Source organism: Chionomys nivalis, chromosome 11, assembly GCF_950005125.1.
Source record: "Chionomys nivalis chromosome 11, mChiNiv1.1, whole genome shotgun sequence".
NCBI classification, from domain to species: Eukaryota; Metazoa; Chordata; class Mammalia; order Rodentia; family Cricetidae; genus Chionomys; species Chionomys nivalis.
Genome location: NC_080096.1, coordinates 29147182 through 29291360, shown reverse-complemented (window position 1 = coordinate 29291360; position 144179 = coordinate 29147182). Strand labels below are relative to the sequence as shown.

The 144179-nt window shown below is 46.0% G+C and overlaps 2 protein-coding genes across 5 annotated transcripts; one reads left to right on the top strand and one right to left on the bottom strand.

Annotated features, from left to right (window-relative positions):
• Nucleotides 1-45520: 45520 nt before the first annotated feature.
• Nucleotides 45521-66056, top strand: Ppt1 (palmitoyl-protein thioesterase 1). Its single transcript, XM_057784969.1, has 9 exons — nt 45521-45682; nt 51216-51325; nt 51668-51795; nt 52866-52936; nt 54610-54712; nt 60155-60245; nt 61080-61178; nt 62741-62812; nt 64682-66056. The coding sequence occupies exons 1-9, from the start codon at nt 45559-45561 to the stop codon at nt 64802-64804; spliced, it is 921 nt and encodes a 306-aa protein (XP_057640952.1). The 5' UTR covers nt 45521-45558; the 3' UTR covers nt 64805-66056.
• A 62-nt stretch (nt 66057-66118) lies between these two features.
• On the bottom strand, nt 66119-93607 carry Cap1 (cyclase associated actin cytoskeleton regulatory protein 1). Of its 4 annotated transcripts, none has more exons than XM_057784986.1 (13): nt 93420-93607; nt 79458-79582; nt 78482-78582; nt 76728-76805; nt 75009-75152; nt 74837-74922; nt 72579-72684; nt 71441-71618; nt 69159-69343; nt 68867-68990; nt 68654-68736; nt 68198-68341; nt 66119-67228 (listed from the first exon to the last, which is right to left on the bottom strand). In XM_057784986.1, exons 2-13 carry the CDS (start codon nt 79567-79569, stop codon nt 67145-67147), a joined length of 1425 nt encoding a protein of 474 aa, XP_057640969.1. In that variant the 5' UTR covers nt 79570-79582; nt 93420-93607; the 3' UTR covers nt 66119-67144. The 4 variants fall into 4 exon arrangements, with proteins under 4 accessions (XP_057640969.1, XP_057640970.1, XP_057640971.1 ...); XM_057784987.1 differs by having other exon boundaries at nt 79458-79579; XM_057784988.1 differs by having other exon boundaries at nt 93439-93607.
• Nucleotides 93608-144179: the final 50572 nt, after the last annotated feature.

Below are 144179 nucleotides of genomic sequence, written 5' to 3'. Positions count from 1 at the left end.
AGAGAGAGAGAGAGAGAGAGAGAGAGAGAGAGAGAGAGAGAGAGAGAGAGAGAGAGAAACGTAGAACATACACTAACATTGGTGGCACTAAAAGCTATGCTGAGGGGGGCAGGCCAGTTTGGTAGAGATCCTTTGGCACAGACTAGAGAAAGTACGCGTGTATTTAGAAAGGGCAGCTGCTTCAGCGACTGTCCCAACATTGCACAGGCACTGTTGATGGCTGTGAACTTCCTAGACCATTAGGTAAAATAGACAGTAGCAAGCTGTTGATTTTTTTTCAGTATTTAGTACTAGTTATTCAGTTAGCCATTTTTTTCCATACATAGCATGTTGCCTGCATGCAAGTGAACGGGTGGAGATTACAAAGCAGACAGTCTCCCTTCTGTTCTTTCGCACAGCAAGTAGAGTTGAAATTTGCTCCCTCAACAAAGTAAGGGGTGCTTTTGCAAGTCATGAAATAAATAAATATGGTAATTTGCAGCAACGAACACATGAATATATACAGAAAAAAAGGAAGAATGGGGGTGCGTGGCATTATGGTGCCTTTAATTCTAGCACTCAGGAGGAAGAGAAAATCTGTCTTGGGAGGAGAGAGAGAGAGAGAGAGAGAGAGAGAGAGAGAGAGAGAGAGAGAGAGAGAGAGAGAATATCTTTAAATAAAAGGTGCCAGGACAAACCAGGTGTGGTCGTGCATACTTGTAACCTCATGTCCTGGTTAGTGTTTGCTTGTTTTGCCTACTTGACGCCAGCTAAAGTCATCTGGGAAGAAGAACCTCAGTTGAGAAAATGCCTCCATCAGATTGGCCTGTAGGCAAGCCTGTGGGACACTTGCTTGATTAATGATTGATGTAGAAGAACCCAGTTCACTGTGGGTGGTACCAACCTCACTAGTGATCCTGGGTTGTGCAAGAAATCGCTGAAATTCGTGGTTGTAAGTGACCATGTGGGTGCTGGGAACTGAATTCAAGTCCCCTGGAAGAGCAGCAAGTAGTCTTAACTACAGACTCATTTCCACCCCATATTTGCCCCATATTTATATATTTTGATAATTGCTCTTAGAGTGAAACAATCTAATTGGATCTCTCCCCCCTCTGTCCCTTTTAATGCTTGGTAATTGCTTCTGAAGTAGAAATTAATATGCTCTATATTCACGGTCTTATTTCATATAGCAAGATCCCACTTTCTGATATAGATATCACTTTTAATTATTTAAATTTGGGGGGAATATTTCTTAAATATACACAATTTATTTTGGAATATCCATCCCCTACCCCCTTCCTCCAGTTTCCTCTGTTCTCTAATATATTTTCAATCTCCCTCCCAGTTTCCTGTGTTCTACTGCTGGGAAGAGGCACTGACATAAGGAAGGAAGCGTTTGACGGGGGCTGGCTTACAGTTTTGGAGGGCTAGTCCATTATTATCATGGTGCCAGACATGGTGCTGTAAAAGTAGCTGAGAGCTTTCTATCCTGATCTGCAAGCAGCAACCAGTGTGTGTGTGTGTGTGTGTGTGTATGTGTGATATTGAAGCCTCAAGCCCTCCCCCCTGGTGATACGCCTTCTCCAACAAGGCCACACCTTCTAATCCTTCTCAGACAGTTCCACTAACTGAACACGAAGAATTTACACATAAGACTCCATGGGGCCATTCTCATTCAAGCCATCATGCCGTCTTATGTGTTTTCTACCCGCTCTTAAGACCTCAAAGTTCCTTTAGACTAAGAGTGATGAGGTTTTGATGGGGAAGCTTGGTTAACCAATTATCTTAAAGAGGTGGGACCAAGTTAGGATGTGGCTTGCTGTGAAAAAAAAACGTGCAGGGCCCAGGTGCCTTGGACTTCTGGTTCCAGTTTCATGAATTTTTCCCTTTATAATAAATAAAAATATAATTGTTTATCTTTAAGCTAGCCTTATTATTTTACAAATTGGGTTAACTTCTACAAGGTTTGACGCAGATGCTCCATCTATGAATATTGTTACTATTCTGTTCTGATGACACTAACTACTACCCTCCACAATAAAAACCCACCTGTCCCAGTGGCAAGTCTGCTTTCTGTTGCATTTCCCCCTGAGACTAACAAGAAAATTTAGTGGCTCGTGTACATGTACCCTTTACTAATGATTTCTGTTTCAAACCCGTGCCTGAACTCTTCTTGTTGAATACATGATTCCTTAATGTCTAGTTCAGTTGCAGTGTTGGCCTGGTCCTAATGAGGCCAACTGTGTGCTCTGGAAAGCGGTCTTCATTGTCTGTCTCACCTGTCTCTTTGTTAGTTCAGACTCTTCCCAGAAACAGAGCTACAGCTCCTGGCATAGCCCTTTTATCCTAATGTACTTTAGTAGGCTATGGACAAATTTAGGATTTTAGAAAGGTCTGGTAAACCAATGGAGCTCAGTGTAGAGACAGGATGCCAAGGGCTTGCTTATCTGAACCTGGTAGCACACATCTGTAATCCTAGCTCTCCAGAAATGGAGGCATAAAGACCTGAAATTCAGGATTATCATTGACTACTGCACAGAGAATTCAAGGCCAGCCTGGGGTAAGAGACCATATATATATATCTATATATCTATATATCTATATCTATATATATGTGTGTGTGTGTGTGTGTGTGTGTGTGTGTGTGTGTGTAGAGGGCTGGGGAGATGGTTCAGTCACAGACATGAGGACCTGAGTTCAGTTGCCATCATTTGTGTAAAAGTCAGCTGGGCTCTGAGGTATACCTGTAATCCTGTCACTAAGGAAGTAGAGAAAGAGGACCCCAGGGGCCTGATAGCCAGCCATTCTAGCCAGATTTGTGGGCTACCTTGTCCGTGAGAGATCCTGTCTCAAAAAATAAAATGGATAGAGCTAGAAATATGTAATCAAGAGCAAGCACTGGCTGCTCTTGCAGGGGGCCCAGGTTCAATCTAAGCATCCATGTAGCTGATCACAACTCTCTGAAACTCCAATTTCAGGGGTCCCCTTGCCCTCTTCTGGTCTCTGGTGGCACTGGGTATCAGTGACATACACACACACACACACACACACACACACACACATTCAGGGAAGACTCTCATACACATAAACCAAAAATGGATAAATATTTAAGTACAGAAGCACACAAAGTAAAAACTTAAAAATACATTTTAAAATTATTTTTCATTAATGTGTAATGTTTGGGTGTCTGTATTTGTGATGCCACATGTGTGCATGTCCCTGCAAAAGCCAAAAGAGGGTGTCAGAGTTATAGGTAGTTAAGTGCTACCTGACTTGAGGGCTTGGTTCTCAGAACTCAGGTTTTAGAAAAGCAGCATGTGCTCTTAAATTTAAGATATATTTAAAGAGGACCAGCAAGAATAAAGATGCTTGCCACCAAGCCTGATATCTGAGTTCAATCCCTGGAGTCCTTGGGGTAGAAAGAGGGTCCCAGCTTCCACATGCTCTACATGTGACCTCTACATGCACTCTGTGGTCTATGTGCCACACAATATATTTTAAAAATAGAAATGACATGCGTATAGGACAGAGATGCTAATTAGCCTTCCCGCTTTGTTCCTACAGATGAAAGTGAACAATCAAGAGCTTTCAGCAAAAGTTTCAGTCTAAGAAGTTTCCTAGGCAACTGTTATCATCGTAACCCACATTATAAAGGCACTATCTACAAAGCAAATGGGAGACTCGGAATGTATCACCCAGCTGGTAGCCTCCAAAATGAGTAATTTCTAAGTTAAAAAAGAGTAGGTGAAGCTATAGGAATTATTTGGTTTTCCCTTAGTAACAATCCTGTAAGAAAAGAATATGATGAAGATAAAAGCTTCCACACAGAAGAGTTAATTGTTGGATTCTATAAGATCCAATAATAGTCAGGCGGTGGTAGCACACTCATTTAACACCAGCTCTTGGGAGGCAGAGGCAAGAGGATCTCTATGAGTTCGAGGCCAGCCTGGTCTATAGAGTGAGTTCCAGGACAGCCGAGGCTCCACAGAGAAATCCTGTCTCAAAAAACAAAACAACAACAATAAGATCCAATAAGGGTCTGACCTTGTTGCTAAAATGCCTTCCCAGGAGGAGACAATGTCTACCCCTCTTCCTATGGTCCCAAGGACAAACTGAGGTAAATGAATCAAAGAAGAAATACAAAGGAGAGGACATGACTGCTCCTAGGTATGGGGAAGATGCTCCTGGGTATAGGGGAGATGCTCCTGGGTATGGAGGAGATGCTCTGTTAGGGATAAAGGGAGAACTCAGTCAGAGGCAGGGGTGTCTGGGAGAGCCCAGGACATGACCCTGAGCCAGGTAAGGATGGAGGGAAAGGAAGCAAGGAGAGAGGCAGCAGCCAGGAGGCCCAAAATAAATGGGAGGGGGGCTGGTAATCAAAACGGTTAGATTATATAGGGAAGGGCAGCCCAGCCCCCTGGACTGAAGAGCTCAGGGGTAGGGGCAGGGTGTGCAAACCAGGAGGACCCTTAGCAAGCAGGGATTGTGGGGATGCAGGAAGAACATAGAGGTCAGCATGCTTTAGTGTGTTAAGTAGGCACCTCAATAATTTGTCCCCAGTTGGAAACCTAATAGCAAGGCTCCACCAAAGGTCTGCCCGGGGAACCAACAAGCTTGTTCAAAAAGGCTTACTTAGAGCAACAGCTGGAGAGCAGGACCTCTACGGAACACAGCCTGGACTTTCTAGCCCTGGCCGCAAGAGGGTTCCAGCAACATCTCTGCCCCAGTCAGGAGCCTGCCCAGCACCTCTCTCCTTGTGATGAGGAAACATGGTCCTGCCTAGCGCTGTGCAGTACTGAGCTGGATAAGGAGACCTGCATGCAGGCCTGGGGTGGTCCAACCCAGGCTCCAAGAGGAAAACACGGGCCCATGCGATGCCAGGCAGATGGGCACTACTGTGGTGAGCAAATGTTTGGCAGAGAGAGAGACAGACAGACAGAGACAGAGACAGAGAGAATATGAATGAATGAATGGTTTATGGACAGGCTTATCTGAAGAGGAGAAAGAATGAGGAGTGGGTGGAGATGGGAGGCTTCATTGCCACCCAGGGCCAGGGTGATGTCTGGGCCTGGGCTCTGCTGGGACCCATGTCTGGGTTCATGGCTTTGATATGTCTGGGTTCATGGCTTTGATGCAACCATGGTCTCTGCTGATGTTTGTGACTCCTGATACCATTAAAGGCCAAGAGGATAGGGCTGTGCAGAATTGGCCCCAACCCTCACTGGCTGTAACCCTAGGGAGAACTGGTCCTGCCCCTCACAGGCTTAGGCACTCAGGAAGAGGGTCCTACACCTCACCTGGGCAGCACAATAGAGCTGACCCTGTCTGCGGGGTCATGGGCAAGCTGGCCCTGAGGGCAGATCACACCTCTCTTGTATGCCATGCAGTGGCATGGATGAGGGGAAGATGCCCTCCTCCCCTTACCCCTCGCCATCTGCAGCAGGTGGGGACCTGACCCAAGCCCTCATTGGCTGTAGTGCTTGGGCGAACAGGCCCTGCACCTCACCTGGGCAGCACAGTAGAGTCGACCCTGTAGAAAAGGGTGCTGGTGAACCAGCCCTGGGAGCATGAGAGGGGCGTAGCTGGTTGCCTCCCTCCCCTACAGAGTGGTGGTAGGAGTGAAGGAAAGATGCCCCCCCCCCTCCCCTAACACTTTCAGCTGACAAGGGAGTTGACCCTTTACCAGCTGCAACACCAGGGAAAGTGGGCCCTGCACCTCGTCTGGGCAGCACAGTGGAGCTGACCCGACTGACAGAGGTCTGGGTGGACTACCTTAGAATGTGAGCATGGGATATTGGCCTCACCCCTCATTTGTCATGTGGTGGTGTGGGTGGGGAAGAGATGCTCCCCCAGCCACCCCTGACTGCTTTTGACAGGGAGAGATAGCTGCTAGGTCACAGGAGCTGGAGAGCTGTCCCTGCCCCTCACAGGGAGAGTGGCCCTTGCACCTCTCCTGGGCAACACAGGAGAGCTGGCCCTGATGGTTCAGGCCTGGGAGAGCTGACCCTGCCTCTTGCTCGTTACTGCAAAGATGAACTAGCCAGGGCAATGCTGGAGAGCCCACCCTGGTGGACTGACCAACGCTGCAGCTACCACGCCCAGAACCAGCATCCACCTCATCTATGATCTGTGGGAGCCTGTGAAGCGGCTGGTCCTGCAGAAGCAACGCTACCTGATCTCCACAACACAGAGCAACAGCAGGATGGCCCAGCATCTATAGTGTAGCAGAAACCAGAAGCCTTGAACCAGACCAATGACTCTCTGCAGTGAACACTTGCAAGTAAAGATACACGGACAAAAGGGTTTACTGTGTGACTCACTGTGTCACACTATGACTTCCACGATGAGACTTCCCCCCCCTATTTTTCTTTTTTCTTCTTTTAAATTTTATTCTATTGGGGGGGATTTCAAGGGCAGAGGCTGGATATGAAGGAATAGGGAAATAAATGGGATTGAGATGCCTGATGTGAAAGACACAAAGAATAAACAAAAATAAGGTTAAAATTAAAAAGTAAAATAAAGGGCTTACTTATAGTGCCTAGGTGACATTAAAGCTGTCACACTGGAATGTCTGCATCTAGAATGGATGATAACTCCTTCAGGGCTGTGTAGATTGTGTAGATGGAGCCCCTCCCCCCATCCTTCCCTACCTAAATACTGTAGCCCCTCCCTGACACCACAAGACCATATAAATAATTCAGACAGATTTGCATACAACTGATGAGGTGGAGGAGGTGACTAGATAATCAGGTGAGGGTCCCACAACCTTCCCCAACCCTTCCTTCTATGAGGAAGGTCAATAGTCAAGAAGCCTAGCAGTGATGATCTTTCGGAAGCAGGTGCTTCCAAGCTCCTGAAGATGGCAGCAGAGCGACGCAGAGGACCTTCACATACAATAGACTTGCCTGTTCACTAATCCAGTATAGGATAGGTTTAACAAATTATGCTGTGCCTGCTAGCTAGCCATAATAAGGACCATAGTAGAACCTCTAAACAAGGAAAGCATTGGTGAGCTGCCACAGGAGAGTTTAGTGGCTGTTGGGTGAACGGATAAAGCAGCAGGACCTTTGCATTCAGCAGTCAGTCCTGCCACAATGATTATCGATCCTTAGAGCCAGGGCTGAGCCCGGTCTCTCCGTGTCTGACTCTGCAGATGGCTATGGGTAGTGATACTTCTTCACCGGAGAAAACACAGACAAATGACTCTTAAGAGCCAGGCTGACTGGGCTGAGACCTGAACCTTGGGGATGTTCCTGAAGGGAAACTTTTGATTGTGTCTGTATTTACAAAATAGCAGAAAGACCTCTGTGTGTGGATAAAATCTGGAAGGCAGTGTATGAAAGGAAGTTGCTTTGTTTACCAGAAGGAAACTTAATGACTTTTTCTGTGATGTTAGGGCAGTCTGTACTGGGGAATAACCTCAGGCTTGCCTATGCTAAGCAAGCACTCTGGCAATGCTACACCTATAGCCCTCCACTACATTGAGGCAAGGTCTTTCTTCCCTTCTTCCCTCCCTTCCTTCCTCCCTCCCTCCCTCTTCCGTCCCTTCCTTTCTTTTCTCAATACAGGGTTTCTCTGTGTAGTCCTGGTTGTCTGGAACTCGCTTTGTAGACCAGGCTGGCCTTGAACTCAGAGAATCGCCTGCCCCGAGTGCAAATGTAGGGGTTAAAGGCTTACAACACCATGCTGGAGACATGGTCTTTCTTGTAGCTCTGGCTAGACTGGAACTAACTGTGACCAGGCTGACTTTAAACTCACAGAAGTCCATCTGCATCCACCTTCTATGTGACAGGATTAAAGGCAAGGGTCATGACACCTAGCCTCCTAGCTCCCTTTGGAATGTTTTAAATTTTGAGACAAGGTCTCAGTAAGCTACTCAGGCTGACCTTAACTTGTGATCCTTCTGCCTTGCAAGTTGGGGAGATTACAGGCGTGTGCTACCATGCCCTAGCTTCAGACTTTTGAACAAAATGTTTTCAAGAAAAGAGGCCTCAAGTTGAGGCTCACGGCGGTAAACCCAGCATTCAGGAGACAGAAACTGGAAGATTACCGTGAGTTCAAGGTCAGCAAGGGCTGCATAGTTAGACCCTCTCTGAGAAACAAAAGTAACAACAAAATGGATTTCTCCTTCACCTTCAACTCAGCGTCGCTAAGATAAGGATGAAAGTCAAGTTAGCAGAGGGCTTAATGCTGGTCTCATCCAATGCACTCTTAGATCTTGCCTATAATTCATCCTGCACAGTGTCTTGGATCTTTAATCACTCTGAATAATCGCTCTGAATTCTAGGAACGTAGTCCAGAGTAATAACAGCACAGCACCTGCTTTCTCAGAACAGTGCTGTGCCATACAACAATGTCAGCCCTACACAGCCATATTTTAAAACGCTTTATAATCAACAAGTTCATAATTTGTTTACTGAATTCTATCTTTTCCATCACCCCTTCGTTCTCTCTCTTCCTTTTTCCGCTCTTACTGGAACCTTCCCACCCAGTCACCCTCTTACCGTCATGCCTTCTTTTGGGCTGCCGCCCCCTGAGTCTCTTGTCTTTGCAGGGTGGGGGGTTTCTCACTGGAGCAGGCCAGCTTCTCTTTGTCAGCACCACTGACAAAGATGACAGTCCCTTCTCAAACAGCCATTAGTTGCCAACTAAGAGGGTCCAATATAGCTATTTAAATGTAAATTATTATTATTGGGGGGGGGGTTGAGACAGGGTTTCTCTGTAGCTTTGGTGCCTGTCCCAGAACTAGCTCTTGTAGACCAGGCTAGCCTCAAACTCACAGAGATCCGCCTGCCTCTGCCTCCCGAGTGCTGGGATTAAAGGCATGTGCCACCACCGCCCGGCTTAAATGTAAATTATTTAAAGTGAAACAAAATTAAGTTGGGCATGGTAGTGTGTTGTAATAAGAGCGGCGGACTAAGTTCCTAGTACCCGGCCGCCCGCATGGCTAGCTTTATACCCGAAATAATTACACGGAAACTGTATTCTTTTAATCACTGCCTGGTCCATTAGTTCCAGCCTCTTATTGGCTAGCTCTTACATATTGATCTAACCCATTTCTAATATTCTGTGTAGTACCACGAGCTGGCTTACCAGGAAAGATCTTAACCTGCATCTCTCTGGAATGGGAGAATCATGGCGACTCCCTGACTCAGCTTCTTTCTCCCAGCACTCTGTTCTGTTTACTCCGCCTATCTTAATTCTACCCTATCAGAGGCCAAGCAGTTTCTTTATTAATTAACCAATGAAAGCAACAGATTAATACAAGACCCACCTCCATCATTTCCCCTTTTTCTGTTTAAACAAAAAAGAAAGGCTTTTACTTTAACATAGTAAGATTACATATAGCAAAACAGTTATCAAGCAAGAATTACAGTTACAATATTTATATCTATTTTATCTTTTATCATAACTAAGGAAAACTATAACTATAACTAACCATTCTTTAACTCCATCAAAGACTCCAGAAGGATATAATATTACCTAAACAAACAAGAGATCCAAAACTCTAGAAATGACAGAGACATCTCATTGCCTGGACAGTCGTCCAAAGTTCCTCTGTACCGTTGGGGCATCCATCTTCAGCCTTCAGGCCCATAGTATCCAGCAGACATTTTCATGAAGCAGGGAATTCCAAAGACAGTTCAGTCATTTTCTGCTGTGTCCTGCAGAATGTCTCGCAGACTCTTTTATGAGTCAGGAACCCCGAAAGATCATCTTACCTTTAGGCAAGTTTAGCAGTCTTTTTTCTGCAGGTTCTTTGTGTCCAGTTTATGCAACAGTCCAGGCATGAGCAGTTTCATGCCCAAATGGCTATCAAACTCCTTAAGGAGCCTCTTCGGTGCCCATCATCCTCTTGAAGTAGATTGGTGCTGCCAGGAGCAGACGTGTCTCATTGTCATGAAAAACCCTAAATTATTAAAACATTAAATGCCATGTTTTGTAGTCTTTGAAAGATATAAAGAATGCCTAATTGAAATATATCTCTATATATCTAGAAAATCTAACTAACGTGACTACAAGCTTGACTATTATTTATGATTATCCATTAGCAACCTATATTTCCTAATTATACATTATATTTTTAAATGAACTACACAATCACAATACCTTAATCAAGATCAGAAATACATAACAAAATTGACCTTAAAATCTATACCAATGAAAATTATTCATATCTATATCAGTAGTGCATGCCTGTAATTGTAGCAGGTGGGAAATGGAGGCAGGAAGATCAAGAGTTTGAGGCTAGCCTGGGCTATAAGAGACCCTGTCTCAGACCAACTCAAACAAACAAAGCACTCAAAGACCAACAGACACACACACACACAGAGTCACATGCACACACTGTGAGTCTTGCTATGTATCCTTGCTATAAAAAATATAAATCATACAGTAAAAAATGAGCAGAGTATGGGGGCTCAGGCCTAAAATCCCAGCACTTTCAACTGAGAAGCAGGGGGAGCAAGGAACAAGAGTTCAAGGTCATCCACAGTGAGTCCAGGACAACCTGGGCTACATGAGAGGGACCTACCAGGTTTCCCCCTCAATCTCTCTCATCTTATTTTTGAGACAGTTTCCTGTCATCCTTGGAAGAGGGTGATGTGGTCAGACTGTCTGGCCAGCATGCCCCAGGAACGCCCTTGACCTTACTCCTCAGCACAGGGATCACAGGAGCACGTCCCTATCAGGAAGCTGAAGGCAGAAATGGATGCAAGGAATTCATCTTCGCCTTTGAGCACCAACCCATCCTAGCAAGAAAGGTGCGTCAGCAGGCAATAACCAGGCTGTTACTGTTTTTGTTCTGTGACCTCAATGAACACCTCACTCAGCTATTAAAAGTGTGTCTTTGGGGGGCTGGAGAGATGGCTCAGTGGTTAAGAGCATTGCCTGCTCTTCCAAAGGTCCTGAGTTAAATTCCCGGCAACCACATGGTGGCTCACAACCATCTGTAATGAGGTCTGGTGGCCTCTTCTGGCCTGCAGACATACACACAGACAGAATATTGTATGCATAATAAATAAATAAATATTTTTTAAAAAGTGTGTCTTTTGAGCAGTATATGGGCCACAGGCAGTGGTACCAGGATCTAACTCTAACACGTGACCTGACTTTGTGGAGCCCGTTCTTAATGGAGAGATACCTGGCTCAGCCTAGGCACCAGGGGTGGGAGGGGGAGACAGAATTAGTTGACTTCCCAGGGGAGGACTTAACCTCTCTGAGGAGCAGATGGGGACTGGGGTGAGGGGAAGAAGGGGGAGTGAAAGGAAAGGAGGGAAGGGAAACCGAGATCGGTACGTAAAAATAGTGGGTTTTTTTTTGGTTTTTCGAGACAGGGTTTCTCTGTGGCTTTGGAGCCTGTCCTGGAACTACTCTGTAGACCAGGCTGGTCTCGCTAACTTGTTATTTTCAAAGCTTCGTTTCAGCTGTGATGCACTCTGAGACCTGTGAACACATCTTCCGACATTAAGATTAAAAGAATTTAAACTAACTGGGCTACTGGGACTCAATTGTTCATCATTAACTTGATCTACAATCCACAGTTCCTTAGGGGAGGCTCACAGTCCCTGACTGTGAAATGTATCTTTGTATTTATTTTATTCATCAAAACTCTGCATAAGCTATCATTATTATTATTATTAGACTGTACAGCTTAGGGAAGGGTCATCTTCTTGACAACCCATAGGTAAAAATGCCCAGTAGAACAAGACGTTTCCAAGAGATAAACACACTATATCACAGGCAGTGGAGATCCCCCCCACGCCCACTCACACCATGCTGGATAACAGAGAAAGGGAGCCACAGCAAACATGTAAAGGCGCAGCAGAAGCAAAAGACGTTCCAGGGTCTGCAGTCCTGTGGCCTTGCCTGAATGAGCTTGGCCCAGCAGAGGATTCCCTTCTGCTGGGCTGACGCCTGGAACTTCAATTGCAACTCGCTGCTCCTCTGGCACGGCCCTATGGTATGCAAATTTCATTCCTTATTCTTTCTGCAGCCTGAATCTGCAGGCCATTGTCCTCTTATAGCCCATTCACTCCGTGCTGTCATTCCATTCCTGGGCCCCTCACAGCTGTTAAGTACACAGAACTTCTCAACAGAGTCTGGAATCAGCTCCACTTCCCCTCTGGGGACCCCTCTCTGCCCAGACTGTCCTCTCCTCTGATTTCCTGCTTTGCATCTCATCCCCATTCTAAAAACCTTCCTTCAGTTCCTTTGGCAACGTCAAAGCCTCAGCCAGGCTTGGTGGTGCACACCTTTAATCACAGAAATGGAAGACAAGGGGGCTGGAAAGATGGCTCAGTGGTTAAAAGCGTTGCCTGCTCTTCCAAAGGTCTTGAGTTCAATTCCCAGCAACCACATGGTGGCTCACAACCATCTGTAAAGAGGTCTGGCGCCCTCTTCTGGCCTTCAGGCATACACACGGACAGAATATTGTATACATAATAAATAAATATTTAAAAAAAAAAAGAAATAGGAGACAAGGCAGAAGCAGGTGGATTTCTGAGTTCAAGGCTAACCTGACCTACATAGTGAGATCCAGGATAATCAGGGCTACAAATACAGAAAAATTAGGGGTGAGGACTAGGTCAGTAGTAGTGAGCTTGCCTGGCATGTGTGAGGCCCTGTGTTCAATCCCCAGGACTGAAAAGAAATGAGTATCTGAGAAAAAATAGAACACCTTGCAATTTGCCCAAAATAGCAGTACACTTAATCTCGGGAGATTAAGCTAGAGAGATGGCTCAACAGTTAAGAACACTAGGGGCCTGGGCCAGGGAGATTAGCTCCAGGCCAGCCAAACTACATAGCCAAGTCCTGCACTCCCCAACACACAGAAAATTAAACAAAACCAGTGGGGATATGGATCATAAGTTGAAGCATTCACTGTCTATAAAACCACTCAGTAAACTCTCTGGGAACGAGCTGCCATCTTCCTCTGTGTTCCTCCAATGCTATAAACACAGGATGGACATCCCAGGTATTTCCTTTTGAACCACCATTTCAATGACATCTTTATTTAAGGGGTCTCCTAGTTAACAAAAACAATAGTGGAAATCATTAATCAAAACATTACTTTTAAAATATTTATAATTTTTTATTTTGTGTGTATGGGTGTTTTTCCTGCATGTATTTCTGTGTACCCCTTGTGTGTATGGGTGTTTTTCCTGCATGTATTTCTGTGTACCCCTTGTGTGTATGGGTGTTTTTCCTGCATGTATTTCTGTGTACCCCTTGTGTGTGTTAATCACGGAGGCCAGAAGAAGATCTTGATTTGCTCAGATCACATGGACTCCCAGAGTCCACCACCGAGACCGAATCCCATATGTAAAAACACAGACCCTTTATTCAACCTCAGGCTTGGACTCTCCATCTGTCCCACTCAGTGGTTGAGAGCAGAGAGTGCCCAGCCCAGTCGGGGTAGGATTTTTATCATAGTAGAGGCTGGGGTGAGGGGATTTCCAGGGTTCAGAACCCTGATTGACTGACACTTATCTAGGGGAATCTTGGCAAAAGGGGAATAGGTGAGTTCTGGACTCGGGGACATCTGGTGATCTTATCTAATCTTATCTCTAGTGATTAGAATGTTAGGTACTTCCCTTTAGATGTTGGCCCTAGGTGGATGGTGTTAGCTTATGGCTTTTCCTGGAACCTGGTGTTGCCTGCCAATTAATTGAGAAACTCAGGCCTACTTTTTAGCTGGTTCCTATCAAGACTGCCATGGCAGCTATGCAACCTGGGACCCATATGTGTGGCCAGGCTGTCCTGGCCCCACAATCCCCACTTTCACAACTATCAAAGACAGGACTCAATCATGGGTCCTTCCTGCCTAGGCACTCAAGGGGGTGGCATTGGGGCCTCAGTACCATTAGCTTACAGATTTTTTAAAGACAGTGGCATTTACATCTATCGCCATTCTTAAGGTTCTGTTGCTCTGATCTTTGAGTACAGTCAGATTATAATCCTGAAAGATTTATACAGAATTAATCATTTTTAACCTCTTAGGTTCTGCATAAAGAAGATCAAATGTCATATTGCAGAATTATTTTAGTTAATAAACCCATCAATTGAAAACTCTGGGCCTATTTTCCTGGTAATGGGAACTATAGGTAGCCATGTTGTCTCCCATGCCAGGGAATTCCCCCTTGTCTCAGCATTTCAACCTATTTTGGGCAGGGAGTACAGGACAATGTGTTCTTTTCTGTAACTACTTCAAGCTGACCTTGGGACATTATTATCAGGGCCCAAGAAGGCTGAAAGACTAATCTGAGGTGAGGAGGGAATTCAGGCAATGGGGCACCCATCAGTGAAAGGCTAGTCTAAGGTGAGGAGGGAATTCAGGCAATGGGGCATCCATCAGGGGCATCTGGTTCGCTGACTGCACTGAGGAGAGAGGGAGGAGCATTTACGTAGCCTGGACTGGTTCACATCAGCCTTCAGCAAGTCCAGCGCTTGTAGTCATTTGGAGCAGGTTGTCATCAGCAGCTGTTACTTGAATGTGTCAACACTTGAAACATTTTTTATATATTAAATTATTTTTGACACTCTTAAAATGTATAAGTTTTTATATTCTCAGACCTTAATATATCTTAAAATATTCTTATTTCTTCAAAACTTGCATAGACTTTTATATCCTCAGACCTTTTACTTTCAGATCCATATTTAAACCTTGATGGTTTACTTAAACTTTTATATCTTAAAACATTTTCTTTTCAAGAGACATAGTTGCTTTAGAAAAAGCAAGGCTTGATTTTTATATATAAAATGAGCTGACAAGCTGGCTATAGCCTGGTGGGAAGGATGTAGTTGTCTGATGTTGCCAAGCTGGCAAAGGTATAGCTAGCCTAGCTGTCAATACTATCAGAGATCCAAGAAGGATAAATTATACCTGAGTGCAGACCAAGCAGCTTCTAAATGTATTAAAAATGACAAGAACCAGTCCATACCCAATTAGCCATACCCTGGTCTTCATAGTGTTGGAGGCAGGAGTATCAAAAGAACAATATCAGTCTCCACCAGGCCCAAGAGGTTTGACCAGAAGTTAAGGCTGCCAGGCCCCCAGAGCAGGCTGAGGGAACCCCATCCACCAGCATGGGAGGGGCAGTGTGCAGCATGGGAGCAAAAGGTTTTTTAACTTTTCCAGCCATAGCAAATAGCCCCAGATTCTTTGTTCAGCATCTGAAGTCCTAAAGGGGCACACCTACCCCGGCTCTTGCAAACTGTGGCTGACAGCCCTGTTACACTGTCACAAGGCTGCATAGTGCAGCCACCCCATCCACATGAGCGTGCTGCCCCACAGCCCTGTCCGTGCTTGTATGGCATGCCAGGGCAAGCCCAGCCCTGCTTGCCCGTGTTGCCAGCACGCTATAGACCAAGAGAAACAGAGGTAGGCTGCCTCTTTCTTCTGAAGGGCTCAAGGTGGGTAGAGGTTGTTTGCCTCATCCCTTTCAGGAAAATAAACTCCTTTTTTTCCAGTCTCAAACTCTTCCCTTATGGTTCTATCTCTAAAGTCCTGAAAGTGATCCAAAATCAAAGTCAAGAGTTGTGCTTTGAGTCCACCCCATATCATCAGTGTCAATCTTGTAAATCAAAAGAAGATGAACAGCTGGGTGGTGGCGGCGCACGCCTTTAATCCCAGTACTCCAGAGGCAGAGGCAGGCGGATCTCTGGGAGTTCAAGGCCAGCCTCGTCTACAAGAGCTAGTTCCGGGACGGGCACCAAAGCTACAGAGAAACCCTGTCTCGAAAACCCAAAAAAAAAAAAAAAAAAAAAAAGACAAACAAATAGCAAAACAAAACAAAAACCACAGAACAATATAGAGTCCTCCTGGAGCCTGAAGACAAAACTGAACCAAAGATAAAGATGAAACGCATTGTTTATATGAATTAACCAAAGGGATTCAATCACAATCAAAAGGGTGCTCAGTTGTCTCCCAGGTACCCCACCTGTGGTCCTTCTGGGCATCTGTGTGGACTGTTACAGGCTTTTATGAACCATGGTCCATTTACAAAAGGATATTCAAAGTGCCCACTTAAAAAGGATATCTAAAGCAGAAAGATACGATATGGAAGTAAACACAGAAATATCAACCAACTGAAGGCTCTGCAAGCGGTGGTCCTGGTGGGAGATTCCAGACGATCCCCCAAATGGAGATGGAGGTCAAGCAGTTGTAAGTTGTGAGTGCTAGGGACCCTACCTGGGTCCTCTGCAAGAGCATCAAATTTTGTAATTACTCAGCCAAGTCTGCAGCCCTAGCTTTGAAAAAAAATGTAAAAACCAATCTTTCATTACATTCCTTTCTTCCAATGTTCAGGAGGCAGAGGCAGAGAGGTCCCTTTGACTTTCAGGCCAGCCTCAATATGTAGGGTTAGATAGTGAGACCCTATCTCTAAATAAATGGATAGAGCCAGAGAAGTGGCTCAGCAGTCAAGAGCACAGACTGTTCCTCCCAGGACTCACATAGTGACTCACAGCTGTCTGGAACAATTCCAGAGGATCCAACAAGTTCTTCTGCCCTCTGTGGGCACTGTACGCATATGGTACACAGACAAACATACAAGCAAAAATCTCATGCATATAAAATAAATAACTCTCAAAAACATCAAAAAAGAAAATGATGAAAAGACATCCCAAGAAGATGGGAGATGGCTACCACACCATTGGTCTCTAATGAAATGCAAGTTAAAACAACAAAGTACTTGTTCCTACCAGACACACTTTGAAAACATGGACAAATAGGAACACTTGTGCCCTATTGGTGGAATTGTAATAATGCAACCCCCATGGAAAAGTGTGGCATTGCCTAAAAATGACTAAGCATGTAGTTATCAAATGACTCAGCAAATCCACTCCTACCTTTATACTCAAGAAAAGTGAAAACGTACGTACAGATAAACCCTTACACAAATGTTTACAGTAGCATTGTGATCATAGCAAAGGTAGAAACTGGGCAAATGTCCGTTACTGGATGAACCACCTGTGGTGCGGTCACACAATGGGATATTGTTCACCCATGAACAGGCATGAAGCACTGAAGCATGCTACAAGCTGGATGACCCTAGACCATGTTCCGTGCACTAACCCTACACAGTAGACAGATTGTCTGCTCCTTCACCTGTTCTGTCAGAATAAGGAACCGCAGCAGAGAGAACAGGCTGGAGGTTATCAGGAGAGAGAGGAGGGGAGGAAACAAGAACTTAACCATGCGGAGGTTTGTCTGGGCTGACAGTCCTGAAACTGCAGGGAAGCTGTGGTTGCCTCAGCTGTGACCAGGATCAACTCCACCGAATTGTGCACTGAAAACGATGAAGCTGATGTCACAGGAATGTCCCCTCAGCGGGAACAGATAAAAGAACACTTCCTACATGGCTCTGTCTGTCAGGTGCTAACAAGCTGCAGGGGCCATGGAGAAGTCAACCCATTGATAGAATGCTTGCTCAGCATGCACCAGGCCCTGAACAGCAAGGCAAAGGGAGCACATGTGTGATTCCAGCACTTGGAAGGCAGAGGGAGAGGATTATGAGTTCAAGGTTATTCTCAGCTACTTAACACAGTAAAAACAAAGGGGGAAGTCAGGTGTGGTGACACAAATGTATAATCTCATCACTCGGAAGACTGAAGCAGGAGGATTGCCAGGACCAGGATGAGGGACATGAAGTGCCCGAGGCACACACAAGCAAAGGCTAAAATGAAAACCAACTCCTTGCTTCTCAGATCCTGACAGTGACCTGTCGTGCTTTACAAACAACCAGAGCTCAAAGAGCCTGCACCCCAAATGGACAAATGGGGTCATAGGAGTCTCTGCTTAACAATTAGAAGAGACTCCCCCGTAGCTGGGCACCATGTTCCTTGCCCATCTACCTTTGACAAGCAACCCACTGCCCAGCCAGCACCTCCTCCTAGACTCCACCAGCTGGCCTACCCACACCCAGCCGTGTACTGCCTGTCTCTCCTTGTCTCTCTCAGGCGTCCTTCACAGAGCTCTGACAGCAGCATGTTCCTCCTTAGTCTTACCACAAGCTGTTTAGTCAGATTACCCTACTGGCCCTTCTTTCATCTTGTGCTTTCTTGGTTTATAATGCAAGAGTCACCTGACATGGAATATTTCTCAATTCCTGGAACCCTGAAAGAACGAGACATTTCTCTGTGTTTCTAAACCAAAGGTTCTTTCCCTTCAAACTCCCCCATGGCTGTCTGTGACCACCATGCTCCAGCTCTCCTACTAAAGCCTTGCTGAAGGTTCATGTGTCCATGCTCTGTACTGAACCCACAGCGTCTCAGAAGCAGGAGTGGTGGGCTGGCCATGCAGGTGCCGGGGAAAAGAAGTCTTGGGAGAAAAACTGAGGGAATCTTGTGGGATTCTTTATGATGACTCATGAAACAGCAGGATCCTTCTGTCCTTCCTTCCTTCCTTCCTTCCTTCCTTCCTTCCTTCCTTCCTTCCTTTCTCTCTTCCTTCCTGATACAACATGTTGCTATGTAAGGGCCTTAAACTCTTAAATTTCTTGCTTCAGTCTTCTGAGGGCTTTTATTACAGTTGTGACCACAATGCCGGGTCAAAATTAAATTTTTCTTTTAAAGAAATTGCTTAATTTAATTTTTGTTTTTATTTTATGTGTTTGGGCTATATATACTTGCAAGTATGTCTGTATATCACACGCATACCTAGTGCCCATGGAGGCCAAAAGAGGGTTTTGGATCTGCTAAAACTTTAGTTCTGGGCAATCAAGAGCCCCATGTGGGAGCTGAGAATTGAACCTGGGTCATCAGCAGGGGAGCCAGTGTTCTTAACTGATGAGCCATCTCTCTTGGCCAGCAATGAAAAGTTTTAAATGATTTATTTAAAAATGTTGGGGGGATATGTGCATATAAGAACATGTTCCTGTGCAGGGCAGAAGAGGGCGTCAGATTCCCAGGAGCTGGAGTTGCAGGCAGTTGTGAGCCAACTGAGGAGAGAGCTGGGGTCCAAACTCAAGCCCTGGAGAAGAGCAGTCTGTGCCCTTGGTGCTATACCATGTCTGGAGACATAACATTGATTTGTATTATGTTCATATATTTAGTGTGCATGCATGTGTGTGTGTGTGCATGCATGCATGTGTGTGCATGTGTGTGTGCGTGTGTGCATGTGGTGTGTGCCTGTGTGTGCGTGTGCATGCGTGCGTGTGTGTGTTTGTGTGTGTAGCCTGTGTGTGTGTGCATGTGTGCGTGTGCCTGTGTGTGCGCGTGCATGTGTGTGTGTGTGTGTGTTTACACCCATGCCGTGCTGCCCTTCTCTGTGTGTTTGTTCTGGAAGGTGATGCTTCTGTGTTATGAAGGCACAGGATATAGACTCCATTTGAGGTGTGGAGTGATTTCAATGACTAACCACAGGGAGGGAAATGCCACCTACCCCCATGCCTGTAACAGAACTAGTCTCTTCTTGGCCAGGCCAGTTTCGTTTAGAGCAGGGACTCACTATGTAGCCGTGGCTGCCTGAACTCACAGAGATTTTCCTTCTTCTGCCTGCAAGTGCTGGGATTAAAGTTGTGTGTTACCAGGACTGACTGGTGAAGCATTTTACACACAGTTTTTTGTGTGTATATTTCATTTTATTCTGCTTTGTAAAGTTATCTCTCCATAGCAGGAATGGCGGCACATGCCTGTAATTCTAGTGTTGCAAGGCAGAGACAGGAAGATTGTCAAAAGTACTAGGCCAGTTTGGTTTGCATAGCCATTTCCAGTCCACCCAGGCCTATATAATGAGTTGTGTCTCACCTCAACAGAATTCTAAGTTATTAAAACATTTAATGTCATATTCTGTAGGTCTTTGAAGTGTTTGAAGATCACCTAGCTATATGGAATACATGCATCTAGAGAACCTAACTAACTATAGGTATGACAAACATGGGTGATTATAAGCCTGTAATTCTTAACAAACTATATATATAGTTTAAAGACTAAAGCTTCATATTATAAAAATAAACAATCTTTAAACAGATGCACAGCATGAGGACAATGACCTCTAAATTATGACAATATAGAAAAATATCTTAATCAGAGGTAGAAAATGTATAGTGCAATATGACAAAAATATCCTTAAATTGTATCACTATACAATATATATTAAACAGAAGTAGAAAAATACATACTGTATGACAAAAATAATTTTGCATTTGTATCAATATACATAAATATTACAAACAAATAGAAACATGTACAATATGACCAATATAATTTTGAATTTGTATTAATATACAAATTATCTTAGACAGGAATACAAAAATAATTTTATGTGGGGCTGGAGAGATGGCTCAGTGGTTAAGAAATTTAATTTTTTTCTGGTGCCAATTAGGGGGAGAAAGAGGGCATGAATACAGGTTTGGGGGAAAGAGGGAAAGAAAAGAGGAGGGGCTGGCATGTTAACTAAGGGGCAATTGGAAGAACAAGCCCCAGCATTTTGAGAGTTGCCCTTGCTATGATCCAGGAAATCCTCAATCCTGAATCCAGAGGGCTGGCAGAGAAACTGTGAGTGGCAGAATGTAGGGGAGGTTCCGAAACAGAGCAAAACTAACTCAGGGACACCTCAGGATGCAAGGGTTAGGCCTGGATGAGCTGCGACTGCATCTGCTTCCTGAGTTACAAGAGGGTTTTTTGCTCAAGCGCCTGTTCTGGGATTGAGGGCCACATTAGGAAACAATGTGGAAGAAGAGGTCAGGAGACTGGACTCCAATGCAGGCGGGTTTATTTCAGAGAACCTGAGAGGAGCTCACACTGAACGAGCATGCCTCTCTGACAGACTAGGAACCTTTACCAAGTTAGGAGGGGTCAAGAAGAAGGAGACTGCTTGTTCAAGAGAGTGACTAATTCTTCTTTGCAGCCAGGATTGGCCTTTTGTGGTTAGCTTGTGTCTAAAGAGTGAACATGGGGTGCAGAGCACAGTGTCACGATGCTTTGCACACATCGTGGACTTGTTTTGGGACCAATCACGGTAGGTTAAAGAAGCTGGAGAGTCGTCTCATCATTCTGCAAGAGCAGTTAAGAGTTATTAGACACCGAGTCATCTCGCTAGCCCATCTTCCTGACCCTCAGCACCCTCTTTTTTCTCAAGGAAGGGTTTCATCATATAGTTCTAGCTGTCTTGGAACTTACTACATAGATCAGGTTGTTCTCTAACACAGAGATCAGCCTTGTCCCTGCCTCCCAAATTCTGGAATCAAAGCCTTTGTCACTACACCTAGCTTCTCCAGCTACTTTTGAACCCATTTTGACCAAATTCTTGCATCAATGTTCCAGGAAATAATATATTTCTAAACCTGAGTTGGGTTCTTTGTTTTGTTGGGTTTTTTTATTTCTTTCATCTTTCTTTCTTTCTTTCTTTCTTTCTTTCTTTCTTTCTTTCTTTCTTTCTTTCTTTCTTTCTTTCTTTCTTTGCCACTATTTTATGTATACAAAGCTAGTCTCAAATTCACTGTGTAGCCAAGGCTGATCTTGAAGATCAGGTCCTGCTGCCTCCATCTCCTGAGGGCTGGGATTAAAGACACGTGCCACCACCCCCAGTTTAAATGCTTCTTCTCTCTGATTGAAAAGCATTCATCGGTCAGAGTGTGGGACTTTGCTTTAAACGACTCTGACTCCAGGAGGGCATGTGGAGATGAGGGATAAGATTGAGTGTGAATGTGGGTGCCACAGCCATGTGTGGAGGGCAGAGACAACTTTCTGGAGCTGGTGTCTCCTTCCACCAGGGATCTGACTGTCTAAGTCAGCTGGTCAGGCTTGCCTGGCAACCACTCTTAATCCGCTGCACTTTTTTACCCGTCCAAAATTAACCAATGTTAAGGAGGGATGAAGGTAGGATCAGAGATATTCACTATATTACGCCCTGTTTTTATATATATTTACAATTTTCCCACAGTAAAAGTTAAGGTAAACAGGATTAATGTATATATTGTGTATATAATGTATGTTTACGTATAAGCATTTCTGAATGCATCCAGCCCTGTCACCATATTGAACTTCAGACATGTCTTTTCAGTGGCCTAAAATACAGTTCTCTTTGCTTGCTATCTCAAACTGTGCTTACAAATGATGTCTCCATCCTGTCTTTTCATAGCACAGTCAAACTGCCTGCCTAAAGACACACACAAATCCTCTGTTCCTCCCCAATGGTTCCCTGTGTCTGTGAATGACCGTACTATCTAGCCAGTTACTCAAACTGAGAACTTGGAGACATCCTTGACTCCTCCCTGTGGAGATGGTGCAGCGGGTAAAGGCAGCTGCTGCCAATCCTGACGACCTGAGTTCAGTCCCTGAGTACCATAAGGAAGACACAGCTGACTCCCTTAGCTTGCCCTCTAATTTTACAAGCACAACAGGGCACATGTCGATGACACAATACATAAATAAATGTAATGAAAACAATATAAGGGGCTGGAGAGATGGCTTAGTCATTGAGTGCGCACTGCTGTTCCAGAGGACCCAAGTTAGGATCCCAACACCCATGTTCGTTGCTTCACAGATGCCTATACTCCAGTTTCAGGAGATCTGACACCTTCTTTTGGCCTTGCTGGCACCTGCAGACACACACACACACACAGACACACAGACACTCTAACTGCTACCTGCCACATGGCTGGAACCATTGCACCTCCATGAAATATTGTCAATTATATTGGGGAGAAAGAGATGATCACCTTTCCCCAACATAATCCCAAGACCCCTCCTGCTTCCTCATTAGTCATGGCTGCTTTGTTATGTGATGCAGAAATCAGTTTGACAAGGATGACTGAGTCAGTGTACACTTCAAATATTATTTTTTCTTTGAATAAGTAGGTCTTGGGTGTGATGGCACATGTCCATATCCCCAGCACTCAGCAGCCTGAGGCAGGAGTTTGAGGCCAGCCTGAGATACAAAGCAAGACTCTATCTCAAAGGGAAACAGAAATTCAAACTATCAGATGGATACAGGTGAGAAAAGAGAGCAATGGGGTGAAGAAGTGGAAGAAGGGGCTGGAGAGCTGGCTCAGCAGTTGAGAGTTAAGGTTCTTAAGATGGATAAGTTTCAGAGGTCTTCAATTTGTTTCCCAACACTAACTTGGCAGCCCACGGCTGTCTGTAACTCCCATTCCAGAGAATCAGACATTCTCTTAAACACACATGCAGGGAAAACACATACACATAAAATAATAAAAACAAATGTTTTTAAAAGCAGAACTTACCTTTTAAATTTTCTACCAGAAACTAAGATCAAATCTTTCATGGTAGGTATTTGACATTTCTCAGCCAAGTCCTTCCTGGAGAAATCAAAGTTAGTTGTCAGCTCTGAAGGTCAGATTGGAATGTATCAACAGTCGCTTCACGGATCAAACTATTTAATACACCATGGGTCCCCAAACCACAGTTACAGGATCTTCCTCCCCTAAGGATGAAGACAAATCTTTCATAAAAAATAAATCAAGAGGGGGTTAGAGAGATGGTTCAGCAGTTTAAGAGTAGTAACTGCTCTTCCAGAGGTCCTGAATTCAATCTGAGCAACCACACGGTAGCTCACAATCATCGGCAATGGGTTCCAGTACACTCCTCAAGCATGAAGACATATATGCAGACAGAGCACTCGTACATAAAAATACATACATAAATAAAAATTAAAAAAGAAAGAAACTAAATCAAGAGAGGCTGGGTGATGGCACAGCCAGTGAAGTGCTTGTCATGCAAGCGTGAGGAACTGAGCCTGGACTGCACACTCCCCTGCTAAAAAAAATGCGAACTATTTAGGTACAGCAGTAATCTGATAATATCAGCCCTGCGGAGGGAGAAACAGGAGGGACGGGGGGCAGGGGGGGGCTTCCCAATCAGCCAGTCTAGCTGAATAACAAACTATCATGTTGAGATTTTTCTTCTCCCCCTCCTTCTTATCACCATCATTATCACCATGTTATCCAGCATGCACACACTAAAGAAATGAACATAATTCAAAATTCTACAGTAGAGTGGAAGGATGGAGAGGTGATTTGGCAGTTAAAAGCACTTCCTGCTACGGCAGATAATTCAAGTTTGGTTCCTAGGAACCACAATCATCTGTAACTCGAGCATGAGGTGATCTGATGCCCTCTTCTGGCCTCTGTGGCACTGTACACACATGTGCACATGCCTACCCCCACCCCCGCCACCACATGTGCATATGATTAATATATAATAAAATTTAAAAATTTTTCTAAAATGGTAAGGTAGAGGAAGACACCCAACATTGACCTCTGACTTCCAAACTCACGTTCACACACGTGGGCACACACACATGAATGCATGGACGCACAGACAATGAATTATGTCCACAAAGCTTCTCACAGGGACATGTTAAGGATAACATCTTTTCTTTGCAATGGGAGGATCTGAATCATTACGGTCAATTGACTGAAACAGACGAAACATCTATTCCATGTGAGTGCTGCCATGGAATAGAAGGATACTCACAGCAACTGGAGTCTTTTGGAGAATATAACAGCAACGTAGCCTTGATGCAGTTTAGGATCCTGAGCAAGAATCTGACACACTTCATAACTGGCATTCAAGGCCTTGTTCTTCAAATCCTAAAACAGGAGCAGCGGGAAAGCAAAGGCTGGGACTGTTGGTGACTATCCTCATCTCTAAGAGGGGAACGGCCTTAAATCTCCAGGGGCGGGGGGGGGGGGGGGGGCGGAGTTGATGTCTCCCATTGGCTCAGATATTTGAACCCAGTTGGTGTGCTGTTTGGGGATGATGTGGGGAGGTGCAGCCTTGCTGTAGGAAGTTAATCACTGGGGTGGGCTTTAAAAGCTCATAGCCTTGTCTCACTTCCAGGCTGCTCTCCCTGCTTCCTGTTTGCAGATGAAGCTGTGTTCTCTCACCTTCCTTCTGCTGCTGTGTCTGTCTGCCATGATGAACTCTTATCCCTTAGGAACCATAGCCCACGCAAACTCCACATAAGATGCTTTTCATCCTGGTATTTCTATCACAGCAGCAGAAAAGTGATGTATACAGGGGACCCTCCTGTCTCCATCAGAGCTCATGAGCCTGATGGCACATGCCTGCAATCCCAGCACTAGGGGGCTGTGCCAGGGAGATCAGGTTCCAGGCCAGCCTGAACTACATAACAAAGCCTGCACCCCTAAACCAAACCAAACCAATGGGGTTACAATTTGCAAAGCAAAGTGTTCAAATAGCATCGTCTATCAAAGTCTGCAGCAAAACATTAGCTGGCATCTTACCTGCACCACGCTCTTCCCAATCTCTACAGGCAGGACATAAATTCCAGGCATTGCCTTTTTAGCAAACTTTATAAAGGCTTCCACTTTAATGTCTCCTAGCCAACAAAAACAATGATGGAAATCATCAATCAAATATTACTTTTAAAAGATTTTTTTATTTTGTGTGTGTGTGTGTTTTCCTAAATGTATGTCTACGCACCACTTGTGTGCATCTATAGAGGCTAGAAGAGGATCTCAGGTCTTCTGAAACTGAGTTACCAACAGTTGTAAGCTGCCATGTGGGTGCTGAGAAGTGGACTCAGGTCCTCTAATGCTCCTACCACTGAGACATCTATCCAGCCTGCACAATTAGCAAATTCTTAAATCTAACATTAAAACAAAATATAATAGAAAGAGACATTAATTTGGTATTTACACTCCTGTGTGCCTGGAGCCTGAAGAGTCAAGAAGACGGAGTCCTCTGGAGATGGAGGCACAGGCAGTCGTAAGCTGCCTTGTGGGTGCTGGGGACCCTACCTGGGTCCTCTGCAGGAGCATCTAATGCTCTTACCTACACAGCCAGGACTCCGGTCCCAGCTTGAAAAGAAATTGAAAAGGTGGGTTCCTTTCTTCCAAAACTCTGGAGGCAGAGGCAGGGAGGTCTCCGGGAGTTCAGGCCAGCCTGGTCTACATAGTAAGTTTCATACCTCTAATGAGCCCCTCGTTCAAAATAACTAAATAGAGCTGGAGCAATGGCTCCGCAGTTAAGAGCACTGACGGCTCCTCCCAGTGCCCACAGGGTGGCTCACAGCTGTCTGTAACATGACCTCTGTGGGCACCTCATGCACACGGTCCACAGATGTACATACAAGCAAAACATTTGTGCACATAAAATAAAAAATAAAACTCAAAAGCATCAAAATAAATGAAATCCTAAACAAGGAAGTAGGAAAGGGTGAAAAGACATGTGTCCAAGAAGACGGGAAATGGCCCACAGCACCATCGCTCTTTAATGAAAAGCAAGTTAAAACAGCAAGGTTCGATTCCTACCCAGACAGACTTGAGGATGTGGAGAAACAGTGACACGAAGGCCCTTTGGTGGATGTAACCCCTGTGGAAAAGTGTGGCACTGCCTAAAAGTTAACTAAGCATGTGATTGTTAAGTGACCCAGCAACTCCACTCCAGCCTTTATACTCAAGAAAAATGTAAATGTACATCGAGAAAAAAATTCACACAAATGTTTACAGATGTATTGTTGGTCATAGCAAAGGTAGAAACTGGGCAAATGTCCGTTACTGGATGAACCACCTGTGGTGCGGTCACACAATGGGATACTGTCCACCCATGAACAGGCATGAAGCACTGAAGCATGCTACAAGCTGGATGACCCTAGACCATGTTCCGTGCACTAACTCTGCACAGTAGACAGATTGTCTGCTCCTTCACCTGTTCTGTCAGAATAAGGAACCGCAGCAGAGAGAACAGGCTGGAGGTTATCAGGAGAGAGAGGAGGGGAGGAAACAAGAACTTAACCATGCGGAGGTTTGTCTGGGCTGACAGTCCTGAAACTGCAGGGAAGCTGTGGTTGCCTCAGCTGTGACCAGGATCAACTCCACCGAATTGTGCACTGAAAACGATGAAGCTGATGTCACAGGAATGTCCCCTCAGCGGGAACAGATAAAAGAACACTTCCTACATGGCTCTGTCTGTCAGGTGCTAACAAGCTGCAGGGGCCATGGAGAAGTCAACCCATTGATAGAATGCTTGCTCAGCATGCACCAGGCCCTGAACAGCAAGACAAAGGGAGCACATGTGTGATTCCAGCACTTGGAAGGCAGAGGGAGAGGATTATGAGTTCAAGGTTATTCTCAGCTACTTAACACAGTATAAACAAAGGGGGAAGTCAGGTGTGGTGACACAAATGTATAATCTCATCACTCGGAAGACTGAAGCAGGAGGATTGCCAGGACCAGCATAAGGGACATGAAGTGCCCGAGGCACACACAATCAAAGGCTAAAATGAAAACCAACTCCCTGCTTCTCAGATCCTGACAGTGACTTGTGGTGCTTTACAAACAATCAGACCTCAAAGAGCCTGCACCCCAAATGGACAAATGGGGTCATAGGAGTCTCTGCTTAACAGTGAGCTGCCCACCTTGTCCGCTCAAACGACTACACAGAGGGCAGAATGAAGGGAGGCCAGGTGACCGTTCATAACTGTGGTGACAGAGTCCCACCCCTGCTGGGGTGCAGTTCTCTCTCAGAACCAGCCTGCCATGTTTCTGTCCACAGTGTCTGTTCTTCATTAATCTCTAACGTCAATTCTGCTCTGGTGAATTCTTTCACCCCTACACCACAGCATCCAGAACAGTGCAGCTTTGCTCAGTGACAGCCCCAGTGCTGGAGAGGGCAGCGTCTCTCTCACGTCCTCTGGGAGCCTGGCTCTAGCCCTGGGCTCTGAAGCAGCCTTGCAATAGCTGTTGGTATTCACTGACTCTAATTCCTCTCTGTGGTTTTCTTTAACCCACACCAAAAAGTTCAGCCTTAAACTGCTCTGTCAAGACGGATACAGGTCTTCACACGGCTAAATTTCCAGGTGCTCCTGATGGACCTGTCTCCTTGTGGTTCATTGACCTGCTGTCTTCCTTTGTGTTGATGGCGGCTGTGGGATTTTTTGTTGCTGGTTGTTTTTGAGGAGGGGTATCACTCCAGAGTGTGCAGAAACTCACTAAAATTCTCTCTGGATTCTCCAACTGGCCTTGAACTTGCAGCCATCTGCCTCCCTGGGCCTCCCCAGCGCTTGGGCTGCAGGTGTCCCCCATCACTCCTGGCTTGTCACTCTTCAGGGAACATTTCCTTCAGTGACTTCAGGACACTGAACTCTCCTGACTTCCCTAACCCTCAGGAGGTTCCCTCTTGTCTCTCTCCTAGGCTATTTCGTCCTTAGCAACTCCACCTCCAGAAGGTGGTGTCTCCACTCCTGGCACGTTCACTCCTGGGGTGGCCTTACCCAATGACAGGACTTTAAATTCAAGCCGAAGGCCAATGACTCTGAACTAAAGTCCCCACCCTTGAAAAAACCCTCTGTAACACCCCAGGTCTGTTAAAAGGACATCAGATTTACTATATACAAAACTCGTACGTCATCATATGCCTGTGATCCCATCACTTCAGGGTGGGACAGACGAATCCTGATCCAATGTCAGCCTGGACTACACACTGAACCTGGTTCCAAAATAAAGTGTCCCAATCCTCCCCCAAAAATGTGCTGGGTATAGCAGTACAATTTTTGTAACCCCATAACTTGGAAAGAAGGAGAATCAGGAGTTCAAGGTTACTTTTGGGACCCTGGCCTTTCAACGGTAGGATTCCCAACTGTAATTCTAACACTCAGAAGGTTGAGGCTAGGATATCACTGGGGTATTTGAGGCTAGCCTGGACTACATAGTGATCTCCAAGACAGCCTTGAAAACCAAGTAAGACCCTGTATTTAAATAAAATATAAAACATAGGAAACAAAGAGAAAGAAAAGCATAAAGGCCACCTTTGGCTACATATCAAGATCAAGGACATCCTGGGCTACATTAGACACCCTCGCCAAAAATCAAATTAGCCAGGCATAGTAGCACATGAATGCATCCCCGCACTTGAGATGTAGAAGAAAGAGGAACAGGATTTCAAGGCTATCCTTGGTTACATTGAAAATTCTGTGTTACCATGGTCTACGTGGGATTAAAGAAGCCAATAGGCAGGGCTGGCATAGGCCACGGTGCTACAGTGAGCACAGACACCTGCTGCCAAGCACAATGGCCTGAGCTTGATCCCTGAGACCCACACAGAAGAAGGAGAGAACTGATTCCCAAAAGTTGTCCTCAGACCTCCACGTGTGCAGACCTGGGCATTCATACATAAGAGGTCATGTGCAAACATGTGCGTTCGCACACTCACATGCGTGCACACACACACACACACGAAGTACTCCTCAGATGCTCTCATCTTATAAGCTACTCCATCTTGGTAAAACTTCACTTTCTAATGGTCCTAGTTCAATTCCAGGTCCTTACACTAGTCTTGAGAGCCCCAAGAGATGTGCCCACCCTCTCTTCCCCTGCTCCCTTTGCTCCTGTCCTCTGATCTGGATGCTTCCAGGCTCAGTTCTGGGCCTTTGCCTCTGCTGCTGCTCTGACCACACATCCATATGGCGTCTGCCCTCATCCACTTCAGATCTGCTCAGTGCTCTCTCCTAACACTATTCCCTGCAAGAGCATGCTCACTCCTCCAGCTCTGTCTTCTTGCAGGCTCCTGTCTGTCCATACGGCACCCAGCACCATTTGACACGTCTCCCTTATGTCCCCCACTGGAAAGGAAGTTCCAGAAGGACAGAGAATTCAGTCTGTCTCATGCTCAGGTGTATTTGTGCTGTGCGGTAGCTGTATAAAGGCCATGCAGGTGCCTGGTAGATCTCCACTCAGTGTGTGAAGGAATGCCTCCCAGCTCTGCAGGTACCGCTGGCCCGATATCAGTTACTGCTGGCTGAAGCCATCACTGCTAGGATTTTAACAAAGACACCATAAAAACCCCAGAGGTCCCATCTCTGTCTGAGCGCTCACCAAAGACATGTGGCTCCCTTCCCTCCAGTGCTCAAGGGTCCTCAAATCCCAAAACCTCAGACCAGGCAGGGGCTGCGGTATCACCGTCTCACCCGTCCCCGTCTGGCTCTGACTTCGCAGCTGGGAACCCAGGTTGGGGAAGAAAGAGGGCACCTGCCCTGAGCCCATCTTCACTCACCTGTCTCATACCAGAGCACCAGGGGAAATGGTGATTCTGTCTGTGGGTTCAGACGCCCCAACTCCCAGGTGTCATAACACCAGGACAGAAGACAGACGGCCAGGAGCCACCAGGAACCACGCAACACCATGTTAGCTCATTGACACCAACAGGTTCTTAAGTCCCTGGGTGGCAATCAGGGTGCCTGCAGGGACCTAGGTGGCCACGCCCCTGCCAGGTGCCACAGCCTGAGCAGTCCCTGCACAAGACCATTGCTGACGTGTATTTATTCAGAGCTTAGCCCAGCCCAGAAGCTGCTCTTCTGCCCTGCAACTGATCTTACACAGTGATCCCTTCTTAGATGTAAGGACATGGAGGTGACAGACAGTTTTAGTGCCCTCCAGAAAGCAAACGGTGCCTCCTCTCTCATCTGTGTCTTCGTAGAGAAGAGTTGACCATTCTTTGACAACTGTCTTACTTCCTTTGAAATGATTTTGCTCCTGTTTACTTTGTACCCCCTCCAAATAGCAGAACTAAAATTTTGTTCTCTGGTCCCTGACCCCTTTCATCCAAAGTCATCCTTGCCACCAGGGCTGCAACATTGGCATCATTTGGAACCTTCCTCCAGACAATCTGACAATCTGTCCCTCACTCCCTTGCACTCCGACACATCCTAGGTCTCACATGTTCCAGAAACTTCAGTTGACCAAGAGGTGACTAAATGTTCCACAATGTGAAGCCTAATCTCAACATTCCCCTACCCCACCTGCCCTTCCTCTCTCCTCTCTCTCTCTCTCTCTCTCTCTCTCTCTCTCTCTCTCTCTCTCTCTCTGTGTGTGTGTGTGTAGCCCTGACTGACCTGAAACTGGCCATGTAAACAGGCTAGAATCAAACTCACAGACATCTACCTGCCTCAGACTCCTGAATGCTTGGACCACACCACACCTGGCTTCTAAACTGACCCCTTAAAACTCCTTTTGTTTTGGCCGCTCCTCAGCACAAGACCTGGGCTTCTTATCTTTATCCTCACAATGACTTGTGTATCTTTCCCACAGTTGGGCACCATGTCCTTTGCCCATCTACCTCTGACAAGCAACCTACTGCCCAGCCAGCCCTTCCTCCTAGACTCCACCAGCTGGACTACCCACACCCAGCCGTGTATTGCCTGTCTCTCATTGTCTCTCCGGGGCTCAGATACACTCTTCTGGCTTCAGTGGACACTGCACTCATATACACAACCCACCCCACATATATACACATAATAAAAAAATCCTCTCTCTCTTTAATTTTTTTATATTTTGAGACAATGGCTCACTATATAGTTTTGGCTGTCCTGGAACTCACTCTGTAGTGTGAGCTGCCACACCAGCAACATAAAATCTTTTTAAAAAATTGAGAGCGTTGGTATAAACCTTTAATCCAAGTATTTGGGAGGCAAAGGAAGAAGGATCTTTGTGAGTTCAAGGCCAGTCTGGCCTACAGAGAGAGAGTTCTAGGCTAGCCAAGGCTGCACAGGGAGACCTTATCTCAAAAATAAACAAGCAAATAAATAAAATGAGTTCAAGAGAAAACTAAATGGAGAGGTAGTAGAAACACCAAGTACACACCATGGTTTAAGAATTTTTTTTCTCTAATGAAGTGCTGTTAAATAGAATCATAAGCAGAGGAAAGTTGACATTCCAGAATCCAATTTGTTTCCCCCACTGTGCCAAATATATATAATATAAAATTAATTATCTTGCTACATTAAAAAAAATTTTTCAGGCAGGGCAATGGCAGTACATGACTTTAATCCCAGCACTAGGGAAGCAGAGGCTGGTGGGTCTCTGTGAGTTCGAGGACAGCCTGGTCTACAAATTGAATTCCAGGACAACCAGGACTGTTACACAGAGAAACCAGTCTCAGAAAAACAAAAAAGAAAATCCTTTTTTTTTTTAATGTTTCAAGTATGTCTGTATATTGATGTGGGATTCCCCTCTGTATGCTGTGAATACCATTGGTTAATAAAGGACTGCTTTGAGCCTATAGCAGAGCAGGGCAGAATGAGCTAGGCAGGGGGTGGGGTGGACTAAAGTGAATGCTAGGAGAAAGAAGGGTGGAGTCAGAAAGAAAACATGGAGACAGATGCTGGGAACTTTACCTGGTAAGCCACTGCCATGTGACAATACACAGATTAATGGAAATGGGTTAAATTAGATGTGAGAGTTAGCCAATAAGAAGTTAGAGCTAATGGGCCAAGCAGTGATTTAAATCATATGGTTTCTGTGTGATTATTTTGAGGCTAAGCGGCCGGGAACCAACAAATGGCCTCCTTACCACAGCACACCTCGTGTGTCCCTGTGCCAGGAGGAGGCCAGATGAAGAAGATGGATCTCTGGAACTGAAGTTGCACTCACGTGGGTCTTGAGAACTTGAGAATTTAACCTGGGTTGTCTGGAAGAGTTGTCAGTGCTCTTAACTACCAAGGCATCTCTTTAGCCTCTGACTTTTTTTTTAAGACTGGCCTGGTATAAAGTGGCCTGACACTTAGAAAAATTATGTTGCTTCTGCCTCCTACTGAGTGCTGGGATTACAAACCAAAGATGTGTTGTGTGTGTGTGTGTGTGTGTGTGTGTGTGTGTGAGAGAGAGAGAGAGAGAGAGACTTTTGTGTGTGACTGTGTATAGTGTATGTGCACATGTGTGTGCATGCATGTGTGTGCATGCAGAGACCAGAGGACCATGTCAGATGTCCCATGCTATTACACTCCACCTGATTCCCCTGAATCTGGAGCAGGGCTGAGGGCCAGCAAGCCTCAGCAACCCTCCAAAATTGGTATTATAGGTGTGAGTAGACCCCATCCAGTTTTTTATGTGGGGTCTTCAGGTCCTTATGCTAGCGTAGCAATCACTTTGGTGAGCCATCTCCCAAGACCCTATCTTATTTTTCTTTTTTTCAAGACAGGGTTTCTCTGTGTAGCCCTGACTGTCCTGTAACTCACTTGTAGATCAGGCTGGCCTCGAAGATCTGCCTACCTCTGCCTCCCAAGTGCTGGAATTAAAGGTGTATGCCACCACCGCCACCTGGCCCCAGCCCCTATCTTAATATTTGTTAGTGTATTATTTAAAGGTATTGAGTCCATGTCATTGTTTTAAGATTTACTTTTATTATTTTTTTAGTAATGTGTAGTTCTGTGTGCCTTGTGGGGTGTGCAAACATGTGTCTAGATGCCCACAGAGCCAGAGTGTCTGATCCCCTAGAGCAGGGGTTACAGAAGGCTGTGAGCCACCTAACGAGGTCTGGGAACTGAGCTCAGGTCCTCTGGATGAGCAACAGGTGCTCTTAACTACCGAGACATCTCTTGAGTCCATATTGTACAGCCGTCACCACCATCCACCTCCAGAGGCTTTTTCATTTTAAAAACTCAAACCCAGTGCCCACTTGTGTCAGCTTGACACAGTCAGAGACATCTATCTGAGAGGCAACCTCAACTGAGAAAAAACCCATCTCTATCAGATCAGGCTGTAAGCAAGAGTGTAGGGCATTTTCTTAATTAGGGATTGATATTGGAGGCCCTGCCTATTATGGGTGGTGCCTACCCTGGGCTGGTGGTCCTGTGCTCTATGTGAAAGCAGATTGAGCTGGCCATGGAGAGCAAGTCAGTAAGCAGCTCCCCTCCATGGCCTCTCCATCAGGTCCTGCCTCCCAGTTCCTGCCCTGTTTGAATTCCTGCCTTCACTTTCTTTAGCGATGGACTCTGATGGGGAAGTGTAAGCAAATATACCCTTTCTTTCCCGAGTTGCTTTTGGTCATCACAGCAATTGTCACCCTAAGACGCCACTAAGCAATGACTCCTTATTCCCTGTGGTGGCTAATATTTATTATTAACTTGTCAGAATCTACAATTGGCTAGGAGGCAAACCTCTTGGCATGCCTATGAGACAGTTTTTAGATTGAGAATACTGAGGTTGGAAGATTTGCCTTAGATGTTGGTGGCACCATTTCGTAGGCTTGGATTGCACACACCTCTGAGCTATTGTGAATAAAGCTGCTACAAATATGTGTCTCTGGGTACTTCCTCAATTCCTGCTTCCCACGCCTTTGAACCCACACCCAAAAGTGGAAGTGCTGAGTCAGATGGTAATTCTATTTTTATTTTATGTGTATGGGTGCTTTGCCTGCATTGTCTATGTCTACCATGCAGGTGTCTGGTGCTCATAGAGGCCAGAATAGGAAGATGGATCCCCTGGACCTGAAGTTACAGATGGTTGTGAGCCAACAGGTGGGTGTTGAGACTCAAACCTACACCCCTGGAAGAGCAGTCAGTGCTCTTAACCATTGAGCCATCTCTCTAGCTCTATGAGCCTTTTTTTAATTTCTGAGGGTAGTACCAGATTGTCTCCCATATTATCTGTATCTTTCCACATCCTTACCAGTAATACCCGAGACTGTAGTTTCTCCACATCCTTACCACCAACACTTCTGTTTTGTTTAATAGCAGCCTTTGTGAAATACTGTGGAATATGTGTCTCAGCTCTGAAACAAAGCTCCCACAACCATAGGAGATAATAGCTGTCTCCGGATTTTTTTTTTATTATTCATGATACCTTTAAGACACAATGAACCACCTTGATGGCACAATTTTATTTTATTTTTGTTTTGATTGAGGTGGCCTATTACTGAGTTGTCCAGGCTGACCTAGAACTTGTGATGCCCATGTCTCAATTTTCTGAATCTAGGTTTACATTACCATATCCTGCTAATAAATTCTCTTTATTGGTTGAGCCAGCCTGAGATGGACTTTGTATTATTACAGCCAAAGGCATTGGAACTGTACAGAAAGTACAGGTCACAATAAAAAAAAGGTTTAGCATAATCCTGTTCCCGGTGACTTCTGCTAGGCAAACAATGTAGCAACCAAAGCTGAGGAGTCTTGAGTCTAGACATGGGTCTCAACCCTCTTAATATAGTTCCTTATGTTGTGATGACCTCCCTACCATAAAATTATTTTTGTTGCTACCTAACATTACTGTAATTTTATTTCGATTATGACTGATATTGTAAACATCTATGTTTACCCATGGCCTTAGGCAACCCCTGTGGAAGGGTTCTGACCCACAGGTTGAGAAACACTGGTCTAGCCTCATTCCTCGGTATTTCTGCTCTCGGCCCCCTTGGGCTTCTGCCCCTCCCAGGGTGTATCAGCCTGCTTTCTCTGCACCTCATCTCTTGCCTTCTGGATCTGGGAATTTATTTGGTCAATTTTGGTTTAAAACAGATTTATCTTCCTAACTTTCATTATCTTTGTCAGAGAAAAAGAAATGACAACCCCAGAAAGCTCAAACAGAAAACTATTTCTTTCATAGAAATCAAGGTTTTACAAAATCACAAGAGCCAGAGAATTGAAAGTCAGAAAAAGTCAGCCGTTGCTCAAATTTGACACCAGCTTAGCCGAAGAATTAAAAACTCTAGAAACTGCAGCGATTACCCCCCTTACAATAGCCATGGAGGCGACTGTAGAGAAAACGTGGAGGCCCCGAACCCTTTCGTCTTCTAGGCACAGTCTTCCTTTCTCTTTGGCTTTGCACATCTCATCTCCGATGCCTTCCATGGGTGGGAACTAACCCACACCTTCCCCAAACGGGATTTTAGAAAACACGGATCTTAAATATCCATTTCCTGCATGATATGGGAGAACAGAGAAGACTTCAACAGTGTGGATTGTGAATACACACTTAACACAGCCCATCACTAACAGAATAAACCATCCATGCGACCCCCCCCATGTTAGACCCCTGTTAGATTTAATACAGTGTCTTTCTCTATAGTGTAGGCTGCTGGGGGCTCAGCCATCCACACATCCCTGGGGTTACAGGGGCACAGTACTACACCTGATAGACATTTTATTTTTATTTTAGTTTTTGAGTTATAGTCTCACTAATATCCATGACTGGTCTGGAACTTATATAACCAGGCTGAACTTGAACTCACAGAAATCCTCCTGCCTCTGTCTTCCATGTGTTGGGATTAAAAGCCTGCACCACCATATCTGGCATACTTCTCTTTTCATGTTAATTATTTCTGTAATTTTGATATGATAATACTATATATATATATATATATATATATATATATATATATATATATATTCATAAGGAACTTACAGAAATGAAGCCAGGTCAGAGGAGCGGGAGGGAAGAGACTAAGCTGTAAGGGTTCATTCCAAGTCTACCCAGTGTGGTCTCATAGAACACAAGACACGCTTTATTCTTCTCATGATTGTAGATGGGTACTATAACAAGGCCCCAGACCTTAGTAGGCCCAGAGACCTTAACACAATTGTCTCCATGATGGAAGTGCCGTTCAGGCTGTAAAACTCAGCACGCAGACAGCACCACCTGCCAAAACTAAAACAACAGCCTAATTCATCAGAGTCTGTGGTTATAGGAAAGTCTCTAAATGTACTGACCTTGCTTTTTGACTTCTGTTGTTCTGCCTCTGCCTCTGGCTGACTGTTCTTGTTAACTGAAGTGTGTCAGCCCAGGACATGATTCTTTTTTTTTTTTTTTTTTCGAGACAGGGTTTCTCCATAGCTTTTTGGTTCCTGTCCTGGAACTAGCTCTTGTAGACCAGGCTGGCCTCGAACTCACAGAGATCCGCCTGCCTCTGCCTCCCGACTGCTGGGATTAAAGGCGTGCACCACCACCGCCCGGCCCAGGACATGATTCTTGTGCTTAAAAGCTCACCCAGAGAAAGGCTGGAGGCTACACTGAGCTCCTGAACACGCAGTGCAGTCGCCAATGGGCTAATAGAGATTTTCTATTGTTTTAAACCCATGTCTGAGCAGTCTTCTCTGGTGAATACCCCACAGCTGGTACCCACACGTCTGTGTGCCCATGGAGGTCAGGGGTCAACACTGTTGTCTTCCTCAACCGTTTTCCATCTTATTCTTTTAAACTCTTGTTTGTTTAACTATTTGTGTGTGTGGTATGCCACTACACATGCAGAAGTAAGTGGCCAGCTCTGTGGAACTGGTTCTTCCCTTCTCCTTGACATGGGTCCAGAGGATCAGACTCAGTTCTTTGTGCTTGTATGGCGATTGCTTCTACCACTGAGCCATCCCTCCAGCCTCACCTTATTTCCTGAGACCACCTCTCAATGAACTTGAAGCTCTCTGATTCAAGTAGACTGGCTGACCAGTGAGCCCTGGGGACCCTCCTGTCTCTATGTCCCTAGTGCTGATAACACAGACTTGCGCCACTGTATCCAGCTTCAATCAGGTCCTCGTGCAGTGTGGCAAGACACCTGCTACAGAGTCCTCTCCTGTCTCCACTTCTGTTCTTTAGATTTAAACAAACTGGACACAGTTGAAGTTTTCTAAACATAGCAGCAATGTGACATGATTTATTTGTTTTATTTGCTCGTGATTATGTTCAACTTTCTTCCCTTATCAGAGGTCGTGGTATGGCAGCCTGGATCCTTTCCCTTAGCAGCCGCTAGTAAGCAGACTTCATGCTTTCGTCAGAGTAGAATCTAGACTGAAAGATCTGGGTATGCACGATGCGTGCCTTTGCCCTCGTTGCTTATTAAGAGAGAACTACAGAACACCAATTCTGTGTTAGAGTCTCAGAGAACCAAGAGAGTAAGAGTTAGTGGGCTGGGCATGGTGGCACACGCCTTTAACATCAGCACTTGGGAGGCAGAGAAAGGTGGATTTCCATGAGTTCTAGGCCATACTGGTCTATATAGAGCGATAGTCCTCAGCCTCCCTAGTGCTGTGGCCCTTTAATAATACAGTTCCTCATGTGGTGACCCCAAACCATAGACTATATTCCTAAACTGGCCACCAAGCTCTCTTCCCTTGTTCGGCCACTTCCTCCTCCTGAGGCTCACCACCAAGATTCAGCTACCGAAGTATTGAAGTCTAGTAATCAGAAGCCCCTTTGGTTCACCTACTTAACATGCCCAATTAAAATTAAACACCACATCCTAACATGGGGTTCCCCCCCCTTTATTTTTTGGATTTTTCGAGACAGGATTTCTCCATAGCTTTTGGTTCCTGTCCTGGAACTAGCTCTTGTAGACCAGGCTGGCCTCAAACTCACAGAGATCCTCCTGCCTCTGCCTCCCGAGTGCTGGGATTAAAGGCGTGCACCGCTGCCGCCGCCGCCGCCGCCCCCGCCGCCGCCCCCCCCCCGCTGGGGTTTCCCCTTTTATCTTTATAAACCGCCATTTGCTTTGTCTTTCTCCTCTCTATTCAGAGGCAGTCCTTTGTCCTCCCAGGGGACAAATACCCCTGTCCCCTCTCCCTTGTCCCCTTCTCCTTCTCTCTTATCCTCTGTCCCCTGCTTTGTCTCTTCCTGTCCTCTGTTTCTCTGAGGCAAATACATCTATCTCCTTTGTGCTGAGAACTTGGTCTTGGGGTGTCTTATGCTGATACCAGGCCTTTCACGTACTATTTGGGGTAAGCAGATGTGTGTTGTGTCTCCCCAGGAAAGTTTTGTCACATAACACTAGCCCATAGGATCATTCAAAAGATACAGTGTCAGAGCTGGGTATAGTGGGCCACAGCTGTAATTCCAGCACTCCGGAGGCCGAGGCAGGAAGATCACATCCAGTTCAGGTCAGCCTGAGCTACACAGTGCATTCCAGGCCACTGTTGACTACAGAGTGAGAGTATCGCATCAACAACGGAAAAGGGGGCTTGGAGAAAGTTGTATCTCTACAGGGCTTGCAGCATGAGGACCTGAGTCGAATCCCCAGCACCTGTGAAGAAAGTCAGGTGTAGTGGTGCATACGCGTGACCCCAGTGCTGGGGGGAAGAGAGTGGAGGCTACCTGAGACCTGCTGATGAGGGAGCCCCGGTTCCAGGTAGATGGCTCCGAAGGAAATGCACACAGGGCTGACCACTGGTCTCCACACATACACACACACACACACTCACACACACAGGGCTGACCACTGGTCTCCACACGTGTATACACACACACAAGCTTACACACTTGTATATACTACACACCAAAGAGAGAGAGAGAGAGAGAGAGAGAGAGAGAGAGAGAGAGAGAGAGTTGCAGGGGAGTCCAAATGGGTAGCCTCTTTGGGAAGGGGGTGAGAAGGCGTGGAATCAATGGCGCAATCAACTGCGCAAACTCCGGGAGCAGGAACGAAGCAAAAGCCAACTCGTTTATTGAGGGTATGGGCAGGTCCTCTTGGAACCCAGCAGAGGTGCCAAGCTGGAATATTGTGGTATCTCTCTCTCATTGGCCAAAATCATCATAACACCGGCAGACTTCAGTTGACCCAAGAGGAAGTTGCGAATGCGCATGCTCAGCGCGCTTCTTGCTGGCTGTTAGCCTCTTCCTGCAAAAGAGGAAAAAAGAGATATATATCCAAACACAAAGAGAATTTGTGTTCAGTTAAAGACACAGTGTATACATGTAAGACTTTAAGACAATTCTGAAGCCATTTTGACAATTCTGAATCCTCTCAGCCTCTGTGCCATAGTGCTTCCCCTGGGAACCAAGGACCTAACAGCTACACTCGCACGTACTCAGTTCCTGAACAATTACCCATATACGTATGTTTTGATTCAGTCCCCTGGGAAACGGGGTCAAAATGACCCCTTACCTCATCTGATCTGGCAACAGCTCTCCAGTCAATTATTGGTAATAGCCCTTTCGAATAAGCCAATCAAAATAGTCAAAGAACAACTCCCCTTACTTCTGTGGCTCCTTTAAAAGTAGACTGTACCAGCTATTCGAGGTCCCTCGGCTTCCCGAATGTTGGGGGACCCTGTCATGACAGAATTAATAAAATCCTCATGCTTTTGCATCGGCTGTGGTGTATGAAGTGGTCTCTGGAGGCGACTCCTCCTCCGTGTTTGGACGCTGGAGTCCAACATACATTGTATTCAATACTGCTACAATAAAGGAGAGAGGTTCAGGAAAACTGAATTCAACTCTAAATATACTAAAAACATGAGGGTCATTGGATGATTTTTTTTAATGTAGGGTTTCACATATGCAAGACTGGCCTTGAATTTACTATGTAGCTAAAATGACCTTGAACTTCTAATCCTCCTGCCTCCATCTCCCTGATGCTGAGTGTACAAGTATGCTCCACCATGCCTGGTTTGGAAAATGACTAAGATCAGACCTCTGCGGTAAGGCACATTCTTGGTAAACTGACTTAGATTCTTCTTCTTTCTTTTTCTATGTTTTTCTTGTGAATTTCATGTATATGTGTGTGTTAATTATGTTCACCTCCAGCTCCTCATTTTCCTCCTCCTCCCCCTTGTCTTTCCAACCTGAGCTGTCTCTTCCTTGATCTGTCAGCATGTCACAAGTCCAACTGCACACTCCTGCTGCCACGGTCAGGAGCTGCTCTTGGCTCCATAAACATCACCACACCTTCCGTCATGACGGGCTGAAGGATTCCCTCTCCCTCCCTTCCCTCCTCCTTCTCCCCCTCACCTCCTATTCTTCTTTTCTTCCTTTTCTATACGCCATTGAGTCCAATTAGTGCTGCCTACATGAGCATGGGTAACTAGCAACAACCATACCCCAAAGAAGAGAAGGGACTCCTCAGCTCTGCAGCCCTCAGCTGTCAACAGCTCCTCAGCTAATGGGTTCCTATACTAGCAAGTGAGTTCATTAGAATGTTTAAACTCTAAAATGCTTTCATTCCTTTGGATGCTTCTCACTTCCCATAGTTTCTTGCACGACATAAATTATTTGGGGAACTGGCAGAGAGCTTAGCTGCTTTCAGTACTCTTTGAAGTTAACATGGAAATTCGGGCTTTGCAGCTTTGGGGGCTCCTTATTAAAATCACAACTTAAATTTAGAGAACTGCACTTATCTCTCACTAAATGTTTCCTCCTAAAACCAAATTCAAAGGAAGTAAGCACTCCATCACTTCTCCTCTAGACAATTTTAACTGTTTGTCTAAAATATTTGGACCTGGGACAATCAGTAGATGAGATGGCCAAAGAGAACAAGACCCACTGTGACCATTATGAGGAGATTTTTAGCATGTTTTCCCCAAAGTCAAAAATGAAGAATACAAATGATACATGGAAAATCTGAGAAACAGAAGCAACTGACCTCATGGGCATGTGTGAAAACCTCAGTCCACCATACACAAACACAAAAACTACCTTCTTCCACTCCCTCCCTCTCTCCAACCCAGGCTGCAGATCCAAGCACTCTACTATTGAGCCACACCACCATCCCAAAAATATACTTCTCAAACAGAGAACACAGATAAAACTAAGTACTTGGGCCAACAAGATGGCTCAGCAGGGAAAGGCACCTGCCACCATTTGGCAACCTGAGATCCATCTCTGGGACTCACATGGTGGAAGGAGAAAACTGACTCCCAAAAGTTGTCCTCTGACTTCCACGTGTGCACCATAGTGTATGTGTGTTCATACACATAGACAAATCCATAGATATACACACATAAAAATAGACATACATACAGACAGATACACACACATACAAATAAACCAAAGTTTTATTTAGAAAAGTAAGTATCTGATTTTAAACATGGTTCTCAAATTATTTCATTTTTTTAAACTAATAATTGTTATTCCTCCTGTTACATAGGATTCTGCCTTTGGATTATTGATGTGGGATTCCCCTCCATATGCTATGAATTATGTTTTATTAGCATTGGCTATTAAAGAAGCTGTTTCAGCCAATGACTTAGTAGAGTAAAGCCAGATGGGAAACATAAACAGAGATATAAATATAAACTGTCCAGGCAGTGAGATGTCTCAGTCAATTCTAGAGTTTTAAAAGTTGCTTACAACCGGGCGGTGGTGGCGCACGCCTTTAATCCCAGCACTTGGGAGGCAGAGGCAGGCAGATCTCTGTGAGTTCGAGACCAGCCTGGTCTACAGAGCTAGTTCCAGGACAGGCTACAAAACCACAGAGAAACCCTGTCTCGAAAAACCAAAAAAAAAAAAAAAAAAAAAAAGTTGCTTACAATGCACTTCCTGTTTACTTAGGTAATATTATATCCTTCTGGAGCCTTTGATGAAGTTGAAGAATAGATAGTTATAATTATAGTTTTCCTTAGTTATGATTAAAGATAAAGTAGATATAAACATTATAACTTAAATTCTTGCTTGATACCTGTTTTGTTATATGTAATTTTACTATATTAAAGTTAAAACCTTCCTTTTCATTTAGACAGAAAAGGGGAGATGATGTGGGATTCCCCTCTGTATGTTATGAATATGTTTTATTACCATTGGTTACTAAAGAAGCTGTTTGGTCAGTGGCTTAGTAGAGTAAAACCAGATGGTAAATATGAACAGAGATTATAGAGAGAAAGTAGGCAGAGTTGAAAAAATGCCGTGTAGCTGTGGAAGGAGACAGACACAAGAAAATCTTACCAGTAAACCATGAGCCTCATGGTGATACATAGATTAATAGAAATGGGTTAATTCAAGATGTAAGAGTTAGCTAGAAATATGCATGAGCTAATTAGCCAAGCAGTGTTGTAATTAATATAGTTTCTTTGTAACTATTTATTTGGGGTTTATTTATTTTGGGTCTGGGCGGCTGGGAAACAAATGAGCAGTCTCTATCTACAGGTTATGGAGTAGCTGTAACTACCGGGGAGGGAAATGCTACCTTCCCCTCACACTTACCAACAGAACCAGAGTCTATATCGGCTGCTGAAGCATTTTATATGCAACTTCTCAAGTGTGTATATGTATCTTTAAATTCTGATTTTAAAAGTTATGTTTCCGTAGCCAGTAGGGTGGCAATACCTGTAATTCTAGCAATAGGTGGTGAAGGCAGAAAGAGCACCTCAAATTGAAGGCCAAGCACAGTCTACATGGCGATTTCCTGTCCAGCCAGGACTACATTGTGAGACTCTGTGTCAGAAAAAGGACGGAGTGGCAGCTCAGTCAGGAGGATGCTTACATTGTAAGCATAAAGACCTGAATTTGATCCCCAGAATTCAGGTGAAAATTCCAGGCATGGTGGCAAGCTCTTGTAATCCTAGCACTGGGCAGGCAGAGGCAGGCAGATCCCTCCCTGGGCATCTCTAGCCAGGCAGCCAAGGCCACTTAGCAAGCCCCAGGCACTCTCTCAAAATTAAGTAGATAGCTCCTGAGGACATCCTGGGCCTCCACATGCACAGACACACACACAGTATGAGTCTTGCTATGTATCCTTGCTGTAAAAACACAAATCATACAAAAATGTATAAAGTAAAAAATAAATGAGCAGAGTATGGTGGCCCGGGCCTATAATACCAGGTCTTTCAAGGTAGAGGCAGGAGGACTAAGATTCCAAGTCACCCCCAGCTACTCAGCCTGGGCTACATGAGAGAGAGACCAATCAGGTTTCTTCCTCAGTCCCTCTCACCTTACTTTTGAGAGACAGTTTCCCACTAACCCTGGAACATGGTGACATAGTCAGACTGTCTGGCCAGCACACCCCAGAGATCCCCTTATCCTTACTCCCCAGTACAGGAATCTCAGGTGCACATGTCTACACCTGTGGATGTGGGATCCGACACGGGTTCTCGTGCTTCTGCAGCAAGCTCTTCACTGCCTGAGTGTCTCCCTGTTGGGGAAGATTATTTTCAGGTGTGTGACTTTTGTTTTTGCTGCACTTGTTTAACTCTGTGAAGCTGTGATTCTTTGCCTGTCTAAAACACCTGATGGTCTAATAAAGAGCTGAATGGCCAGGAAGTAGAAAAAGACAAGATCTCCTGAGTAAACTGGGAGCATGGGGACCTTGGGAGAGGGTTGAAGGGGAGGGGAGAGGCAGGGAGGGGAGCAAAGAAAAATGTAGAGCTCAGTAAATATCAATAAAAAAAGAATCACACACACACAAAAAGAGGGAGAACTGAATGGCCAAGAGTGAGGTAGGATCAAGAAAAGAAGAGAGGACACTTGGGTCCAGCTGCCCAGCCACCTGGCCACCAAGCCACACAGCCATTCAGCCACACAGCCCCCAACCACCCAGCCACCCAGTCACACAGCCACACAGCCACAAAGCTACCCAGCCACACAGTAAGAGTGAAAGTAAGCTATACAGAAGTAAGAAAAGGAAAAAGCCCAGAGGCAAAAGGTAATTTACATTAATAAAAGCTGGCTAGAAATAAGTCAAACTCAGGCTAGGCATTTATAAGTAAGAATAAGTCTCCGCATGAGTGTCTTTTATTTGAGAGCTGAGTGGCAGCCCCCCCAAAAAAACCTAAGAAGCAAAGAGTAATTCATGAGAGTAAGAGACAAACACATCTCCCTAGCCCAAGGCTATTTTCCTTTTCTCTGTATTATGTTTTGTTTGTTTACTGTGTGCGTTTATGTGGGGAGGGAGACGGTCACTGTGGGTACACAGAGGTCAGAGGTCAACTTGCACAACTTGCTTCCTTCCTCGAGCCATCATAGCCCCATGAGCGACGGATCAGGTCACCAAGCTTAGTGGCCAGTGTTTCATCCAGCTGAATCACCTTGCTGGACCGAAGCCTATCAAACTGCGCACTGTATAATGCTTCCTAATCCTGTATTTAATTGGCTTCTCAACTACCTAGTAACTACTAGTTTCAACGGTGTGGAACAGAAGGGTTTCACGTGGGTGTGCGACCGGTTTTTCTTCCAGATTTTTCATGTCACTCTCTGTAAGACGGCTTCATCTGCTACAAAGCCGGTGCCAAAGAGCCCACTGTACCCTGGACACTTCCTACTTGACAGGTTCATTTAAACGTTTTTATTGTTTTTTTCTAGGGGGGAAATGTTTGACCCCATAATTGAAATGCTGGGGCTGGACTGAGAGAAGCTAGAAAAGAGGTGGGGGCAGAGAGGGCAAGAGCCTCTGGCTGTAAACCAGGGTGTAGCTTGGCTAGGAAGTGGCCATGTTTCCCCTTCTTCCTGCTTCACCCCTCACCTGACAGTCCACGCCAATCTGGAAGCCCTGACTGGATTCCTGAGAGCTTCCTTTCTCCCCGCAGGAGCTAAAACTTCTTCCTCCCTAATTACATCTTTGCCCCGTTGAAATTCTGTATTTCCTTCAAGACCCAGAACAAAACCCACCATGATCTAACTAGCAGTGGATGAAAATCAAGTCTCCCTTCTCCAGTTCCAAGACACAGCTTTTCTCCCAAGGGCAGTGGGTGCAACACAGTGCTGAATAGTTTGCTGCCTCTGTGGGCCTCCTTTCTTACACGGATGCACACGTGCTAAAATAAAATAATCTCCTTTGGGAAAAGCTCCTGCAGCCAAGCCTGATGATCTGAGTTCTGAGTTCAAATCCCAGGACTGACAGTGAAAGGAGAGAACCCACTCCTGCAAGCTGCCCTCTGACCTCCACAGGCACGCTGTGGCACGCGTGCCACACACCTATAAACGCCCCCACACAAAATAAAAATAAATTAAAGCAAAAATGAGACCGTTGTTAGAGAATAGACATGTTTTCAAATCCGTGGGGAGAAATTGTCACCTGGGTATCCTTGGGTGTAAAATGAGAGCAGTCCATAGACCAATTAAAAGATGGAAAGCCGTTGGACAATAGCGTCTGGTTCGTGGTAGACACTGCCCGGCAGGGGCGTGGTCACCGGGGACCCTGAAAGCCTTGGTCCTGGGCGCGCGCTCGCGGTCATGTGACTGGGCTAAGATGGCGTCCCCCGGTTCACGGTGGCTCTTGGCTGTGGCTCTTCTGCCCTGGTGCTGCGCCGCCTGGTCGCTGGGGGATCTGAATCCGCCTTCGCCGCCACCGCTGGTGATCTGGCATGGGATGGGTGAGTGAGCGTGGAGAGGGGCATCTTTTCCCCGCCTGGGTTCACATCGCAGAGCTGGAAGGGCGAGGACCGTGATTCCACGGCACCCGCCTGATCTAGGTTTTGGGATTTGGGGGCTCTCTGCACTGGAAGGAAGGGAGCCAGGTGTCTTTAGTGAGCGCTCAGGGAGAGCTGTGCACGGCTAGGGTTTTAGGATGTCCTTATTAAAATCCTAGCAGCAATGGCATCAACTCTCAGCAACTGACATCGGACCATCGGTCCCTGCAGAGCTGGGCGGCACGCTCATGCTTTCATCCCTTCACTTTTGAATGGAGATCTACTAGGCACCTGCAAGACCTTTTTACAGTCACTATACAGCACGACTACATCTGAGCATGAAACAGACTGAATTCTTCATCCTTCTGGAGCTTACTTTCCAGCGGGGGAAAACAGACTATAAAGAAATAAAGGGAAAGTGTTAAGTGGTGGTGAGTGCAGTGTGGACAGACAGAAAGCCTAGAAGACAGAGCTGGAGGTGTGAGCATGCACTTGTAGAAAGCACTGTTATGAAAGGAGTCACCCAGAGAGTGGCAACTGAACCGGTCTAAAGTGGATAAAGGAAGATGCCTATATGGATATGTGGGCAGAGGCCCCGAGCTGAGCATGTGAGTGTCCAGATCAGGGTAGCAGGAGCAGAGGGAACAAGAGAAGAGGAATGTGAACCACCATTCTAGCACTGGGAACGTACCCTGCAAGAACAAACCACTGAGCCATCTCTCCAGCCCCCTGACTTACATTTTTAAAACATTGTTCAAACGCAACACAGTGGGAGCCTGTAATTCCAGCACTCAGGAGGCAGACAGGAGGATTTCTGCAAGTTCCAGGTCAGCCAGAGTTATATAGGGAGACCCATAAATAATAATATATATTTAGCTAAAGTTAAAAATGAAAACAAAGGGTTGTTCTTTTGGTGACCCTAGATGGTCATGCGGACCCTTCTATTGGTCACTGACACAAGCAATGTGGCTCAGAGTCCTGGGGAGAAGCTGTCATTAGAAAGAAAGGGACAGAGGAACAGAGTCAGCTGTGACCACAGGGAATCGAGGCTGCTTGTCCACAGAGGTGACAACAGGCGATTCCCAGGGTCTTTGGGGATGTGGATTTATTAGCTGTGAAGATGACTTTCTTGAAGACTCCTCTTAAGGGGAGTTCCATGTAAGATTCAGCTCAGCGGCCTGTTTGTCCTGGAGACCCCCGACTCTGTCCTGTAGCCAGTCAGCTGTTCTTTTTCTCCTGTGACAAGGTGAACAGGGATCAGGGCCAGGACAATTCCACAGACTGTAGAAAAGGGGAAGAGAGACTCCGTGGGTCAGACCTTATGGATTCAAGACATGACAGCCTGGCTGCCTTGTCCCACTGTGCCCTTATTTCTGGTTTAGTTTCTGTGCTGAGAAGAGATTGTGGGTGTCACAGAGCTCTGCAAGGGGACACTGCAGTCCCTTAAACCCTAGAGATGGCTGTGGCTCAGAGCTGTGTAGCGAAGTATAGCGTGGTAACAGGAAGTATAGGGAAGGCTGGAACTTTGACACACTTGAGGGTGGCATCATGGGATTTAGATAGGGTGTGAAAGACGAGGGGACAAAGATGACACCATCGTTTTGTTGGACTCTAGCGTCCAAACACCGAGGAGGAGTCGCCCCCAGAGACGCATCTCACACACCACAGCCGATGCAAAAGCATGAGGATTTTATTAATTCTGTCATGACAGGGTCCCCCAGCATTCGGGAAGCCGAGGGACCTCGAAGAGCTGGTACAGTCTACTTTTAAAGGGGCCACAGAAGCAAGGGGGGTTGTTCTTTGACTATTTTGATTGGCTTATTCGAAAGGGCTATTACCAATAATTGACTGGAGAGCTGTTGCCAGATCAGGTGAGGTAAGAGGTCATTTTGACCCCGTTTCCCAGGGGACTGAACCAAAACATACGTATATGGGTGATTGTTCAGGAACTGAGTACGTGCGAGTGTAGCTGTTAGGTCCTTGGTTCCCAGGGGAGGAGGGGAAGCACTATGGCACAGAGGCTGAGAGGATTCAGAATTGTCAAAATGGCTTCAGAATTGTCTTAAAGTCTTACAGTTTCTGGCTTGAACAATTTGAAAGTGAAGTTGTCTTACCAAGAAGGGGTAGCTTGGAGGGGAGCACACTTGGGGTGTATATACGTAGTCAGAATTCTTTTAAACCCAATAAAGTAACGCACACTGGTCCTTGTAGCCCCCAGGAAGCTGAAAGAGTAGGGTCTGAGCTCCAGACCAGCTGAGGTACATAGCCAGACCCTGTCTCGAAAGAAAACAAAAGCAAAAGATTTTGCTTCTTTAATGTAGGAATTTGAAGGGTGTGTTGTTATTGTTTTGGTGTGTTGCTTAGTTTCATATGGAGCCTTTTTGTTAAAGTATTTTTTATTGTTGTGAAGGGTACCACCTACACCATTGCACACACGTGGAGGTCAGAGAACAGCTTGCAGCAGTCAGCTCTCTCTCCCACTGAGTGGGTCCCAGAAATCAAACTCCAGTTGCTTGGCAGTGGGCATCTCTACCCAAAAGACATACATCCAGACCTAGTTTTTGACTGAGACATGGTTTCATGTAGCACAGGCTAGCTCAGAATTTGCATTTGTTGTCTAGACAAGAATGACTTTGAACTTCTGATCTTCCCCTACCCCTCCCACACGCTAGGACTACAGGCATTTGCAAACAGGCTGGGCTCGTTTGGTATTTTGAGACAGTATCTTTCGTCAGCCAAGCTGTCATTGAACTAGACATGTAGCCAAGGCCCCTTTTTGTCCCTACTCATTACAACGTGGTGGATGTTGTTAGGAGAGAAAGAAGTTTCTCTGGGGCAGGGTGTTTTCTCCTTATACTTCCCGTCCAGCTGGGAACATGGTCTGAGGGTCATCCAGCTTGTAGCATGCTTCAGTGCTTCATGCCTGTTCATGGGTGGACAGTATCCCATTGTGTGACCGCACCACAGGTGGTTCATCCAGTAATGGACATTTGCCCAGTTTCTACCTTTGCTATGACCACAATGCTACTGTAAGCATTTGTGTAAAGTTTATCTGGATGTTCGTTTTCACTTTTCTTGGGTATAAAGGTAGCAGGGGAATTGCTGGGTCATTTTATAGTTACATGCTTAATTTTTTCTTTTCTTTTTTCTTTTTTTTCTTTTTTTTTTGTCATTGCCATACTTTCCCACAGGGATTGCATCAGTATAGTTCCACCAACAGGGTACAAGCAAACCTATTTCCCCAGGTCCTTGCCAACACTTACTTTCTAATTTTAAAAATGTTACATGTGGTTGTGAGCCATCCAACATGAGTGCTGGGAACCAAACTTGGGTCCTCTGACAGAGCAATATCTTGGTCAGTGTTCTCTTGCTGTGAAGAGACACCATGACCAAGGCAACTCTTATAAAAGAAAGCATTTAACTGGGGCTGGCTTACAGTTTCAGAGGTTCAGTCCATTGACATCATGGCGGGGAACATGGTGCATGCCTGGTACTGAAGTAGTAGCTGAGAGCTGCTAGATCCGGATCCACAAGCAGAGACAGACAGACAGGTCAGAGACAGAGAGACAGACAGACAGACTGCACCTGTTATGGACTTTTGAAACCCTCAGAGTCCACCTCCAATGACACACTTCCTCCAACAAGGCCACACCTCCTAATCCTTCTAATCCTATCAAAGAGTTTCACAGCTTGACTAAGCATTCAAATATATGAGCCTGTGGGGCCTTTCTTATCCAACCCGCCACAAGCAGTGAACATTCTCCACGGTTGACCCCTCTCTCCAGCCCACCCCCATTTTATAATTATATTATTCGCCTTGTTGAATTGTAAGAATGATTTGTGTATCTGGACACTGAACTCAGATACATGTTCCACAAATATTTTCTCTCCTTTTGGAGTCTGATGTCTCAGCTTTTGGCTTCTAACTTCTTACATTGTGGGTCAGAGACCCATATGGGATTATGTCACTAAATGCGGGGATCTCGAAAAGTGTGGCAACAGTATTCTGAACCCTCAATGAGCAAAATTTCATTAAATATCCAAGGATGAAATGAATCAAGTTATTTCTGGCCACGTTTGCCTCTCCCACTCCACTGGAGCCTTGGTTCTGAACACAGAGCACGTGCACTTGGCATTGTACATGCCGTCCTGCCATGAACACCAACAAAATACCGCCTCAGACACTCTGCTCAGACTCCAGGCTGCTGGCGTCATGAACCCCAGTGCTCTACTGTGCACACTTCTTATGCTCTTATAGTGGTTCTATTGCTAGAAACAAAGACTTAATATTTCCTTCAGCATGTAAGTACCAAATCAGCTTATCTTACTGTCATATTGTGTTCCAATGATTGCTTTTAAAATTGCCGTTGGAGAGGTCTGGAGAGATGGCTTAGTGGTTAAGAGAACTGATCTTCAGCGGACTCCAGTTTGGTTCCCAGCACTCGCATAGTAGCTTACAGTTGCCTGCAACTCTGCTTTCAGGGCCTCTGACCCCCTCTTCTGGTCTCCACAAGCACCAGGCACACATGCGATGCACTTACATACATGCAAGCATACCTCATTAACATCAGTTAAAATAAATAAAAATTTAAAAATTGCTGTTTGAGTTGCTGACTTGAGTTTCATCTAAAAGCAAAAAAATCAGTAAGTGAATTTTGTTTGGTGATTAGGACACACTTGCAACAGTTTCTGAAACAAGCATGCTTCTGATATTTGTGCTATATATTTGTGTCAGCAGTTTCAGTATTAATGGTTATAAAATCAATATATTGGTTAACTATGAAAAACAGCGAGGATGCTCTGTGTCTTTCATTATCAACTATTCAGCCAGAGCTCAATTCCTGTTCGTTTAAGATAGAGTCTCTCTGAGTAGCTCTAGCTGTCCTGGAACTCACTCTTTAGACCATGCTGGTCTCCACTTCTGAGATCCACCTGCCTCTGTCTCTGAAGTGCTGGGATTAAAGGCATGTACCACTACAGATAGGGTCTTACTATGTAGCTCTGGCTAGACTGGAACTCAGCATGTAGACCAGCCTGGCCTCAAACTTACGGAGATCTGACTGTTTTTGCCTCCTGAGTGCTGGGTTTAGAGGGTGATCCACTATGCCCAGATTAAAATGTAATTCTCTATGGAAATATAACCAAGTACCTCTATTTTATCATTTTTTAAAATTAATTTCTTCCTTAATAAGTAGTCAAATTTGTGCCAAAGAATTGTCTTATAATAAACTTCTTTATGATTTATTATCAGTAAATATTTGATTTGTATACATACTTCATGCACCCATATAGCCAAGGTCTCGTAAGCATTTCTAAGCTGAGAAGGGCGCTGTGTGGGCACAGCTGGAGAAGCCCTGTGGTAGACCATCCTTTTCAGGTGTCTCCACTCTGAACGCGCCCTTTCACATTCTTGATTCGCCCTTTGAGACATGAAATGTTTTTGTTTCTTGAATAATGTTTTGATTTGCGAATTTCCGTCACCATTTTCCTTGGCCAGGAGACAGCTGTTGCAACCCCTTAAGCATGGGTGCCATTAAAAAGATGGTTGAAAAGGAACTACCTGGGATTTACGTCCTGTCTCTCGAGATTGGGAAGAACATGATGGAGGTAAGATGGCAGCTCGTTCCCTGGGAGGCTTGCTGCCAGGCTTGATAAAGTGTGCTATTTGAACACTTCACTTTGCATTTTTAGCAGCAAGCCATAGCCCCGCTGGTTCAGTTTCATTTTGTTTGGGGATGGAGGGTTTTGCCATGTAGCCTAGGCTGGCCTAGAACGTGATCTTCCTGCCTCATCCTCCCAGGTGCTTCCCTGCAGGGTTGTTCCCGGATGCTCAGCTAACACTTGAACTCCAGTGGCCAGATGAGGGCATGGATCTGGGTCAGCCCCTGCCTTAGAGAAGACGCTGCCTACGTACCATTCCTTCCTTTTACCTCCCTTCTCCTTTTTTAGGATGTGGAGAACAGTTTCTTCTTGAATGTCAATTCCCAAGTGAAGATTGTGTGCCAGATTCTGGAAAAGGATCCGAAGTTGCAGCAGGGGTACAATGCTATGGGCTTCTCCCAGGGAGGCCAGTTTCTGTAAGTACCCTCCTGTGCAGTGCCATTCCTCACAGGGAACTGATGTTTCTGCTCAGGTCAATTGGTTGCACTTATTTGGGGGTTCCCCTGTCTCACAGAAAGAAGTCAGTCTTAAATTGTCACTGTGTAAGCAGCTGTATGGAACTTAGTTTCTCTGTGTGTGCACATGTGTGAGTATGTGTGTGGAGGTCAAAGGTCAGTGTGCAGTGTGTTCCTCAATTACTCTCAACCTCATGTTTTTAGAAAAAAATGTTAAGGATTTTATTTTGGTAATAATTATGTGTGTGCAGGGTTTGTGAACATGTGACTGCAGTGCCCTTAGTGGCCAGAAGGGGCATCCGATCACCTCCCATCTAGAGTTAGACACTATTGTGAGCCACCCAGTGTAGGTGGTGGGAGCTAAGCCTGGTCCTTTGCAAGAGCAGCAAGCGCTCCATCACTGAGCCATCTCTCCAATCCTCTATTTTAACTCAAAAATGTCAAAACTACGTTTAATCTGTGTGGGTGTGCCTGTGTTTGTGTATGTGTATGCGCACACATGCCCACACATGTATGCATGCCTTGGTGCCGTGTGTGTAGGTCAATAGACAACTTTGAGGAATCTGTTCTCCCCTTCCAACACATGGGACCCGGGAACCAAGTCTGGTCATCAGGCGTGGTAGTGAGTGTTTAACCCATCTCACTGGACAGCATTGCTGCTGTTGCTGCAGTCTCTCTGTGAACCTGGAGCTCAGCATTGAGCTAGCCTGGCTGATTGACAAGCCTCAGGGACCCTTTGTCTCTACCTCCCCAGTGCTGATATCCCCGGAAGCAGGCTTTTTTTTTTTTTTTTTTTTTTGTAAGGGGGAGCATGCAGTCCACACTCAGGTCCTTATGGCTTCACTGAGCCATCTTTCCAGCCCCTCTTGTTGTGTTTTCTATGAAGTAAGATTTATATACAGCCAGGAGGAAAACCCGGGAACTCTATGGTTTGGGGACCCATGGTGTAGTGAATAACTATTAACTGTGAAGTGACTGTTGATAATTCCAATCTGACCATCAGAGCTGACAGCCACCTTTGACTTCTGCAGGAGGGCAGTGGCCCAGAGATGCCCGTCGCCTCCTATGATCAACCTGATCTCAGTTGGGGGACAACATCAAGGTAATGTTCTCCCTTATCCTCATGGTTCTCCTCCTCTTTTCAAACCTGTATTTGGCTGATGTTTTGTATTTCTTTTTTCTTGCTTTTTCTTTCAGTTTTTTCCTTGCTTTTGTCTGTCTGTCTCTTTTTCTTTTCCCTCCTCTTCCTCCTCCTTTTTAGATAAGGTCTTGTTTGGTAGCCTAGGCAAGCTTAAACTCTCAGCAGTTTTTCAGCCACCTGGGTGATGAGCTCATAGGCATGCACCACCACACCGTGTGTGTGTGTGTGTGTGTGTGTGTGTGTGTGTGTGTGTGTGAGCTGCTGAGTCCATTTAGTGGTGCTCATATGTATATGATCACTTGGACTGGGTGACCCACCAGGGACTCATCCTGAAGACTGCTTCTCCTTCCCTCTGCCATCATTAACTGCTTCTGGTTCTTCATCTAGGGGTGGGGCCCTGTGTGGTTTCTCCCACCTGCGCTGGCACGTCAACTAGTGTTGTCATTACGCAAGTCTTGTGTAGGTGACCATATTGCTAAGATTCCATGGGTGTAACATCCCTGTCATATACAGATGACACTCTAAACAGCAGCCGTGCTGGTCCTCTGGCCCTTACGCTCTCTCTGCCCCCTTCTTCTCTGTGCCCTGGATGTGTAGGGCTGGAGATGTGTCCATTGCAGTTGGGCACCTCACAATCAATTGTTCTCTGCATTTTGACCAATAGAAATGGAGATTGTTACAGAAAGAAGTCTTTGTGATGAAGGGCAAGAGCTGTCCTTACCAACAGAAGCAGGCGCTAAAGTCTCATCTCCAGAACAGGGCCTGGGCATGCAGAGATGGCCTAGATCTAGGCGCAAACGTGTGTGTGCCCGTGTGTGTGTGTGTGTGTGCATGTATGTGTGTGTGTGTGTATGTGTGTGTGTGCATGTGTGTATGTGTGTGTCTGTGCATGTGTGTGTGTGTGTCTCCACATGTAAGGCAAGAACTCTACCTCAGGGCTGTACCCCAGCATACATTTGGCCTTCTGAATCCATGCATGAGTTCCCTATCTGTTGATGCAAAGATCCACAGATGAGAACTCTTCTGGGAAAGGCCATGGTGGTTGTGTGTGCCTAGAATCCCAGCATTTAGGGAGTGAGGGCAGGAGAATCATCCTCAGAGAGCTTGCGTTCAACCTGGGCTCTATTAGACTCTGCCTGTCTTTCATAGAGAGGGACAGGAGTGGGGAGGGAGGATATGGGAACTATCGCATCTGCACTGAACACATAGAGACTTTGCTCACTCTACATCACAAAACGGTGTAATGACAATCCACGAAGTGCTTACACCATCTTAGGTGTCAAAAGTAATCTACACAGGGATCTAAAGGAAGGGGGGTACATGGAGGAAAGTATGACCTGGGAGGGGGATGGGGACAGGGAGTCAGATGATTCCCAAGAAAGAGGATGAGGCAGTCATGCGCTGTGTGTAGCAGCCACATGTGGGTGGGGCTGAGGCAGAGGTCCCTGGGGGAGTGCCAAGAGGAAGTTGGTGGTGGTGTTAGTTCTCAGTACTTGGGCTTTTTTTTTTTTTTTTTGTAAACGAATTCAGATTCAAGCTCTTTGTCATTTTGTTTTGTTTTCACGGTGCCTGGTACAGTGGGCATTCAGTACATGATTATTGGAGTAACGCATGGTTATCTTTTACCTACACAGGTGTCTTTGGCCTCCCTCGATGCCCAGGAGAGAGTTCGCACATCTGTGACTTCATCAGGAAAACGATTAATGCTGGTGCTTACTCCAAAGTTGTCCAAGAACGGTGAGGCTAGCTGTCTGGTCCAGACTGGGGGAGTACCTTGCTGACATTCATGCTCGGTGACCCTAGGAGTAATGCTAATGATGTCACAACTGTGTATAAGTCTAGTCTCAGGGGATCTCATGCCCTCTTATGGCCTCTGGGGGCACTGCCTGCGTGTGGTGCACAAACATGCGTGCTGGTAAAACATCCATATACATAAAAATATAAATCTAAAAAAAATTGTTCTTAAAACATGAGACCTGATGTAATGACACGCGCGCCTTTAACCCAGAACTCAGGAGGCAGAGGCAGGTGGATCCCTCTAAGTTTGAGACTGCCTGGTCTACAGAGCGAGTTCCAGAACAGTAAGAGTGACAGACACAGTGAGACTTTGTCTTTTTTTTTTTTTTTTTTTTGGTTTTTCAAGACAGGGTTTCTCTGTAGCTTTGGAGCCTGTCCTGGAACTCCCTTTGTAGACCAGGCTGGCCTTGAACTCACAGAAATCCGCCTGCCTCTGCCTCCTGAGTGCTGGGATTAAAGGCGTGCGCCACCACCGCCCGGCGAGACTTTGTCTTAAAAAAGTAAAAATAATAGAAAAATAAAATAAAAAATAATAAAGGACTTAAAAGGGATAAAATTCACAGGGCCAAGAGAACAAGAGAGGAAATAAGAACCAGTCCAGCTTTTGAGAGAGCGAACAGGAGGTGTAAGGGCCGTGGGAGTGCAGGAGGAGGACTGAAAGCTTTACCTCTGCAGAAGAGGCCCTGCCGTGGCCCGTGCTCGAGCCCCAGGAGGGCTTGGGAACTGGGCGTGTGTAGTACGTGTGTAGGGCCCAAACCAGGGCCTTTTCATTGAAAACCTAAGGCGGGAGCCGTCTGACTCCCCAACTCCCTGACGTGCCCATCCATGGAACTACTCTTCCTCCACCGTAGCAGGAGATACAAAATCTACTCCCTGCAGCGTAACCGGGAGACCCAGACTGGGAGCTAACCTTGTTACGTGCGAGCCAGGGTTTGTGGGGTCTCTCCCTGGAGGAAATGACTAACGAAGGCTCCTCCCAACTACTGGGTGCTGATGCCTCCAGTTCATGAGCTCCAGCTGAGCTCTGCCCACGGAGGAAGGGCTTCCAGTCAGCCTCCCTCTCCTTCCCATGGTAGGAACTGGTCATAGAGGAGCAGCTTGCCAGGCAAGCAGTCTACCACTGAGCCACATTCCTGGTCAGAAAGAAACCTAGAAAACAAAATGCCAAAATTGTCGTCAAAGAGAGGAAGATGATGTTACATCCCTCCAAGACAGATCACAAATAAAAGCAACCACCAGAGTGAACACTTTCAGAAACTGAAAATATAACAACCAAATTTTTTTTTAAATTTTTAGTTATGTGGGAATCTAAAGCTGAGAATCTTCTAGAAGTTAAAACAAAAATTCAAAGAGGTTGTGGTGGTTTGAATGAAAATGGCTCCCATAGACTTATACATTTGCATAAGTAGCCCCCATTGGTAAATTGAGAAGGATTAGGAGATTGGCCTTGTTTGAGTAGGTGTGGCCTTATAGGAAGTGTGTCATTGGGGGTGCGCTTTGAGGTTTCAAAAGCCCACACCAGGCCCAGTGTCTCTCTCTGCTGCTGCCTGTGAATCAGGACACCAAGCTCTCAGCTACTGCTCCCACACCATCCCCATCTGCTTCCCACCATGGTGATAACGGACTGACCCTCTGAAACTGTAAGCCAGCCCCCAGTTAAATGCTTCTTTCATTTACAAGAGTTTTCTTGGTCATGGTGTCTCTTCACAGCAATAGTACTGTAACTAAAACAAAGGTAAGAAAGAGAACAGAGAGAAGCAGTTAGAATGTCTGGTGTGACTAATGGAACTTTCCAAGCAGAGGAAGGGTGAACTGGAATTAAAGAAGTAATACAAGAAAATGTCCAAGCCGTTACATGCATGAGCTTCCATACTAAAGGGGCTTGCTAAACACCCGGTCAAGAACAGAAGGAAAACAAAGCCACCCTGCAGCGCTTTCCTGTGAAATTCACAGCACCAGGCATGGAGAGCAGATCCCAACCAGGGTGCAGCTGAAGAGTTCAAATCCTGGGGCAGAATACCCAGAAGGCAATGGTGCGGAGCTTGTCCGCTCGAGTCCTGTGTGCCTGTCCCAAGGAGCAGCCCAGTATGAGAGGAAGTGAAGTAAAATAAAGGGAAAGGAGCTGGCTTCTCATGTTCTCCTCTGGGGGGCGCTGGAGAGCCCTCATTCTCTCAACAGCTCGCAGTGTGGCCCTGGGCACTCTGAGCCTCTGTCGTGAGGTCAGTAGCATCATTTTCAGGGGTGAGCAAGCTAAGTATAAGCTATTCAGTGCAGCCTGCATTCCCACTGCAAAAAGGTTTGGGCCGTTGCCGTGGTTGGGCTATATTTAAAACATTCCGCTTTCTGTTTCCTTTGCTAGTGTCATTTTGTTTTCTCTTTTAGTTGCTGTGAAGTCTTTGATTCATGATGTCATCAAATACTGAGTTACTGCTTGCCAGACCTGGTCATAGGCTTCATAGACACCATGGGATAGAAGCCAGTTGGGTGCCTTAGTCTTGTGCTTTGTTGGGAAGAGGGAACAGGCACATCTAATCTGGGTGTGAAGGAGGAGATGAAAGGAGCCAAGCAAAGAATGGCCGGCACAAAGGCAGGGACAAGTCGGGCCTGTTCTGGGCCAGGATGACTAGAGATCTGTGGGAAGATTGAGTAAACAAGCCGGGGCTGTACCATGTAAGAACTCGGCCCGGTAGGGAACTGGGACTCCGGGATGGCGTGCGGAGCTCTCGGAGATTTGAAATTGAAGACTCTACTGCTGTGTGGAAAGAGGATTCTGAGAGGGCTAGAAAACCAAGAGATGAGCTCATTAGGGCCTGTTGCAATAGTCTAGCTGAGAGACAGTGGTGGCCAGCACACTTAGGTGGTGACGACTAGACAGAAGGAAACGTGGCTTGAGGAGTGTTTTGTGTCACTAGCTGAGCAACATAGGCCAGCTCTTACGGCAGTCTACCCAGGCTGTGCGCCTGAGCTCTCAAGAGCTCGGGTTGTTTGCTTTTTCTTTTTAAACTGTGTTTATATAAGCAAAGCCTCGTTCGCACAGATGGCCAGTGGGAGACATACAACATGCAAGCAGAACATACAACATGGTGGGGGCGGAGGGAAGAGCCCGAAAGGAACGTTTCTTCCTGCCTCCTCGTCAGGTTTCCCTCACGTGAGAGAGGATTCTGATGACCAGAAAGAAGCCAACTCAAGCCTGGGGGCTGAGAGACGGCTGAGCGGATAGCATGCTTGCTGTGCGAATGTGAGGGCCTGGGTGCACACTGCCAGCAGCTACACACAAAGCTGGGTATGATAGCATGCGTCTGCAACCCCCATACTGCGAGACAGGCAGACCCTGGGGACTTGCCTATCAGAGCTGTAAACTTGAGGTTTAGTGAGAGCCCTGGCTCAAAGAATATGGTGCAGAGAGAGGAGGACACCTGCTGTCAACCCCACAAGAACAGGGGTCATCCCCATACCTTCCCATACGAACATATATGTATACTCACACATACAAACTAGAAGAGATTAATGGAATTTTGGTTCTCAGCACCTCAGAGAGCATGGTGCCCCACACCTGGAATGCAGTTTGAGGCTGGTATTGGCTCCATAGTGAAGGACCAAGCCAGTCAGGGTTACATACATAGCAAGGCCTTCCATGATAAAAACAAACTGAAACAGTCCAATTGTGGTGGCGCATGTCTGTAATCCTAGCACTGGGGAGATGGAGGCAGGAAGATCTTTCAGTTGGGTCTATTCTGGGCTACATAGTGAAACCCTGTCTCGGAACACCAACCGAAGTGCGCAGACGTTTCTTTACTGCTGTGTACAGCTTAGCCTTTTCCAGTCTACCCCCAGTGGCACAAGTTGACAGTGAGGCAGTTCCTCTTCTGTCTGTTCATGAGCCTCCTTCAGGCCCTCCACTCCTGTTCATCCTCGGGCCTCCTCTGGGCTGTGCCACTGGCATCAAGCCCCTTACAATGGAATGTCCCTGGAATCTTCCTGCTGTCTCCTTTTGACAGCAGACGCGTCATGGCGATGATTGCCCTCACGCCACCCTTAGCCACTGGCTCCTGGAAGTCAGGCCACCAGGAAGCTTCCTCGTCATCTTCCCACTGTGCTGGTGAGCCCGAATCGGTCACCTCAGAAAGATGTCCCCCTACATTTGAATCTGTGCCCCACCCAGTGTTCTCACTACTGTGGCCTCCCTTCTCCTCACACCCCTAATCCAGGCATAGCTTGTCTCACGTCCTGTGTGAACCCATCATTTAGCAGACCCTTAGGATAGCGCGTCTACTGTCTGTCAAGGGCTTTCCAGCCCTGTAGGGAACAATAGCGAGCAGTGATACTCAAGCATGGCAGATCAGTACTGATGGCACTACTTAATAAATTGTCCGTTGAACTTTTCTTTATGTAATTATTTTTGCAGTGCTGGGGATCAAAGCCATTGCCGGTCAGACAAATACTATTATCTCTTAACAATACCTTTAGCCCTGAAGTTTTTATTTATTCATATATTATTTTTATTTTATGTGTCTGGGTGTTTTGCTTGTGTGTGTGTACATGTACCATGTATGTGGCTGGTGCCCAGAGAGGCCAAAAGAAGGCATTGGATCCCTGGGAACTGGAGTTACAGACAGCTGTGAGCCACCATGTGGGTGGGGGGAGACAAGCCCAGGTCCTCTGGAAAAGCAGCCAGTGCTCTTTACCACTGAGCCATTTCTTTAACTCATAACTCTAAATTTTGAAGTATCAGTGAAATTAAACTTTTTAGAACTTCCAGATACATTTTTTTGAGACAGGATCTCATGTTAGCCCAGGCTGTCCTCAAATTTACTACATAGCTGAAGATAACCTTGAACTTCTGACCCCTACCTCCCAGGTGTTGGTATTTCAGGTGGGTACCACACCTCTGGCTCCAAATACATTTATGAACAGATTAGAGAGTGTCCTCGATTCCTGATAGTCACACCGGGATGGCTAAATCTCCTTGCCTGGCTGAGGAAGGACAGGGGTAATAATGGGGAGGAAGGGACGTCTTACAGGATGACTAGGAAGCAAAGGAGAGTAGGGAGGTGGGGCTGTGCGGAGGGACAGCCTGGGCCACTGATTAGAAGGAAGCCAAGTATTGATGAATCTCTATCAAAAGCCAAGATCTTTGAAATTTGGTCCTTGATAGACAGAGAATCCCCAAATATTTGGACTTTATCTTCCAAATGGCCTGTCCCCCTCTCAGTAAGATAGATGTCTTGTTGACAGGTCTACAAAGTCATCCCTATGAGAAGGCAACGTTTGGGACATAGGGACCTTGATCCTTCATCTTTTGAAGTCTCTTGGTTGCCTAAGCACTGGAGCATGCCCTGGGCATGCTGACAGAGAAGCACCTTCGTTCCTTCTCTTCCTCAGCCTGGTGCAAGCACAGTACTGGCATGACCCCATCAAGGAGGATGTGTACCGCAACCACAGCATCTTCCTGGCAGACATAAATCAAGAAAGGGTAAGCACCCAAACTGCTCCTGTGGTTAGGCGTTTCTTTCTGTCCGTCAGAAAGAAATCGACCAGTGCCCATTTACGAAAAAAATACCCCAAGCAGAAGCCAAGAACCAAGGGTTTGAATGTGGGAGGCAGTACTCATGAGTTCCATCTGGCCCTCCCCCTCCCTGAAGTCCGCTTTCTTCATGTTGAAGCAGCAGGATGAGGTGACAGTAGGTGGCCTGCTGGGCAAAGTGGAAATTCACAGCTGCTGTCTGCACAAAGGACTTTTGTTTTGTTTTGGTTTTGGTTTTTCGAGACAGGGTTTCTCTTTGTAATAGCCCTGGCTGTCCTGGAACTCGCTGTATAGACCAGGCTGGCCTTGAACTCACAAAGATCCACCTGCCTCTGCCTCCAAGTGCTGGGGTTAAAGGTGTGCACCACCACCGCTTAGATGGGATTTAAGAGACTCTAGAAAAGGCAGAGACTGTACCCAAGCATGAGCATGGTTTGGGACATTCTGGCCAATTGAATGGTTCATTTTATATGATGGCTAAGTAGAGGGCATTTGTTGTTTGAAAGCAAAAAGTTGAAGAGGACAATAAACAAAAACAAAAGTCAGGAAACAATGCTGACTCAGGTAACAGAACAACCCGGAATTCTGTTTGCTTGCCTTGGTTTGAAGCCTGTGATCGAAGTGACTAATGTATACTAATGTGTAGAGTACGTGGGCAGAACTCACGGGAGAATCCAGCCTGGCTGATAACACGCCAGTCAGACAGCTTTTAAGGGAAGGCTGAACTCTGAATCGCTGCCTGAACTTGACAGTAGCAACCCTGCAGTTCTGCTCTTCTTCCAGAGTGTCAACGAGTCCTACAAGAAGAACCTGATGGCCCTCAAGAAGTTCGTGATGGTGAAATTCCTCAACGATTCCATTGTGGACCCGGTAGACTCTGAGGTGAGACGCGCGGCCACAGTGTGCTGAGAGACTGTAGGGAGTCAACAGCACCGATGGTGGCTGCTACAGTGTGCCACAGTGTGCCAAGAGACTGTAGGGAGTCAACGGCACTGGCGGCGGCTGCTTCCTGGGCAAACCTGTCCTCCCACCAACTTTGCACCCAGGAAATCAGCTGCAGTCCCCTAGTTGCACCCAGAATTTTAAGTAAATGTGGTACACTTTAGTTTTAATCAGGTTCTCAGAGATACGTCCCAAAAGGGATTTAGAATGACTAGCCCCATATTTATGAACCCCTAAGCTTGATGTCCAGGTCTGCCTTGATTTAGAGGTAATAATCTTTACAGCTTCGTCTCCCATATTTTTGTTTCGAAATGCCCCGAACCTGTTTGGAGGCTTCTTTCACGAGCCTTCGTCTTTTGAATGCTTTCCCCTGGCTTCTCCACCTGACAAACTGTTCTTTTGCTAAGGCTAAATACAACGTCACTTCCTTTAGGACACGGTCCCTACTCCCAGAATTCGGCTCTCATTTTAGTGGAGCCCTCACTCTGTAGCCCGGGTTGGCCTCGAACTCGCACTGATCCTTCTTCCTCTCCTTTTGAGTGCTGGGAAGATGGAGAGGAAGAACCACCATCTGCCTCAGCTGAAGCTCTGCTCACAGTCAGATCATAGCTGGGAGGGGACGGCAGCCTGAGCACCAAATCTCACCATATTTTTGAGTGGCCTATGAGCTCAGAATTTTTTTCTTTTTTTTTTTTAATATTTATTTATTATGTATACAATATTCTGTCTGTGTGTATCCCTGCAGGCCAGAAGAGGGCACCAGACCCCATTACAGATGGTTGTGAGCCACCATATGGTTGCTGAGAATTGAACTCAGGACCTTTGGAAGAACAGGCAATGCTCTTAACCTCTGAGCCATCTCTCCAGCCTCTGAGCTCAGAATTTTTACATATATAAATGACTGGAGAAAAAAATCAAGATATTTTATGCTATGAAAACTAGATGAATGCCAATTTCCAAATGCATCCCATTAAATCCTTGCTCGTGCTCATACTGTTGCTCCCTTTGCATCACAGTGCCAAGTAAGAAGCCACAACCACGTGATTCTCTATCCGATCCAGTGCTGCACAACGAACTGGTTCTGTGCCTGCTAGACTGGGAGTCTGGGGAAGGGGCTTATGTTTTTATCCTCGAATGACTGGGCCGCACGGGGGCTTTCATCTGCCGTCAGTGAAGGAAGTGGAAGTGGCAGGGAAATAGAAAACCGGAGAAAGAGTCCTCCCTCAGGATTGGCCGTTAAAATGAGATGACACGATATACCCGTATGTTACGTTTGCTGGCACATGCTCTAGTTCTAGCATTCAGAAGGCTCAGACGGATAGCTTGCCAGGTTAAGATCAACCTGGGCTACACAAGGGAGTTCCAGGTCACCAAAACCAAGGCCCCACTCCCATTCTTCCTTCTTGCTTGCTATGTTGCATATATTACAGTGTTCATTTTGCTGGTAGTTTCAGGTACTAGCTAGCGTCGAATCTGAACCTATTTTTCCTTCTCTCCTGCAGTGGTTTGGATTTTACATAAGTGGCCAAGCTAAGGAAACCATTCCTGTCCAGGAGAGCACTATATACAAAGAGGTAAGAGAGGGGGCTGGAGAGATGGCTCAGAGGTTAAGAGCACTGACTGCTCTTCCAGAGGTCCTGAGTTCAATTCCCAGCAACCACTTGGTGGCTGACAGCCATCTGTAATGAGATCTGGTGCCCTCTTCTGGCCTGTAAGTGTACATGCAGTCAGAAAACTGTACGCATAATAAATAATAAAGAAAACATTAAAAAAAAAAAGGAGGTAAGAGAGGGAGTGATCTGTCTTGGGAGGTTGACACTGTTTCTGTCATCAGTCCTGGCTCCTGGAGCTGCTAGGCCCTCTTTGAGGGCAGGCCCTTGCCTTGTTTGTCCTAGAACACTCGTGAGCCATCTGACTTGGGCCTTACTGAGCTGTTGCAGCTGTTGCTTATCACACTAACTTCCTAGGTGCTGGTTTACAGCTTTTTACTGCATCTCATTTTTTAAACACAAAAAGAGAAGCTGCATCTCTGTTTTACTTTTGAAGAAAAAGTTTGGAGCTGGCTTCCTTTGCATAGTTTACTACAAATTCCAGAAGCCTCTAAGTAAATGCAGACATGGGCGAGGTGTCAGGCTACTTTAAGATCTGGACCGGGGCTGTTTCCCAAGCAGATGTTACAGTGTTTCACCATATCCAGCGTGGCTTGCCACAAACTGAAGTTTATACTTTATACTGGAGATGGACTCACAAGCGCCCAAGAACCACACCTGACTCATATTTACTTCAGTGTGTCCCCGCAATTTCAGAGGCATGGTTTCCTCTGCTTTTCTCATACACGTGGTGTGCCTACGGGCGAGTGAGGTAGGAGAAAAGGAAGCTAGTTTCTGGCAGCCTTGGAAATTACAGCCAAGATCCTTCTTATCATGAAACTCAAACCCAGGGGTAGACAGACAAGCAGTGGCTTGTTCCACCACTAGTTTCTTCCAGCAAGAGACTGACAGCCTGGCTATTGGGGGATGGCACTCTTAACTGCAAGCCACTAACAGGTCCCGAGTTCATGATCCTAAGAATTGGATATGCTGTATCTTAGAACATTTGACCAGTTTTCTCCTGTCTTTGGCTCAGTCCCATTTCACAATAGCTGTTCTGTGCGGGTTTGCCTGGGGCTTGTCCAGCTGCTTTTCAGAAGCTGACTACAGGCACTGGGGTGCAGCTCAGGTCCAGGGGTTATTTCTAGCACCTTGCAGGGGTTAGAAGTGCAGCAGAATCAGAACAATCTCAGCTGCATATTTAAAAAAAAAAAAAAAAAGACAGCATCTCTATGTAGTCCTGGCTACCCTGGAACTCTTTATATATAAACCCAGCTGGTCTTGAACTCAGAGACCCACCTGTCTCTGGCTCCTGAATGGTAAAATTAAAGGAATGGGTCACTATGCTGGCTTATCTCCCCCTCTTTTTTCCCCCAATGCATACAGTGCTTTATCTGCTAGTACACCTGCATGGCAGAAGAGGGCATCAAATCGCATTATAGAAGCTGTGTGAGAGCCATTATGTGGTTGCTGGGAACTAAACTCCGGACCTCTGCAAAAGCTGCCCATGCTCTTAACCACTGAGCCATCTCTCCAGCTGCCATGTATTTTTAATGCTTAGAGGCAGCTGAAGGAGCCAGGCATAATAGCAAAACAGTAAAATCCCCCTTGCCACTCAGGAGGCTGAGGCAGGATTGCTGCAAGTTCGAGGCCAGCCTGGGCTATAAAGCAAGACCTTAGCTCAAAAAACCAAAACAAAATCCTGAAAGGAAGCATCCTTCCCCCTCCCCCCAACAACACAGCTCTATTTTAATACTGAAGGGAAAATGTACTGAGACAAATGCTGTACACATTGTTGTTAGTCTAAAACCTTCCATCAAGCCCTCGAGTTCATTATGGCCTCTCTCTCTACAGGACCGCCTGGGACTAAAGCAAATGGACAAAGCAGGAAAGCTAGTGTTTCTGGCTAAGGAGGGGGACCATCTTCAACTGTCTAAAGAATGGTTTCATGCCCACATCATACCTTTTCTTAAGTGAAGCCCTTGCGCTTTGCAGCAGAGCTCAGGAAAGCCCAGCGCTCCATGGCCGACCCTGATCTCTAACCTAGCTTGCTATCAGCCCTCCTCTCCTGTTATCTAACATGCCCTACTTGGAAAGATCTAAGATCTGAATCTTATCCTTTGCCGCCTCCTAGAACCATATGGTGTTGAATTCAAATTTAATTAGCTAATAACCATGGCGATTGTTTTACGACCTTGTGATATGGTCAGGCTTCCTCTTGAGAAGGGAGTCTGCTGTTGCAGATCAATCATTATGTCCAAAGGAGACAAGAAAGTGAAGCAGGGAGACAGGCTGAGGGCATAAACCCACACAAATTTGGAACAAATAAAAGCCTGGTGGTGCCGTCCTGAGGTGCGCTGCTGCTGCTGCTCGGACAGCATCGCCTGCACGTTTCTGCATCATTTCCTAAGGCTGTCTTCCTATCTAAGGGTTGCCTTCTAGTGGCTCCTAGCAGTCGCTCCACAGGCCTGCCTTCGTGTCCCCACAGAACTCACCTTGAACCCTCAGTGATAGAATTAGTCACAAAACGAGGGAATGGCTAGCAGGGTGGCTTAAGAGAAGAAAAGCACTTTTTTTGAGACAGAGCCTCACTCACTCTGTAGCCCTAGCTGGCTAGAACTCACTATGTAGAGTGGACTGACCCTGAACTCACAGAGCTCCTCTGCCGTGAGTGCTGGGACCAAAGGCCTGCACGCCACAATGTGTGTTTTATTTACCATGAGACAATGGGGAAGCAGAAGTGGACGCCAGGTGGTGACTGTTCTTGTCACTCTGTTCTTACAAAGGGCCCATAGCTCTAGTGGCATAAGTGTCGCTCCCACCATGGCAAACGGGAGGAAGTCTGAAAAGGTGGAATTTTACACTTCTACCCCAAACCCTACTTACCAACATACTCCAGGCTGCTGCTGACCGGGTTCGAGAAAGCGACTGTAGAGAACTGTAGACTTCCTTTTCCCACAGCAGTATCAGGCGATGACTGATGGTTAAAGAGAGACACTGCCCCCACTTCATGTGCCATCTGAGCTTGGACCCTTTAGCACTCAGGCTGAGGCCGTAGCACTTTCTGGATGATTCTTTTCATGAAGGCACCCTATTAGCACTGCAGAATCCACCCCTTGCCAGTTTTTCCTTCTCTCAAATCTACTCTTCAATAACAAGATTCGGGGTAGAGGCAGGCAGTGGGAGGTGTAACGCTCACTTCACAGGCTGTCTGAAATAAAGTGCAGTTTCTTACCCTCGTGTCGTTTCCAGTGTTTTCACATCTCAGTACAGATGAGGTGAATAACTGAACAAGTTTGGTATTAACTTTATTCTATTTTCTGTATAACTTTAAGTACATAAAGGTTTATTTCCACAGGCCTCAGGAAACGGGCAGAAGTCACAGGACAATCTCTCTTCCCACCAAAAACAAAACAAAACAAAAAACGTTGCATATTTTGGTCAGTGTGTCCTAGAGGGAGAGCTGGAATTTACAATAGCAATGCTGTGCAAGATTCGTACGGAAATCAAGACCCAGACAACCTGCAGTGGAGGTCTCGTCCTGCTCAGGGGCCCGCAGTGAGGCGCTAAGCTGCCAAGAATGACAGGCATGGGCAGGGAAGAGGACCGCCAGACTCCTTGGAATGGTGTGCTGCTTTGCTTTGCTTTTTAAGCTGGCCCCATGAGAACCAAAGTGGTCATCCCAGAGGGAGGAAAAGGGGTTGAGACTTTTTCCCCTCAAAAATGGTACTGCTACTGCAGCTGAGAGCAGAAAGCCTGCTACTTTGTGGTTGAGGCTGACCCAGAATGGAATGCAGAATGAAGGAATGCTTTTAGGAAACAAGTCTGCTTAGAATGCTGAGTGGCAAGCCTTAGCCTTTGGTCCAGTGCAACCCTGGCCTCACTTCTCAACGATGAACAATTAGATTGGTTAGAACCTTACAGAGTCACACTGGCTCCTGCTGCCGCCATGCTCGCTGTTAGATTAGAACACATTCTGATCTGTTTGTTTCCAGGATGTTTTCCCCCAAGGACTGTTTGTTGGTAGAATGACCCCCAAAGCTGAAAGCTCCAGCCTGGGCCCGCAGCTCTTAAGCACGGACTGTGGTGTAGCTGCACTGGTGCGGAGCCATGCACCTTCCCGCCAGAGATCCACTGACCTGCTGTCCCGCCCATTCTCAGCCTGAGGTATATTCAGTGAAGGCAGGTAGCTGGGCTTCTCAGAGCAGAGAAGCAGTTTAAGAGCAGAAAGGTAGAGGAAATCTAGAAAAGAACCGTCTCCATACAGATGTATCCCATGGTGTGAAAGGGGAGGGCGCAGGACCCGCGGGCATTCGCTTATCCAGCGATCTCTGTCACTGTGGTGACCAACTTCTGCCCATTCCACAAGGTCTTGAACTGCTCAGGGACTGGAAACTCGTTCTGTAAAAAAGAGGTTACAAGTCGATGGAGATAGAGATGGCTCAACGGTTAAGAGCCCTGGCTGCTCTTGGAGAAGACCTGAGTTTGATTCCCGGCACCCACAGGGTGACTCCCAACAATCTGTAGTTCTGGTTTCAGGTGATCCGACACCTTCTTCTGACCTCAGGCACCAGTCACACATATGGTGCAACTACATAATACAGACAAAACACTCAGACACAAAATAAATCCAAAAATCAACAGACTTAGGAGGTAACATGTTGGAATCCTGCCTATAGAAAGAGCTGGGTGGTTTCTGTTTCACACTTCTGCCAATGCCCGGCTTCCACTTGACCTTGAGAGCAGTGTAGGGTGGTGTGAGACAAACCTCACCAGCAGCCATGCTGCACTGTGCTGGCCACTCTCTGTTGATCTACGACCCTGACAGGCTTAGCCCTAGACACCAGCTTGATGGGGGAGGGGGGCTCTGACTCTCAGTGAGCTGAGAAAGGCAGGAATGACCCTCCCCTTAGAGTCCCCTTCACAGAACTACCTGGCCTCTGTGTGCACTGTTTTGGATTTACCTACAGAATGCAAAATGTCCATCAAATAGTTTTCTCTAATTCCATAGGTCTTTGGTTTCAAGAGACAGTCTTACTATGTAACCCAGGCTGGCCTTGAACTCAAATCCTCCTAGCTCAGCCTCCTGAATGTAGGGAATACATGTGTATACCAAGAGGCTCAGCTCGTTTCTTCCGGTTTTAATGTCATGTTCCTCAGGGATATAACTTAATTGGTAGAGTGCTTGCCTAGCATGCAACAAAGCCCTGGGTTCAATCTTCAGCAGCAAAGAAATGGCCCTGTGCTATATCCCAGCATGTGGGAGGCAGAAAGAAAAAAAGAAAGAAAGAAAGAAAGAAGGAAGGAAGGGAGGGAGGGAGGGAGGGAGGGAGGGAGGGAGGGAGGGAGGGAGGGAGGGAGGGGACTTACAAAATCTCCGCCTTCTGTAGGAATGAGGACGTTCATCTCAGAAGATTTGGCACTGACTATCTCACAGTCCAGGGAGTTCTTGCTCAGGTAAGCATGGCAGCCATCTGTTTTGTTAATGGAAATGGTTGGCACTTTTCCCATCACCTGTAGAGAAAACCAAGACAACTTGAGTTCCAGCAGAGAAGGGTAGACTAAGCTGCGGAGAGAATGTTCACTGTTTTAAGTGATTGCACTACTTCAGAAAAGCCCCCCAGTGCACAACAGCTATTAGAAACGGACGGGCCGGGCTAAGTCCTGGAAAGAGCTTCCTTAAAGAGCAGACTTCTGCCACATGCAAACCAGCTCAGCTTACAGACTTTGGAGAATCAGATTCCTGCCCAAGGAGCATCTGTGAGTCTGCTGTATCTATCAATTAATTCCTCAGGGACCAAAAGGAGGAGCCAAGATATCATTTACCTGAACTTTGACATCTCTACTATTGATTATCTCCACAATGCCCACCACGTCATCAAACACTAGGCCGAGCTTCTTACAGTTATCTAGGAGAGGAAGCAGATCAACAGTGTAACTGCAAAGGACACAGTGCAAGGATTTCCAAAGAGGTGGAAATGACTCTAGCCCTCTCGGGCTCTAGGTCAGAACCTGCCTAGGGCAGCAAGGAGGACTCACCTACTGTAATGGAGTTAATTTTGCCCTTGATTTGCAATGTCGTATTGACACACTTGTATATGTAAGCCACCTGTTTCAGCTCAGTGTCCTCAATCAACAGGTTGGAAACGTTCTCCTGGTTTTCCTATGAAGACACACCCCAAGATTCTTAGTACAAAGCACACATCCACAAAACCAACACCTCATCCCAAACCTTTGTTCCTATCAGCCATCCCCCTGCACACTTCAGCTGAATTCTGGGTAAAGCACCACTGCTCCGCCCCCTCCCCAGAGTTCAGCCCCTTTAACTCACCACTCGCCACTTCTTGCCTTCCAGTTCCAGCACAGCTGGCTCCTTCTTTGGGGCTGGTCTGGGGGAGGGGCTGGTTTGGGGTTTAGGTGCAGAGAAGGGTTTGGGGCCACTCCGAACTGGACCACTCTGAGCTTTCAGGGCAGGGTTCTTGTGAGTCTTCATGTCATCAGATACATGTTTCAGAGCTGTAAGAACACACAACAGCTACCTTGTTCCTAGTCTTCATACCAGAGCTGGGGCTGAGGCAATAAACAAGGTCTGCTATCACTAGTCCTTAGCAGAAACTTCAAGAACCCAAACTCAGGAGAGGCCATCTTGCAAGCAGTTTTGGAGAAGTGCTTTTATGGTTTCTCTTGTCCTCTCGGTTATATGGTTTTATTAAAAAGCAAAACAAAGACAGCTGTGTGTGTCAAAGTTGAGGAAGGAACAAGAATATGCAAATGCATAAAAACAATCTGGAAAGGTGTGTGTCAAGTACATACACATAGGATATGTATGTATGTCATAATAAAAAGAGAAAATTATGTCACAGTGAAGAAAATCTAGGAAAAAGAGCCTCCTATTTAGCAACCCCTCCTAACCAAGTGTGGACATTTTGGTGTTTTTTTGTGGTTTTTTTTTCTTTCTTTCTTTTTTTGGGTTTTTTAAGACAGGGTTTCTCTGTGGCTTTGGAGCCTGTCCTGGAACTAGCTCTTGCAGACCAGGCTGGCCTCAAACTCAGAGATCTGCCTGCCTCTGCCTCCCGAGTGCTGGGATTAAAGGTGCCACCACCGCCCATTAGGTATTTTGTTACTATGTATTAATTACACATAATAACAGGTTACACTGTGAGATTTTCATACATGTATAAATATGTTTTGATCATATTCACCCCATTACCTTCTGCTGTCCCCCTCCACTCCTGCGGCTCCCTTCCTTCCCCACAAGCCCCTTCTACTTTTACATCCCTATGTGTGACACATGAGCTTCATCAGGCTTGCTTATAGGAACATGGGTAAAAGTTTATTTACCTATCAGCTCTTTTCTGTGATCTAGTCTTTTTCTACTCATACTGTTGTATTTGGTTACAGCCATACAAATTGTTAATAGTCAATTAAAAAAAACTCATTTTTTAAACTTTTTTTCTTTTGGTAAGGAGGCTGGCAAAAGTATGCTGACTACATAAACCGAAAGTGAGTGCCAGTTTTAGCTCTGCCACTGCTTGTGGTTGTAATATATTCACTTTTGGAGGTAGAAGCTGTTTTGTGAGGACCTTACAGCTGGTGGGAGGACCGTACAATCTACCTTCCTCAGCGGGGCTGGACCTATGCATTCCCATAGCTGTTCCAAGAGGTAGTAGTTACATACTAGATAGTTTGCTCCTTAAACATTACATGGTTCCTTTGGTGGATAAAGTGTAACATGGCTGCACAGTATGCAATCAAGAGGCCACACCTCAGTTAACAGCATTTCTCCTAATGCTGTGTTTCCCTAACTACATCACTAGTGGCTTCTATAAATAACAGTCTATGACTGTTTCATATATTGTTACAAGCACATTCTTAGTCAAGGGTTGTAAAATTTAGAATTCCACCAGCTAGGTAGACAAGTGTTCACTTTCTCTGTAACAGTAGTCCTTTGTATGCGAATTTCCCATATGACAAGTATAGATCCTCTGAGATGTTAGCCTCCCGACACAATGACTTCAGAGACCATGCGGCACTTACTATGTGGCGCAGGCTCTGGGAAACCTGCTAGCGCTGAGCTGGCTAAGAAGGTGCCCTGGGCATGCTTCTCAGTGACTCACTGTCATTACCCATGTTGAATTTCTACTCTTTAAAATTAAGTATTCACTTTTGCATTTATTAGAGGGAGAGGGAGGGAGAGGACAACTCCCAGGAGTCAGATCTCTTCTTCCACCAAGTGGGTCTCAGGGGTCACATGCAAATCATCCGTTACCCACTGAGCCAGCTGGTCTTTCATTAAGAATGATTCTTGTGGGCAGGAGGGATTCATGCACTGTGTGCCTGTGAGGGTGAGCAGACAACCTGACACTTCTCTTTTCACTTTGTGGGCTCCAGGGATTGATCACCAAGCCTGTGCCTACTGAGCCACCTCATTGGCCCTTCAATCACAACTCAATTCAAGTCTGATGTCCCTCTGGGTTAACTTGAAGGCAAGTCGCACCCCAAATGAATGTTCCCACATGCAAGCCAGAGTTCTGGTTTAGAATAGCTGTTGTCTGGTTGGTGGAGTCTAATCCAAACAATTTGCTTTAACAACTGCTCCTGCCAAATACTCACCATGTGTGATGCTCTCCCCCTGATTAATCTGTGCAAACAGCGCTGAGCGGGAAGCAGAATCGTCGGAGCTGGAACTGGTAGGGACTGGAGGAGGGGGTGGGCCTGGTGGGGGTGGAGGGGGACCTGATCCAACGGAGGGTCCGGATGGCAAGCCACTCAGTTCTTTTGCCACAGGCCCCTGAATAGGAAGTGCAGGAAATACAGTCATCCTTCTTTATTTGTTGTGCTCTGGGTATTTATTACAGCATTCAGCTTAGTAATTTATAATAGGGGTCTGTCTTTGTACTTTTGAAATTTAATTTGTTTTTAACTTACTTTTTGGTTTTATTATTTTATGTACATGGGTATCTTGCCTCATGCATGTCTGGGTACCACATGTGTGCCTGGTACTCAGGGAGGACAGAGAGGGAGTTGGAATTACAGACAAAGTTGCCCTATGGGCCTAGAGAATCAAAACCAGGATCAGCCAGTGCTCTTTACTGCTGGGTCTTCTATCCAGCCCCATCTCTCCATTTTTTTTTTTTAAAATAGATTCTGACTGGCTGTGATATGGGCTGATACACTTATTTACACATTTTTTTTTCTTTTCTGAGACAAGGTCTCATATATCCCAGACTGTCCTGGAAGTTACTATGTAGCAGAGGCATAGCCTTAAAATCCTGATCCTCAGATCTCTATCCCCTGGGATAACACGTGTGACGTCATGACTTGGAAATTAAGCCCAGAGCTCCTTGCATGCTAGGCTAGCACTCTACCGACTCCCAGAGCCTTGTATTTGTAGTGTGTGTGTCTGTGTGTGTGCGCATGCACTCGCATGTGCACACAGGGAGCAGATGCACCTTTATTATCTATATTTTTTAATTCCTTGAAAACTAGGATAGCATGACTCATTCATCTCTATCTGTCCTCCAGCACCAGCCACTGTCCCTGATCAGTATTTAGCATCCAGGCCTGGGGATGGACTTCAGCTGGATGCTTGCCTGGTGTACATGAAACACTGGGTTCGACCCCCAGCACTCTTTAAAAGCTGTCGTGGTAGGATGTACCTGCCATCTTAGCACTTGGCAAGGGGAAACGTGAGGATCAGAAGTTCAAAGGTTATCCTGGAGAGAAAGAGAAAGGAAGAGAACTAACTAACCGTCTTGCTCCAGGCCAGGCTAGTGGTGTGGAACTCCTTGATATAAGCCTGCAGTTCTGTCCATATACTCAAGTAAGCTTTGACCCAGTCGACATGCTTCTTATCCCTGGGGAAATTGAAAAAGAATTTCAAGAGAATGATAATAACTCCAGACCCCTCCCGTCCATGAATTCACATCTTCCTGTGGAGACATTTCTTAGGCTCTGCTCAATGGCAGCTTCCCTTTCATCAATAATAGATTTGTTTTTAATTATTTTATGTGTATGAGTGTTTTGCCTATATCTTTGTATATATACCACGTGTGTGTCTGATGCCAGAAGAGGTCAGAATAGGGTGTTGGATTCCCTGACTGGAGATATGGATGGTTGTGAACCTCCAGGTGGGTGTTGGGAATCAAAGCAAGAGTCCTCCCCAAAAGCAGTCAGTGCTCATAACTGCTGAGCCATCTCTTTAGCCTCTTATCAATGATGTTTATCTTAAAACAAAACAAAACAAAAAAACTGGGCATAGTGAGCACACCTTAATCCCAGCACTTGAGAGGTAGAGGAAGTGGATTTTTTAATTCAATGCCAGCCTGATCTACAGATCAAGTTCCAGGAGAGTCAGGGTTACACAGAAAAATGCTGTCTTGAAACGAAACAAAAAACAAAACAAAAGAACCAAAATCAAACCTTACTCTCTCATTCTAATTAGAATAAACTCCAGGAGAACAGGGACAGTGGGTTTATTTCTATCTTTGGCAGCAGTGTTTAATCAATGTTTTTTTAGGACCAGAAATGTGTTTCTCAAAATATATCATAGGCAGAACCTAGTAGCAAAGTGGTAAAGGCAGACATTTGTGCAGGAAGTCACAGTAGAGCCAAGATTACTCAAGTATTGTCATGAAATTGAGGGACTGCATGTGCCCAGTGCCTTCTGTCAAAATGTGCTCCCAGCTGGGCGATGGTGGCACATGCCTTTAACCCCAGCACTCAGGAGGCAGAGGCAGACAGATCTCTGTGACTTCGAGGCTAGCCTGGTCTACAGAGTGAGTTCCAGGACAGCCAGGGCTACACAGAGAAACCCTGTCTCAAAAACAAAAACAAAAACGTTTATTATAGAAGACACTGTGTCCAGAATGATCCCTTCTCTTTCTAAATGTTAGCTGGAAGACTGTTAATGTTAGCCCAAGACCTACTTTCGTCAACTATAAAATGACAGGGTAAATTCCAGGCAGAGTACGGGTAATTCCAGGCTGCTAGAAATATTAAAGAAAGTTGTGGTGTTGTAGGATACACTTCACATAAATGAAGGCTTATTTCTTACACAGCTAGTCAACAAATGTCTCCTGACTGATCGTGGTCTGGATAGCTATAGAGCTAGTAATTGTAGTCACTCCAGCTCAAAATTAGCAATGGAGAAGTCACTTAGGACTAGCATAACTATGTGGTTAGAATGCAATAACTCCCTTCTACTTAACACCGACATTGGCTAGGCAGCCTTACCTGAATATGTGAATATACAAGATAATTTTCTAGTTAAGTCCTACACTGACAGCTTTGCCACAATACCACTACTGAGACACAGCAACAGAAGAATAAAATCTGATTCAAACAAGCAACTCCTAGGCCTGGAGAGATGGCTCGGTGGTTAAGAGCAATGGCTCCTGCTCCAGAGAACCCAGAGTCAGTTCCCAGCACCCACAAGGCAGCTCACAAGGTCTGCAACTCCAGCTCCAGGGGATCCGAAGCTTTCTTCTGGCCTCTGAAGGTACCAGGCACATGCAAAGTGCAGACTTACACACAGGTAAAAACCAAATCAGAATAATAATTAAAGGGGGGCGGGGCTGGAGAGATGGCTCAGTGGTTAAGAGCGTTGCCTGTTCTTCCAAAAGGTCCTGAGTTCAATTCCCAGCAACCACATGGAGGCTCACAACCATCTGTAATGAGATCTGGTGCCCTCTTCTGGCCTGCAAGCATACACACAGACAGAATATTGTATATATAATAAATAATAAATATTTAAAAAAAAAATTAAAGGGAAGCAACTCAAAAGGCGTTAATCCATGTTATCTCCAGCACAACCCCTAAACCGGGAAAACTAAAAACTAGAAGCTAAAGCGTGTCTGCATTCAGGGCAGAAAAGAAATGAAGGCCCCTGCCTGCAAATGTACTTTCTATGAGCTGGGGTCCACCTAGCTTCCCACAGAACAGCCCTGAAGTGGGAGAGCCAGCACGGAAGCCCTCCGCAGGAGCCACCCGGGCAGAGGCTAGACTCACACATCTTTGTACTCCTTGAGGACGCGGTTTGTGTAAAACATGGCAGCATCTGTCATCTCTTTCACAAAGGGGCCGGGCTTTGCAGCCTGCAGAGAAAGAAGAGTTGGTGACCAGTGACCGAGAGCCCTGGCAGCTGTAACTCCCTGCCCTTAGTCCCTCCGTTGCCTCTTACCAGAGCCACCCAGCCCAGGGCCTGGATGCTTTCACTGACAGCTGACAAGTGATTGAAAAACTTGCTGCCTCGGTTCTTCTCCCGGAAGGTTATGACTTCTTGGATCTGCTCTGAGATGGGTGCCAACAAATCAGAAAGCTTATTCTAGGAGAGATGAGGAAAGACTGTGGTTAGTATTTCTATAAAAGCTGTATGTGCTCATCAACTCTTGATTCTGAAGGCAAGCTTTCTCCCTCTTTATAGACTATTCTACGTAGCCTAGACTTCAGGATACTCATGCCTGGAATTATAACCATGTGCCAAAATACCAGATGATGCAAGAATTTGTTATGGTCTACAACGAGCACACAGCTAAGCTTTGTAGCCCTCCTGTCTTGAGTCATATTGCTAAGACATTGCTCACACCCTTCCTCTGCATAAGGTTTCAACTCCTCAGGAGGGACTTTGTGCTCAGGATCCATATCCTCTACCAGAAAAGCCCACCATTCTGGCCACTCGTCTCTTCTGACCCGCGAAAAGAAGATGCCACTTTATTTTTGTCTTTTTACTAATGTTCTCTTTTTCCACCTATGCAAATGCTTCACGTGCAGCCACTGCAAGCGTCGATATCATGTGTCCCCACAAGCAATCTTGGCACCTTACCATACAGAGCACTGCAAACTGTCACTGGACCCATGAATGTTCTTCCTTTCCTTTGTTTCTCTGTGGGACAGGGTCTTATGCAGCCCGGACTACTCTTTACATAACAAAGGATGTCCTTAAACTCCTCCTGATCTTCTGTCTCTACAAATGCTAGAATTAACAATATAATACCAAGCCTGGTGCAAATATGCTTTTCTTTTTCTGTGGCTTTGTCTGGGTTCTCCTTTGTCCTCAAGGCACCCCGCGCCACACAGCAGCTGCTGAATAGAGATCTGGTGTCAAATGCCGTCAGTGATGCTGCCTCTCCAAGCTGCTTAGCAAAATGGATGAACCTCGTGTTTCCATTTTTTGATCCTCCCTTCAAAACTAAGTTTCCTAACCACATCAGTTCTCAGCTCCTACACGCACACAGCCTAACAAAAGCCTGAGAACGTCTTCTCTACAGGACCAGTCAGTAAATATCTGTTCCCAGAAAACTTCATCCGGGCAGTAGTGGCCCAGGCCCTTTAATTTCAGCACTTGGAGGCAGAGGCAGGCAGATCTCTTGTGAGTTTGATTCAGCCTGGTCTGCAGAACGAGTTCCAGGACAACCGGGCCAGTTTCACAGAGAAACCCTGTCTCGAAAAACGAAAAACTAAAAAAAAAGGAAAGAAAAGAAAAGAAACTTCTTTCCATTCATGGGGAGCAGGTCAGATTGGCTTGCAACCTGTGGCTTTGCTAATCCTTGGTCTAAAACATTACAATTGTCTTGGCTGCTTTATTTATTTAAGAAAGTATGAGCTTGGAGAAAAGACTTAGATAAAACACTCATCATAAAGCCAGAACCACCTCTGTTTGCTGACAGAAGCAGCAACGTCCCAGGGGCAACTCAAGTTATGAACAAAATGGCAGAAAACAAAAGTCAGCAGGGACCGGTAACTACCCAAGGCACCTCCCCTCGAGGGCACTCGATGCGGAATGACTGGGTAATACTACAAGTATGATAGGTCTATTAGAGCATGTTGTGACAGCCGCTTGGAGGTTTCTCAGTTTGCCTTGAGCCCTAGAACAAACTAAACCACCTTGTAATGAACTTACACCGGCTGGCTGCTGGCACTGAGAAGCTGTAACCAGGAGAGCTCGCTCCAACTTCAGGCCTGTGTGGACCATCTCTGCCTGCAGGAGAAAACAATCAGCTATCCATGACACATGACAACTAGAGAGGTCCTGCTAAGTATAACCTGAAACTTCCGTGTCACAGGCTCTGGCAGTATCCAAGCCTAGCATGCTGTCTGCCTTGTGGATTCCAGAGTTCAGGGACCAGAGTCAGTCTACTGCCACTGTTCTTGTTGGAACTGTCAAGGTCAGATCGCCAGGGCTAGAAATGAGGGTAATCACGACAGCTTAGGTGAAGGGGGGGTCAGTGAGTTCATATGAGGTGCTTTGGGGTTTGTTTGGTGAGGAGCTTGGCATAGAAGCCAGGGCCTGTGAGTGCTAGGCAAATGCTCTACCACCGAGCTAATAATATCCCAGGTCCATGAAAATGTGTTTAAATTTATTTTTATTTTTATCCATGTGTCTCTGTGTGCATACACTTCCTTGTGTGCAGATCCCAATTTAGGCCACAAGAAGGCGTCAGACCCCCTGGACTGGAGCCTTAAGTGGCTGTGAACCACCTGATGTGGGTGCTAGGGAGAGAGCTCGAGCCATCTGCAAGAGCAGCAGCATCTCTCCAGCTCCTTACTTTAATTTTGATGTTTTGAGATGGGGTCTTACTTTCTAGCCTACCTAAGGAAACCTAAAGACTGTGGTATCCTCCTGCCTTAGTCTCCCAAGACTAGGATGACAGGCAGGAGCTCCTACATACATCTGGATCTGTACTTTCAAAGACAAAAATGACATATGTTTTGAAATTTTGTTCAAGGGACTGGAGAGGACTCAGCAGTTAAGAGCAGCAGCTGTTCTCCAAGAGACTGACCCACAGTTAATTCCTAGAACCCACCGGGGCTCACGCCATCCCTAACTCCCACTTCCAGGGGATCTGATGCCTTCTTCTAGACCACGGGCATCATACACACAAGAGGTATACAGACATGCATGCAGGCAAAACACCTGGATGCATTAAAAAAAAAATTAATTTCTTAAATTCTTTCCCAAATGTTACAGAACTGTCCGAAGTCCCCGACCATGAGACAGTCCCAGCACCACTCCAGAGCTGAGAGCTCTATACACTGCCAACAGCTAGTGTACAAGGGGCTCAGGGCCAGTTAGAAAGGTCCTCATATGGTTACTGTTCCCAGATGATCATTCAGTGCCCAGCAGAAAGGTGCTGGCCCCAGAGAAGCAGAATGTATATGTGAGTGTGGGATGTATATGTGCCGGTGGTGACAATGAAGGAGGCAGTGCATGAAGGGGCGTGGGAGGACAGGCATCTGCCACTGCCTACTCTGTTTCTCACAGGGGACTATAAGTGTGAAAGTAACCCATATTAGCATTAGCTAATAACTATCAAGCATGGCTTCATAAGTGCTAAATCAGGATAATGAGCCTTTTGAATAAGCCACCCCCCGCTTGGTTATATAACATGAAGATAAGACTACAAATGCGTTCTTCACCACAAAGATGGACACGCTGTATTTATGAACAAACAAGCTTTCTCATAAAAGAAACACACAGACTATGTAATAAAAACAGGAGCCTAGAAAAATGAAATCGTTTCTGTGCCCGGACCAAAGAAGGTAGAAGAAAAGGAGTCAGGAGGCTCCAGAGGGCTCGTAAGCTGAGGGTGAAGGAGGTGTGAGGAAAGCCGCCAGTCCTTACACAGGAAGGACAAGAAAGGCCCGCATCCTTACGTGTTTCTGCACATCTCCCCCAATCTCCTTGCTCATCTTCAAGTACTCTGCCACGGGATTGGCAAGCAGCGAGTCAAAGGCTTGCACATATGGAACGGCTCCTGGGGAGGCAGACACACAACAGGAACCATCAGTCACGCAACAGAAGGCTTAAAAACTTCTGTGGGTGGTGTGTGCTGGCACGTATGTGGACATCAGAGGACAACTTCAGGTCTCTGTCCTTGCCATCTGCTTTGACACAGCAACCCTTCTTGCTCAGGACTGCACACACCTGGCTGACAAGCCCATGAGCTCCCAAGGAGGCAAGTTCCTGTCTCTGCTGCCCATCTCAACACAGGAGTCCTGGGATCACAGACACATGCTCCTGTGGCCAGCACTAAGTGGGGTCTGAGGATCTGAACTCGGGTTCTCAAGCTTGTTTGGCAAGCATTTAACCTGCTGAGCTATCTCCCCAGACCGGAGATGGTTCTTGAAAGGGGAAAGTCAAGGAGACACAGTGCAGAAAAACTAGAGCAGCAGTCGGCAGCGAAGCTCTGTCTCTACCGCCATCACTAACAGCCTCTGTGACATCCTTCCTCTCTAGGCTAATGTTCTTCATCTATGAAGCGAAAAGAAACATAATGACCCCCCCAGGATTCCCTCAGCTCCAGTGCTCTGTGTCCGTTACTGTATCGGCAAATGATTAATCGGCCAAATCATTTAGAAATTAGAAACTTTAATATCATTTATTATCATTTGACAGAATGACTAAAGTCATTCTGCTAAAGGACAGGAACATCACACAAGCAGGAAGTTCTTGTGTTAAAACTACTTAACCACAGACCTCCCTGTGCCAAGTCACTTCCTTCCTGATCTGTTCACAGGAGATGAACTACCTACGTTAAGTCAGGGAGGTGGGTGGGCTCTATAGAAGAGAGTTCACCGGGACAGAAACTGAGGCAGGGACAACACAAGCACCCCGACCGGTCTGGCTTACCTTTTGAAGAGCTGTCTCCATAGCCACAGTGCACGTCAGAGGAGTGTGACACTGCCTCCAGGCGGCCCACTGCCCTCTCCAATCTTTCTACAAGATTTTGCATGTCGGCCATAATGTTCCACCTGCTGGAAGAGATCAGATGTTATGTGTTATTTTAGTATTATACCCACATGGGGTGAGAAGGATGCCAGTTCTGCAGAACAGGATAATTTAGTAATAAAATACAATGGGAAAGTCATCTAGAAAATTTGCAAAACTAAGCAGACTTCATTACGTAAGAAAACAACTCAGGAAAAAGTGTCCACTAATGCAAATCTTATTCAAATACTTATTGAGTACTTAGCATATACTAACAAATATTTGTGTGGGAATTTAGAATTTACAAAGTATGGACATACAAATTTTCTCAGGTTAAGCCTCCCCTACAACTATTTGGGATAATAACAATACTCCTTTGGGGCTGGGGGAGCCCAGGTCTTCAATGCTAGGCAAGCACTCTCCCACTTAGTCATACCCCCAACTCATTACTGAATTCTTATCTACTGAAATTTAGTTTTGAGCGACAGTCAATGACATGTCTCCAGTCACTGATCACCACAGAAGCCAACATTCAGATCTCCTGCTATATGTTTGTACCCCACGCCCAGCTTTCTGCTGTCTGCAGTAGGACATCATAGACCAAGATAAATAGCATCCTTGCTGACTTGAAGGTTGAGAGAGGGTATTTAATGTATACACTAACAACTACCCAACGAATGGGAAAAGCTGAAGATGACAAAAGCTGCAGCAGGGTGCATGGGGTTTCAGAGACGGGCGAATGCATCAGCTGGGAGATCAGATAAGGCTATCATGAAGCTGCCATCTGAGCCAGGCTCCAAAGAGAATGGGCAGGGTCTAGATATACAGCCAGGAAGAAGAGGACAGACAGACCTGACAATTTGTTATAGACTTGTCTCTTCCTGAACCAGCCTTGCTCACTGTCTAGGACCTTAAAGAAAGGACAAGTTGCTGATCTAACTGGACTCCTACGCTACTCTCCCATCCAGATCACTCACTCCCTGCAGGTTAGGCTGGAGGTGTGCAGTCCGTCTTTATGAACCACACACACTGTGCAACCACAGACGGACAAGGGCCCTGACTACACACCCACGTGTGAAGCATTTCCTATCTGCACCTATACAAGGCAACTGGGAGTGCAGAATTTCAGCTAAAGCCTTGACTTAAATTCCGATTAATCAAAACATTAAGTAGTTCAAATAAATGAAGCTGACCCGACTCAGTGACTCCCACAACAATTGTGATTCTTCCACAAAATCAGAGTTGGCACACCAGGTATCTCCCTCTTCCACACTGGCCTCCCTGTGCGGGCGATAAGCAGCTCACCAGACAATACAGCCCCTTCTGTTCTCTGTTTGCAGGTCCTGTGTCTCTGGACCCAGGCACTTGTTACCAAACGTTATTTAACAGTGTTAGTGAGAAAAAAATAAGCGTGAGAAATCAATGCAACCTTTCCGTTTCCTGACCTGAAGAAGCGGATAAACCTCTAGGTCTAACCCTGCTCACAAGCAGAGAGACCGGGGACAGCAGACACACGCTCTCCCTCACGTTAGCAAAAGCATCAAGCAATAGCCATCCTGCTTCCCTGCTCCATTCTGGGCAGGGCACTCACATATGATCCACACTATAAATCTAGGGGAAGAAACTAAATCCCGAAGCTCTCATCTATGCACAGCGCTCAACTGTACAATGTGCTCTGTCACACACAAAGGCAACCAGTGAGGCCAGCGCTAATACAGAAAATGCAATACAAACTGCGTAGGACTGTACGTGCTACCACAGCTCTGAAAACTAGTATTTTATTTTAAGATTGGTTTTTATTTTACATGAATGGGTGTTTTGCTTACAAGTACATTATGTATGTAGATGGCCTTCAGAGGCTACAACAGGGGGTCAGATCTCCTAGAACTGAAGTTACAGATAGCTGCTATGTGGGTGGATAATTGAACCCAGGTCTTCAGGAAGAGCAGCCAGTGCTCTTAACCACTGAGCCATCTCTCCAGCCCTGAACACTTATTTTAAAAGTTCAATAATAACTCTTCATTTAATCCCAGCACTCGGGAGGCAGAGGCAGGCAGATCTCTGTGAGTTCGAGGCCAGCCTGGACTACAAGAGCTAGTTCCAGGACAGGAACCAAAAGCTACGGAGAAACCCTGTCTAGGGGAAAAAAAAAAAAAAAAAAAAAAAAAACCTCTTCAGGGGCTAGAAAGATGCTCCATGGTTAAAAGTGTGTATTTCTCTTTCACAGGACCTGAGTTCTGTCACTAGCACCACTTCAGACAGTTCCTAACCCCCTGGAATTCCAACTCCAGGGGATCCAGTGACTTCTGGCCCCTGGGACACATACTCACACAAATACACATAATTAAAGAAAAAAAGAAATCATTTTTCCTCCAACTCCCAAGATGCTAAAGATGACTCTAAACTCCAGGTCCTCCTGCCTGCACCGCCCACATGCTAAGAATACAGGCACGAACCACCTACCTGGCTAAGGCTACTATTTATTGCTAATCTCTTCAAACTAAGCAAACACGGAACCCCAGGGCTTCGGGGTTGTTTCTGTTTGTTTTGTGGGAATAGGGTGAGATTTGATATGTTATGGGAAGGAATGTCCAGAAGTAAAGGGTCTGAAAGACAAACCAAATGACACAACTCTCTCCTCCCAAGAGCTCAGATTACAGGTGAGCCACCACTTCCAGCAAGACACACTTCTCACCCTATACACTCCCTTCAGGGTGGCCAAGTCCACTTGTCCCCCGCCTTCAACTGCTGTCACTGTAGAAGCATACCTAACCCACTCGCAAGCACCATCCGTTAAAACTTCAGAGCAGCATATCCAAGTCAGGCCACCCTTCTGGGACTCAGAGTTAACTCAGAGCCACCTTCCACTTAGACATCTATACCTGACTGTCCCTGTCCCTAAGGCACCTCAAGCTGAAATACAACTCCTCATCTTCCCCAGCAATCCCTGTCCACACTGTCTCAGTGATCCTGCACTGCCCGGCAGTCACATAACTGCCCAAGCTATAACCTGGAAACCGTCAGCTTCATGAAATATTGTCTGAAATAAACACATTACAGCCTCTATTTTGCATATCTCAAGAACAGATAAAAGTCCCTTGCCTTCATCCTGACTAGAAGAAAACACTGAGGCTTTGCCATGACTGCTGCCGTAACCTCCTAGCTAGTCTCCCTGGAATTCAGCACCATGCACTTCTTCAACCCATCTCACAGGCAAATATCATTAGGACCTATTTTTTATTTTGTGCAGATGTGTGTGGATATGGGGGAGAGGAGGGCACACAGAGGACAATTTTCGGGTATTGATTCTCTCCTTCTAGGTAGAAGGTTTTGAGGCAGGGTCTCAGTGTTTCTTGCAGTTGCATCATGTATGTGATCTTTGGTTGACTCTCTTGCCTCCGCCTCCCACCTTGCTGTAAGAATGCCTAGATTACAAATGTGAGCTCCAGCTTCCAGCATCTGGGTTTTTTTCCAATATGGGTTCCAGGAGTCAAACTCAAGCAACAGGTTTGAGCAGCGTGAGCATTTACTCACGAACTATTGCCCTGGCCCATAAAACTAACATGTTTTTATTTGATACCATTTAGCTTTGCCCTCAGCATCAGGCTGGAGTCCAAATGAGCCTTTCCCTAGCGACCCTTTCACTCTCACCTGTGCTCACCTGGTTTCATCTCACTCCACCCATCTCAACCACACTACAGCAACCAGGACTTTTTTGCATTTCCATAAAAAGCCATGTCTTCTTTCATTTATTGGCCTGGTTGCACTTTGCCTTATCTCAGGAACTCTTATTGTCCTTTAAGACTCAGGTAAGATATCACCTACCTAAAAGAGCATGTCCACGTATGTCCTTTAAGACTCAGGTAAGATATCACCTACCTAAAAGAGCGTGTCCACGTATGTACTTTCATGATACTGTGCACTTATCTCTGCCACTACACAGGGTTTAAAACCATTTCTTATTATTTATTTATTTATTTATTTGTGTGTGTGTGTGTGTGTGTGTGTGTGTATATTTGATTTTTCGAGACAGGGTTTCTCTGTAGCTTTTGGAGCCTGTCCTGGAACAGCTCTTATAGGCCAGGCTGGCCTCAAGCTCACAGAGATCCGCCTACTTCTGCCTCCCAAGTGCTGGGATTAAAGGCATGAGCCACCACCGCCTGGCTTTAAAAATATTTTTAAGTGTTTATTTACTTATTTATTACATATATACCGTTCTGCCTGTATGCCAGAAGCAAGCACAAGATCTCATTATGAATGGTTGTGAGTCACCATGTAGTTGCTGGGAACTGAACTCAGGACCTCTGGAAGAGCAGTCAGGCTCTTAACCTCTGAGCCATCTCTCCAGTCCCCTAAAATCATTTCTTTTTTTTGTTTTGTTTTGTTTTGTTTTTCGAGACAGGGTTTCTCTGTAGCTTTGGTGCCTGTCCCGGAACTAGCTCTTGTAGACTAGGCTGGCCTCAAACTCCCAGAGATCCGCCTGCCTCTGCCTCCCGAGTGCTGGGATTAAAGGCGTGCGCCACCACGCCCGGCCTAAAATCATTTCTTAATAACCAAAGGCAGATGAGATGGCTCACCAAATAAGGGCACTTGCCACCAACCCTAATGCACTGAGTTAGATCCCCAGAACTCACATAAAGGGGAAAAAGACTCCTGCAAGTTGTCCTTTAACCCCCATGCTTCTGCACAGATAGACAGGGACACACACAGACAGACATATGGACAAATGGATGAACACACACACACAACAGCTAGCTAGATGGATGGATGAATAAAAGAAACAAAGATATGGACTGACAGACGGATGGACAAACACAAGAAAGAAGAAAGGAAGGAAGGAAGGAAGGAAGGAAGGAAGGAAGGAAGGAAGGAAGGAAGAAAGAAAGAAAGAAAGAAAGAAAGAAAGAAAGAAAGAAAGAAAGAAAGAAAGAGAAAGGAACCAGCAGGCAGTTGTCACCCTGGGGCCGGGATCATAGCTTGTCTATGACAGGAGCTAAAAATACAGTAGGCTATCCAAAAGCAGACCTCTAGATAGATGAACAATTTGAGTGGCATCCTACCTACTAATATCTAAACACAGGCCTGGCCTCTCTCCTTCCTTCATCTCTGTGGGGAAGTGGTTTTCTCCTTCTTATAATTCTTTGCTTGTTTTTACAAAACCTCACAAAAAATAATGTTCATCTAAAAATAAGTCCTGCCTTCTCAGGCACAAATCACATTTATATAGAGATATCTTAAAAGTAAGTACCAGTTAAAAGTGAAATAATTTCTTATTAGAATATGTAATTTTAGGAACAGGAAAATGGCACAGAAGGTAAAAGTACCTGCCACCAAGCCTGACAACCTGAGCTCAATACCCAGGACCCACAAGTCAGAAAAAGAACCAAAACCCACACCATGAATAGTTTCCTTCAATTAAAAATTTGTATGGGGCTGGAGAGATGGCTCAGTGGTTAAGAGCATTGCCTTGCCTTCCAAAGGTCCTGAGTTCAATTCCCAGCAACCACATGGTGGCTCACAACCATCTGTAATGAGGTCTGGTGCCCTCTTCTGGCCTGCAGGCATACACACAGACAGAATATTGTATACATAATAATAAATAGTTAAAAATTTGTATGTACATGTGTGTGTTTTCCCTGCATGTATGTCTGTGTACATGTATACCTGGTGCCCAAAAAAGCCTAAAGAGGGCATCAGATCCCCTAGGACTTGAGTTATAGACAGTTATGCGCTGCTATGTGAGTTCTGGGAGCCAAACCCAGATCCTCTGGAAGAGCGGCTAGTGTCCTTAACCACTGAGCCATCTCTCTAGTCCCCTACATTTGGTTTTTTTTGGGGAGGGAGAAGGGGCATAGGAATAAATTGAGCCATCTCTCCAAGCCTACTTACAAGCCCATTTATTTTTTTAAGGGATCCATATGAGGCTAGCCTGGTCTATACAATGAGTTCCAGGCCAGCAAGGGCTACATAATGAGACTTTTTCTTAAAAATAATAAAATTAAAAATGAATCTTTTTAAAAAGTGATAGAAATAGGCTATTTTAAAAAAAAAGGCTAGAATGCATAGGGTATGGCATATGGAAATAAGGCTGCTACGCAAGCTAGGTCAGATATTCAGGGAAAGTCAGATAGTGTCTGGCTTGATATAATAATGAAATGAAAAAAGATAAAAGAAAGCAAAGTATTTCTAGGTACTATGTGGTAAACGGAACAGGATTTGAATGAAAGAGAAAAAAACAGGGTTCGTAAGATTATTCATCTTTTAGCTGTTCAGGGAAAAAAGGTTACTACAAAAAGATGATTTCTTTTTTTTCCTTCTTTCTTTTTTCAAGACAAGGTCTTATTATGTAGCATTGGTTGACCTGGAACTCACTATGTAGACCAAGCTGACCTCAAACTTACAGAGATCCACCTGCCTCTGCCTGGAGTGCTGGGATTAAAGACATACCAACATGCCCAACTCATCATAAATGATGTTTCAATGGGAAAAAAAAAACTCTACAGTAATTGGTGCCTGGGCATTCAAACTAAATGAAAACCACCAATTAGCCTCCAAACTTTAGGCAACTGGGTAACCAGCACCTAAATTAAGGGCTGGGATATTTTTCTTTAAGGTTAGAATAGTTTCCCTGCCCCAAAGGGGAGAGGCAAAGCTACCTTCTATAGAATCAGCGCCTCTTGATTAAAAGTCACTGTAGAAATCACCTTGGATGCGAGAACAGTCTTTTCAATGTTCTTAGCAATTAGCTGGGCAGCCTCTGACCAAACACCTTCAGTGATGGAGAGCCTACACTTCTGAGACAGCCATTCTATTTAACAGCTCAAAGTATTCCTTATATGGAGGCAAACTTGCCTCCCTGCAGTTTCCACCCACTGCTCTCAGCTCTGCCCTTGGAGGGCACACACGACAAGAGGAACCAGACAGAGAACAAGGGTGACCGTGGGCCTGACTGAAAGCACAACAGCATTCAGAGGAGGGAGAGAAAGGAAGTCTGGAGTTACAGGTATGGGGGGCTCAGAATGATGAGGCAAAGGCAGTAGCAGGTTCTATCCAGTTCTAGTGAGGGCCAGAAGATGATGTCCATTTTGGATGTACGGAGTCTGAAGAGAAGACGAAGCTTTTGAATAAAAATGTCGGGTAAGTATTTAGAAAGAGGGCCTGGGAAAGGATCAAGGCTGGAGATAATGTTTACAAGTCACTGGCAAGAAGAACTTCATGACATCACCATGCAGAGCAGAAGGAAACGATGAGCTTGATTCTCCAGCAATTTCTTTTGTGGCCTGAAACCAAGAAAAACTAGAAATGGCTAGAGATTCTTGCAGAAGTTGCATCTTTTTCCTCATTCTGCATTTTGTAGTACTGGGGACAGAAGCCACGCCTGGCCTCGTAGACACTACACAAATACTGCCGCTGAGCTTTGTGCGAAAACTCTCAACCTCTTCATCCCAACAACTTCTTGCTGCTCATTAACTCACACAGAAGGCAACAGGCTGGGCTACTCCAGCAGCCCTCGTCACAACTCCAGAGGCCACTGAGACAGGCCTAAGAAATGGTTTCTACTTTGTCCCGTGGGAGTTCTAAGTCATCAACTCAAATAAAATGGAAATGAAAGCAACCGTCCAAGTCAGCCTCTATTCCTCATAACCCGCTGTCCTTGGGCTTTCCTCTGTAAGCCTGTGGAGACTCCATCTGAAGAAAGGAACTATCGCGATGCAGTGCAAGTGGCAGCACCAAGAGGCTCGCTCAGGGTTGCCTACTTGTCTACCCATGGGCAGTGACTGCACCCGAGGCTCCTGGTCATGGGGAGCAGCTGAACACACTGAGGAGAAAATCAAATAAAGATTTACAGTGGCTATCACATTATGGTGAGGGACTTTTCAGCAAATTCTCCTCTTTTTCCAAAACTTAAAAAAAGTTTTAGACTTTTTTAGACTCTTTTTTAGACTGAAAAAAAGAGGGAAAACTTATTGCCAGGCAGTGGTGGCGCACGCCTTTAATCCCAGCACTCGGAAGGCAGAGGCAGGCGGATCTCTGGGAGTTCAAGCCCAGCCTGGTCTACAAGAGCTAGTTCCAGGACAGGCACCAGAGCTACAGAGAAACCCTGTCTCGAAAAACCAAAAAAAAAAAAAAAAAAGAGAGAGAGAGAGAGAGAGTGAAAAAACATGCCAGCACCAGGACGCAGAGGCAGGCTGGTATCCGAGTTTGAGGCCAGCTGGTCTACAGAGTGAGACGCTGTTTCAAAAAGGGGTTAAGGGATGAGGGAGAGCACTATCTCTCAGGACATCTCTTTCAAGCTAGCACAAAGTTATATTATTTTCTTTATCCCTAACAATACAGAAATCCTTAGGACTAGACTCTAGACATGCTAACAGGAGATACCTACATACAGGCTGGTGTGCTGGTTGATTTTATGTCAACCTGACACAAGCTAGAGTCATCTAAGGAGGATTTCAATTAAGAAAAATGCCTCCATAAGATCCATCATGATTGATGAAGGAGTGTTCAACCCATGGTGGGTGTACCATCCCTGGGCTGGTGGTCCTGGGTTCTCTAAGAGAGCAGGCTGAGCAAGCCATGGTAAGCAAGCCAGTAAACAGCTCCCCTCTATGGCCTCTGCATCAGCTCCTGCCTCCAGGATCCTGCCACTGGAATTCCTGTCCTGACTCCCTTCAATGATAGACTATGATCTGGAAGTATGAAACAGAATAAACCCTTTCCTCTCAAACTTGCTTTCCTCTCTGGTCATGGAGTTTTGTCGCAGCAATAGAAACCCTGACTAAGCCAGCTGACTTAACCCAGAAACCAAAGAATCAACTCTGCAGAGTAAAGATGTCATCTAAATCTAACCCAAATGAGGAGCCACTGTTCTTCCCTAAGATTTTGGTTTCACTGATGATACCAATGACATTTAGTGCCCAAGTCACTGCCACCTGAGGATTAGATTAAAAGAGAAAAGAAAGGCCTATCTTCTAGGGAGGGAAGGGATCCTACCCAGTATCGGGGCTTGTCTCCTATTCCCTCCTGCCATGGTCCTCTGAGACTCCACGAGTGTTAGGTGAAACGGGTAATATCGCCGAGAGCTGCAGTCAGACTGGGGAATCAGCTGTTTCAGTGGTTTGGGGCTAACAGACAACTCTGTGTGGCTATGGGGCCCCCTTGCCCTCACCCTGAAAAGAGTATTATGAACATTCAGCAGGCCCTTGTTACCTCCTTGTTTATACTGCACAGCGAACAAACACACTGCTGATTTCTGCCTGGATGGTTGCTTTAATAGAAGATTCCCTGCTCACAAATATAAAGATAGATTCAAGGATGAAATCCATCCTTAGCCATGATTCAGCTACAACTAGAGATATGAAAAGATCTGCGATTCTAAGTCTATAATTAACTTAAATATAGGAATTGTAATGGCCTCTGGAGGAAAAAGAACTGAAACACTCTCCCCCCAAAAAAAGAACCTCAAACAAAAATAGCAAGGCTGCTTATTCCTTCCATTAAACATTTCAACTATTTTCCAGCCAAATGGAAAAGTTTGGCACATGTCTGGTAATAGAAGGCAAACAAAGCTGCACTGTAGCAGAGGAATATTTTCAGAGCTTTGGCTGTTTTTTTTTTTTTTAATTAGGCTTATATAATGGTATATCAAGAAGAAATAACTTCATGGTGAGTGCTGAAGTTATACTAATTTAAAAACAGAGGAACTACAAGACTATCAACTCTATAATCCCCATCCTCTAGACCAAGCAGTATGATCACAAACAAAGCAGGAGTTTACATAGCCACGGCACTGGGAGAGGCAAAGCAGCTAACCTGCAGGTAAGTAATGCAATCTTTGCTGCTAGAACCTGCCAATCGTTGGTCTTTCTCTATGAAAAGATACAACTGGGGTGCTGGAGAGATGGCTCAGCAGTTATGAGCACTTGCTGCTCTCAGAAAGGACCCTGAGGTTGCCAGCCCCATATCAGGCAGCTCACAACTGTTCGTAACCAGCTCCAGGGGATCCAGTGCTGCCTTCTGGCCTCTACAAGCAACAAGAGTGTGATTTACATACATCACTTGAGCACACATCCACATAAAATAAATAAATGTTAAAAAAAATTAATAACTGAAACAGAGGGATGCCCTGGAGGGTAGCAAGTTCTTTGAAGACAACCAAGGACTTTCTTGAAAGCACAATAACTTTCCGGTGCCTCAATGAAAACAAATGATTCCTTCGTTCCAGAGTACGAAATGCTTATAATGTGCTCAATGCAGCTACAGAGCCTCCTCAGATCCCTAAGCGGGGGAAAGAAGCCCCTGAAGAAAGCACAGCTATGCTGTCTATTACACTTATGTATTGTGTGTGGATGCACACATGCTACAGTGCCTGTGTCGAGGTCAGAGGACAGCTTGCAGGAGTCGGTTCTCTCCCACCACGTGAGTCCCAGGAATACACCTCAGGTGGCCGTGCTTAGCAGCGAGGGCCTTTGCATCATGACCCATCTCACCAGCGCCTATGGAGTTGTCTTCAGCAGTCTCCACCAGGAGAAATTCTTTCCTCCATAGAACATTTAGCAATGTCTGAAGACATTTTTGGTTGTCACAATTGAGGAAGTGCTACCAGCATGCAATTGATAGAAGCCAAGGATGCTGCCAAACATCTTTATAGGACGGCCCCGAGTGTCAACTGTGCCAAGGCTGAAAAAAACTGTTCTAATATAAGAAGCATAAGGGGAGTACAAATGACTCACATAAAATGCTAATCTGCATTAGAAAGTCAAGTGTGCATATTAATTTAGGTAAGTGTCTGAGTGGGGCAGCTACAGCTCAGTGGTAGACAAGCAAGCTCAAGGCCCGAACTAATACCCAGCACTTCCAAAACACAACACAACATGGCACAGCACAAGACAACTCGTAAAAGTCTAGTCGTGGAGACACCATAAATTGGAAAAGGAATTTAGACTTGATTCTTTGGGATGTGAAGTTTTCAATAATAACGCGAATAATGGACAGAAGCTAAAAAAAACTATTCGTTTTAAAGAATTTTCAAAGACTCTGGTGCAGAAAGTGGAATGGCAGGAACAGAAGACAGGCTAGTGGTAGATAAACTGATGATGGTATCTAAAGGAATATCACAACCACTGGGTGAGATAAAGTATATGGCCCTCAGATTTCAAACCTCGGCATTAAATTTCAAACCAAAGGGTTTAACTTCCAGTAACACTCTGTATTTGCTTTTCTAAGCGCAATGAATCTTGTCTCACAGAAAACTGAAAGAAGTCATAACTTTAAAGGCTCAGTCTCTGTTTTTTTGTTTGTTTTTTGTTTTTCAAAACAGGGTTTCTCTGTAGCTTTGGAGCCTGTCCTGGAACTAGCTCTTGTAGACCAGGCTGGCCTCAAACTCAGAGATCCACCTGCCTCTGCCTCCCTCCTGAGTGCTGGGATTAAAGGTGTACGGCACCACAGCCTGGCTTTTTTTTTTTTTTTAAATCAACTAAAAGTTGCAAGCACTACCAAGAACATGAATGAAGAGGTCCCAGTCAGGATGGAAACAATTCAAACACTGCCTCCTCAGAGCTGGATGCCCTAAGGGAATCTACGGAGCTAGCTACCTCTTGGCCTGAAGGCTAGGCGATACTTTAAAGTATTTTATTGCTACCATTTTTATTAAAGTTCTCTGAGTCATCAGTTATACTCAGGTGATCTCTGAAGTATTTCCGGAAGACTAGGAAATACTTTACTACAGAAAGCTCTTCTAGCTGACCCACCCAACCAGCAAACTGACAGCCACAAACTAAAACCCAAGCCCATTCGGAATGGACACTGAAAGCCCCTAACAACCTGGCAGATCCCCAGCCCCAGTTTCTCTAAGCAGTACAGACCAGCCTCGCTGCTGCCCCTCACCTGTGGTCCTGCAGCGTGCTCTGCCTGGACCACCATACGAGACGTTTTGGCCTGGCTGGCTGAACTACAAATACCTGGGAGGCTCCGGATTTTGTTCTGCTTGGTCACTCCACAACTTCAGTCCTCCTTCCATCGAGCCTTTTACATTCCTTGTCTGAATGGTACCACCCGGTTCCTTAGGCCAGAATACCAACAATTTCTAGACTACAACTACTTCTTCGCGCCCAGAAATAACAAGCCTCCAGTTCTCTGGATTCCAGCCTTGATATCTGCCCCTGGCTGGCCTTCAACTCGTGATTCTCCTGCCTCAAACTGCATTACAGACGTGCACTACTGCATATGGCCGAGACTCCGGTTTGAAACTGCTCAAACACAACCAACCCCTCCTGGCCATTTCCACTTCCCCTCTCTAGTTCAAGTCCTGACATGGCAGCATCTTTTACATATTGGTCTAAGCAATGTCTGGTCCCTTCCCATTCTGTCAAGTGAGAAAACCCTTCAAACCCCTCATAGCCTCTGGGCTAAAATCCAGTTCTTTAGCATGCTTCCAAGAGCCTCCATATTGTGATCAGCACCTCTCATTCTCTCCACTTGTCTAAGTAACTCTGGAACTGAGCAAGGCTGACTGGTCACTGTCTTCCACAGGCTCAGGTCTCTATGTCCCATAGATTACCCATAGTACTCTTTGCCTAGAGATGTGTTTTCTAGGTTCTTTATATGCCTAAGGAAATCTTGAAAGACTTAAGTCCTCCACTCCTGCCTAGAAGTGTGGCTCGGATATTTCTCCTCTATACTCTCAGCAGCTCTGTGCTCACAGTGCACTCAGCCATCCTTGATTTGTTGGCCCCTTCCCACGCTGTAAACCCCACAAGTGTATTCCTAGCTACAAGGGCTAAGTGCCTCAACTAATGTGTTTCACACATAGTAAGGTCCAATAAATGCTTAGCGAATGATTAATGTGCCGTCTGGCCTCACTCTGGAGCTTCCCTTCAAGGGGAACAGTACAAAGAGCTACAGCAGGCAGTTCTGATACTAACCTCTGTCTAAAATATCCTCAGCCCCATCTCATCTTCCACAGTGTTTCTGACTCTCCTGCTACGTCCTTCCACAGCACCCTCAACACATCTATAACTACTTCTTAACCGGCTTTGCCCTGCTAACTCCACGGGGGCAAGGACTAGACTTTCCAAAGCTATATCTGACGAAACTTCCGCATTGCTGACACAGAATAAACACAATTTTGTTATCCGTTGAATTTAGTTCTGTGAGATCAAACACCTCCACGTGAAAGATGAGCGAAACAAGGCATTAAAAAAAGTTAAGTTAAATAAGGAATCCTACGGCTACAGGCACTGGACGACTGAGCCAGACCCAACCTGAACCATCTGACTTCGGATCCAGAAGTGGACAGCACCTCCCATAAAGTTAAGCTTGGCTTCCTATTAATAGCGGCAGTCTAAGAGCAAGGGGAGCTCTCTAAAAGTAAACGCAGGGCTTACTATTTTAAACAGGCATTCCAAAAATTTATTTATTTTTTAGTTCCACAAAGCAGGTAGCCTTTAACCTGCAGCTGCCTAGATCGAAAGACTACCCCAAGTTAGAGCAGTTCCAAAGAAATGAACGTAGGAAGGACCCGAAACTGGAAGTCTCTCTCTAAAACCAGATTCTTTTCTTCTCCGAGATCAATTTACCCATCCGTGCAATGGGAATGAGACCCGATCAGAATAAAATGCTAAGGTCTCGCAGAGTCCAGCCTCAGCGGAGGCTGTAGGCAGTGCTGCGAAATCGAGAGGAAAGTGGCTTCCTCGGGATCTCCCGGCTCATTCTGATACCCCGGCCCCACCTCAAGAGACCGCACCCAGGAACCCGAGATCGCCGAAGAACCACGGTCCCCTCAACAGGGCTCCCCATACACAAGTAGGCTAACAAGGCCATTACCAACACCAAGAACCGGTGGGCCCCCAAGACCACCCCAATCCTTAACCAAACACCAACCCTCACCTTAAGAGTTCCGCCTCACCTCCGGACTGCGATCAGCCGCTCTCCACTTCCGGCAAGAACCGCCCAGCGGTCTTCGCGCGACCCACTTCCGGGCCCTCACTGGGCGCGGCACCCACACCGGAAATGAAGCGCCGGCTGAAACGCTAGCCCGGGAGAGAGGAAGAAGTTTGGCCGCCAGGCTCGTGACTCCGCCCTCACTCCCCGCCACCGGAGAGAGATTCCGGCCCAGGAGCACTTGGGGAAGGGCTCCGCCTCCAAGGAGGGGGCGACTAGAAGGGGCGGGTTTGCAGATTGGGCACGCCCCGAAGCCCGGACCAATGAGAATCAGAAGTCCCTGTACAAGCCCCGCCTCCGCAAAGGAGGACAGATGAGTGGCTGAGTCTCCTGTCAGTTTGTGCTCGATGACTGAGGCTGGTCCTTTTTTTTTTTTTTTTTTTTTTTTTTTTTTTTTTTTGCCCTCACTCCGGAAGCGGCTCAGGGAACAACAGTAACGCTGAAGGCTCTCAGAGCCGGAACCTCTGATGGTAGGGATTGTAGCCAAACTCCACCCTTCGCTGGGCGTACGAACTTTGGTTTCCCTGTCTGTGGTGCGGAAAAGCACTGGACTCCCAGAGGCTGAGCGTAGCAGGCTCGGCTTTGAGCGTCTGGGCATGCCCACCCTTGCTCGGCTCTGTGGCTATGGCTGGGAAGATGGAGAAAACCTTCCACTCGCGCCCCCACTTCCTGTTTGCTCTGTGCGCTTTGTGACCATAGATGGTCAGGTCTGTGGCCGCTTGAAAGCTTCCGCCCCGAGGCTTTGGATTCCTTCCTCCCATCCAGCGGGGTGTGGTCCCTGAGAATGAAATGAGCAGAATTAGAGATCTGTCCCATTCCTCAAAAATCTTGCTTTGAGGCGTCCTCGCCCCAGGCTACCTAGTCTCAGGTGCCTGCTAATGAATTCTGTGCCACTGAGAACTGTAACCTGCTGGGCAGTCCTCGCCTCCCTGCTTCTTAGACAGGAGGTCACGTCTTTGTTTTCTCCGGACTTAACACTTCCCAACCGGTCATTATCCCCCCACAAAGATTTATTTCTAGAAAAAAAAATTGTTGAGCGCTGTGCTAGGGTTCTTACCCCTTAGACTGGATGACTGACGGCTCCATGTTTAAGTTGAATGCAGGTGTTATATGCCAGAGTCAATCACTCAATAAACACAGTTCTTGTAATAATAGCTACCATTTACTGCGTGCTGACTACATGCCAGGCTTGTGCTGAGTGCTCAAACCATTTTCATTTAATCCTAATAGCAATTCTCTGCGGTAGGTACTATTACATCCTCGGAATTTCAAAGGAGGAAGCTGAATAACTTGCCAAGGTCACAAAGTAGATGTTGGAACTTTGAACGGAAGACAGAACTGATTCTTAAAACCAATAAGTTTAATTAACCCCAGTGATAGATCGATCTGGAATCATTTGAGGCATTGGATGCCTCTGGCTCTAGATACACATGGGTTCCATTCCTGACTTGAGCCTGAATTCGGACACCTTACTATCCTCTCCCAATTCTATGATCCTAGTACATTTAAAAGAAAAATGACAACATGGCAAACTGACAAAAAGTGTATATTTAAAATATGTACATTTTGGAGGCAGGCATAGTGACTCTCACCTTTAGTTCTAGCACTCAGGAAGGAGAGGCAGATAGACCTTCGTGAGTTCAAGGCCAGCCTGATAAATACGTAGTGAGTTACAAACCAGCTAAGGATTCACAGTGAGACCCTATCTCAAACAAATACATTTGGACTGGAAAAATTATTCAGTGGGGTGAAGACACCTGCTACAAAGTCTGATGACTTAAATCATGTGCCCTCAGTTCCCACACACAAATAAAATTTTTGTTTTGTTTGAGACAACTTCTCATACCCTTGGCTGGCCTGGAGCTTACCATATAAACCAGACTGGCCTCAAACTCACAGAGATATGTCTGCTTCTGCCTCCTGAGTGCTAGAATTACTGGTCAATAAATATTTTTTTAATTTAAAAGTATATATGTAAAAAAAAAAAATAAATAAAAAATAAAAGTATATATGTATATTTAACCAAAAATACTCTTTTTTTTTCGAGGCAGAGTTTTCTGGCTGCCCTTGAACTCTCATAGATCTACCTGCTTTTGCCTTCCAAGTGCTGGGATTAAAAGCGTGCACCGCCACCACCTGATCAGAAATACTGTCTTGGCATCAGAAGATTAGGCAGGTGTGGTGCACACCTGTGATCTTAGCTCTTGGGAGGCTGAGGTAGGAGGATTCTGAGTTTGAGGCCGGCTTGGGCTACATAGCAACAACCTATCTGAAAACAAACAAAAAAATTCAAAAGGTTAAACTTAAGTGTGTATGAAGCTCAGACCCAACACCCCTCCCCCACAATCTATCTCACCCTCCTAAATCCCTTTCTTGAATAGGGGCAAGAAATGTGCAGATCATACATACATCTAAGAGCAATAGGAGAAAGAGGAAGAAAAGGGATGATCCGAGCCAGTGAGACGGCTCATGGGCTAAAAGTGCTTATACATGCCTGAAGATACCTGTTACCCACATAAGGTGGAAGGAGAGGGGGCTGGAGAGATGGCTCAGTGGTTAAGAGCATTGCCTGTTCTTCCAAAGGTTCTGAGTTCAATTCCCAGCAACCACATGGTGGCTCACAAGCATCTGTAATGAGGTCTTCTGGCCTGCAGACATACACACAGACAGAATAGTGTATACATAATAAATAAATAAATAAATAAAAATAAATAAATAAACATTAAAAAAAAAAAGAAAAAAAGGTGGAAGGAGAAAAAACACCTCCCAAAGTTGTTCCCTGACCTCCACACACTTGAAATGGCATGTACACCCACATACATGCATACATAATGCATACATAAGTGAAAGAGCATTTCCTTACCTAAGCTGAAATGATAATTCATGAGGTTGCAATGAGAAATAGAAACAAGGACCTTTTTGAAGTCATTTTCTAAGATTATTATAGAAAATGAACACACGACTTACAGCCCACACCCTAAGAAACTGCTTGTTTGGAATGCATACATAGATGCATGCACTTGTAAGTCCAGTCACAGAATAAAAACATTACCCATCGCATGTTTGTCTAGATATTGAAGGAAACGTATTTAGCTCTTCCTATGTACCAAGCACTATGGTTTTTCTTCAAGTTCCACAACTGTGATAGAACAGTGGCTTCCAGGTTTCTTTTTCTCACTGATGCTGTTCTGTGCCCAGGCCACCATGTCTTGTCCACAGCCTGCTCACATCTAGCACGTATTTAGTAAGTGCCTTGGATGATGCAGAATTGTCATTTCCTGAGCTAAGACGGAGGAGGGGTAAAACAGTGGAGATGGGAATTCGACCAAGATGAGGTGAGTAGTTCCTGAAGAAGACGACTTTGACACATGACTGGACGAAGAGGCTAAACCATAGTCGAACGTTCAGACCTTGCTGCAGTCCAGTGCAGTCCTGGGCTGTGCCCCCACTGGCAAGATGGACTTTAATGGGAGAGCTATTCGGTTGCATTTTAGCAATGTGCTGTAGAGCACGGACTTGAGTAAGCAAGACAGACAGGCATAAAAAGGGCCAGTACAGTGACTCAGCGAGTAAGAGTACTTGCTGCAGAGGCCTGGTGACCTGAGTCCTATCCCTGGAACCTCCAGAAGGGTGGGAGGAGAGAAACGCCACAAAACTGTTCTCCGACCTCTGCACGGCTCTGTGGCATGCTCACACATATGCATATGCATCACACTCACATAAAACGATAATAACCTGATAATTTCTATTCTTTTAAAGAGGACAGGCACTGGAGAGATGGTTCAGCAGTTAAGAGTGTGGATTGCGCTTGTGGAGGGACCTAAATTTGGTTCCTAGCACCCATATCTGGTGATTCACAACCGCCTGTAACTCTAACTCCAGGAGTAGCTGACATCCCTGGCCCCCGTGAACACATGCATTCATACACACATACCCACACAGAGATATACATACATGTACATAATTCTTAAAATATATAAATAATTTTTTTTTTTTTTTTTTTTTTGGTTTTTCGAGACAGGGTTTCTCTGTAGCTTTGGGGCCTGTCCCAGAACTAGCTCTTGTAGACCAGCCTGGCCTCAAATTCAAAGAGATCCACCTGCCTCTGCCTCCCGAGTGCTGGGATTAAAGGTGTGCACCGTCACCACCCGGCCCGATATACCATTCTTTTTTTAAAAGATTTATATATTTATTATGTATACAATATTCTGTCTGTGTGTATCCCTGCAGGCCAGAAGAGGGCACCAGACCCCATTACAGATAGTTGTGAGTCACCATGTGGTTGCTGGGAATTGAACTCAGGACCTCTGGAAGAACAGTCAGTGCTCTTAACCTCTGAGCCATCTCTCCAGCCCCTGATATACCATTCTTTTTTTTTTTTTTTGATTTTCGAGACAAGGTTTCTCCGTAGCTTTTTGGTTCCTGTCCTGGTACTAGCTACTAGCTCTTGTAGACCAGGCTAGCCCGATATACCATTCTTATGAAAGGAATATTGATCATGAGGATAGAAAGAGGACAGATGGATATGATCCTTTAGAGTACATTTGGTCCCCCAGGACTACCACTGGAATTCCTCTAAAACTCACATAGAAACAATCCTCATCAATAGCAAGTGATGGGCCTCTTAGGATATGATTAGGCTCTGAGGACTGTGCCCTTATGGATGGCACTGATGCCTTTGAAAGGCTTGAAACCTCTGCATACTTGCCCTCCTACCCTCTACCCTGTAAAGACTTGGCAACAAGACACCATCTCAGAAGCCCAGAGTAGGACCTTATCAGACAGCTTGAGGACTTCCAACCTCCAAAACTATTAGAAAATAATTTCTTAGTCTCAGGAATTTTTCTATAGTAGCTAGAAGGACTGACATTGCGTGTATATTTTTACTTAATACTGCACTTCCTCCTCAGTCAGCACTATAATCCTAATTGTTGGGGGGTGGGTTGCTTGCTTGCTTGTTTGTTTTGAGACCAAGTCTCACTATGTAGCACAGCCTAGCCTGAAAATCACTATATAAACCAGGCTGGCCTCAAACTCACAGAGATCCACCTGCCGCTGCTTCCCAAATGCTGGGCACAAGTAATTATCTTTGAATGTCTTTCTCCCCCCTGTTGGTTTCTTTCTCCTTGCAATTCTTTGTGTGTCTGGCACAGAATTGATAATAAATATTTATGGGAAAAATTTGACTAAATGAAAAGGGTAGGATGGTGGCCCTGATACTTGGGGTGCTGGTGATGGCAAGCGAGAGCAGAACAGGATTTGGGGGTTTGGAGGCTTTGAATTTGAGAACTTAAACTCTAGTCTGGGGTGGGAGAAGGGAGGAAAGACTTGTGGTGGATCAGTTTACAGAGGAATTGCCCTCACTCTTTGCACACATTATCACCTCTTTTCTTTTTCTTCTTCTTCTTCTTCTTTTTTTTTTTTTTTTTTTTTTTTTTTGCTGGGGTGGGAGCTGGGTTTCAGCACATTCTAGATCTGCAGAATCGCTTTGTCTGGGGAGGGCTGGGTACCCAAGTCTTCTCCTTATCTCTCAGGGTTTCAGACCCAAAATTCTGACAGTTCATCTGGAGCACTTCCCAGCCTGGCTCACGGACAGTGTGGATCCCTGCAGCCTGGCTCAGAGGACTGGGTGCATCTGTGATCTGTGTAGCCTGGCACAGTGCCTGCACGCATCCGGGCAGATCCTGTATCCTCTGCTAGGAGGGGGCTGACGGCAGACAACAGTCTTCCGGAGACTGCCGTCCTTCTCCCCTTCCTAAGGCGGGGGCCCCAGGCTGCAGCGTGAGAAAGGGTACCCTCGGCCACACTTAGGAGTTGCCAACAGAAATAGCAAGGATGAAATGTGATGGTTAAAATCTGACTTCGGGGTCACCCGGACCTGGAAATGAATCCCTAATCTGCTACTTACTGTGTGATCTTGAAATTATCCTCACTTAACCTCCACGAAGGAAATTCATACCCAGCTGAAATGGTTGATAAAAATTAAGAAAGAAAATTTATACCGTTTATAAAAACAGTTGGGTCTTAGGAAACAATAAATGCTAACAGCTAGTACTCAGAACAAAGAACCCATTGTCTGTGCCCCTGGTGAAGGCCACCAGAGAGCAAAATAGGATCTGAAGTGTCAACACACTGGCTGGTGCCTCCAGAGCTGCCACTGCTGTCTCACCAGAAAGATTTCTACTGTCCCTGTTTGCTTTCATGGCTATCTGATGGTCAGGGTCAGGGACTGTGCTCTTGGCTGCAAGTGAGACCAAAGCAAATCAGCTAGGAGTCTGAAATGCTTTGCCCACAAATAACAGAAAACCTGGCTGCAATGGCATTTAAAAAATGTTTTAGTGGCTCAGTTTCAAAGCCAGTATCTTCTGACCCCTCCCCTTGCCCCCCCCTTTTTTTTTTTTTTTTTTGCAGACGGGGTCTCATGCTTCAGCTTTAGTTGACCTGGAATTAGCTCATCCACCTGCCTCTGCTTCCTGAGTCCTGGAATTAAAAGCATGTGCGTCCCCACCCCCACTGACTCCCATCTTACCCTTTCAGCTGCAAGTAAGCAGCAGCAGTCGAAGCTGTCTTATCATATTTAAGGAAAGAGGAAAGGGAAGAAGAGGCAGTGTCTGAAATTGGAAAGCTGAAGTTTTCTCAAGAACCCACAACTCATACCCTGTTTCCGGTCTCATAGCCAGATATCTCGGTGAGCTGAGTTCAGCTTCCCTGTCTCTCAGAAGGACCTTTCTGAGTTTCATTTCACAGTGTTTCCTCCCCAAAGGCCCTGAGCCCACTTGCCCATAGCTATAACCTCTCATTCGTTGTCTTAGGGTTTCTATGGCTGCAATAAAACACCGTGACCGAAAAAACAAGGTGAAGAGGAAAGGGTCTATTTTCCTTACATTTCCACATTGCAGTTCATCTCTGAAGGAAGTCAGAACAGGAGCTCAAACAGGGCAGAAACCTGGAGGCAGGAGCTGCTGCAGGGGCCATAAGCGGGTGCTAATAACTGCCTTGCTTTCCATGGCTTACTCCCTCTGCTTTCTTATAGAACCCAGGCCCACCAGCCCAGGGAAGGCACCACCTACCATGGACTGGCCCTCCCCCATCAATCACTGATTAAGAAGATGCCCTACAGCCGGGCGGTGGTGGCGCACGCCTTTAATCCCAGCCCTTGGGAGGCAGAGGCAGGCGGATCTCTGTGAGTTCGAGACCAGCCTGGTCTACAAGAGCTAGTTCCAGGACAGGCTCCAAAACCACAGAGAAACCCTGTCTCGAAAAATCAAAAAAAAAAAAAAAAAAAAAAAAAAAAAAAAAAGAAGATGCCCTACAGCTGGATCTTATGGCGTCATTTTCTCAGTTAAGTTTCGCTCCTTTCAGATACCTCTGGTTTGTGTGTCAAGTTGACCAGCCAGGACACTCACAAATTCTGTGTTGTCTTTTCTCCCCTCGTTTGTCAGGCTGGAGGTGTAGCCCAGCTGGTAAAGTCTTTGCCTAACATGGTCGAAGTCCTGGATTTGATTCTCAGTACTGCATAAACCAGATATACTGGCAGGTGACTATAATCCTAGCCTTAGAGAGGTGGAGGCAGGAGGGTCAGGCGTTCAAGGTCATCCTGGGCTACAAAGTGAGTTCCAGGCTAGCGTGAGATGCAATTCTGTCTTTAAACAAACAGGTCAGATAACTCAAACTCACTTGAACTCATTTGTCTTTGGGAACTCAGAGAGATGGTTCAGTGGGTAAACATACTTGCTGGGTGATCTGAGTTTGGTACCTGGAACCTACAGAAGTGAGAAGGAGGGAACTGATTCCACAGAGTTGTCCCCTGACCTCCACATGTGTACTGTGACATGTAGCGGTGTCCCTCCAACCTCCAAATACACACGCCACTAAATAACAGTAATTACAGCTGACTGTGGAGAGAGAGCAAAAGGACGAGAGAAATGGCTCCGTGGTTAAAAGCATTTGCTCGCTTACAGAGGACCTGGTTTCGGTTCCCAGCACCCACACTGGATGGCGCACAGCCACCTATAATTAATTCCAGGGGCTCCAGCAGCCTCTTTTGTCCTCCATGGGCACCTGTACACACGTGTGTACCTACAGACAAGCAGGCACACATACATACAAATAAAGTCCATTTAAAAGAGAGTGGAATTGGTTGGGCCTAGCGCATTAGGAAATCCACGGTGAGCAGTGTCAGCTTTGGTAGTAGAAGGCGGCTGCTCTCAGACCCTCACATGTGGGATAGCGCCGGCTATGACTGAAGTCTGGAATGTGCCCCCACAGGTGCTCCCTTTGAGCATACCTGGTCCCCGTTTGCTGCCTTGTTTTGAAGGCTGTGGATGGAGCCTTTCAGAAGTGGGTCCTGGCGGCTGGAAATGGACTAGAAGGCTATCTTTGAAGGTCCAGCTCACCCACGGTTCTCATTTGCCTTCTCTGCCGCCTGGGTGGCTGCCATGTGAACAGCTCTGCCACGTGATCCCTCCTCTGTGATGGCCACTTTCTGTTGTGATGGACTAAGATCCCTCTGAAACTGCAATCCAAAGTGAACCTTTCTCCACTTCAGTTGTTTCTGACATGCAGTCTGAGACAGCAGCACAAGGCCATTGCCCAGTGTGAAGGGGATGCAGGTGATGGCCCCATGAGAGTGGCAGATAAACATGTGCTAACCCTTTCTGAGTGCCCCACATCAGCATACACCCTTCTCTCTATTCTTTTTTTTTTTTTTTTTTTTTGGTTTTTCGAGACAGGGTTTCTCTGTAGCTTTGGAGCCTGTCCTGGAACTAGCTCTGTAGACCAGGCTGGTCTCGAACTCACAGAGATCCGCCTGCCTCTGCCTCCCAAGTCCTTCTCTCTATTCTTACACTGCAAAAACTAAAACAACCCCAAGACCTCAAACAATTCCTTTATAATCCAATGTCCCACACTCACTTTCTACCCTAACAATGGAAGCAATGCAAAGCCCCTTCCAGTATATGAGCCAGCAAGGAGTCCAGGGTCTCCAGCTAATGTTTGTGCTTCTTCCAGTTCCATAAAGACCCCCACCTGTTTAACTACGTTCATAGCAGCATTGTTTGTCATAGCCAGAACCTTGAAACAACCTAAATGCCCCTCGACCACAGAATGGATAAAGAAAATGTGGTTCATTTACACAATGGAGTACTACACAGTGGAATAAAAATGACATCTTGAAATTTTCAGGCAAATGGATAGATCTAGAAAACATCATATTGAGTGAGGTAACCCAGAACCAGAAACACAAATATCACATGTACTCACTCATACGTGACTTTTCGACATAAAGCAAAGAAAACCAGCCTACAGTTCACAATCCCAGAGAACCAGAGGACCCTAAGAGAGACATACATGAATCTAATCTACATGGGAAGTAGAAAAAGACAAGATCTCCTGAGTAAATTGGGAGCATGTGGACCACGGGAGAGAGTAGAAGGGGAGGGCAGAGAAAAGGAAGGGAGCAGGAAAAAAAAGGTAGAGCTCAATTAAAAAAAGGAAAAAAGACCCCCACCTGCTCTGCCGACTATGGACTTTAAAGTGAGCCACTCCGATATGCCACGCCTGCTGTATGGGACCGGGGAAGGCGAAAGAAAGGAGGAGAGAGTTAGATCCAGTGCACAAATATTAAGTAGCATATCAAGAAACCTTCCTGGGACTGATCGTAAGGCCTCAGTCAGTAGCTTTTCACTGCACGCGCCCCCTGTCCATTCTATACTCTCTTCGTCTTCATTCAACAATGGAAGCAGAAAGAAGACATGGAATAGGAATACCACGTCCTAAAAGCCCCAGTCCTGCCGTAGCACATATCCCTGTGTTTCTGTCGAATCCAGTAGAGCGCATTCTACATAGCTTCAGGTTGGGACAATGGCTGAGTTTGTCATATGTGGACCGAATCAGTCTTTATCCTTCCTCCCACTCTGTCTCTCCCCCCTCCTTTGTGTGTGTGTGTGTGTGTGTGTGTGTTTCTCTTGCCTACTCTGGGTCCTAAATTCAATCCTCAGTGTTGCGTAGGGCCAGGGCATAGTTGATTGTTCGTTAGGGAAAGGAGCTAACACATTAATTACCCTTTTGGACTACCACTTTATTGGGAGAAAGGGCCTGGATCATGGTCTCATGATGGATGCTGAGATGAAACAGCATTAAAAAGAAAAGTACGATATATGGACAACAGAGTAACAGGACCATAAAGGGAAGGAGAGGATTCCCTTTAAAACCTGGAGCTTTAGTAAGCCAGACAGCTGAAAGGACGTAAAAAAGACAGCCTTCATGATTGAATGATGGGAAGTCCCAGAGAAGGGAGAAATCCCCAGGACGAAGGAAACATTTGACTTTTATATCCATTCTGGGGGTAGCAGGACATTTCAGACCAGGGAGAGCCTATGTGACAAGCAGAATGGCGAGTCCTCAGGGGGTAGGACCCTGGAGTAGAAGCTGTAAATCACGGGCTTGGGGCTGGGGAGATGGCCGAGCAGTTAAGAGCACTTGCTACTCTTCCAGAGGACCCCAGTTCAATTCCCAGCACCCAGGCAGAGGCAGGCGGATCTCTGTGAGTTCGAGGCCAACCTGGTCTACAAGAGCTAGTTCCAGGACAGGAACCAAAAGCTACGGAGAAACCCTGTCTCGAAAAATCCAAAAAAAAAAAAAAAAAAAAAAATCAGAGGGGGTGGCAAGGAGGCAGGAGGAGCAGATTTCCCTATAGACCTTCAGAAGGGGCACTGTGGTAGCTGTGGTTTGGATACAGCAGTAACAAAGATGATCACAGTGATCAAATTGCTAAAAAAAAAAAAAAAAAAAAAAAAGCCTTCCAAGTCTTTAAAAAGAAAGGACAAGACCAGTTTTAGCTGCTATCCCAAATACACAGTGCAGCCTGGAGTAACACACTGACTTGTTTTGCCTTCTTCCTTGGCCACTTAGTTTTATGAGCATCATGCCTGATTTTGTTTGCATACCACATGTGTGTCTGGGACCTGCAGAGGTCAAAAGAGGACGTGGACTCCTTTGGACCTGGAGTTACAGATATAGTTCTCTTCTGGAGTGCACTGCCCTATATCAGCATCGGCAACTTCTGTTTTCCCAGTCATCGTTAAAGCTGGAGAGGCTCCGTCGCAATTGAATCTCCTGGTCACGCGAACTCACTCCTGTCCTTTGCTGACTGTAATCCAGCTGTCTTGTGGTGCTGGGACCTGGGACTTCTGCAAGGGCAGGAAGTGCTCTTAACCTCTGAGCCACCTCTCCAGCCCAAATCAGCTGTTTCTTCCCTTTTTCAGAGTTCCCTACTAGATATAAGTGTTGTTGTTGTTGTTGGGACACGGTGTTTTGTTTGAGTTTGGGTTTTTTTGTTTGTTTTGTTTTAAGAGTAAGCAAAGTTTATTTCAACAGGTGAGAAAGCTGATGAGGAGTACACCCTCCCGAGCCTGAAGGCAGAGTAAACCAAGAAATTGGCTGCGTAGCCCCAGCAGCCTTGAGCTCACAGAGGTGGCTTTGATTCCAACATCTGGGATTAAAGGAAAGGTGTGCACCACCGCTCTGAGCAGATGAGATGATTCATTTTGTTGTTGTTTTGGGGTTTTTGTTTTTTTGGTTTTTTTGAGACGGGGTTTCTCTGTGTATCCCTGGCTGTCCTGGAACTCCCTCTGTAGACCAGGTTGGCCTTGAATTCACTAAGATCCTTCTGCCTCTACTCCCAAGTGCTGGGATTAAAGGCGTGGGCCACCATCGCCCTGCTAGAATTCATTCTTTTTCTTTTATTTTGGTTTTTCGAGACAGGGTTTCTCTGTGTATCTCTGACTGTTCTGGAACTCACGCTGTAGACCAGGCTGGCCTCGAACTCACATAGATCTGCCTCTGCCTCTGCCTCCCCAGTGCTGGGATTAAAGGCGAACCACCACCACCCGGCTAGGATTCATTTTTAAAGGTCCCCTCTTAGGTCCTTTATTTTTTGCTCTTTCCAGTAATGGCGTAACCTTGTTTTTTGTTTTATTGTTATCTTTATCTCAGCTTCTCTCTGGTGTGTCTGATTTACTTAGGTAGAGCTTCACTTCTAGTTGCTGGGAATGACGTTAGCGAGCACACACTTAAATCGCCACAAGATGGCAGCCTTGCCAGTTCTGGCTTCAAGGAGTCCTGTAACCTTCAATATTAAAGAAGCTTCTAAGTCTTAAATCTTAAGACTTCTTGAGATCTTGTTCTCCTGAGTCTTTCAATATATTAGAAGCTTTTGTTTTTAATTTTTCAAAATTTGGGTTAATCCCCTTTTCAGATAACAAAACTAAAGTTGACCTGAGTCAACTTAGTCAGGGTCTAAAATCGAAACCAGAGTTTTCTGACCCAAAGATGGGTGGCAATCTCCCACTAAAGAATTAAATTTCATTCTGCAATGGTGTTATTTAAGCTTTTCTTTTTAATTACGTTAGGGAAAATTAGTTCTGGCCAATCTGACAGAGCAGTGTAACCAGACTAACAAGAATGACGATCAAATAAAGACCCGTGTGTGGGGTTGGAGAGGTGGATCAGGGCTTGAGGGCCCGAGTGCCACCATCCTGGGTCTCCGTGAAACCTTCCCAGAGCTGCTCAGCCTGATCTTGAGCTCATTCCTTAGCCAAGGCTTCAATCTGTTGTCCTCCTGCCTCGGCCTGGGTTTAAAGGCTCGTGCCACCGTTGCCTAGTTGATTTTGGACTCTCTTGCAAGGAAGATCATAAATCTAAAATGATGTATCTTTACTTTTTTTTTTTTTTTTGAGCCAGGCGGTGGTGGTGCATGCCTTTCATCCCAGCACTCAGGAGGCAGAGGCAGGCAGATCTTGTGAGTTTGAGGGCAGCCTGGTCTACAAGAGATAGTTCTAGGACAGGCTCTAAAGCTACAGAGAAACCCTGTCTCAAAAAACCAAAATATATATATAAATAAAACCCTCATCTGAAAAGGAACAGTCCAAAAGAGTCATGGAGGAGGGGCTAAAGAAGTGACTCAATGATTAGGAGTATTTGATGCTCTTTCAGGGGATCTGGGTCGATTCCCATGTGACAGCTCACAACTTCTGTCACTCCAGCCCCAGTGACTCCAACGCCCTTTCTGGCCTCTGTGAACACCAGGCACACAGATCAGGGTGCATACATACACACAGGTAAAACACTCATACACATAAAAATAAATAAACCTAGCTGGGCATGGTGGTGCACACCTTTAGTCCCAGTACTTGGGACTATCTAAAACGTTTAAGGAATCACAGAGTACCTAGTTCTTCAAGGTAAAGATTGCTGAGTCATATTCAATGCCCCACCCCACCGTGTATCATTTCCTATAAACCAACGAAGCCTGTGGGCTCTAATTTCAAGACATGTTCTGAGTCTCATCACATAGTCATTTTATCGCCTGTTATCCGCTCCACGCCACCGTTATCTCATTCTTAGTCGATCATAATACTCTTGGTTTGTCTCCTAGATGGACAGCCCTTCCTTACACAGTGAACTGAACAGGCAGGCTTCTTCTGCCTCTTCCACAAACCGGAAAGGCATGGGGTGACCTCTGTAGTTGTACTCTCAAAAACAGAGCAAACTGGGAGCAAAGACAATTCTGAAACCCTAGGCCCCTCTCCTGTCTGAGGGTCACTCTCTGTGGCTTTCAGTCGCCCCCTCCGGAATCATCCCTTCTCTTCCAAAAGAAAACTAAGTTTACGAATGCCTAGGCCGCTCAGTCTACTTCCTGCTTCTAGGAGGGTAGGGGGCAAAGGCCTCTCATTTCATCTAATCTGCCTGTGTCTTTATAGGCCCTAGATGATAAAAACTCGGCCAGAGTAATTTTCTCTTTAAAGTTTGGTTATAAAATGCCCCTCCCCCATCCCCGTGCACATGTTTGCATGTTTGCTGCTTGGTCCTCAGATGACAGTTTTGAACAGGTAAGAAGCCTTTTGCACATGGGGCCTAGCTGGCAATCAGAGATATGGGTGTGGGCTGTGAGGGTTTCAGACAGGCTCCACTTCCCACCTGAGTCATCTCTTCCCTGATCTGCCAGAATATAGCAAGCTGAACTGCACGCTCCAGCTGCCAGGGTCAGGAGCTGCTGCTCTAGGCTTCTAGTGCCACACACCCCCAGTCGTGACCCTGAATTACCTCCTGAACGGCAAGTTGGAAATTTAGTATTGACAATGGTTGTGCAACCTTACAGATTTTTTTAATTTTTTTTTTTGTTTGTTTGTTTTTCAAGACAGGGTTTCTCTGTAGCTTTGGAGCCTGTCCTGGAACTAGCTCTTGTAGACCAGGCTGGCCTCGAACTCACAGAGATCCGCCTGCCTCTGCCTCTGCCTCTGCCTCCCGAGTGCTGGATTAAAGGCGTGCGCCCCACCACCACCAGGCTTCACACACCCCACACTTTAAAAAAGAAGTACAAGCTACTGTCATCCTGTTTTGGATTTTAGACTCAAACTAAAGCAAGGCTGGCAAGAGGGCTCAGCATGGAAAGGCGCTTGCCACCAAGACTGAAGACCTAAATTCAATCCCCAGAACCCACATGGTGGAAAAAAAATGGAACCTGATCCCACAAGCTGTCCTGGGACTGTCACATATGTGCTGTTGTACACATGTTCTCACACACATACATATTCACATATACAAATAGATACATAAATGTAAAAAGGAAAGGCATCGACCATGCATCTGAGATACTGGGATTGCTGTATTAAGTACGAACGTGTCTCTAATTTCCCTGGTAGAGTTAAAGGAGATGCTGACTTTCTACACTATCTGTGCAGCCATTGTCTGCATTTTGCAGATCTTTGTGTTACATTCGTAATTAGAACTGTACACCGTTTTCAAAGTTAGAGGCTCATAATCCATAATCAGTTGTTTCACTTGTTCTAGCAATAACTTCTTGGGCAGTGCTGGATATCGAACTACATGCGTGCTCGTGGAAAGCGCTGCTACTGACTGCATCCCCAAACCCTTAGACTTTCCTTCTCAACAGTTTGGTGGAAAACGACGCCAGGTGGTGTTACCAAAGTCCGCAAGCACTGGAATCACCTCGCTATCATTTCTGGTGTTCTTTATCAACACACAGTTCACACACTATCAAATTCACCCTCCCGAGTACATAATATGTACCTTTACATAATGTTGTGCAACCCCTGTCACTATCAAACTCCAGGAAATTTTTATTACCCCCAAGAGAAGCGGCAGGCTCATTAGCAGCGGGTCCCTTCCCCTGGCACTCAGCAAGCTCCACTCCGCGTTTCCGCTCCACACTTCACGTTAGGAGTAGCGTGTAGTACGTGGCCTTTGTTTCCTTCACAATGCCTTCAGACTTCATCCATGTGTAGCGTCTGCCACTTCACTCATTTAGGGGCTCAATATTTCATTTAGGGGCGCTTACGTTTCTATACATCCATCAACTAATGGACGTTAGGCTGTTCGTGCCCCCCGCCCCCCTTTTGGGACCGTTCACACCACAGTTTGCACCAGCGACACTTCCCTGAGGCTTTCACAATGCATGTAATTATTATTCCTGTGTATATGTGCAGAATCTGTGTTTGTGCCACCGTGCATGCGTGGAGACCAGAGGACAAGTTTCAAAAGAGTTGATTTTCTTCTCCCACTGCAGCTTAGTTCCAGGGATCAAACTCTGGCCTCCAGAGCAAATGCTTTTTACCTGAGCCCTCTTGCCTGCCTGTGGCACCCAACTCATACAGGCACACCTTAGGGAGTAGCTCTCGGTACAGTGCGTCAGAAAATTCTGGCATCTTCCCAGAGCGCTTTTCTAACTTTCCACACTGTGGAGGTATGCCTGGGGAGAAGATTGCTATGCGCATATATTAGAGAAGCTCGATCATTGTAATTCCTCTCACTCGTGTGTCCCCTTTGCTGTGGTATTCTCCTAGCCGAGCTAATGCCAGCGGAGCAACTGGGAACTAAAGCTTTCTGGCTACAAGCAAGAGCAACCGGCTCTGACAAACTCAAGAAGGAACAGCTAGCCAACTGTGGTTCCTGCCCTCTAGTCCCATCATTCGGGAGTCTGGGAGAGAAGATTGACCTTAGTTTAAGACTGGCTTGGGCTACCTAGCAAGACCTTATGTCAAAAATTAAAATATTTGTTGAAAGAAAAATGTGAACGATTCATAGATTCAAAACAATCTGGGAAAAATGTCCAAAGGGCAGGGGAGTATTCTATTAAAATATCCAGGGATGTCGGTAGTTCCCAATACACAGATCACAGCGCTACATCAGTTCCAAGTGTTTTGCCCTCTCGTCTCCCACTATTTTTTTTTTCCCAAGAGGAAGAACTTCCAATTGGCCTGGTTGTGATGGGATAGCATCCTTTGACTAGGGGGGGCTTTGAACCGTGACTGACAGCCCCACCAAGTGTGCAGTGGGGGAAGGGCTTCTCCAAAAGACAGCGATAGAAGGCTGATAGAGGAAAACAACAGATGTCCCCTGCATTCCAACCACGGGTTGCCAAGCAACATCTTCCCACGTTTTAAAATACCATATACGATTTTTAAATGCTTCTGCCTCACATAATATGATTATTTCAAAGGCAAACAAAAGACACACTCAGCTCCTTCCAAAAAGACACAGCCCATGCCCGGGAACGGCAGCCATTCCTCCCCACACACCCCGGGGTCAGTCAGGATCCTCCTCCATCGTAACTTGTGGGCAGATGACAGATTTAACCAACACCAGCCCACAACACACGCAATTCTAGGGCAAGAGAAGGATAATTACCTTTTTGGGAGGCATGGGGGTGGGGCGGTGGGAAGGGTTTGAGACAAGTTTTCTTTGTGTAGCCCTGGCTAACCTGGAACTCACTCTGTAGATTAGGCTGGCCTCAAACTCAGAGATCCATCTGGGATTAAAGGCGTGTTCGCCATCACCACTATTCCCTTTTAAATATATCTAACTTTATGCATAGTATTATATATATTTAAAACAAAAATACACAAATAAAAGAAGTCATGATACATAGTACAAGAAGTGATAAGATCCCCATTTACAGTTTCTTGTTTTGTTTTGTTTTGTTTTGTCTGGCAGGGGGGTATCCTTTTTGGGCTGGCCTGGAACTCAGTATGTAGACTAGACTTGTCTTGAACTCACAGAGATCCTCCTGCCTCTGCCTCCAGATAGTTGGAATTAGAAGAGTGTGCCACCACACCTGGCTTTGTTTCTGTTTTCGTTGTTTTATAAATTATATAATGTGGGGAGGGAGGAAAAGTGTGCACAAGAGTGCAGTGCTTCCGTAGGCCAGAAGAGGGCAGCAGATCCTTTGAAACTGAAGTTACGAGTCATTGCAAGCACCCCGTAAGCCCCCCACCCAATCTGTGGCTGCTGGGAATCTTACTCAGGTCCTCTGGAAGAGCAAAAAGCACTCTTGACTGCTGAGACATCTCTCTAGCACCTCCTCCTGGCATTTGTAATTCTGTACTCCCACTCCCAATCCATACTGTCTGGCCATTGACTGGCCAGCACCTCACTTGATTTAGTGCTTTGCCAAGTGGTTTGTGGAACTCGGCCATCTCCTGATATTTACAGCCTTGTGTAGCATCCGCCGGCCTGAAGTATACCCTAGAATATTTCCAAATGTTGGAATAGCATTGCTGGGTCTTCTCCTCTCACACCCAGCCTGGAGTTCAGTTGCATTCATTCTGGACCCTGGAGGGGCTTCTGCATTACAAATCACTCCTGTATCTCTCTCTCTCTCTCTTTTTGAATGACCAAAATCAAATCTTTCTTTCTTTCTTTCTTTCTTTCTTTCTTTCTTTCTTTCTTTCTTTCTTTATTTATTTTTTGGTTTTTCAAGACAGGGTTTCTCTGTGGTTTTGGAGCCTGTCCTGGAACTAGCTCTGTAGACCAGGCTGGTCTCGAACTCACAGAGATCCGCCTGCCTCTGCCTCCCAAGTGCTGGGATTAAAGGCATGCGCCACCACCGCCCGGCTTCAAATCTTTATTTTTAATAACTGTATAAATGTGATCCAAATGTGTCCACCACTAGCTATCTCTTTTTAGCCAGTGTGGAACAAGGAGTTTTCCAACTTGTCTAATCTACGGGATTACTGAAGTTGGAAGACCCGAGTGTTTACTTTTCTACCTTCCAACTGGAAAGAAAGCTCCAGAAGAGCCGGAGCTCACAGTCGTGTCCAGGTGGCCTAGCACTGTGCCTGGTACACAGAAGGGGTTCACTAAAGGTTAGAGAATGAATAAGTGAAACCAAGGAAGAAGAAATGACATAGCCGGCTGGACATTGTCTCTCGTTGGACGCGAGAAGCACATTTTTGCTCACGAAGGAGACCATTGTATTAATTAGCTAAATGAGTAACGGGAAGGCACACAGAAGATTGCTGTCCACAGGACGTGGTTCTCTTTCAGAACCACTGGTATTTATCCTTGAGACTTGCCTTCCAAGTATCATCGTTTAAATTACAAATCAAGTAATCCTGAGTTTACTTCTTATATTTGTTGTTTTGTTTTGTTTGTTTGTTTAAGACTGAGAGAACTTCCAGGGGAAGTGGAATTTGGCTGTGCTAACTTAGTTATAATACTGACTGGACGTGAATGTCTGCATGCTAGGGTAAAAGGAACAGAATTTACCTGCACACATACACTCTTTGCATTGGTAATTCCAGAGCCCACTCCTGGACTGACCTGAAAATTCAAATTGTTTAGAGTCACATCCCACAGACTAGGGCATTTGAGCTGGTCAGTTTCGTGATCAAAAGAAATTTCTGAGTCTGGAGAGATGACACAGGGTTAGGAGGGCCTGCTGAGTTCAGTCCCAGCACTCATAAAGAGTCTCTGCAGCTCCAGTTGTAGGGGTCTGATGCTTCTGGTCTCCACAGGCGCCTGCGCAGACATGCAATACCCACACACAGACACACATACCCACACACAGACACACATATCCACACACACATGCACATACCCACACACAGACACACATATCCACACACAGATACACATGCACATATCCACACACAGACACACATTCCTAGACACACTGACACACACGCACATACCCACACACAGGCACACCCACACACAGACACACATACCCACACACAGACACACATATCCACACACACATGCACATACCCACACACAGACACACATATCCACACACAGATACACATGCACATATCCACACACAGACACACATTCCTAGACACACTGACACACACGCACATACCCACACACAGGCACACCCACACACTGACACACATACCCACACAGAGACACACATATCTACACACAGATACACAAGCACATACCCACACAGAGACACACATACTCACACACTGATATACATACACATACCTACACACAGGCACACGCACATACCCACACACAGGCACACCCACACACTGACACACATACCCACACAGAGACACACATACTCACACACTGATATACACACACATACCTACACACAGGCACACGCACATACCCACACACAGACACACATACCCACACAGAGACACACATATCTACACACAGATACACAAGCACATACCCACACAGAGACACACATACTCACACACTGATATACACACATACCTACACACAGACACACATACCCACACACATACCCACATGCACATACCCACACACAGACACACATGTACATACTCACACACAGACACACATGTACATACCCACACACTGACACACAAGCACATACCCACACACAGACACACTTGCACACATTATTGAGAAATAAAATCTTTTTTTAAAAGGAAAAAAAAAGGTTTGGGTTTTTGTTGTTATTGTTTTATAAAGCTGGAAGCAATGATATAGCCTACAATCCTAACACTGAGAAGTCTAAGGCAGGGTGATGGTAATTTGGAGGCCAACCAAAGCTACACTGGAAATGAGCTCTCTCATTTTGGGGGAGTAAGGGAGAGGAGGTTGAATTGTCATTTTTCTTTTCTATACATGTGTGTATGTGTATTTTTTTTTTAAAAAAAGATTTACTTATTATTTATATGGTGTTCTGCCTGCATGTATCCCTGCAGGCCAGAAGAAGGCACCGGATCTCATTATGAATGGTGTGAACCACTATGTGGTTGCTGGGAATTGAACTCAGGACCTCTCAAAGGGCAGTCAGTGCTCTTAACCTTTGAGCCATCTCTCCAGCCCCCAAGATCTCTCTCTCTCTCTCGCTCTCTCTTTTTTTTTTTTTTAAAGAGGTTTATTTATCTGGAGACTCTGGAGAGACAACTCAGCAAGTAAAAACATTTGCTGGTCTTGCATAGGATCAGAGTTCAGTGCTCAGCACCCACATGGTAAGTCCTATTCCAAAAGACCGATTGCTCTCGTGTGGAAAATGGAAACAAAATGCACTGTCCGTTCTATCAAATGGCTAATTAAAATAAAACTCCATTTTAAAATGTCTCCAGGGAAAGCACTCCTGGAAGCTAAAATATGTGCTCAAGGCTGTATCCTGTTCTTGAAAGTGGCATAACAGCTTATCAGCCTTGAGTTAGCCTGCCAGCTGAGTGGCTGAGCACTCAGGACACTTTGCATTAGGAATAAAAGAGATTGCTTTATGTTTGTGTGTATGAGCGTTTGCCAGCATGTTTGCCTGCTCACCACATGCCTGTCCCACTGTGGACAGAAGAAGGGGACAGCAGATCTCCCGGAAGTAGTAGAGAAGGTTGCGAGTTACTGTGTGGGTGCTGGGAACTGAACCCAGGTCCTCTGTTCTCGGAACAGCTGAGCCAGCTCTCTAGCCCCAACTACTCTCTCTGTGATCAAATAGGACGGGGGACTTAGCTCAGTGGTAGAACAGTTCCCACACTACACAAGGCCCCGCTGAACAATATTAGCGCACCAGAACTTCCTGTCTGTCATTCACTACCCATTGGCCAACTTTCTCTATCCCCACTTCTCCAAAAGAGAGCTCTCGTCTTTTTCCAAACATGTGCTTGGCTTTGCTTCACCTTTTCTGGAATTTACTTTAGAAACAACCTTGAGCTCTTTTTCCCCTCTTGTCCCTCCGCCTCCACCCTGCACCTCATTCATCATTTGCCCTGTGGGCTCTTCCTTCTAAAGGTACCCAGAATCTGTTTCCCAGAAGTCCTCAGTACCAAGACTAAACCCCGGCAACTCTAGCCTCCACTACCCCAACCCATCCACCTGTGTTCATTCCTGTTCCACCAGGAGCTCTCTGAGCCACAGCCAAGATCAGAGCACATTAGGTCCACCGTAGGCCTGTTTGAAAGGTAGCAGGTACACTTAGCTCCGCCACTCCTGGCCACAGCACAGAAGCAGGGAGGCCGTCCCATTAATGATCTAGTTATATATTTATTAGCTGCCGCGGTGAAACCAAGGTCTCATACATGCTAAGTATAAAATACTTTCTCTACCACTGAGCCATACTCCCAGGCCCCATGAAATGAAATAAAAAAAAGGTCGGGCGGGGCGACGTTGTTGCTATAGGAAGTTATTAATAGCCGAGCTTGGCTCTTCTCCACGCTGCATTGTACGCTGTGAACAACTTCTGAGCAATCAGTGTGAGAACGCTTGGAAAACAGTCATAATAACCCGGATGTTTTCCAGATAGGTTCCTGCCATGTCCAGTTGCTTCTCTCGTTTCAAAGTCGGCCTTTGATGGACTAAAGAGGCTGGATTCTGTGACCCGGCTGCTCTGATGTTATGCCATCCATTCAGCAGACATGAATGCCACGGCCTTTGGTTCTTTTCCATGCTGTCTTCCAGAAGAATAGACGGCCAGAAATACAGTGGGCCGGAAGAGACTTTCTAAATCTCGGGCAGACTTGGAGGCATACTTACTATGAAACTCACGGAGCCTAATTTATGACCCCTTTCTTGTGTGACACCCTTCCAAGACCATGTACTTAACTTTGTATTCATATTTTTAATGTTTTCTTTTTTTTTTTGAGAAAGATTCTTATGAACCCTTGGCTGACCTCGACTTACTACATAACTGAAGATGACCTTGAACTCCTGGTCCTCTTGCCTCTACTTCCCAAGTGCCAGGATCACAGGTGTGTACCACCAAGCCAGGCTTATGCAGTGCTGAGGACTGATTTCTCAAACCCAGGGCCTCATGCATGCTACACAGCACTCTGTTAACTGAGCTACGTCTCTGTTCCCTACACTCATTTATTGTATGTGTGCACATGGTGTGTATGTAGAAGGGGCTTGTGTGTCACAGCATGTATGTGGTGGTCAGGAGGACAACAGATTTGTACAGATAGTTTCTCAGCTTCTTCTTCTTCTTCTTCTTCTTCTTCTTCTTCTTCTTCTTCTTCTTCTTCTTCTTCTTCTTCTTCTTCTTCTTCTTCTTCTTCTTCTTCTTCTTCCCAGAATCTCACTAGATAACCCTATTTACCCTGCTATACAGACCAGGCTGGTCTTGAACTCAGAGATCTACCTGCCTCTGCCTCCCCAGTTCTGAAATTAAAGGTGTGTCCTGCTTCCACCTTTATGTAGGTTTCAGGGATTCAACTGGTCACTAGGCATTTGCAGCAAGCACTCTTACCTTCTGAGCACCTCACTGGCCCCAGTATTCTTTTTCCTTTAAAGAAAATGTCCCGCTTGGCTGGAGAGATGGCTCAGTGGTTAAGAGCACCAGCTGCTTTCCCAGAGGAGCTGAGTTTGGTTCCCAGCACCTCCATCAAATGGGTCGCAACTTTCTTTGTAACCCGAGCTCCAGGGGATCTGAGGCCTCTGGTCTCTGAGGACACCGGCACTCAAGTGCACATACCCACATGCAGGTGCACATGCCAACAGATGATTAAAACCAGTATGGGCTGGAGAGATGGCATGGTGATCAAGAGCGCTTGCTGCTCTTTCCAAGGACCTGGGTTTGATTCCCAGCACTCATGTGGCAGCTCACAACTGTCTGTAGCTCCAGTTCCAGAGGCTCCTCCTCCTCCTCCTCTTCAGGTCTCCATGGGTGCACATGTGGTACACAGATACACATACACTCAAAACACCTATACCTGTAAAGTAAAAACTTATTTTTTAAAAAATTGACTCTCTTCCCAGGCTGTGCGGGAACAGGAAATTGAGGATCTGAGTAGTGTGAGGACACAGGTGAAGAGAGCAGGGAGTAAAGTCCCCATGGCTCTCCAACTGCTTGCCAGAAAGTTATCAACCCTCTGAGAACTCTTCATCCTTCCAGGTCACTTGGCAACCACGCTCTTAATTCGGCAAACCCAAAAAGGGCTTGCTAAGAACTCTAAAAGATGTTGCTGGGCCTGGTGGGACATGCTTTTAGTCCTAAGACTTGGGAGGCAGAGGCAGGCATATCTCTATGAATTTGAGGCTAACCTGATCTGCAGAGCTAGTTCTAGGACAGTCAGGGCAACACAGAGAAATCCTATCTTGGGAAAAAACAATCCTGCAAGACTACAACATTGCTAAGGCCCCATTAAGAAAGGTGGTTTTTTTTCCCCCTTCAATATGTGTATTTTGCCTTCATGTATATCTGTGCGCCGTGTGCATGCAGATCCCGTGGAGGCCAGCAGGGGGTGGAGGATCCCCTGGGAACTGGAGTTTTAGCAGCTGCACTGAGCCGTCCCTCCAGCCCCATTTCCAGATAGCTTTTTTGTTAGCGCACTGACCTCGTCTCTACGGAACAGTGAGAGCAGTGTGCAAACAGCAGATGCACTTGGCCTACTTCCTTCCCACTTACCTGGAATTGTGATTCACTGATGTCTGGCGTGATGCAGTCAAACACCGCGGTACACAGGGAGACCCCTGGCTTATTTAGCTTGCTTGTAACTGAAGCCTTCTGCTTCCGGCTCCACTCCAATTTTTGAATGATCAAAGCATCTAGAAACTGCTGCTAAAGAGGTAGCTCTACCCCCACTTTTCAGTAAAATTTACCCCCAAGTAATTGTACTGGCATGGTTCGAATGAGTGTCTCAAAAATGTCCTTGAGCGCCGGGCGATGGTGGCGCACGCCTTTAATCCCAGCACTCGGGAGGCAGAGGTAGGCGGATCTCTGTGAGTTCGAGACCAGCCTGGTCTACTGAGCTAGTTCCAGGACAGGCTCCAAAACCACAGAGAAACCCTATCTCGAAAAACCAAAAAAAAAAAAAAAAAATGTCCTTGAGTTATGGGCTTTGATCCCCACAAAATGGCAACACTGGGGAGGTGGTAGAACCCCTTGGAAGCAGGGTCTTCTGAGAACTATTGAGGGGGTACCCCAGCTGCCTGTCTTCTGGCTCTGGAGGTGAATGCGCCTCGGTCCACTGCTCACTCCTGTCATGTGCATCGTCCTCATCAGAGACTCATCTAGTCTCAGGGTGGCACCTCCAGAGTTGGGCACCCAGTCACAGTTAGTGTCTGATGGCCACTTGACATAACTCGAGTCACTTGAGAGTTACCTCCATCCAAGGGGCCCATGGGCAAGTCTGTGGGCATTTTCACCCTGTTGGGTTTTGATTTTGATTTGCTCTTGTAACTGTGCCCTGATTTCTTCCTCTGGGAATAAGGAAGCATGTAATGCATTCTGGATGTTACAGGAATCTCCAGTTAAGAGTCTTTGAATTTCTAAAGAAACACTGAACTTTAAAGCCACTGAAATTTTTAAAAAAGACTAGTACTTTTAAAAGTTGTACTATGTTTTAACAGAGAAGTCAAGCTGGTGCCTACATAGAGCTTTCAACCCAACTTGCTGGTGTCTGGTACAGGAAGGTACTCTGCACTCCACCCAAGGAAAAATATTAACACTAACCGAGCTACAAACCCTTCAATCTACAGTGATGTCCTGCCTGCAAGATACACTAGTGTAATGGTGGCAACGCTTATTACTGTAACCAACCTATACCTGATTTAACTTAAGGTCCACTCTACGAGATGGAACCCATACCTGGTCCTGTGACCAAGAACCGGAGACGAGATAGGCCAGGCACCTAGAGCAAAACCAAATAACTACTGATCTAGTAAATGAACGTACCAATAAAATTACTCCTAATGACATTCTGCTAAACTCATGGATCAGTGTCTTGTTCAGCCATCATCCGAGAAGCTTCCTCCTGCAGCAGATGGGAGCAAATACAGAGACCCCCAGCCAGACACTATGCAGAGACTGAGGGGCCGTGGGACACTCAGCCCTAAATAAGATGTCTCCATCAAAGCCCTCCCCTCAGGGCTCAGGGAACCCAGAGGAGGAAGAGGCAGAAAGAGGGTTAAGAACCAGAGAGGATGGAGAACAGCAAGAAAACAAGGCCCTCTAAGTCAACTGGATGGACATGCACATGAACTCACAGAGACTGGAGCAGCATGCCGAAGTCCTGCACGGGTCTACACCAGCCGGAGGCCTGCACGGGTCTACACCAGCCGGAGCCCTGCACGGGTCTACACCGGCTGGAGGCCTGGAGCTGGAAGGGGCGAGCACACGCCCCCATCTCTAACCCAGAAGCTAACTCCAGTCGACCACCACGTGCAATGGAAGTTTAGCTTTCTCCAAGGGAGTCTCAAACTACTGAGGGTAGACTGCATGCCCAGTACTGGATGGCTAACAGAAAATGAACTCAATGGCATAGATTCCTTGGTCTCATAATGTCATGTCAGAGCTTATTCATTTGTTTGTTTTTGTTTGTTTGTTTGTTTATTTATTTACCCCTACAGGTTTTCTGTGTATATATCATAACTTCCAGTTTTGAGTTTTTATGGGATTCCTGGGTGTGTGAACAAGTGGGTCTCTCTGTCTAGATCTGTGTCTTGTGCCTTGTCTTGGGCTCTTTTCCTTCGGTTTGTTTGGTCATATTCCGGTATACTCTTTGTTTTATCTTACTTTTATTATTACCCCGAGAAGTCTGTTTGTTTTCTAATGAGAGACAGAAAGGGGGTGCATCTGGATGGGAAGGGAGGTGGGGGAAAAATGGGGAGTACGGGGAGGGGAAAACTGCAATCAAGATACCTGATACTAAAAAAACAAGCCTATTTTTAACAAAAGGAGGGGAGATTTTGCTGTGTTTTATACTGTGATAGGAGCTGGAGACCTTGGGGACAGCAAGTAAAAAAGGATATGGCTCAGAGCGATGTGTTTGTGGGTCAAAGCTGACAAGAATTGAAGTGTCATAATCAGCTTCCACTGTCAAGTTGATACAACCCCTCTCACGGGAGAAAGGACTCTCGATTATCTAATTTCTCAGTTACACTGTCTCTCTTAAATTGGTCTGTGGGCAAGTCTTGTGGGTATCTTTTTTTTCATTACTAATTGATGGAGGAGGGCTCAGCCCACTGTGGTCGGTGCCATCCCCTCGGCAGGCGAGCCTGCGGTGTATAAGAGAGGCAGCTGGGCCAGCCGGAAGAAACCTTCCTCCGTAGTTTGCTTCAATTCTTGTCCTCAGGTTCCTCCCTGGAGCTCACCTGCTCTGGCTCCCCTCAATTATGGTCGGTGTAAACTGTAAGCTGAAACAAATCCTTCCCTTTCCATGTTGCTTTTGGTCACGGTGCTTATGACAGGAACAGAGAGAAACCCAGGACAGCTGAGTTCTTCAGTCATTTGATTAAAGCAATGGGAAGCGGCCTGCTACCGCGGCTTCTTGCTCTCCGGGTCACCGTTTCCGACACAGAGCACTGGAGACTAATGAAGCTGCGGCCAGGGAGACAGCTAAGTTAAGCGCTGCTCAGGCATGAAGACCTGAATTTGATTTCTAGTACAAGGGAAAAAAAAGAAAAGACAAGGCTGGGCATGGAGGCATGTGCCAGGATTCCCAATGCTGGGATGCAGAGGCAAGCAGGTCCCTGGGGTTCATTGGTGAGCCAGCCTGGCCTAATCAGTGAGTTTCGGTCCTGAGAGGGACCTGTCTCCAAAGAAGAGGATGGCATTCCTGAGGATGCCACCCAAGGTTGTCCTCTAGCCTCCACACGTATGAACACCCACATGCACGTGTACATGCATGTTTAAGACTAAGTGAAGCACGCCTTCACTAACTTCTGATTCTTTTCAGTGTGGATGTGTGTGTGTGTGTGTGTGTGTGTGTGTTTATGTGTCTATGAGTGCCAGCATGTGTGTGCCAAGGTGGAGGTCAGAGGACCACCTCAGATGTCCATCTTCACCTTCTGTGTCCTTTTGAGGCTGGGCTCCCCTTCACCTCTAAAGACACTTGCTGGCATGAGAACTTGGAGGCATTCTCCCGTCTCCAGCTCCGACCTCACCATAGACATGCTAGGATTCTGGACAGGTCTGGAGAGCTGAACTCAGGCCCTCACCCTTGCGTGGCAAACACGCCTCGAGCCACCTCTCCAGCTGAGCATTTGCTGACTTTAAGATTGTTTGAGAATCACTAGTAAGAATCTGGGTGTGGTGGTACACGCCTTTCATCCTAGCACTGGGAGGCAGAAGTCAAGTTGGTCTCCGTAGTGTGTTCCAGACCAGCTGGGGCTACATAGCGAGACCCTGTCTCAAAAAATACATATAATAAAATAAAAATCACAAGGAAGGCATGCAAGACCCTGTCTCAAAATAACAACAGCACCAAACAAGCAAAATCCAAAGCCTAAGCTAACTAACTTCACTCCTTTCTGTGCTTTAAGGAGTGGCAAATTAAAGTGTTCATTTAGAGAGACTTTGATTCCAATGGAAAGAAAAGTCAATACACTCCCAATTAAACTCGACGTGCTGGAACACCTGTCCTTTCCGGCAGTCAACGCCACAGCCTGAGCTGCTAGTCTGGCTAAAGCTCACCCTCCCAACTCTGCTAACTGTCCTGTGCTTCCTCTATGACGTATTGTACAGCCCAGAGAGTCACCAGAAAACGACAGCGCTAAATGAGACCACGTCGGCTGGGTTTCTTGGTCGACTCACCGTAAGCTAGATGACATAGCGTGAGAGGATGCTTCCCACTAACCACAAGACTCGACTCAGTGGACAGAGTTACCAGGGCTAAGTTCCGAACCGGGGAACTCTTCATTGTTCCGCATGCCGGAGTGAAATAAACCTGGACTACAGAAGGCAGTCCTGGGACGGGGATGGGAGCAGAGGAAAGGGAAATCAGATAATTTTTAAAGATGGGGGAGTGTGCAACTCTAGGGTACCTAGGTAACTGGGAGGAACTTTAAGATGGAGTTCCTCCTGCTGCTAAGTCTAAATATACCTCAGCTATTTAAAGACATTGGTTTCAGACTGAGACGGACTTGCAGGAAGCCTTGGGTTTGAGCCACACAAACAGACAAATGACTCTTCATTTTCCTTTCCCTCGGCCTCAAATATTGTTTTTACTTATTTATTAGGATTTATTTAGCTTTATTTTACGTATGGGATTTTCATGTTGCATGTATGTTTGTATATTAAGGACACACAGTGCCCACAGAAGCCAGAAGAGGACGTTGGCTCCCTTGGAACTGAAATTAGAGAGGTTTGTGAGCCACCATGTGGGTGCTGGAGATCAGAGCCAGGTCCTGGGAAAGAGTAGCTGGTGCTTTTAACTTCTGAGCCATCTCTCCAGCCCCCTCTAATCTTTTAGAACACACCCAAATGCGTGTTTAGAATGAGTGGTACTTGTAAAATGCGGAAGGGCCGGGTGGTGGTGGCACATGCCTTTGATCCCAGCACTCGGGAGGCAGAGGCAGGCGGATCTCTGTGAGTTCAAGGCCAGCCTGGTCTACAAGAGCTAGTTCCAGGACAGGCTCCAAAGCCACAGAGAAACCCTGTCTCGAAAAACCAAAAAAAAAAAAAAAAGGGGAAGAAAGGCATGAGACGATACTTGTAGAGTGAACCTCAACTGCAGAGTATCTGCCTGGCACAAGCAAAGTCTTGATTTCCATTCCCAGCACCACAAGGAGAAAAAGAGACAGAATCTGAAAACCAGAAGGATGGCCGGAGAATGCAGTCCCTGGGAATTCAAGATCCTTACGAACAGTGTAGAATCCCCCGCAGGGTTTAGGGCTGGATTTGGAGCTGATTTGAAGTGACGTCCGAGGATAAAGAGCTTTGCACATTCATAGGTATGTCTGCATATGAGGGCGAGTCCCAGGCTTCACCCCTGTTCTACCTCCAGTGGCCCCTGCTCTTTCTGACAGGTGTTTCTTGTACTTGACGACAATGAGGGCTGTCACTTGGGGTTGGCTGCTTATGCTTAGCATAACCTTGAAGTCACACAACCGGCACCCTTCTTACCAGACAGGGAGAGACAGCACTCAGGGAGCAGACATGGCGTTTATAACTTGCACCAGCCGCCCTGTGGTATAGAGGTAGCCCTAATGCCACCAACTCTATCAGAACAGGAAGGGGAAGCCTGCACCTCCCACTTCTGGCCCATACTGCACCTCTTTGCCTCCTTTTCCCTGAAGGTTTCTACAACTCCCCGCTGGGGCTTCCTGCCCTAGCAGTCTCACTCCCAGAATTCGCAAAGCTGCCTCTCTCACAAAGGACTCGGGACTTCTCTGCAAGGAAGAACAGTTTTCTTTCTTTGATCCCTGTCCTTTCAAATCGTGCTCTTTTAGGCCTGCTGGGAATACCGGGCAAGCCTATTGAAGAGTCAGGTACCTCTTAATGACTTCTCCCTTTTCTACACAATGGCACAAAGGCTCTGCCAAAGCTTTGAAACTAAACCCTGTGACTCCTCCAGGCTGTGCCTGTGCCATTATATAACAAGGAGCCAGGAGAAAGGGAGAAGGAAGGGGACAAAGCCTGTGGTTCTCTTGACTCTTTACCATTGTTTGTGTTTGCTGATTAACATGTGGGCAGGGGCTCAGGGAGGTTCTCTAGCTTGCCTGTGGTTACACCCCTACTGGCTTGTGAGCTGGGAGTCCATCAAACTTAGACCCTCGAATGTGCAAGGCAGTCTCTCTACCACCAAGTCCCAGCGCCAGCTAAGGTCTAGATTGGATCGATCCCTGTCCTCACCCTGCAGCCAACCCCCTACCTAGTGAGTGTTTCCTGGGAAGGGGGCTGGAGCCGAGGTCCAGAGGTGTGTCTTAGTTCTGTTTTATGCTGCTGTAACAGAATTCCTGGGACTGGATAATTCATAATGAATCGAAATTGATTCAGCCTATGGGTCTGGAGCCTGGGTAATCCAGGATCCTGGGATCACATGTGATGTGGGTTTAATGTGGTTAAAGGTGCCAGTCAGTAAGAAAATACGAGGAGACCAGGCCTGCATTGACGGTACACCTGCTCCTGTAATACTGTTAATACATTCACGGCAGTTCTGTCCGGGAGACATCTAGTTAAAATTGTTTACTTATTATTGGTGTGGGGATGTGTGATGTGTGTTGGGAGGATGCATGTGCAGATCAGCGGACATTATGGAGTCAGCTTTCTCCTTCCACCTTCCCAAGGGCTCTCAGGAATCAAACTCAGGTCCTCAGGCTTGCAGAGCAAGTACCTTTGCTCACTGAGCCATCTTGCCAGCCTTTTAAGGGCCCACATCACTTGAACACATCAAGAATTGAGTTTCTTTCTTGTTTTGTTTCATTGTTTTTGGTTTTTCACGACCGCGTTTCTCTGTGTAGCCCTGGCTGTCCTGGGATTTACTCTGTAGACCAGGCTGACCTCAGACTCTGAGATCTGCCTGTCTCTGCCTCCTGAGTGCTAGGATTAAAAATATTGGCCACATAAGCCCAGCAAGAAATGAGTTTGTAACACACAAATTTTCGTGACACATTCCTGCTGTGGTAGGGTACTAGGAGACCTGGTGTAGCTCTAGGCCTCTACTCCAGATTGGAGAACAGGGCCAAGCTGCCCTGGCCTGCTCAGCTGGGTCTCCATGCTCGTGTAACTAAGGAAAAGGAAGAACACTTAGTAATAATAGATTTGGGAAGTATTTTGAAGAAAAAAAAGAATCTCCTGCCAAAGATATTTGTTAGCATTTGGGAATCAGGAAGTACAGAGTTCATGAGGCCCAACCACCAATGATCTCATCTGCCAGAAACACCAAAGTGGGTGATTCATGCTAACGCCTGGAGGCTGCACCCTAATTCCCGGCTGCTGAAAGCCTCGACTTCCTCGGCAATGGCACAGTGGTGACAGCTTCTGTTTTCCTTCAAGCCTTGACTCTCAAGCTGGTGAAGGGAACATCATCACTCAGAAAGCGCCTCGGTCAGGTGTGCACGCCGCTGTGCCACAGTTGACGCTGTGAGTCTCACCACGTTCAGGAGCCAGCCTGTGACAACCGTGGGAGCCCAGCCGGCTGCAAGTCAACTGGGTTGCAAAGGCCGAGAGAGCAAACGCTGCTGGGACTGTCGAGTGAAGCACCTTAGACTGTCCCAGAGGCAGGCAGGCTTTCCGTAAAGGAGGAACACCTAAACCCAAGAGGGTGGCTGCTGCAGTTTTAACAGTCGGTCATAAAAACTATCTACACACCCAGGACAAAGAAGAAAAGTTGCATTGTAGTAGTCTCCATTTCCATATGAAGTCACATGACTGTGGTTAGACTGTATAACTGACTTCCCCTCCTTCCTAGTCCGTATTCTCTTTGCCTTCAGCCAAAGTCACTTTAAGGACCAGGACTTTCTGGCCCAGCTACTGGGAGAGCTGTGAGTGGCAGCAAAGAAAGGAAGCAGTCTCTAAAAAGAGATTATTTTTTATGAATTTATAAATTTTCTTTTTATGAATGAGATGTGTTGATTTTACCCCCCTCTGGGGAAAGATAATGGTGCAGAAAAGTAGTAATGTTAAAAGCAATGGCCTTGATCTTGACTGGGGAAGAAGGAAGAGATTCCAGTAAGCAAGTAGAAAGATTGGCCTAAGCTTGGAGCCTGCTTGGTCTCCCTGGAACACAGTGGGCAGAGCTCATGGGTAGAGGTCCTCTGGAAAGGGAGAATAGATGACGTGATTGAAATGGGGAAATTCTGACTTCGAGGTTCTGTGTTTAAGAAAAATCTCTCGGGTTGGGGATGCGGTTCAGCAATAGATCACTCGACCAGCATACAATGTGGGTCCTGGGTTCAGTCCCCACCCCCCAAAGTAAATAAAAAAGAGAAATGACAAGTCTCTGTGGAGATCGTGTGGGACTAGATTGAAGCATGAAGACAGAAGGCAAGGAGACTTTAAAGAGTCAAAGCAACAAGAGCCGAGACTAGTCTAGCCCAGAGAGGAAAGAGGGCAGCTTGAGAGATAACAGCATGAGAAACATGTTAGCTGGGCCAGATGGTGCCTGCAATGTTCTCTATTTCATTCATAGTGAGAGCCAACACCTTTTCCTTGACTGCTCAGACCCTGGGCCATCTACTCAGCTTTCTGATCTTGACTTTAGTTTATCTTTATTTTCTTGTTTATTTTCTATTGGCCCATTGAACCAACAAGCTCAGGTCTCCTGAGCTGGCCCACATGGACAGCTATTGTCATCAACATGTCATGGAAATCTAGGCACGGCTTTGTGCATCTGACGGTGATGTCAGCGCCTCTGATGAAGCTGTGCGCAGTCTGTGCTAACTTACTTGTACAATGTTTTATACAGTTCACTAGTGTGAATGCTCACACATAGAGCTGTTTGTGGGTGTTCTCAATTTGTCCCTCCTGGTCCACTTTGTTCTTTACACCCCACTCCATGCCCTCAGGAACTATATTTAAGAACTCACTTGCCAGGGGCTTGCAGTTGGGTTCCGCCAAAAGAGGTTACTAGTCCCTATCCTGTCCTCCCAGGCCTGTGGGTGGCAGATACTCTCTAGCACCTCATCATTCCTTGCTGATTCCCATAACTTTGCCAATATTTTATGACAATACTCCCTTCATCACACAGGTCTCAATCAGGCTGGGTCTGAGTACACCATCTGTTTCCTGCCAGGCCCTACTTAACACAGTAGACATATTTATTATCTTTGTGTTTCATTTCAGAACAGTACTGAGCCAAGTTACAAAAAGACGTGTTATAAAAAGGGGAGTTGGTCCAGAATGTGGAACATTTTACAGATCAGTTGAAGTGTTTCTGCAGGAAACCAGTGGTTTAAAAAATAACAAGGGAGAAAGAACTGCAGATTAAAGAAACTGCAGGATTCAAGTCAACTCGCTATAATATACAGACCTTTCCTAAATCTAAATGGGAACCAACTCAGCCATAATGGGACCCGAGGCACTCAGCAGTGACAGGCTGGTCACTCAATAATGCCAAAGAACTAACTTAAATCCTGTTAAACTTGACACGGACACCATAGATAGATAAGAAAATCGTCTATGCCTTTAGGAAATGCGTACTGAGATATGCAGAGGGAATGAAGACAGTACCCAGGATTTGCTTTACAACACTGTAACAAAGAAGCAGAAACCGTGGAAATGGGCAGAGTCTTAGTCACTTTTCTTTTTCTTTCTTTTTTTTTTTTTTTTGGTTTTTCGAGACAGAGTTTCTCTGTGGTTTTGGAGCGTGTCCTGGAACTAGCTCTTGTAGACCAGGCTGATCTGGAACTCACAGAGATCCGCCTGCCTCTGCCTCCCAAGTGCTGGGATTAAAGGCGTGCGCCACCACCGCCCGGCTTCTTAGTCACTTTTCTATTGCTGTGATTAAGACGCCATGACCAAGGTAGCGTCTAAAAGAAAATATTTAATTTGGGACTCACAGTTTCAGAGAGTTAGAGTCCATGGTCACCGTGGTGAGGAGCACGACAGCAGAAAGGTAGGCATGATGTTGGAGCAGTGGGCTGGAGCTCACAAGCACAAGGCGGAGAGGAAGAAGAGAGTGAGAGCTAGCTGGAAATGGCACGGGCTTCTGAAACCTCCCCCAGAGACACACCTCCCATATGGTCACACCTCCTAATCCTTCCCAAACACTTCCACCAAATTGGGAACCAAGCACTCAAATATAAGAGCCTATGGGGGCCATTTTGCATTCAAACCACCACAGGTGCAACTACAGATAAATATTGAATTCCGGTGTCCATGACTATGAACACATTCCCTTCCATTTTGTATGTGTGTCGTGAAAAATAGATTACAAACCAAACATTCCTTGATTGGATCTGAGGCCTGCTCCAGCCAAGTAATTCATATCTCCGTCCATAAAGCTAGTCAAAAGTCCATGGCAGGGAAGGTTCTGGGGGCATGGAGGAGCATACTGTTATTGCTTTGCTAGACATGTTATCAAAACACCTTCTAAATATTTATGTTTGTTCCCTGTCTTGTTAGGACTTCTATTGCTGTGAAGAGACTCCATGGCCACAAGAACTCTTATAAGGAAAACATTTAATTGGGGCTGGATCACAGGCTTAGAGGTTTGGTCCACTATCGTCGTGGCGGGAAGCAAGGCAGCATGCAGGCAGATATGATACTCAAGAAGGAGCCGAGAGTTCTACAGCCAGGTCAGCGGGCAGCAGGAAAAGAAGAGACACTGGGCCCAGCTTGAGCATTTGAAACCTCAAAGCCTACCCCAGTGACACCCTTCCTCCAACAAGGCCATACCTCCTAATAGGGCCACCCCCTGATAACCAAGCATTCAAATCGATGAGCCTCTGGGGGCCATTCCTATCCTTTTTAAATCATCTGTGCTGCCAGAGAAGCGCATCTGCCCTGGACATCAACGCAGACACATAGGTCAAAGTGCTGAGGATGAGTGACCTTTGGATAGCCGGCCCTAAATGGGACATCTGCAGCAACAACTCCGCCAGGTTCCTGGAGGAAGAGGGGGCTGGGCAGAAGGTAAGAGCCAGAGGATGGGGCGTGGGGCTTGTCAAAGGCTCTCTTCTAACTTTGTGTGGTGTTCATGAACTCACGACTGTTACCTACACAAAACCGAGACGAAGTCAAGCCCACAAGATAGATCAGCCAACATCCCAGCGGGCAGCACTAACAGGACGCGGTGGTTATTTTAAGACAAAGGAGAAAACATGAGGGTGGAAAGGGGTGTTTTTGAGGAGTGTCCTAGGAACGTTGGAGGAGAAAGCTTGGGGTGGGAATGATCTAGAAACATTGTACACATGTATTAAATTATTCAGGAATTGATATTCTAAAAACAGGAACTGGAGAGGCGACCCAGTGATTAAGAGCATTCACTACTCTTAAAGAAGACCTGGATTTAGCCCGGCGGTGGTGGCGCACGCCTTTAATCCCAGCACTCGGGAGGCAGAGGCAGGCGGATCTCTGTGAGTTCGAGACCAGCCTGGTCTACAAGAGCTAGTTCCAGGACAGGCTCCAAAACCACAAAGAAACCCTGTCTTGAAAAACCAAAAAAAAAAAAAAAAAAAAGAAGGCCTGGATTTGATTCCCAGAACCCACATGGTGGCTCCCTTCTTTCTGTAACTACAGTTCCAAAGGATCTGTTGCCCTTTTCTAGCCTCTGGAAGAGGCAGGCACACACGTGGTACATGTACATACATGCACGCTGGCAAAACCCACATAAACATAAAATAACTTTTGTAAAGATATTCTAGAAACAAAAAGAAAATAAATTTACAGGATAAAATAAGATCCATTAAAAGGGACTTTGGTATGACAAAGTTGAAAGTCACCAGCAAACCAAGCAAAAAAACATGGATGAGAGAAGATACTTGAGACTGGGGCCTAGAAACTTCAAGTTAACGGTTGGAAAGGTGGAAAGTGAAGCCAGGAGGCAGTGAGATTCTGAGAAGGTTGTGAAGGTAGGGTCTCCATGACAGAATTTGTGCCTTATAGCAAGTAAAAGGGAGATCAGAGGGCTCACTCTCTCTTTCTCCCTCTCTCCGGTCCTCCCTCCTTATGGTAGCAGTTAAAGGGGAAGTCTAATCTGCAAGAGAATTTAGATCTGGGTAGGCACATGGGCATCTCACTGTCTTATGAAATTATATTTGTTTTGTTTTTTGAGACAGGGTTTCTCTGTAGCTCTGGAGCCTGTCCTGGAACTAGCTAAGCCTCAAGCTCACAGAGATCTGCCTGCCTCTGCCTCCCAAGTGCTGGGATTAAAGATGTGTGCCACTACCACCCGGCTTGAAATTACAAATTTAATAGCATAAATTTTCCTTGAGACTGGCCACTGGATTACACTTCAGATGGCGATGTAAAAAAATTATAATTAACATTATATAATACACCATAAAGCATCATAACACAAACGTTAAAAAAAGTAATTATTGCCTGCTAAAGTATGGGAACATTGCTTTGTTTTCAATCTTTTCTCTACACCCAATGCTGAAAATAGTATTCTTTTCTTTCTTAAATTTTTATTTTATGTGTTCGAGTGTTTTGCCTGCATTTATGTCTGGGTACTACTTGCATAGTTGGTGCCCAAGGAAGTCAGAAGAAGGCAGTAGATTCCCTAGGAGTGGAGTTGTAGACATTCCAGACCACCACATAGGTTCTGGAAGCAAAACCTGGGTCCTCTGCAAGAGTAACAAGTGCTTTTAACCTCTGAGCCATGTCTTCAACTCTCAACAAAACATTCCTGAGTAAATTAAGCATTACCTAAATACATGCCCAAATTTTACATATTCATGAGTTAGAAGACTCAACAGTAGTTAGATATCATTTTGTTTCCAAAATGATCAATTCAATGCAATATTCAATTGTTGACTGAGGTTTTCTGTCCTACCCGGTCCTGCAGTCATTCAGTCCCAAAGAAATACACAGAGGCCTACATTAATTATAAACTGATTGGCCCTTTAGCTTAGGCTTCTTATTAACTCTTATAACTTATATTATCCCATAATTCTTGTCTGTGTTAGTCACATGGCTTGGTACCTTATTTAGCGAAGCAGTCACATCTTGCTTGCTCTGTGTCTGGGTGATGGCTGCAGACTGAAACTTCCCTCTTCCCACAATTCTCGTTGCCCTGCCTCTACTTCCTGCCTGGTTGCCCCACCTATACTTCCTGCCTGCCTACTAGCCAATCAGCATTTTATTGAAAATAATATAAGTGATATATCCTGACATACATCTTTTATCAAAGACCATTGTCCCACAGCATTCAGTGGTGATCAATGCAATAGTCAATCAAACTCTCAGCAGGCATATTACATGTGTGTGTGTGTGTGTGTGTGTGTGTATATATAAGATGACAAGCTTATTCCCAAGTGCATATAATCAAAGGACCCTGAAATCCACTTATTAGTTTATTTATTTATTTATTTTTGGTGTTTCAAGATATAGAGTTTCTCTGTGTAACCCTGGTTGTCCTGAAACTAGCTCTGTAGACCAGGCTGGCCTGAAACTCCTGCCTCAGCCTCCTAGGTGCTAGGATTAAAGGTGTGCGTGTATCTCACTGCCAGGCAGACCCTGAATATTTGTTTAAATAATTTTTTAAAATGAAATTAAGGTGCAGGGCGGTGGTAGCGCACGCCTTTAATCCCAGCACTCGGGAGGCAGAGGCAGGCGGATCTCTGGGAGTTCGAGGCCAGCCTGGGCTACAAAGGGAGTTCCAGGACAGGCTCCAAAGCTAGAGAAACCCTGCCTCGAAAAACCAAAAAAAAAAAAAAAAATGAAATTAAGGTTTGGGGAGATGGCTCAGTGTGTGTGTGTGTGTATATGTGTGTGCAATGCATGTGTGCACGTGTGCACACGTTTGCACACATGCTGAATGTGTGCAGGTACCTGAGGAGGGTGTTGAAACTGGAGTTACAGGCCATTGTGATCGATTAACTGAGGTAATGAGAACTGAATTTCTGTTCTCTGCAAGATTAACAATCCCCAGGAAGGAATTTTAATCAGCATAACTATACTAGGGAGACACAGGCAATCAGCAGCTAGCCCTGCCTTCATGAGGGACCAAGATGAGCTCTCAGGTTATATAGACAAGGGGCATAAGTGGCTAGGTGTGGGGGAGGGGGTGACAAAAATTGTGCATCATTATGTTAATCTTGTCTGCTTGACTATCATCAGGACCCTATAGTGATAACAAAGTCATTGCCGCATGAGCTCCATTTCCACCAGCTACTGCTGTCCCTGAAGTCCAGGGTGACTGCTGAGGAGCAAAGGAGATGAGTAAACTGGAAACAGAAACGTCAAGTTTTGTTTTCACTCGTTTACTGTAAGTGTATTGGTGCTTTTGTCTGCATTTGTATCTGTGCACCACATGCACACGTTACAGACGGTGGTGAGCTGCCATGTGGGTGCTGGAAAACATACCTGGGTCCTCTGGAAGAACACTTGGTGCTCTTAACCTCTAACCATCTCTCCAGCCCCCAGAAAGGCCAAGTTTTAAATCCTGCTCTTAGCCACAGGACATTTGTAGGGCAGAGTAAAGAGCTGGTGCCTTTAGCTAAGCAGACCCCGAGTCTGTGCATGTGTCTGAGTAGGAGCATGTGTTTCGTGTGCACAACAGTTCCAGCACCAGTGTATAAACACACAGGGTATGAGGAACTTGCCAGGAAGGTGCCAGGTCCTGTGTTTTCAGCTGGGAGGCGGCTCCATGAAGAGTAATTGAGCTGTGTGGTTGCAATTTATATACCTTCCTATATGTAAATTAAACTACAATAAATTTAAAAGTTTTTATTATGGGCTGGAGAGATGGCTCAGAGATTAAGATCATTGCCTGCTCTTCCAAAGATCCTGAGTTCAATTCCCAGCAACCACATGATGGCTCACAACCATCTGTAATGAGGTCTGGTGCCCTCTTCTGGCCTTCAGGCATACATGCAGACTGAATATTGTATATATAATAAATAAATATTTAAATAAATAAATAAATGTGATAGTTCTTTTAAAAAGTTTTTATTATAAAAACATGAAGGCATGATCCCACCGCCCACACACAAACAGAATAGTAAAACAAGTATAATCCGAAGAATAATAAATGATTTCATTTCTAGGAATGTGGTCTGACTTGCGGTTATTTGCAAGTCTTTAATGGGATAGATGGAGGATGCTCCTGAGGCAGAAGCCAACAGTCAGGTCTAGACACTGCGGGCAAGCCATGAGGAGATGCCCTAGCAACAGTAAAGGGACCTTAAGTGAAAACTAGCTCCTCCCGATCAGGAGGATGAAGTCTCTGGCTCTGTTGAACAGGTCCCTGACCTGGCTAAGGGAGCATTCTTTCTAAAGGTGGGCTCACCTGTGTTAAAGAGGTGTAATTGGAGAAAGAATTGGTCCGTAATGAAATAATGTGATTTTCCTTCCCAGAATTTCCACCCCTTGCACAGGATCATGAGATTTAACTGGGTCTCCTAACTCAAAAAGGTATAACTAATCTTTCTTCTTATCTTCTGTTTGTGTGTTGGGGAGTGGGGGAGGGAGGGAGGGAGGGAGGGAGAGAGGGAGGGAGGGAGGGAGGGAGGGAGAGAGAGAGAGAGAGAGAGAGAGAGAGAGAGAGAGAGAGAGAGAGAGAGAGAGGTCTCTCTGTGTAACTCTGGCTGTCCTGGAATTTACTCTGTAAACCAGGTAGACCTCAGGCTCATAGAGCTCTGCCTCTGCCTCCTGAGTGCTGGGATTAAAGGCATGCACTACTCCTGCCTGGCCTTCTGTATCTTTTTTCTTCAAGTGGTAGTCATAGCCTAAGATAATTTTTCTGGTACCTTACTCCTACTTCTCCGAAGTCCTTGCCTCTGCCTGCCACGATGTAGCTGACCTCTATTCTAGCTCACCTCAAGTGAGCTGCTTCTCCATTTTCCCCCTCCTAGCTGTTGCCAAGATTTACAGGTTTTTCTTTTAAATTCTAATAAAATTGCCCTTGAGCTTCCATTTGAGTCTGCTCTTAAATTCTCTTAGTAATGAGGCTAAAAACCCCAAGAGGGAGCCCTGATTTCCTAAGTATTAGTGACTCTTAGGGGATTTCCCCAAAATTTTCAAGTCACAGAAATATGTGATACTCAAGACAGGAAGGTCTTTTCAACACCACCCAAAGACGAAAGTCAGTCTTAGACCATAAAGAGCTGTCTGCCAATGGTGTATGCAAATCGGCCCAACCAGCTACCAGGAAGGGATGTTTGATCAGGCGAAGGTCGGTTTAGACAGCTCAGGCCTCTTCCTTGGCCACTGGATTCGTTTAAAGACTATAGAGCAGGATCAACTCCTCCCTAATGACCAAGCCCATTTGCTAGAAATCAGACTTCTGGGAATTAACTCAGAAGTCTGAGCCTTGAAGGAAATGAAGGGCTGAAGAGCATTAGGTTTTGAAAGTGGGGGTGGAGAGGGAGTCATGGGGACACTAAGATGGGTTCCTGGGGAATAAGGAGATTCTTGGAAGAGTTATGAATGCCATGGACAGACAGACAGAGGGTGAGAGCATGGCAGGGGCTCTGAAATAGTTCAGGCTCCAGCTCCAGAGACAGACAATAGGTGGTTCTTTAGAGTGAGGAGCTAGAGCCCCGGCAGAGGACCGAGCCCCCTAGGGATGGTAGTACTTCACAGCAAGAACACAGAGCCAGTCTCTCTGAGTCCCAGGCAGGAGGCAGAATGTGCTATGCTTGTGCCTCCTTTGATGTTGTTGGAAAGAAGTTCGGAGTGGCAAGGAAAGAGTGCAGTCAGGGAGCAGAGGCAGGCAGATCTCTCTATGAGTTCAAGGACAGCCTGGTCTACTTGGGGAGTTACAGTCCAGCCAGAGCTACATAGTGAGACACTATTATGTCTTCCAAAGAAATAGTGGTGCAGACTTGCTCACTCACTGTGGGAAAAGGAAACCCACAGACGGAAAATACCCTTGGTTTTGATTCCAACTGAGTCTTTCCTGCTTTGGCTGGGGCCTGACCTCACAATCTTTCCTGACTGACTAGTTTTAAAAGGATCTGAGCAAAGAAAACGAAGGAAATCAGGAAATCAAGTCAGATAGTTGAGTCCCGAGAATACAGCAGGGACTCTGCAATATAAATTTTACTGGGCAGGGGGATTAAAACATTTATACGAAGGTATTACGAGGTAGGCTGATAAAAAGATTTGAATTCATGCTATAAACTAAAAGCTTTACAGTGTTTGACAGAAGTGACATTACTGACAATTAGCATTTCTTACAACATTAACGCACTTCCCAGGTGAGAATTCTGGCGCCAGGATCATCTCACAGGCAGAGTCTTAGCGGGAGCCTGAAGGTATCTGATGGGGGTAGAGACACTGCTGCATAATTGTGGTCTAAGCACAGACATTAAAAGTCAAAGAAAACTCCAATTCCTCAGACTCCAAAACGCAGCCCAAATATCCAGAAATGAGCTCAACTTGGATTATCGGAGGATTCCTGGTGGTTAAATAAAAGCCAGTGTACCTCAAGACTTACGAAGCCAGCTCCTGACTGTGAAAGGAGTCATTTCCCTTACCTCTGGCTGAAGAGACGTGCGCCTACCTGTGACATCTGTCAGCATATTAGAGCTCATGGCCTCTAAGCTCCTTCAGTATTGCAAGTACCTGTTACACATTTCAAAGTCCATGCGAACATCCTAGCCCTTAAGGAAGGAAGGGACGGAGGGAGGGAGGGAGGGAGGAATGGAGGGAGGGAGGGAGGGACGGAGGGAGGGAGGGAGGGGAAAGAAACAGGATCACTCCTCAGTACAGTAGGGAAGAAAATTTGTTATAGATATTGTGGGAGAGCATATTCAGAGGCAGGGAGGCAGGGACATCAGGGAGAGTCCAGAGTGGACATGACCAGACTGAGCTATACCATGGGAGGAGAGGGGGGAGGGGAAGGGAGAGAGGAGAGAGGGGAACCAGGCAAAGCAGCTTGGAGGCCCAAAGGTACAAAGGGAGTGGGGTAACCAAAATGGTTGGATTATATAGGGAAGGGCAGCCCAGCCCCCTGGGCTGGAGAGTTCAGGTCAGGGGGCAGGTATGCTATCCAGGAGGTCCCTGTAACAGGTAGGGACTGAGGGATGCAGGGAGAACCTAGTAGCCGGTCCTTTGTTGAATAGGTACCTGGGTCATTTGTTGCAGGTTTGAAACCTAACATTTATCTTCTCCCCTATTTTAACCTCCTTTCCCTCCGCTCCTCATTCTCTTTATAGCCCCGCTATTCTTGCCGTGCTCTCTTTGCTTTGCTCCGGAGTCTTCTGCTATGCACTCTCTGTTCTCTGTTCCCTGCTATTTCCCCTCTCACAGAAAGGCCAGGCCGGGACCAGTCTGCTTCTTTCTCTCTGTGCTCTGGACTCTTCCAGGTGCCTCTGGCTGTTCTTTCTCATCTCTACAATAAAAACCTTTCTTCCAAGCATACATGGATCGGTCATGTCTTCAGTTTCTACACAGGCCAGATTCCAACGTCTTACAAGTAAAACACAAGACAAGTCATGCTTGGTGCTCAAGAAAATAGCAGAAACATAAAAATTCTAGTGAAAGAAGTAGACTTTCCCCAAAACTATCTGACATTCTATTCTGCTTCTGTTCCCCTTCCCCTCTCAGAACCTGGAGGTGCTGGGGTTTTCCAGGTTCCTGGGGTCCTTGATGCTGCCTGGGAGTTCCTGAAGGAAAGGTGTTCTGACAGTGACTGTCCTGAAAGATGAGAGCCCCGGAGGCTCTGAGTTTTGTATCTCCTAGGAAACTACCAGTAGGGCAGATAATCCTGTCTCTCTCCACTTCTATCTCCTGTTCCTTTAGGATATCTCAGATTCCTCTCAAGCCACTTGGCCACATTGTAACACCTAAGTGGCAAGGACCTGGCACACCCATCCCAAGCTAGTTTCAAAGGGATTTCTGTCAGCGGAAAAGCAACTTCCCTGGGAGGTGAACAGTCAGGACTCACCCAAGGCCAAGCCTCTTTAGAGCCCACGCCTCTCCCGGAACCAGCCTGAGGCCACAGCAATTAGGGACTTCCTTGATTGCTCTGTAGATAGGAGCCCCATCCAGTCCGCCCTGGAGGAGAAAGGGGCTGGACTCTAGAACCTGGAGTTAGATCTGAACTCACAGTCCCTCAGGGCTTCTTATCTTTCTTTCTCTTTTCCCTGACTCCTACTGCCAGGCACTGATTTATATCCTAAGGACAATTTTCCTAGACCTTGCCCTAAGGAGCTCACACTCCAACCAGAGAGACAGACCTCGTGCAATTGATTTTCATTTCTCTTCCTGTCTGTGCCCTAAAGTCTCCACAAGTAACAAATTAGCAAATACTAGACTGTTGATCTCTGGAGAAACATGAGGTTAGATTCCTGAAAGTCTCTGCTGGTGGCATTATTGCCAATTGATCAATGCATAACATGTGTGCTTCTATTTAAAGACACTATTGAACAAGTATTGTCGATTCATTTCATGCCTGAATGAAGCTTACTTCGCACACGAATTCTCTCTGTAAGGCATTATCACCAGCTTCTTGTCAACAGCCTTTGATATTATAGTCGAGAGCCATTTTAAATAGTGAACTCACCCAGAGGAGCACAAAGATGCCAATCACACCATGGCACTAAACAGACCACACATAGAATAATGGTGAACATGATGGGTCAGAAAGAAAGAAGTCAAGAGAATGTCCCTTTCTATTGTAGCTTATTATTAAGGTCAGGTGTGTCTAGTTGCCACTCAAAAGTCAGTACACAAAAATGTCATGTTCTTTCTCATATGCGTGTATAAAACGTGAGAATGTGACCACCCCAAGGTGTGGCTGGGGAGGTGTCTTAGTTAGGGTTTACTATTGCTGTGGGGAGACACCATGTCCACAGCCACTCTTATAAGGAAAACATTTATTTGACTGATGTGGAATGTCTTTCTGTACACTAGGAATATGTGTGACTCTCATTGGTTGATAAATAAAACTACTTTGGCCTATGGCAAGGCAGGATAGAGCCAGGTGGAAAATCTAAGCAGAGATACAGAAGAAGGGTAAAGTCTAGGAGATGCCATTCAGCCACCCATAGGACAACATGCCAGCAGACTGGTAATGCCACAGCTATGTGGCAATACACATATTAATAGAAATGGGTTAACCTAAGTTGTAAGAGGTAGTTAGTAATAAGCCCAAGCCATTGGCCAAACATTTCTAAGTAATATTAAGCCTCAGAGTGCTTATTTAGGGACTGATAAGCAGGAGAGAAACTTCCAATTATAATTGAGGGAGACTCGATTACAGTTTCAGAGGTTCAATTATAATCATGACTGGGAGCAAGGCAGTGCAAGCAGACGTGATGCTGGAGCCGAGAATGCTACATCTTGCAGGTAACAGGAAGTCAACTGACTGTCACACTGAGACAAGCTTGAGAAAAGAGATCTCAAAGCCTGCCCTCCACAGTGATGCTTTTCCTCCAAAAGGGCCATACCTCCTTTGTGGGTGCCACTCCCTTTGGGGGCCATTTTTTTCAATCCACAGAAGGGAAAGTTTTTATTATAGATATGAGGGAGAGCACAGTCAGAGGCATCTGGAAAAGTCCACAGCAGGGAGAGAAAATAGTAACTAAACCAGGCAAGCACATGGACTATTGGGGGGAGGGGGGAACAAGAGAATCGAGGAGAGGAAGACAAAAGAGAGAGAGCAAAGAGAGGAAGACAGAAGACCAAGAGAGTGCATGGCCGAAATGGCAGGGTTATATAGGAATGAGAAGCTGGGGGAAGAGAAGCCCATGAACTGGAGAAGTTTAGGGGTAGGGGGCAGGCTGAGAAAAGCTGAGAAGAGCTTTAGGGACTTGTGAGGCTGAGGGCAGCTGGAGGCCAGTGTATGCTTTAGTATGCTAATGTGCACCACAGATAGTCATTTGTCCGGGAGTTTTTTTTTGGACCTAATAATGCAGATCCTGATTTACAGTATCATCTATTAATGTTTGTAATGGATTAAGTAAAATGCTGCAGGATCCCTGGATCCCCAGTGGCTGCAGCGGCAGAAATGCTGCAGGTCCCTGAGCGGCAGCAGTGGCCAGTGGACCATGTGGCAGTAGGCAGCGAACAGCGGGTCCTGAGAGCAGCCAGTTCCAGGCAGGGACAGCACAATTCAAGGGGCTTCAGCAGGCCACAAGGAGAGACCGATGGATGGGTGCACCACAAAACCACACTGCAGGTCTCCAAAGGCAGCTGGTCCCAGGCAGGGAGCCACGCAGTGGTGGGTGAAAGACAGAGACATGGATAGGCACATCATGTAGAGTGAGGCTGGATATTTATTTAGTGGGTTATGGAAGGGAAGAGGGAGAAGGATAGAAGAAGAGGGAAAGAGACAAAGAGAGAAAGACACACACACAGAGAAACAGACGGGAGGAAGGGGAGAAGTGGGGAGAATGGAGCAAAGCAGAAGCTGCCTCTTTGGGGGGGGAGAGATGGAAAAGGAAAGAACTCGGGCTGAAAGCAGGAAGGAAGATCTGCCTGCCTCAGGGGAAGGGGGAGGGAGTGGGTGGGGCTTGTCTCTTAAAGGGATGGACAGATCATTACAATGTCTATATGCAACAAGGGTAAGAGTGGATTAAGACTACAAAACCAGCAAGGAGACCATGAGAGGAGGAAGGGTTGTTGAAGAAGGGGACATGAGGATGGGGTAGATGACTTTAATGTCAATTTGACACAGACTAGCCACCGAGAAGAGACTCCAGAGGAGGATTGTCTACATTGGGTTGGCCTAGGCATATCTGTACAGGGCTATCTTAATTAAATTTATTGAGACAGAGTGTGCCCCCTCCTAGGCAGGGGATCCTGAACTGTATCAAAGTGGAGAAATCTGACTGAGCACAAGCAAGCAATGAGCATACCTGCACTTGTTTCTCTTTGTTCTTGACTGGATAGGGTGTGACTGTTTGAAGTTCCTCCCTTGACTTTCTCACAAGAGACTGCAATCTGGAATTGTAAATCTGAAGTAAATCCCTTTCTCCCCTAAGTCACTTTTCGTCCAGGTGTTTTTATGGCAGCCACTGAAATGAAGGCGGAAAAGGGGCTATGGAGGGACAGACGTGGACAAGGGAGGTTGGGATGGTGCAGGAGAATCAGCAAAATGATTTTCTTTTATTTTTAAAAATGTATTTATTTTGTATGTATGAGTGTTCTGCCTGCTTGTATGTATGTAGACCACATGTGTGCCTGGTCCCCAGGAAAATCAGAAGAGGGATGTGTCTCTCCCAGGACTGGAGTTAAGGATGGTTGGCTGCAAGTCACCTTGTCCAGCCCAGGTCTTCTGCAAGAGCAACAAGTGCTCTTAATCACTGAGCCATCTTTGCAGCCCAGCAAAACAATTTTTGCTGGGACTATCAGAAATATCAGCATACAGTATATGTCAATTTTAAAATATCAGAAATAAAATTGATACAGTATATGCAGATTTTAAAGAATATTCTTAAAGCCAACACTAGAGAAATGTGAATTGCGTAGAAAGGCAGTTTAGTCAAGAGCCAGAATTCTTAAAAGATGGAGGCATGTGCTGGCTAGTTTATGTCTCCTTTGGAGAGAGGAGGGAGCCTCAGCTGAGAAAATGCCTCCTTAAGATCAGGCTGCAGACAAGCTTGTAGGGCATTTTCTTAGTGAGTGATGGGGGAGGGCCCAGCCCATTGTGAGTGGTGCCATCCCTGGGCTAGTGGTCCTGGGTTCTAAAAGAAAGCAGGCTGAGCAGGCCAAGAGGAGCAAGTCAGTAAGCAGCACCCCTCCAAGGCCTCTGCATCAACTCCTGCCTCCAGGGTCCTGCCCTGTTTGAGTTCCTGTCCTGACTTCCTTCAGTGATGAACAGCAATATGGAAGTTTAAACCTAATAAACTCTTTCCTCCCTGTCTTATGGTTTCTTTTTATGTGAAGAGACACCATGGCCATGGCAACTCTTATAAAGCAAAGTATTTAAATGGAATGGCTTCCTTACAGTTCAAAGGTTCAGTCCATTATCATCATGGTGGGACATGGCAGCGTGCAGGCAAACCCCATGCTAGAGAAGTAACTGAGAGTCTACAGCTTGCAGGCAACAGGAAGTGGTCAATCTCACAGGTAGTAGCTTAAGTATAGGAGACCTCAAAGCCCAATTCCACAATGACACACTTCCTTCAGCAAAGCCACAGTTCCTAATAGTGCTACTTCCTCTGGGGTCATTTCCATTTAGACTACCACCCTCCCCAAGCTGCTTTTGGTCATGGTGTTTCATCACAGCAACTGTGGCCCTGACTAAGACAAGCGACTACCATCCTCAGCACCCCATCTTACAGAACACTGGTACAGGAAAACCCTGTTTAAAAAGGAAAGAGGGGCCAGGATCAGGAGACTAAATGTTTGGTAAGATTCTTATCGATCAGGACTTGTCTAGCTAGAACTTTTCAGTTGCCCTTGGCCTTTCGGTGCTGGTTCCTGCTAGACAAACACATTAGTTCTCTGCATATTAAATCTCACAGCATTTTAACTGCTTTCCTTCCACTGCTGTCCAGGATTGAAGAACAAGGAAAGCTGTTGTGCTCTCTGTTGCTATCCGAAGGTCTTTTGTCTAGATTCTGCACAGCTGAAGAAAGATCGCACAGCAGTGAACATTTTAACCTCTCTGGTGAAAATTCTCTTTAGAAGTTAGATTGCAGCCAGGCCGTGGTGGTACTTTCCCTTAATTCAAGTACTCCGAAGCAGAGGTAAATGAATCCCTGTGAGTTCAAGGCCAGCCTGGCCTACTTCATGACTTCCAGGACAACCAGGGATACAGGGAGAAACCCTATCTTGAAAAAAGAAAAAGTTAGAGTGCTAGGCAAAAAGAGTGAATACAACCTTGAAAAGATAACCCATAAAGGTATGGTCACTGTTGCAGCTGGAATGCGTACATCAGGCTATGCAAAGGTTTGACTTTTCTGTGCCTGCCTATGACTATATGTGTTGGTTAGGCGCTACACAGAGAAACCCTATCTTGGAACTACACCCCCCTACACACACACAAAGTATTGGTTTTGGAGTTGCCATTAGTTTCTGCAAGTAGGCAACTTCACAAATATGGAATGTGCGAGTAGTGAAGACCACTGTGTGTGTCCCCAGAGGAGTTCTGTGGCTTGAATCTAAAACACACCTGTTGAGTGTATGATGCTGTTCGGGAGACTATGGGAACTTCCCTAGGTGTGCTTAGCTGGAGGGGGAAGGTGACTGGGAGATGCCTTTGATGAAGGATGTAGCTGGTCCTCTCTTCCCTGCTCCCTGTCCACTGTGAGGGAAGTTTGCTCTTGCGCTTTTTCCTTGTGTTCAGCTTGATCACAGGCCAGCATAAGCAGAGGAAGCAACCGTGGACTGAAACCGTGAGCCAAAACAAGTCCTTTCTCCCGCAGGTCGTTTAAGCCAGGTTTTTGTCGCAGTGGTAACTGGTCTGATTAACACAGGGCCCTGGAGGAAGGAACCTTTCAACCATGCTGAAGGAGTCAGAGAAAAGTCTCTGTGTGCCAATGCTCAGGGAGGTCTGTGCATGAAGTCCAAAGGCGGTACAACAAAGAACGGATTTCTTTCCTGTTACCAGGTGATGCCTGGATTTATTTTGTTTTATTTATTTTTTTCTCTTAGAAATGAAGTCTTCTATTTTGCCATGTCTCCTCCCTCGATCCTGAACAGTAAAGCCTTCTGTGAAAGCGGGAATGTTCTCTGACAGCCTGGTCTGTAGCTTCACGTAGCTATGAGAACCTGGAAGGTGACTCTGTGTGACCGAGGAAATGAATTCTAATTTTTAATGGTGTTGAATCTAATTTAATCATAATGAATTTAACAGCCGCAGTGATAGTGGTGATTATGGCCCACGCTGTAGTTACAGTCCACTGCGTGTTGTCTATGCAAGGGTATGCCTTTGTACATTAGTTTTGAAACCTTTTCACCTTTGCAGTGGCAATGATACAGCTCCCACATATCCATTCTGTGCCCCATTTCTTACTGAGTTTACTTGTTTAGTTTTTCAGTTGATCTACTTGGATTCTCTTGGAATAAGCATATCTTTGACAAATGAAGGTAATTTTACCTAGCCTAGGTCACTTTTGGTTTTATTTTCTTATCCAGTTGCATGGGCCAGTGCAGTTATTTACGTTATTTGCTTTTGTGGTCCTGAGGATCAGTCCCAGAGCCTTGCTGAACAAGAAGAGCTCTAAGGAGCTACATCTCCAGGGTCTTACTGGGCCCAAGCTGGCCGCTGAGTCATCTTCCAGCCTCTTCCACACTGGGCTTATAAGCATGTGTCATTACTCCAAACATTGTCTAATGGAACTTACACATTTATATTGGTAATGAGCAAAACTGATTATAATTATCCTTGTTCTCACCAGTGAGTTCCTTCCTTCCCACCCCAACCCACACCCCGCCTTTTTTTTTTTTTCAGTGTTAGGAATTGAACTAGGAGCCATGTGCACTGTAGGCACGGACAGTGGAGCACCTAAGTATGATGTCTATCCCAGTTATATGGAAATGGTAGAAACGTGTGGCAGATACTCCTTCCGAGCTCGCTGCTCTTCTGGGGACTTCTGTGTTGCCAAATAGGGGTGTCACTCTCTGTTTCCCAAGTTAGAACTCTGGGCACCATTTTTCCCTCTCCTTCCTTCTCTCTTCGCTCCCTCCATCTGCTCCAGCCTAACTCGCTGCCAAGCCATCCTCTCTTTTCTCTCCTGCCAGCACCCAGGTGGCATGTTCAGAACTCATTCACTCTGGGAACATTACACAAACAGCTTCTTCATTAAAAAAAAAAAAAAGAAGAAGAAAGAAAGAAAGAAAGAAAGAAAGAAGAAAGAAAGAAAGGAAGGAAGAAAGAAAGAAAGAAAAGTCTTCCCACTAGCCTGGTGAGATGCATGCACAGGTAAAGAACTTGCTGGGTTTCACAAAGGCAGAAGCACAGACAACACAACGTTATCCTCTGACCGTCACACACACATGCTACGGCATGTGTGCCCTCTCATGTCACATACGTACACACACAGACACACACACACCATGATCAGTGTCATCATTTTAAAAATTAAAATATATATCTATATTTTGAGTTTTTCTGCTTTCTTTTCTTCTACTCTTGCTTCCTTGAGTCTTCCACTAGAAATAAGTTTGGGGTTGAAATAAAAGCGACCACAATTCCAACTGCAGTGTGTGGACAAGGAAAACTTTACTCCTGGTCAAGAGAGCAAACTCAGAGCAAAACCGTGTCTTTTCCCCATTGGCTGTCATCCACTTCATAGTCTTATCCAATCAGCTAGTCCGAAAAGAACAGGAAATGAAGGAAGAAGGGAAAGGGATCTGTGCTTGGAAGAGGAAGGGGTCACTGCCCTAGGCCATCAAGTTTCTGGAATGCCAAAGGAGCCTTTAAGGGGTAAGAGGGGGTAAAATGTTTGCATACAAGTCTTATTAGGTGAGGAAAATAGAAAGATTTTAGTTACTTGCCCTAAACACAAGTTTCACAGTCCTCGGTGTAACGGTAAAAATAAAATACTGTGGGATCCCCGAGTAGCTGCAGTGGCAGAAACGCTGCAGGTCCCCGAGTGGCAGTGACAGGCAGCGGGCCATGTGGTGGCAGGCAGGGGGCAGTGGGTCCCGAGAGCAGCCAGTCCCAGGCAGGGATGGTGCACGGGACCATGCTGCAGGTCTCCGAAGGTAGTGACTCACTACTCTGTTCCATAAGAAGGCATGAATGGGGCTCCATGTCCTTACTGTGAGCTGTGTTTCACTACCCTGTGCCATAAGAAGGTGTGGACAGGGTTCCATGTCCCCACTGTTTTTGTTCTTTTGTTTTTTGTTTTCGAGACAGGGTTTCTCTGTAGCTTTGGAGCCTATCCTGGAACTAGCTCTTGTAGACCAGGCTGGCCTTAAACTCACAGATCTGCCTGCTCTACCTCCTGAGTGCTGGGATTAAAGGAATGTTTCACCACATCCAGCTAAAGATTATTTTTCTTAATTTGGACGTGTGTGTGTGTGTGTGTGTGTGTGTGTGTGTGTGAATACCACATGTGTGTAGGTACCTGATAGTCCAGAAGAGGGCAGTGGATCCTGTGGGTGCTGGGACTAACCTGAGTCCTCAGGGAAAGCAGCAAGCACTCCTAACTGCTAAGCTATCTCTATCCCTCTTGCCTCTAGAATTGTGTATTTCATTTTATTTTTAATTCATCAGTTTGTTTGTTAATGTGTACTGTGAGGGG

Excerpts from the sequence above, each read along its gene's own strand:
- Ppt1 (XM_057784969.1), top strand. The coding sequence starts at position 45,559 with ATGGCGTCCCCCGGTTCACGGTGGCTCTTGGCTGTGGCTCTTCTGCCC. Across the intron at positions 51,796-52,865 it reads TCCCAGGGAGGCCAGTTTCT|GAGGGCAGTGGCCCAGAGAT; the intron begins GTAAGTACCCTC and ends TGACTTCTGCAG. Across the intron at positions 61,179-62,740 it reads TGGACCCGGTAGACTCTGAG|TGGTTTGGATTTTACATAAG; the intron begins GTGAGACGCGCG and ends TCTCTCCTGCAG.
- Cap1 (XM_057784986.1), bottom strand. The coding sequence starts at position 79,569 with ATGGCCGACATGCAAAATCTTGTAGAAAGATTGGAGAGGGCAGTGGGC. Across the intron at positions 75,153-76,727 it reads AGTGCCAGCAGCCAGCCGGT|AATAAGCTTTCTGATTTGTT; the intron begins GTAAGTTCATTA and ends CATCTCTCCTAG. Across the intron at positions 69,344-71,440 it reads GGGGGAGAGCATCACACATG|CTCTGAAACATGTATCTGAT; the intron begins GTGAGTATTTGG and ends GTGTTCTTACAG.